Here is a 114,456-nt window from a genome sequence, read left to right as displayed (position 1 = left end):
TTCCCCGCGATCCAAACGGCGGCCGAGGAAGTGAGAGAGAAAGGGGGCAGAGAACGGCGGGAAAGGGATCGATGGGCAGGCGCGCACAGGAGAGCTGTTTTCCTCTATTGTTTCAAGCGTAGCGAAGACGGAATTGAGGCTCCCTGACCGCCATCTGCTGGGTGTTTCGTTCACTGCTTTCCCAGCACCCCGACTTTCAAAATACTCCCCTCCTTGTGTTACTTATCCCCCACCCCCCCCCCCGGGCCAAGCGAATTAACTCTTGGCCGTTCCTACATGTCTGTTGAAAAAGGACAGAAATACCTTTGCGGGAAAGTCTGCGAGGTCTCTCGCTTTCTGGATCAGAAGATGTATGCCTGACGTAACACCCATAAGCACCTGATGCAAACTATCTTGCCATGCTGATGTAACCTGACGATCTTGATTTGCTTCCCCAGAATCAAGAGTGAGGTTAGATACATTCAGATCAGTCTGGTTGTATTGCTCTTGCACACGTACCAACACCTGTTTTCCATTAGAGGTATACAGTATGTGGTCTTGAAACCACATGTCATCCCCAAACAGTCTTTTCTGGATTCTAGATCTGTCTTGATCAGCCTGCCCAAGAAATCAACATGGTTTCCTGTTACATTGAGAGGGGAAGAACAATTAAGAAAATGGGCTTATTTTTGAATAATATAATATAATTAATATAATATTAACTATACTAATACTAATACTATATTATACCATACCATATCATACCATACCTATTGCCTATGCTTATGCCTATGCCTATGCCAATACCATACCCATACCCATACCCATACTAATACTATATTATACCATACCATACCTATGCCTATGCCTATGCCTATCCCATACCCATACCCATACTAATACTATATTATACCATACCACATCATGCCTATGCCTATGCTTATCTCTATGCCTATGCCTATGCCAATGCCAATACCATACCCATACCATACTAATACTAATATTAACACTATATTATACCATACCATAACAAGCCTATGCCTATGCCTATGCCTATACCTATACTAATACCAATACCAATAACTATACCTATACCATAACTATACCTATACCTATACCTACACTACACTACTCTACTCTACTCTACTCTACTCTACTCTACTCTACTCTACTCTACTCTACTCTACTCTACAGTACAGTACAGTACAGTACACTAGTAAAATCTAATACAAACTGAAGTCAGAGAAAGAGAAAATAATAGGGAAAAAAGATATCTTATAATAAGTCAGCATTCCAAATTTTTCTGGACCCTTGATCCATTTATAACTTTGCTCAAAAAACTAAACACTTTTTCCTGTTTATTTCAAATATTTAAGTTCTCAAGCTTAACATTATCTTTTATTCTAAAGATAAACAGGCCCGGTGAATATTTTTTTGAACTGTAATAGCTTTAAGATGGCTAATAAGGCAATTTCCAAAAATGATTAGAAAGTGAGTTTTCTGAACTTAGTGTCCTTTGAAAGACTGCTGTAGATGAAAGCAAGATGACTGATCTTGGCACTCGTGGCTCTCAAACCTGCATAATATTGCTGACTTACAGTCTCCTTGCGAGGACCAGATGTCCAGAGCAACAAGTGGGCAATCTCTCCTTCATTCTCACCTGTTGCTTGGTCTTTGCCATGGTTGTCAGCTCTGCTTTAGTAAAGTTATCTTCAGTTCACTGCATCTCTCCCAAAATGGGTTTATTATAACCAACTTTTTCATTAAAAAAATAATAATAATCCTCACATATGCAAACTGGCTGCTAATTTTTCCAGCAGAGCAGAGAGTTGAAAGGTGTACCAACAGATGTAAAAAAAACCCTGACCTGATCACAAAACAATCCCCCCACCCACCCATGCACTTATGGAAAACTCTGCAATTGAGATAAGTTGCAATAGTAAATGAATAGTGTTTACTACCAAAAGTAATGGAGGACAGGTCCACTAGGTTTGTCAACTTCCTGCTGTAGGAAGTTAGCACCTACCCTCTCCTAGAAAAATGAAATATTTTAGGAAATATTAAAAAGGCAGAATATTATATTTCTCTGGATGAGAAAAAGAAAAACATGTTTTAAAGACAAAGCAGCTTCCTGCAGCTGTGTGCCCCCCCCCCTTTGTCAATGGGCTATTAAGGCCTGAACCAGTCTATTCTACGTAATAAAGATCTACCTACTTCAGGCAGAGCCATAATAGGAATCCCAAGGTCCTTTCATTACATCATCACCCAGCAACAGCTCAACCAGCTTGGGACTCAAAAGACAGACAGCCTACAAAGTTAGCTAAGACCCCCGTCCCCTGGGAGTCTGATCACCAATCAAAGTGTATTTCTTGCACAGGAATGGGAAGCTCTGGGGTGGGGACCAAAGAGGGCATAAAACCAGGGCATTCTCAGCTTCTTTTCCCTTTTTTACCAGCATCTCAAACCATGTGGTCCTGCCCACTATTAAACCATCTTTCCAAGCAGCCTCCATGTTTCCAGTGTCTTTTCGCCTACTTGGAACTGAACCCAGGTAGACATTTCTTCCATCCATGCACTTATGAATGCTAAATGATTCCAGAGTTTATCTGTAGCACAGATTTAAAAAGCTGTATTTTGAAACCCAGAACTGTCTGGAAATATGAACTAGCAATGCACCCTGGATAGTGTGCAGCTAAGTATTTCGTATTTTTACTCGGTATGTGCTTAAAGACCTATATTTCTTTCAGCATTGTCACCAGTGGCCCTGCTGGAAAGCACAATCCACATAGCTGGAGATACGCAGTTTGTGGGAGGATAGCATAAACAGCATTAACCCAAGCAGCTGTTCAGTAAGGCAGGGTTCCCATGTTAAGTCAGTGTTCCCACTCAGTGGCGGAATTCTCTGAACAGTTCGGGGCCAATCGACCTCAGCCCAATCTCCCTCCTCCTGGGATTGTTGTTATAAAATTAAGGAAGATTGTCATTTTCCACCATTGTGCCTTTGAGCTCGCACAGAAAAGTAGAATGTATTCTAAGACTCTAATCAGGTACTTTGGACAAGGACATTCAATTATAGAAAAGATTGGTAAACAAAAATAAATAAATAAACAGCTCAATAGGGTGTCAAAAGACTTTCTGAAAAAAAAGTACATCTCTATAAAGAAGATGTAAAATAAAAAACAACTATAGAAGCCATCTGCTTCCAGCCAAAAATGAATACCACAAATGAATGTATATTCTGGAAGAAAATGTCAGGCGTGTAAAATAGCCTTTTTAAAGTTGTGCTTGAACAACTATTCCCAGGAACCTCAGTATGTTCGGAAAAGAGAGTTATCTTTAAAAAGTATTTTAAAGGGTCATATTCCCGCTTATTAGCCTATTGATAATGATGTGTAATGTGCAATCAAATATTTCAAGATTTGATTTTCAGTAATCAGAAACAGTATGGAGCAGCTTCCTTCTGAAAAAAATGTTCTTATCACCCCATCAGCATAATCAACACAAGTATCAGTCAGTTAGTCACCAAGAAATGTTACAAACAGAAGCTGGGTTTCCAGATCACTTTGTTCTTTGTATATAAAATATATATTGATTAAGTTTTTTTGTGAATGAGTTCAGTTTTTTTTTTAGTCTGCAGTGCCCTGTTCCACTGAAAAAGATTTCTTGACTTCTTGTGAGCATGTGATTCATCTGTGATTCTAGCCATGAGCCAGTTTTGTTGTTAAATTTAGATGGTCTTTGACTTCATCAAATTTAATTGAAGTAGTCTTAAGGGACTACTTCACACTGGTACACTGCCTGTGAATTTAGCACGAATGGCAATATAATAGATGAGCAGATCAGTAAACTGCTTCTGGTTGAACTTTCATGCAGGAACAAGATCACATTATGCTGATCAAAAACAGATCATGCCAGACTAATCTTATTGCATTCTTTGATAAAGTGACAAAATTAGTGGACAAGGAGGAATGCCGTCGATATAGTTTACTTGGACTTCAGTAAGGCATTTGATAAGGTAGACTATAACCTACTACTAGATAAAGTAGAAGAATGTGGGTTAGACAGCATCACCACAAGATGGATTCGTAACTCTCTGACCAACCACACTCAACGTGTAGTCCTCAATGGAACTGCATCTACATGGAGGGAAGTATGCAGTGGAGTAACCCAAGGCTCTGTTTTAGGCCCAGTACTCTTCAACATCTTCATCAATGATTTGGATGAGGGAATAAATGGGGAACTTATCAAATTTGCAGACGACACCAAGCTGGCAGGAATAGCCAACACTCCAGAAGATAGGCTAAAGATACAGAAGGATCTTGACAAGCTTGAACATTGGGCACTATCTAATAAAATGAAATTCAATGGTGAAAAGAGTAAGGTTCTACATTTAGGCAACAAAAATGAAATGCACAGGTATAGTATTGGTGGTACCTTGCTCAACAGTAGTAACTGTGAAAGGGATCTTGGAGTCCTAGTGGACAACCATTTAAATATGAGCCAGCAGTGTGTAGCAGCTACCAAAAAAGCCAACACAGTTCTCGGCTGCATAAATGAAGGAATCAAGATCACGTGAAGTGTTAATACCACTTTATAATGCCTTGGTAAGGCCACACTTGGAATACTGCATTCAGTTTTGGTCGCCACAATGTAGAAAAGATGTGGAGACTCTAAAAAGAGTGCAGAGAAGAGCAACAAATATGATTAGGGGACTGGACATACGAAGAATGGTTGCAGGAACTGGATATGTCTAGTTTAATAGAAAGAAGGACTAGGGGAGACATGATAGGAGTGTTCCAATATCTTAGGGGTTGCCACAAAGAAGAGGGGGTCAAACTATTCTCCAAGGCACATGAGGGTAGAACAAGAAGCAATGAGTGGAAACTAATCAAGGAGAGAAGCAACTTAGAACTGAGGAGAAATTTCCTGACAGTTAGAACAATTAAACAGTGGAACAGCTTGCTTCCAGAAGCTGTGAATGCCCCAAGTCTTTAAGAAGATGTTGGATAGCCATCTGTCTGAAATGGTATAGGGTTTCCTGCCCAGGCAGGGGGTTGGACTAGGATACCTCCAAGGTCCCTTTCAACTCTGCTATTGTATTGTATTATATTGAACATCTGAAATATGGCAGCACACAAATGAGATGCCAGGTAGGTTTTTGCTTATATAATGCTGATTCATTATCTAAGAAGTGGTGGCCAGGAACATTCTCCATTTTTAATGTTGTGTCTACTGAGATAGGGTGTGTTAGGGTGCAAAATTGTCTTTTTACTTCTTGGATGGATGCAGTGAAATGCTCTCTTGCAAACACTTTGTTGGAAGATGTGTTGAAGGTGAATTGCTTGGTTGAAAGGACTATTTCCCAATTTGCAATGGTTTTCTACTTCTAGCTAAGAGGTGTGGAGAATTGTGATTGAGCAATGGAACTGGAATGCTAGATAAGGAACCAGAGTGTGGAAATGATCCAATTGTTTCTGTATTGAGTATTTTCACACCTTTTTTTCTAAACATTGTACTCATTTGGCATTGTACTCATTTGGATAAGAAGTGTGGGCAAGATGCAGCTACTGTATTTACTTGTTCCAAAGTACGATTAAATTCAATGGGGTTTAATTCTGATTAGATATGTATAAGAGATTGCAGTATAAATTCTTCCTTTATTTTCTGCATCCATTCATGGTACAGATTTATTTTTTGTTGACGATGATAAAACAAAATTATCATACATAGAAACTAAACACCCAAGACTATTCAAGCAATCAACACAGTGAAACTAAAAACTGGGACTGTCCCTCGCACTACCTATCATAATATATTCCTTGCAAAAATATTGGCTGACAGTACAGCAATAAAATCCATAATATAAATGCACATTACAAATAAAGTAAGCATAAATTAAAATTATAACATAATAAGCAATTAGCACATCACATTAAACCCAAACTAGCAGACCACCTGTGCTTTGATTATTCAAGGGTAGCATGGTATAGGAAGGCAGAGCTCTGGCTTCAACTGATCAAAAGGTGGCTTCTTCCTTTCAGCATGTCTACCAATCAGCTCTCAATCAGCTCCTAAGAGGATGCAGTCCTGGTTTTGATTCCAAAGCAAGGGCAAAAAATGTCATAGAAACTTTTATCAAAACCAGCTGATGTCGATGCTTTGGAATCAATACCAGGACTAGTACTAGATGAATGCAGAGCTTGATGAGGAAGGATTTCCTTGGAATAATGGGAACACTGTATAAATAACCACCGAATACCAGGAATTGTTATTTCCAGCATTTGGGGAGTAATGTAGGACACTGTGGACTTACCGATATGAATGTGTGTCCATAAGCAATGCAATGTGGTGATGTTCCAGAGCATAGTTGAATAAAAAGAGGAATTGTCCAATGAGATCCATGCTAAATCACAATCTGAAGCTAAATCAAGTCCCAGTGCTTAAACATCAGAAACATTTTTCTCCAGTCAGTCTACAGTTCATCTGGGGGCACTAAGCAGGAGCAGTTTAAGGTTCTGATACAGAATTGCCTAATCTCTTCAAAGCCCATTATATAATTCTGCAAATGAAGCAGCACAACTGTATGATCATCAACTCATCAACTCATCTTGAACTATCCTACTTTTGGAGGAGGACTTTTGGAGACATTTGTAATTTTGTCTTCTGCCATGTCTGAATATACATTCATTGATCTGAATGACTGAAGAGATTTGACAAGCTGGAAATATACACTACTGCATATTTTATGGGTATACATGTAGATGTTTGAACCTATCCAAGTAGCATTACATTGGGAGTCATTTCAAAGGATTTCAGAAGGCCAGAAATATTCTTCCTTATTTATGAAGAATAACATTGTAATGGAACATGTGCCAAACAGGATTTAAGACATTGCAATCAGTAAAAAGTCATAAAAAATGTTGTAATTCTGAAAAACAGTCTAAACAGTTTGAAAAATGAACTTATTTCCTCCACACTCAGAGAGGAACAATTTAAGAGCTATGTAGTTATAACGATAGATGTAACCGTGTTTAAGAAATCAGGGCTATCATAGTTGAAAATTGTACCTTATTGCATTGGAAGCAGATTTCATAGCATCTGTTTATTGCAATGTATTTGCACTACACTTTAGGGATGTGTGCCCTACACGTATCTGCCAATGACATGCGATATTCTGTTGAGAGTTGCTGCATTTTTCTTCTTCTTTTTGGCACTGTCAATTTGTGCGTCAATTGGCCATTACCACAACTTTCTCGTATGCTGCTGTAACCCGTAGGGTCACATAAAAATGAGCAATCATTTTCATCACATACTCTTATGACAGTTTTTTTTTTTTTACTTCTGAAGTTGTGTGTTTCATTCTCTCTGCCATAAGATTATTTGCAAGAAACATTCTATGGAATATTTTGTTGTGCTCAGCGATGGCATTTCTTTTTTCTTTCTTTTATAAACATAAACTATGTTATCATGCCTAACTTCAAATATTGTCAGAATCAGAGGTTTCTAGCAAATGCACAATACATTGTTGCAAGCTGGAAATTGCTATCAGAAGGGTAACCGCTCCTCTCCCACACCACTAACATTCTCATCCTTAGTGCAGGGTTTTGTTCCTGTGTGCATTTATCATATCATATATTTCTGAAAACCTCCAGGTGATCCTCCAGTATGTGGGTGATGCTTTATTGGCTACATAAGTAAAGACTCATAGCATAATCTTGACAGAATAAGGAAATGAATACAACAGATGTGATGCTATTAACTTACATTTCTTCCTTAACAAGTAAATTTTAAAATACAAAGAGAGCAAAGAAGCATTCATTGGAAATAGTTTTCCCTGCCACCAAACTGTCTCCTAAAAATCTCAAGTTATTCTCTAATGCTTTGTCCCTGTTATTATGCTTCAATGGACCCTTTTGAAAATTTGAAAATATGTTGCGGGTGCTCCCACAAAATGACTACTTTTTTTTTTTTAAAAAAAAAGGCAAATGCAATTTAATGCAATTTAAAGCATAGATCATTTATATCTGACAAATTTGGTATCCTACATATCCCTGTACTAAATACCAAGTTCTGGTTTTCAAATCATGTTAATACGATTTGTGTAAATTTGGTTAGTTTGTTGCCTGAATCAAGGCACTTTGATTCATAAATAATAGGTTAGGCCTAGCATATTGCGCAAACATAACCCGATTAATGTCTTATGCAATTGATCCTGGTTAAACAAACCACGGCTTACAGTGTCATGCAAACCAGGTCAGAATGAAATTATTAATCTAGCATATACACAAGTTACATGTCCACAAAAGGACATGTGCGTGTTACACATCCACTCACACAAACACAAATTTGAGCTTACACATTCTTTAAAATAATGATATTGGAGCGTCGAGTATGATGATAGCTCATTTCCTGAGTGTTTTGAACTGCCTGCACCAGTGTTAGCATAATACCAAGGTACATCTTCAGTTAGACATTATAAGAGAAGAGATCAGCTTCAGATGTTCTGAGCACTTTGCAGAAGAGATGGATTTTAAAATAAATATAACAGCTTGTCATTCTTATGGAACCTTAAGATAACAAACAGAAAAGAAGATGGTTTTTGTAATTCATTATATTCCCAGATATAGCATCCCCTGATGGAAAAGCAATAACTTGCCAAAATGTGCATCTGCTTCTGTTTATTTTTTCTTTCTCCTCTGGACCTTGGAAATAAAGAATGCATTTTAGAATACCACCTGGGAGTTTACACGTAGGCAAAAAATAATGTTGGACAATTGCAAGCCCATTTTAGAATAGTATCTAGGGATACATTTAGAGACAAAAAAAATAATGTTGGCCAACTGCAACTCTTTAAAGTATATTTGAAAAGTTTTCCTGAGAAAATAAATTATGTGACTGGAACACATTCCTTACAACTGTATCATAAATGCAACATTCCACTTACAGGCACTTTATAATGAGTAATACTTTAATGCATACTTTGAAAGATGGGGTGGATATATACATTTTCCTACCTGATATTTTGACCCCATTCCAAATCACCATAGTAACAGTTTTGTTCTGTATTGAGCAAACTTGAGAATAGCCCAGTAGGGCACATGGTTTACACGTAGAAAATTCCAGGTCAGTGGAAAAGATTATACAGTAGATAAGGAAGATCCCTTTAACTGGGGCACTAGAAAAGTGCTGTCAACAAAGTGCTCTTCAGAAGTTCTGGACTTAACTCTCAGAATTCCTAAGCAGGAAAACCAAAAGCCCATGAAATTGCAGGTACAAGAAACTTGGCTCATAGGCAGCCCTCCCAACAAAGCGATGAAAAGATAGAGGCATGGATTAGTACAACCTGCTCAATAAATCCTACAATATAGGAATTCTTCAAGTGATTTCTCATGGTGGAAAAATATGTCAGTCCTCTTCCCTGCCTAAAGAGCAATGGATTCATAAGGCAATACAGAGCTTAGAACATTTCCTTTCATGAACTCATTTTTTTAAAACATTCCCTTGGTTATGACTGGGCTACAAAAATCCAAATGAGAACAAGATGAGAGCAAAGACTTAGAATTTTTTCATGGCCCACTGGTTAGACTGCAGTATTACAGGTTAATTCAGCTCTCTGCCAGGACTTCAATTCTTGCCGGCTCAAAGTTGACTCAATTTCCATCCTTCTGAGGTCAGTAAAACGAGGAAACAGATTTTGGGGGGGGCAATATGCCGACTCTGTAACCCCTTGGAGCAGGGTTTCAAACTCCCAGCCCATGGTTTAGCAAAGGTAAAAAACCCTCCCGATACATCATGTGATGCTGCTGTGATGACGTGAATTTGACACTCCTGTCTTAGAGAGTGCTGTAAAGCACTACGAAGCAGTATATACATCTAACTGCTATTTCTATTGCTACTTAGTGGTTCTCGGTATTTTTGCCAGGATAGTTCTGTTCAGTAAAAGTGGATAAAATACTTGCAATATGAATTTTGCTTTGCATCGGAGAGTTCTACAGCAGAATATTGTAAAACCTGCTCATCAGGTGTTGAAGGCTGAAATTCAAGTCATGCAAATGGGTGATGCAACAAGAGCTCTTTTTCACTTTTTAAAGCATTTTTTCCCCTTCTGCTCACAGCTGATCCACACGATTGTCGGAAGCTTCCCCCCCCTTTTTAAAGCATTTTTCCCTGCCAGTTCAGGTGAATAGGCAAGCAAAATATGCTCTAAAAAGCGGGGGGGGGGGGGGGGAAAGCTTCTGACGATTGCGTGGCTCACAGCTGAACCATGGGATCCTCAGAAGCTTTTTTTTCCTACCGGTTCACAGAACCAGCAACAATCGTCCCTACTGGTTCGGCCGAAGCGGGCTGAACAGGGAAGATTTTACCCATGGGTCCATCACATGCTGGATGCTTCTTTAAGTAATAACATGAAACAAGAATGAGACTTGGGCTTATTTGTTTAGTTATATTGTTTATATATCACATAACTCTTACATCAACTTTGATAACATTTGGGAACACATAATAAGTCAACATTAAAAAAATACAAAATGATGTCACACCTACATAAGTTTAGTGCAGTCCAACAGTAACAGCACACTTTTAGATCCCAAACATGGAGGAGCACGAGTTGCGGAGGCATTTTTAGAGGAACAAATGTACATTGAATTAGTCAGCTGTGTAAAGAACAATTGTCAAATAAAAGGTACTTTTCCATCTTTGTTAAATAGGAAGATTGCTAGTTGATTTCTCTTGTTCCCCCCCCCCCCCCGCAGCGGTTGGAAACAGGTGGTTATTTAAAGGAGGAATTAAGATGTGGAATTTATCAGCATTTCACTTTTATTCCCAGAAAATGTTGAAAGAATCCAATTCAATTGAATACTACTCTGATAGCTATGCCATTTGCATGTCTTGAGGATCTCTATTTTTCTGTCCAAAATGCAAAGTGATAAAGTGTTTCCCCCACCACCACTTGCTCCAACTAAGTTTGCATAATGAAGACTTTTGGAAACTCAAAAGCTTTAGCTAAAAGCTTTTTAGCTAAAAGCTAAAGCTTCTGAGTTTCCAAGAGTTTTCATTATGTAAAGATAATTTAAGAGGGGGGAAAAACCCTGTGTTATTTTGCAATTTTGAATGGAAAAATAGAGATATAAGATTTCAATGTTTCCATTGCCATAAGAAAGATATTGCCTATAAGGCCTATGAACCTACTATTGGTTTTAAATATAAAAATGTTGGAAGTATGGGAAACAATGAAGTGGAGAAAACAGAAGGGTCAAGAATCCATTAATTTTGAATGCTCATTCATATATTGAAAGAATAATAGATGTGCTAAAAATGCTTAGCTTTCCCCTGTTGAAAGAAATGTCCTTCTGGGTTCGGCTCCAAGTGGGGAAAAAGACACTGGAGACATGGAGGCTGCTTGGAAAGATGGTTTTAATGGTGGACAGGACCGCATGGCTTGAGCACTGAACAGAAAAGGTGATCACATGCTTCAATGTTGGTGGAGAAGAAGAGAAAGGGGAGAGAAGGGCAGAGAAGAAGGGCTTGCAGGGATTTTTATAATCTGTTCAGCCCCGCCTATCTGTTTCGCCGTTCTTGTGTAAGAAATGTATTCTGATTGGCTGTCAGACTCACATGGGCCCATGCAAGGGCAACCCTCTAGGCTGAGTTTTGAATCCAGGTTTGGTTGAATTCTCAGATGCCATGTGGTCAGTTGAGCAAAGGCTTATATTATCATGCCTTCATTGTCATCCCCCTGGAACTGAAGGGGAAAACTCTTTATTATGTAAAGTGGACTAGCTTGGCATTCTTAATGGCCCATTGATAAAGTGAGGATGGGCAGGAAGCTGCAGGAATTTACTTGGTTTTTAAAATGTGTTTCTCCCTTTTTCACATCCAGGAAAATATAATATTCTGCCTTATCAATATTTCCTAGTATATTTCATTTTTCTGGGAGAGGGCTGGGTGATAACTTCCTACACCCCAAATTGGTCTCTTCCGGATGTATTGGTTGTCTTTTCAAACCAACCATAATCTACATGTTCTCTGATAGATGATGGATTCTGAGATTTAAAATCTAACACATTTTGAGGCCACTGGTATGACAAAAGGTATTTTAGGGTGGCCTATTACCCAAATTTATCAGAATCTTATTAGCAAGACTGTTACTACTACAGTACTAACTAACTTATGATACAACATGATACAAGATTTTTTCACAAATGCTTTTGGGTGGCTCATGACTAGTTGGTGCACAAAGTAAGGTGAATTAGAATTTTCCAGGGTGTATACATGTTGTAACAAGTTGGTTTGTACAGAGCATTTTTAGAGAATTCACACAACTGGTACCTCAAATTTACCTTGCCATTGTTGGTGAAAGTTTCCCAAACAACATTGGGCTTCTACCTTTCTGTGGATTGTGAAGATTAAACAGTGATATTGCAATGAACGTCATTGACTTGAAAGGTTCGTTTGTAGTTCTGAGCGCCATCTTCTGGATTATTTCAGAAGACCGTGAGAACATTCTCAGTGCAATACCCTCCTTCTCTGTGCCACCACAGATTTTGTTGTTTGATATGAGTGAGAATGGAAGAAGACAAGCAGATAGCAGGGACATGCAGGCTGTACATCAAAGGACTTTGTAGATTCATTGTTTCTGAGTTTTGCATTCTCATGTTTTTTCTGATTCTTAAGAATAAATTATATATTCAATGTGCTGAACATTTTATGGTTATTGAATTATGTTTATTTTCAAAGCCTTTTAGGTTTTAAGGCTTCCAATGATATTAATTTACCCAATATAAACTTACCATTGTGGATTACCAGTAAATCATTTTTATATTCTTTCTATTATTCCATACTGATTTCGGGGAGAGGGGGCGGTCTAGAAATCAAATAAATTAAATTAAATCAATTAAAATAGGAGCAACTTATCAGCAACATACTGAAACACTGAAATTGCTCATGGAAAAATATTTCAATTTAACACCCAAAATTTACTTCTTTTAATTATTTGATGCAGAATTCCTCTATGAAAATACAAACTGACTGAAACACACAAGTACATTATTGTGAATTTCTGCAAAATTCTTTCTAAAACGTTTTATTTCAATACGTATTAACGCCTTTGTTTACTCTTACTTTGCTGTTTTTGCGATTGATTTGCTAGAGATGTTGTTATTGATTTTTGATTTTTGCAGAAATTTTTAAAATATTTTTATCTTTTGTCCAACAACTTATCCATTGTATCTCTCAGCTTTAATATTTCCTTGTTAAAAGGATATGATTCCAGATTCCCATTACCCATAGTGTTAATCCTGTTTATTCTATGCTTAGCCTTACCGTTACCACTTCTAAAGAGACCTTTGATCTAAGCCAAAAGTGTTTATATCATAGTCATTTGCAGAGATTTCAGTGTCCCAGACTTTCACAAATTGAGTAAGTTCTAAAAAGGGGCGTATCTGTACATTCTACTGGACAAAATCAGAATCTTTCATGCATACAAACTTCTCAGGCTCTTAAGGTTCTCCTGCAGACTGTTTCATTCAAAACATTAAGATCAGGATTGAGACAACATGCATGTACCATGTAGATTCTGTGTTCAGAATTAGCCATGATGGCACAGTGGTTAGAATGCAGTAGTGCAGGCTACTTCCACTGACTGCTGGCTGCCAGCAGTTTGACAGTTCAATTGTGACCGGCTCCAGAGGTGAAATCAACTTACCTTCGCTACCAGTTCTCAAATGTGAGCATGTGTACACATATACTTGCTTCGCATGTGCATGCGCAGGACCTTCCACACATGCACAGAGCATCAAAAATGCGATGTAATGACGTCCAGGAGGTTGGGCAGATTCTCCTGCTGCCACCACTACCACTTCGCCCTGTTTTTGCACCACTGGACTGGCTCAAGATTGATTCAGCCTTCCATCTTTCCGAGGTCGGTAAAATGACGACCCAGATTGTTGTTGGAGGCAAGATGCTGACTGTAAACTGCTTAGAGAGGGCTGTAAAACACTGTGAAGCGGTATATAAGTCTAAGTGCTATTGCTATTAGCATGTAGAAGCTCAACATATGAAAGCAAAGACCTCATCATTGATCTTTTTATTTAATTGACAAATTCATGTGACCATCCATCTACTAATGGAAGCATGAATGCGTAACAAAAATAAGCACATAATATAATGACCAAAGTCCATTTGAGAAAAAAGGACTACAACGAAGTCAAGGCCCCACTGAAATCTCAGCACAAATTGAAGAATTATCTAAGAATAAATTAAAGACTTCTAGACCATGGCTTCCTTGTGCTACCAATAACAAACATTACAAATATTTTGTTTTTCTCTCCTTAATGATTTTAGAGGGACAAATAAGGGGCAAGCTAGAAACAGTGATGGAAAACACAGAACACAGCTTTTTTCTAAATCCTTCAATAAAGCTCTAATTTTGAGGAAAAGCAATTGGAGAATAAAATAATAGTCAAAACCTATTAGATTAAATGGCCTCAAGGATATTATATTGGGCAACTTCATTCTTTTGCTTAAAGAATAGCCAGTTAAATAATTATTTGTTAAAATGATAAATATCACTTTTCAAAATCAGAAGGCAGACGGACAATATCTTGGATATTTGACTAACTTCTGCCATTTTTCCAAATTCTAATTGATACTATCTCTATTTAGGTCGTCACTATCCAAGAGCTTTCTTGACACAATGGTTAGAAGAAATCCAGGCTAATATTGTTCCCATGACATAATATGTATGCCTATCACATTGCTGATTGATGCTGAGATAGCATTAATCTGAAGAAAATCAGTTCTGCTTATACTGAGCTTCTGAAGACATAACTGGAGAACCAGTGAGATATCAATAAGCTACAGTTCAAGCATCAGCTCATTGGCTATTTTGATTACGTCTGGTTGGACTTGTTCAACAAAATTGAGGTTCATACACTGGCTATTTATTTAAATTAATGATGTTTTCTATGCCATAAGAAAACCTTCAAAATAGAAGTTGTTTTTCTTTGTGCCTGACGCTACGGAAAATTATGTTCACGAGGGATAATACTATTTCCATGATTTTCACTATTCTCTCTATTCAAGAGCAAGACTGCTTATTGCACATTTTCAGTTGCGACCAGTTGCTGATCCTAACTGTGGTCACTAATGAGGACTGTACAGACAAATACTCATATTGCTACAATCTTTGTATCTTGATGTATTGATTAGCAATTGAGTGAGTTTCGCAGGATGCTAATTTTTTCCCTATAATTTGCAGTAGCAACTTTTAAAATTAGCAATACACTGTCTTCCTTTTTCTCACTTTCATGTGGGCAGCACCTTTAAAGAAGACCATCTCCTCCAGTCACATGGATCAGAAGAAAGGACTTATCCCATTCCAGCTGATGGCGGCTCCTTCCCATTTAGTTCGAATGGCCATTTCCAGAGATGGCACTCTTTTGTTGGGATCCCTGTCGCCCACACAATGGTTTTCTTCCCAGTGATGAGAATGTGTATCTGAGAAGAGAGCAGCAAACATGCATTTACTCTGTTTCAGGCAAAACAGATCTTGAGTTCAATTTAGCATTAATTCAGCACATAGCCATATATTGAAATTAGAAGTGCAGATCAGTCTCAGTCACTTTTTGAAATGTTTCTTAGAATAAAGCTCACAAAATGTAACTTTTGTGAAAGAAATGATATAAAGGAAAATAATTGTGCCCTATGTTCACATACATTTCAGATTAGGATTATTGCCTACAGTTCTTGATACAGAAGACCAAGTGGCCAAGACCAGTTCCAGAGTACATGCAATGGAAGACATAGGAAGGCAGATATCAGTTAAATGTTAGGAAAAAAAACATTTCCAGGAGTGAAACCAATTATCCAAAAGTATACTGGGTTCCCTTCATGGGAGATATTTAAATAAAGGCTAGGTAGGGAAAGGATGCTTTAATTTGAATAATAGCATTGATCAGAGAATTGGGCTCAATAGCCTAAACCAGTGGTCACCACCCAGTGGACCATGGACCATTGGTGGTCTGCAAGAAAAGTTTGGTGGTTTTTTTTTTTTTGCATTTTGCATTTTTTATATTGTACTAAATACTATTTATCTTTTTTTAAAAAAATCCATATTAGTGGTCTGCAAGATTTAAAATTATGAATTTAGTGGTTCCCAAGGTCCGAAAAGTTGGTGACCCCTGGCCTAAATGACCTCTTCCAAGTCTATGAATCCCAGAATATTTTGAAATATGAAAATGCAATTGTGCATTTATCATTCTCCATCATTAGAATGATCATTAGAAATTCCAACATTCCATCATATTGGAATTTCTTCACACATTTATTGGGCCATTGATTTCAATGGTTGGTCTGTCTCTCTGTCTCTCTCTCCATCTCTCTGTCTCTCTGTCTCTCTGTCTCTCTCTCTCCATCCAGTCATTCATCTATTTATTTATATATTTATCCACTGAAAGGAGTCCTCTCAAATACTTAAAAAGGGATGTAGGACTATTCGCCACAATCAACTAGCCATGGTGAACTCACCATGGCCAACTCACCTCTGCCAACTTGCCATGGGACAATTCATTGTGGAACAAGAGTTACACTAATATTGAATGAATTGTGGAATAGAACCATTTAAAAACAGATACCAAAGGAGGGACAAAATAAAATGTGAATGGCAAAAAATAAAATATTTGTTTGTAGTTGTTTTAAACAATTAAAGCCCAATTGTTGAATTGTCCTGCGGTCAATTGGCCATGGCAAGTTGGTCACAATGAATTGTCCCATTCCATTTAAAAAGTCCCTTCTTGCCTTCTCATTCTTGCATAGTATTCCATGCTATGATATTCAAACCTTCACTTTTTTAATAATCGTACTTCAGCACAACACTTATTGTAAACAATAGAGAGCAGTTTTATGATATATATGGTCTTTAGGCAAGTCCTTTAATGGCTTATATGGATTGAAACAATTGGAGTATTTCCCTTATCTTTATTGGCAGTGCTTTTGGAATTTCCCCAGAAACTGTATTTCTTTCAAGTTCATCCTTAGTCAGAGCTGGATCTTTTAAGGCGTTATATTGTTTATTTTAATTTTAGTTTGGGTGATTTTCCAAGCATTTTTGGAATACTACTTAATCTGGGATTCATCACTTTACAGTTAAAAATTAGAAGGGGCATTTAAATCAATCTCACTTTTAAAATTTGATTTACAATGATCAGAAAAGACAGGGAAATGGATTTAAGCATTACTTGTGGGAAAAAGAAAAAGAAATAAGCATCTTCTTTAATACTTCTCCAAGAAATATAAATGCCTACCTATTGTTAGATGAATAGTTTTCTTTTGGGAGGGCTTGCCTTTATAAAAATATAAATCAAAGAGATGTTCCATTTTCCAATCAGACAATAACAACCTGTTTAAGCTGAAGAGAATGCTGTATGTTTCATTTATGTTGCACAGCCATATTGGCAATTTTGGTGTCTTCAACATGCTTCCAACCTGTAGTATAAAAGTTGTAGTTATGCATCAAGTGAAATAAAACGAATTTGCATGTTTTCTTTTTGGAATTACATATTTCTAAATTTAAAATGCAAACACTTTACTTTAAAAAGGTTAAACTGGCATAAAAGTAAAATGAGATTCGTTGTCTGTAAAAAGTGGCTCTTTATTTCAACCACCCTGGGAACAATTCTGAATTCTTCTGAGGGATGTCTAATTAGCCACGTCTTGGATAGTAAGCTATCATTTCCTAAGATCTTTAATTCTTCTAAAATGCTGTCAAGTGGACTGTGCAAATTATGGCAGTCCAAGAAATAGCCTGAATTATCCAGTGAAACTGAATGATGAAAGAGAAAAACACATGAATTATAAAATTATCTTCCATGAGTTGTGGCAACATCACCAACCTAACAAATACTAAACAGAAATTTATACAAACACTTGAAATATGACTTCTGGAGGATTATGGTAAACTTAAGACAGCTCTGCTAAAATGGAGCCAATGACTTCAGCAAAGACCAATGGTGAACAGACTGATTCCTTGGAACTTCTCCAGATAAAGAGAGGATGTGCCCTCAACTCACGGTCACATAATCACAGTTTAGGTATTTAGCAACATGTTCACGCTTACATCTGGTTGACAAGTGCCTCATGGTCATGTGATCGTCATTTAAAATTTTCTCTGCCAGCTTCCCCAGAAAGTCAATGGGGAAACCAGCAGGGATGATTGCAAATTGCTGCTGCCTGCCTAAAGGAATCCCTCTCATTTCTGGGGTCTGACTCAGAAAGTTCCTTGCTGAAGGATTTCAGCTCTGAGTCTGCTTGGATTTTGGCAAGGAGCACTTTCAGCCGGCCCCCAGAGCAAAAGAACCTTTTGTTGAAGGATTTTAGCCCTGTGCTGGCTTAGCTTTTGTCAGGGAACTTTTTCAGCCAGCTTCTAGAGATGAGAGGCAGCTGAAATCTCATCAGGATTTTCAGCCCATGAGTGGAGAGGTAATGCAGAGTGCAGGGTGTCTAAGAGGAGCAGAGAGACAGACCATGGGAGGCCTGGTGTAGATTGCATGCTCTGAGGCTGAAAATCTTGCTTGCACATATAATGTCCAGTATTACTATCAGTTACTGAGAGAAGAGATTATAGGACTTACATCTGCTTATGAGCTTCTTGTTAACACCTACTTGGCCCCTGTCAGAACAAAATGCTAAACTAAAGCAACCTTTTATTTCACCAAGAAATATGTTTTTTTATATTCTTCTATATGCTGGCTGTCACTTCTCATTTTCCTCACTTTTGTTGGCCCATGATGTCTCAAAGCTATTTTGAGACCCTCTTATGGGTACTGGATTGGCTGATCAAGGGAGGAAAAACCCCTTCAAGTACTTGTAATCTGAATGCTTTCCCCCACACACCTGTAGAGATCTGTACTGTTCTGCTTCTTCCTTGCTCCATTGTAAGTAGCCAACATCACTGCGGGAGAGAATTCCATGCAGTACTTTTTGCATACTGCCTTCAGTGTCAAGCCTTTGGCATCCATTGAACACATGTGGACTTGCCCTGCCAGTTAAAATGAGATTCAGAATTGCCTAAAGGGAGAAAGGACCAACATTATACTTCCAGGTAGTATTAAGAATCAGGAGACCTGACTATAAAGACAAGAGCCCAGTAAATTTCTGCTCAGTTGCCTGGGGTCTGCTAGGCAAACCAACCTGCCTCTGAAGGTGCCAGCTTCAGCTGCTGGCAAAACATCAGGAAATCTTTTGTCTTGGCTACAATCTCTAAACCTTGAAACCTAACATTGCCCAGTAACTGGAAACATTAAATTATAAAGTAAAGGTAAAGGTTCCCCTTGCACATATGTACTAGTCCTTCCCGGCTCTAGGGGGTAGTGCTCATTTCTGTTTCAAAGCCGAAGAGTCAGTGCTGTCCAAAGACATCTCCGTGGTCATGTGGCCGGCATGACTGAAAGTTGAAAGCGCATGGAGCGCTGTTACCTTCTCACTAAAGGTGGCTCCTATTTTTCTACTTGCATTTTTACATGTTTTCGAACTGCTAGGTTGGCAGAAGCTGGGACAAGTAACGGGAGCTCACTCCGTTACTAGGGATTCAAACCTCCGAACTGCCGACCTTTCTGATTGACAAGCTCAGAATCTTAGCCATTGAGCCACTAGGTCCCTTATTAAAGTATAGCAACATATTATTTTTTCATTTTTATGTACTTGTGAAAAATAGTCAAAGACTATAAATTTCATATTTAGAAACATACTTGTGTGCAGCTAATGTCTCCATGTTGACAATGTAACAGGTGAGTTGTGGTGAAGTCGAGATCTCTCTGAAGCCTGTTCAGCCAAATACAAAGAAAATGCTACAGAATTGGTTTCACTTATAGTTTAACTCTTAATTAACTTCACTTAATTAATTTCACTTTATTTATAGTTTGTCATCTACACAAAATCCTGTTTCAGCTATCCTATGGCAAAGCCTATAGGAAGGAGAATGAACAACTTTTAACATCATTGCAGGGTGTAATAATACTAACTGAAGCATCAGACCTAGCTGGGAGACCAGATTGAGTCATGAAGATTATTCTGTATGAATATTTGTTATTTCACAGCACATTTCATTTTTTAAAATATTATTGAGATCATGCCCGGCCTTTTTCTTTATATAAACCCTCAAGTTTAATTTATATGCAGTAGCAGAGTAATGGAATTGATAAAATAGAAGGAAGAGACTCAAATAAATCTCCCTTTGAGAGGCAGGAGATGGAAATAATAAGCAAAGATATAACAAACAGGAAACTGGAAAATTAAGGGTCATTTAATTGAAAGGTTTTTTTGAAGAGCCTTTCTGTAAAATCACCTCATCTCTTGAACTCTTTTTCTTTCCTACTTTGGTTTTATATTTACAATTTGCATAGTACGTGGTTATAATTCTGTTGTTGTTATCGTGACATTGCAACCAACAGAAAAACATTCAGCGATTCCAGACACCAAAGGTTTTTTTTTCCCCCCAAGGGAAAAAAATGGGACTGTTTGCAAACAAGGACTATGTTTATATCTATATATACTGAATAGCTTCTCTGTGGAACTGAAGTGTAGTCCTCGATGCTCTCTGGTTTGTTGTTTGCTTGCAGACATTTCATTACCCAACTGGCACTGGGTAGGTGACTGGGTCATGAAATGTTTGCAAGAAAACTACCAAGCTCAGAGACCACCGAGGACGCCATAGTTCAGCCCTGAACTACAAATATTCTGGGGTCCTTGGTGATCTCTGAGCTTGCTTATTTTCTTGCAGACATTTCATTACCCAAACTAGGTAACATCATCAGTGATAGTGACAACGCTTCTAGGGATGCCCCTAAATAACACAAATCTGGCATGCTTCTCCGTCCCATCATATCACTACCAGGGACTATTATTTATTATTATTATTATTATTATTCATATTTATAGACCGCCCCCTCTCCCGAAAGGGACTCGGGGCGGTGTACAGTCACTAAAATACGTTATAAAATACATACAAAACAGTTAAATAATTAAATACGTAGGTGGAGGAGGTTGCAAGACTGTACATAGAATAATAAATATTAAATATAGTATATAGTGTATTAAAAACTTTTTAAAACCCCAAACCCAATTAAAATGAATAAATCCCCGGGAGGTAGAACTAAGAAAGTGCCAGGCCAGCTGATTGAAATAGGTGAGTCTTTAACTTTTGCCGGAAGGAACGGAGGTCGGTGGTAGTTCGAATGTCAGGGGGGAGGTCATTCCAGAGGGTTGGGCCCATCACAGAGAAGGATCTACTCCTAGGTGTCGCCCGCTGGCATTGACTAGCAGACGGCACCAGGAGGAGCCCCTCTCTGTGTGAGCGGATAGGTCGCAGGGACGTGTGTGGTAGGATGCGATCCTGCAGGTAACTAGGTCCACTGCCATGGAGCGCTTTAAAGATGGTGATCAATACCTTGAAACGCACCCGAAAGGCCACAGGTAGCCAGTGCAGCTCGCGCAGGAGAGGTGTTACGTGGGAGTAACGTGTACTTCCCATAATAACCCGCGCGGCTGCGTTCTGAACTAGCTGCAGTCTCCGGACGCGTCCCAAGGGAAGCCCCATGTAGAGAGCATTGCAGTAGTCCAGGCGAGACGTCACCAGCGCATGAGTGACCGTGCGCAGGGCACTCCGGTCCAGTAGGGGGCGCAATTGGCGCACCAGGCGAACCTGGTGGAACGCCCCCCTTGCCACGGCTGCCACATGGTCCTCCATTGACAGCCGGGCATCAAGGAGGACGCCCAAATTGCGCGCCCGCTCCACAGGGGACAATTGTTCGCCCCCTATGGCCAGCGATGGAGTCAGCTGGCTGAACCGAGGCGCCGGTAACCACAGCCACTCGGTCTTGGAGGGGTTGAGTTTAAGTCTGTTGTCCCCCATCCAGACCCCGACGGCTTCCAAACACCGGGACATCACTTCGACAGCCTCGTTGGGGTGGTTTGGGGTTGAAATATACAGCTGAGTATCATCAGCGTAAAGATGGTACTCCACCCCAAAACCACGGATGATCTCACCCAGCGGCTTCACATATGCGTTGAACAGGAGAGGCGAGAGGACCGACCCCTGTGGCACCCCACAAGTGAGTGGCCTCAGGGACGATCTCTGCCCCCCTGTCAACACACATTGCTTCCGGTCGGAGAGGTAGGAGCCGAACCACCGCAAAACGGTGCCTCCGACTCCCATCCCCTCCAACCGGCGCAATAGGATACCATGGTCGATGGTATCAAAAGCCGCCGAGAGGTCTAATAGGACCAGGATAGAGGAGCAACCCCTATCTCTGGCCCTCCAGAGATCATCGACCAACGCGACCAAGGCTGTCTCAGTGCTGTGCCCGGGTCGGAAGCCGGACTGGCGTGGGTCTAGATAGTCGGATTCGTCTAGGTGTCGCGGGAGCTGCTGCGCCACCACATTCTCGACAACCTTCGCCAGAAAGGGGAGGTTGGAGACTGGACGATAGTTAGCTAGCTCCATTGGGTCGAGCGCAGGCCTCTTGAGCAAGGGTCTCACCACCGCCTCTTTCAAGGCGGTTGGTAAGTATCCCTCACTCAGTGAGGCGCTCACCAGGCCCAGGAGCCAGCCTCGTGTCACCTCCCAGGCTGCCAGTACCAGCCAGGAGGGGCACGGGTCCGTTAAACAAGTGGTGGGTCGCAGCCGTCCACGCAGCCTGTCCAAATCCTCGGGGGCAACAGAGTCAAACTCCTCCCAGAATGGTCCCTCAAGACTCGCTGTTGGCGGCTCGTCTGGTCCACTGACGGAGGTCCACCCGCTCCGGATCTGATCGATTTTGTCCTGAAGATATTCCCCAAACTCCTCTGCTCTACCCTGTAAGGGTGTCTCCCGCGCCCCCTGCGATAAGAGGGAGCGAGTCACCCTAAACAGGGCGGCAGGGCGGTTATCCGCGGACGCAATAAGAGCAGCACAATGTCTACGTTTGGCCGCTCTTATTGCCACAAGGTAAGTCCGCAAATAGGCTCTTACCTGTGTTCGGTCAGATTCGGAGCGCGAGGATCTCCACCTGCTCTCTAGACGTCTCCTGTGGCGCTTCATCACCCTGAGCTCCTCAGTGAACCAAGGAGCCCGGGTGGGTCGATGCCGCAGGAGAGGTCGCAACGGCGCAACCCGGTCCAAGGCCCCAGTCGTCGCCCTATTCCAGGCAGTCACTAGGTCCTCGGAACGGGAGCGGGACAAGGCTACAGGTATTGGCCCAAGCTCCGTCAGGAATCTATCAGATTCCATCAGGTGCCTGGGGCGGTACCAGTTTATAGAGTCTGGTTCCGCCTCCTCGCGGTGGGGGATAGCGCCAGGGAAGTCCAGCCGGAGGGATGAGTGGTCTGACCATGACAGGGGCGTGATAACTAAATCCCCTATTCCCAGATCACTCGTCCACTGTTCAGATACAAAAATGAGGTCCAGTGTGTGGCCCCCTTCGTGAGTGGGGCCCTGCACTAATTGGGTCAGGTCCATGGCCGTCATGGAAGCCATGAACTCCCGAGCCACCTCGGAAGCCGCTCCCGTTGACGGCAAGTTGAAGTCCCCCATGACCAGAAGTCTGGGAGTCTCAACTGCCGTCGCTGAGATTAGCTCGAGGAGCTCGGGCAGGGCTGCTGATGCATAGCGAGGAGCCAAGTATACAATCAGCAAGCCCCACTGCCTCCCTGGGCCCCAACTCACACCAAGGGACTCACACCCGGGTATCTGAGGAACAGTGAACTCCCTCGGCTCTAAACATTCCCGCATAACCACCGCCACCCCACCACCCTTACCCAGGGCCCGAGGCTGATGGAATGCTCGAAAACCCGGTGGGCACATTTCCACGAGGGGTAAACCACCTTCGTGGCCCAACCAGGTCTCCGTTATCCCTGCAAGGTCTAGCTCCCCCTCTGAGATCAACTCATTAATGAGGGGGGCCTTGTTGATGACAGACCTTGCGTTGCAAAGCATCAGCCGCAGGCCCTGGCTCTGTAGCACCTGTCCACCTAGGCTGCAGGGGTTGGTACAAGCGACCGGGCGTAACCAGCAGCCACGGTCTCCCAACCGACCTTGGGATCTTATCCTGTCCTCGCATCCCCTCCTCCCCGCGACCGTTGTAATAGGACAACCCTCTGCTATCGTGACCTTTATATTCCCCCCCTCCACCGCATCCCCGTCCTTCCTGGACTCACCCGTCTGTCCGGCTCTGGCCGTCCTCCCGGTCTGATTAACCCTCCCCCCCACCCTGGGACCCCCTAAAAACAGTATAAAACATTTTACTAAAAAGCCCCTCAGCTTCCTCTTCTTCCACCTCTCGGGGTTCACGAACCCGTCATCAAGGCTGGCCCTTGAGAGAGCCAAGGGCCATACCTGCGAGAGAGGGGCCTCCCGCAGGCGAAACAGGTCTGTCCTCGAGTAAATTGGTAGGTTGTTGACCATCCCGATAAGGTAGGGGTGCAGATGATATAAAAGTTAATAGTTGAAAACCAGTGGGCTAGAGTCTCAATGGAGGGCAGAAGATTTTTTTCAATGTCCAGGTGGTACTCAGAACTTGGAGAGAAAGGGGGGGGAGAGCAAGCCATGATTAGATGTCCCAGATGGTAGGGGGAAAGGCGAAGATGGTAAATGGTAAATGGTGGTAAAGGATAGATGATAGTTCCATTCATCTGTTCCATGGTGGATGTAGCCCCCCCGATGGAAGGGGGGGGGATTCTTGGCCCAGCTGCTTGGCTCTCAATGTTAGTCTGCTCGAGCCAGCAGGGGCCCGGGAGGGGGGGGAGAGGGAGTAGCCAGAGACAAACAGCCAGGAATAACAAGATGACAAAATATCCCAGGGGGTTCTCTGGCTGCAACTTCCTCCATTCAGCCATCGTCGCAGCCATCTCCCCTTGTCTCTTCCAGCAGTCTCCGTCCACCTCCCAGTCCTTCTCACCTATCAGATGTTTCCTGTTTCTCTCCCTCAAGTTATTCGATGTTTCAAGGATCTCTCCGGTGCCTCCAATGCTTCCAATGCCTCTGGAGCCTCTCACCCCCTTCCTCTCACTCTCCTTCAGCTTTTCCGGCTCTTTTCCAGCTCTTTTGAGGTTTTTCGGTGTTTCTCCTCTATTCCCTCTATTCCTGGTGTTTCTCAGCGTTTCTCGGCGTTTACAGCCGTTTACAGCCCTCCAGTCCTCTCCTCCTCCAGCCCTCCAGTCCTCTCCTCCCTCCGGTCTTCACCGAACACCCTGGCGGGCCAAAACAAGCCCAAAACATGCCTGGGTGGTCGGGCTATCAAACTCTCGGCTCCCTCAGATGATACGGGAGCCGGCAGCAACCCTTAACCGGGCGGGAGCTCCATGGTGTTCTCGGAGCTCAAGGGACGCCCGCCATCATCATTGGAAGCTCCTCCTCCTTCACTAGTACTGCTGATGTTACCTAGTTTGGATAATGAAACGTTTGCAAAAAAAAAACAAAGCCCAGAGTGCTCTTTGGCTCCTTTAGAGCGCTTCCTCAATCGGAAAGAGCCCAAATTATAAAGCGTCTGGATGCAGTTAAGTCCAAGCTTTGGAGTCTATCAATCTCTGACAAGGATTTCTTTGGACCTCAGGGATTTTATACTGATTTACCAGCAGACACTCCATTGGCATTTTCTCCAAAAAGTTTAATTCATAAACCTGGAGACACAACCCTGCTTGATGACACTGCTGAATACCTTCCAACTAAGCAACCAGTCAATGCCACAAGTAGGAACTGGAGTGCGCTTAGAGTCTTACAGCCCCACGAGCAAGGCTCACCTCCCCTCTCTTTTCCCCTGCTTTTGCCTCCCAAGACGATGACCTTGCCATCTAATAATGGATGTATTTTTTTGGATCCGAAGGGTGCTCTGTAAAAAATTAACACAGAATGACTAGTAAACCCGGTTACCCCCCCCCGCCCTGCACACTCGTGCCTTTCGTGGAACATTGCAGGCTGGGGGCGAAGATGCGGCACTGCAACAAAGCTCAGAGAGCATCAAGGTCCCCTCATGTCAAAACTGAGCTACAAATATTCTCATTTATTAGCACTCTTCTATTGAATTTGAATCATTGTACAACCTAGACAGGCATGCCTGAGCACTAATGTGTCTGCTCACTCTTCCTTTTATCCTAATTATAGCATTTTTAATAATAAAAAAGGAATGCTGAAATGCTGAAAGTGGCAACCTCCCGTTTACCAGAATGTGTTTCTAAGCAGGCAACCTTAGAAAATCAGCATGTTAGCCCAATGAATGCATTTAAAAAAAAAGAAATATGCTTTCCTGCCTAACCAAAAACAAAAGTAGGGTAGGATGGCAAGAACCATTTTGAGAGGCTACAGAGAGTAAGAAAGAGACCAGATATTGCATGAAAGACATTTGTGGAAGTGGGTAGGACTTGTTTCAATATGCCTAAATAAAATAATATTGCTAATTCTCTTCTGAGCAACTGGACTTAGCCCATGGTGTCACAGTAATCTTTTTGACCAAAATTTGATAACATTGCAAATGGCCAATTACATTTGCATCATCCTATGTAATTTCTTCTTACATTTGATAGTACATGGATCAACTTATCTTCTAAAACTTTCTTTACCGATGAATATAAATAGCATTTGCAGAATCTTAAAGGTATACACATTGATTGGTAAATAGTTGCTTAACTTAAATCTAAGCATTTAAAAAAGGGAAAAAAAACATTTTACCTTTCAAATGTCCTGGAGAAAAGTAAACTATACAGAAATAAGATCGCCCCATGACTTCCCTCAGAGTTCAGCTGATTCAAATAGATAAAAAAAAAACATGAATTATTTTAACATTGCCCAACGTCTCTGACAATTGTAATCTTGTTTTTAGTTACAAAATTATCCAAAATAGCCTTTCCTAACCCAGTATTTTCCAGATATACTGGGACTTCCAAAATTCTTCACCAGAATAAAAGTAAAGGTAAAGGTTCCCCTAGCACATATGTGCTAGTCATTCCTGACTCTAGGGGGCAGGGATCATCTCTGTTTCAAAGCTGAAGAACCAGCGCTGTCCGAAGACGTCTCTGTGGTCATGTGGCCAGCATGACTAAATGGCAAAAGCACATGGAACGCTGTTACCTTCCCACCAAAGGTGGTTCCTATTTTTTCTACTTGCATTTTTACATGCTTTCGAACTGCTAGGTTGGCAGAAGCTGGGACAAGTAACGGGAGCTCACTCTGTTACGTTGCGCTAGGGATTCGAATCTCCGAACTGCCGACCTTTCTGATCGACAAGCTCAGCGTCTTAGCCACTGAGCCACCCCTTTCTTCACCAGCATTTATTTATTTGTTTATTTAAAAATTTACACGGCTGCCCAATTCTACAACAACTCTGGGTTATATACAGAAAATAATAATTTTAAAATGCAGTTAAAATGACCAAATGCTAGATCAGTGTTTCTCAAACTTGGTGACTTTAAGTCCTGTGGACTTCAACTCCCAGAATTCCCCAGCCAGCTATGCTGGCTGGGGGATTCTGGGAGTTGAAGTCCACAGGACTTAAAGTCGCCAAGTTTGAGAAACACTGTGCTAGATGAACAACCATCAAGTAGACAGGACCCACTACCCACTCTAACCCATGAGCTGGAGAAACTGCTAGATTTTGGATGACAAGATGAAGAAAACTTCTCCATACAAAAGCAAATATGATTATTCAAAATGTATGAAAAGTTTAGCAGCAGAATAAAATTGAATTAGTTAACACTTCTGGATATGAACCAGACAACAATCCTGTGTAGGATGATTTAAGAATAATCCCTAGCAAACGGGTAGTAATCATTTCAGAGAAAAATACACAGAAATGCAGTTCTCTTTCTAAGTATAATGAAAATAAATAAATGACTGGAACATATTCTGTTTTGCAAACGAATTGCACACTCTCTACTTACGCAGTGTATGTGATCCAAGATAAACTGCTGCATTGTTTCTTTCTCAAAAAAGTCAAACATTTGAACCTGCAAAGAAATATTAAGAATACAGAATGCCCATAAAGCGGCTGGATTCCAGTAAAAACAAATATTGTGAGATATAGTAATTACCTCATTCAACATTATCACAGACAAGCATTGTTTATTCTGATTTGAATTATGTACCTCGCATATCCTAGAGTTCACCTTAGTAAAATCTTCCAGATTTCACTGGGTTAGAAAAATGTGGATGTCTCCTAAAGAGCAGCAAAGTAATACATAAAAGTTAACTCTTTCCTTGTATCTAGTGGGTTGTTTGAATGTTCGCATCCCACATATGGTTTCCTCTTTTATCATATACAGCAGACTTCCCCAAATAGTCTGTCAATATTATAGATAGTCCTTGATTTATGTGGTATGTATGTATGCATGCATGTATGTATGTATGTATGTATGTATGTATGTATGTACGTACCAGTAATGGTTTTCTCTTCCCTTCACTACCGGTTTGGAACTGGGAGCCTTGTGTGCGCACACTTGCTTCACTTGCACGTGGCGCTTTTGCACATGCACAGAGCGTCCATGATGATGGGTGAGTGGGTGGGTGGAAGTTCCCGCCGCCGCTACCAGTTGCCTACAGAACCAGGCTGAACTGGCAGAATACCACCTCTGGTATGTAGGTGTGTGTTCTGGCCCCCCTCTTCCCGCCTGTGAATAAACCAGAACACAGGCTTGGCTGTTTGCCACTGTTTAATTACTGAGATAACGAATTCTTTGGCTGAGGGCCCAGACAACTCATGTTCAATAGAGCAACCCAGATAATTCGAATGAAGCACCGCAGATAGTCCCAACGAACAGACACGGCTAGAATACATAGATTTTCTTGACTACTAATTTGAACGGTTGTTTCCTGCAAATGTCCCCTCCTAACGCCTCACCTATAATTTCTCTTGGGAGGGGTCAATCCACAATCACCTGTGCTTAATCATCTTCTGTGAGTCTGCCTACCTAGTTGCTGCTTCCGTTTCTCAGCCCTTCTCAATCTAGCATCAGGGACAAATTGCCTTTGATCCTCCCCACTGCTCCATGCCTCAGGAGCCTCCTGTTGGCCAACCAGCCTCTCTGGTCCCTGCTCTGAGTCTGAACCCTGCACATGGTCCTCCACATCATCCATGGCAGACTCATATGGTTCCTCGCTATCCGAGTCATCATCAGCTCAACCGGATCCTGCTGGACCACAACAGGTGTGTATATATACATATATATACCTACATACATATATAGACATATATAGTCCATTTATTAAGCAAAGTGGTTATTAAGTGAGTCACACTCAATTTTAGGACATTTTTTGTCATAGTGTTAAGCAAATCGTTGCAGTTGTTAAGTGAATCATGTGGTCATTAAGTGAACTCAGGTTTCTCTATTGACTCTGCTTGTTAGAAACCGGCTGCAAAGTTTGCAAATGGGATACTGCAACTGGTGTAAATACATGCTAGTTGCCAAGTGCCCAAATGTTGATCACGTGACTGTGGGGATGCTGCAAAAGTCATAAGAGAAATGGCGAATTGTGTGTCACCTTTTTCAGTGTCATCATAAGTTTGTATGGTTGCTAAATAAACGGTTGTACGTCAAGGGCTACCTGTACTTAAGTTCTTGGAATTCTGGCTTTGAATGGGTGGAATTCGTTCTAAGTATTTATTTAGCTTTGTACTTTTGAGGTTTTCTTAAGTTGGGTGTAAACTTAACTAAAATATTTCTCCCTTCCCGATCTTTAAAATAGCTTATCTTACTTGTTCAGTAAAGTGATCCACTTCATAGTCTATATTTGCAGTAAAGTAAGCACCATCCGTGATAAGGCAGATAGTCGCTCTCTGACTTTCTCCTGCTGTCCACAGAATATCGGCTAGTGCTGCCGTAAGAGTTTTTTCTTGCTCTTTAAGGCTTATTTCAGATATACTGGAAAGCCAAACAGAAAAAGATCATAGTGAACCATGAAAGTAAATCACTAGATTCTGAACCATTTCTTTGATTTTTATTCTCCAAGACATTGGATTAGACGTGTAAAAACAAAAACAAAACCCAAACCATGATTTAGCATGATATTTAAACAAGATATACAAGACTTGGGTGCATTCTCTCACCAGGACTTTTCCTAAGTGGCTGAGAAAAAGTTTCCAAAATTGTTCCTCTTATTAATTGCAGGTATGTCATATATCATCGAGTAAGAAACTATGGTCGAATGTTGAACTCACCAAGGTAGGTTCAAATCTCGGTTTCTTAAATTGGGTGATGAAATTTACCAGGATTAATGTTAAATGCAATACCTGCAGCCTGGAACAGCTGATTGGCTGTATTCTGGGAGGCCGATCCAACCGCCAATCAGCTGCTCGTGCTAAATCAGGCTGTGCTGAAGCTGACCAGGCTGTTTGCTGCAAGGAGGCAAATTGCTGGGAGGCAGAGGCAGATTTTCTTTTTCTTGTTTTCCTCCCCAAAAGCTAGATGCGTCTTATGGTCCAGAACCTCTTATAGTGCAAAAAATAGGGTACTTTCACATGTTTAGCAGATGAAGATCAAAAGCAGAGGATATAAGATCTTTGGAGATGCTAAGGTGAAAAGAGATTAAGCAAACGTGGTTGGCAGGATCCAGGAGAAGAACAATTTGTGCTGTAACTTCCACCTTCTGGAACATCATGCTGCACCCTCCCACCCCCAAAGTGAGATCTGCATCCACCCTTTTGGCCTTCGAAATGGGCCTGAAAATATGGCCCCGTCAACTGCTTGGGGCCCCCATGGGCATGTGTCATTCTGGAAGTGCTTTGTGGACTAAGATAAGACCCATTTCCTTCTCATGTGCATCTTGCTCCCTTCCTATCTTTTAAACCAGGTTTAGTCTTAATATTTGTTTAATGTTTCAGCATTATATCCTGTTGTTTTTATTGATTGTAAACCACCCAGAGTCACATCTAGGCAAGATGGGCAGCATATAAATATGATGGAGATAGATAGATGATAGATAGATAGATGATAGATAGATAGATAGATAGATAGATAGATAGATAGATAGATAGATAGATAGATAGATAATAAATGAAAATCTACCATGCTTTTACAGCTGGGATTCCTCTTTCTGGAATCAGAGAGGAGGCACCTTGGAGATGGAGTAGCAGGCCAGATAATGTACAGAGGCAGAGAAAATGGTTGGCAGATTTCATTTGTGAACAAACTGCCAAGAGAATAGGCTGGAGGAAACTTGTGGTTTGATACTGGGAGAAGCAGATTAGAGCCTGGAGTGATGCAGAATTGAGTGAGAGGGACCATTTCTCTGAGATTTTTTGCAGTGGGATGGCTGTTGCTGTGGACATTTGTGGAAGAAGGTGGGAAGAAACAGTTCAGCTATGTACTATGCTGTTGAAATGAGTTGTAACTAAGATGGGTGAGTTTAATGGGCAGGGAGTGCTAGCTATGATTAAGCTTCCTGCTGTGTGCATAAAGATACATCCCGCTAGGTCCCACTGCTTATTACTGCTTAAATTATTTCTCTGTGTTATACTCTCTGTATTGTTTTCCTAATGCAAATTATAAAGTTCCTGACTATTCATAGCTCACAGTGGAAATTGCCCTTTAGTGTCTCTCCACTGGATAGAGATATGGCAGCAAATTAACATGTACATGAATTGATAGATGCTGGAGTGATTCTCCTTGAGAGTTCTGTTGCAAATTTCGGACTGAGTGCTGTCTGAAAAATGAAGTTAGATGTGGTTAATTAAAGGAACACTGAAGGAAGTTACATTCCCTCTATGGGAATTGTGGGAGAATTGTGGGAGAAGAGCAGGAGATTCAAGGCTGACTGCCCTTCACATGAAAATATCTGAAAATCCTGCAGTTTTAGAGCTACAAGGGATACCATTAAGCCTTGGGTGTGGTCATCAAGACCTCCAAACTCTTTGAACAAATGAATTAGTGGAGAAAAATATACTGATGTTTTAATTTTAATTAAATTCAAGAATAAATGAAATAAAATCAGATTTAGCTACTCCCTGTGACTTTGGGGCAGTGGTGGGATTCAACTGGGTAACAACCGGTTCACTGAGTGCACATTTTGCATGTGCACGTGCATTTCGCACATGCGTGTGCCAAACATCCACATGGTGCATTTGAAAACAGCTCTAAAACTTATCTTCTACTGCAACCCCGGTGAAAAACAGCTGAAGCGTGGCAATCCGCTCGGTCTTACTTATCAACTGGGCTTCAAACAAAGGAAATATAGGACAGACTAGCGCAGGGGCGGGTGGGCGGGGCCAACTGATCGCTGGAACTACTGGTTCGCCTGAACCAGTTCGAACCAGCTGAATCTCACCCTTGCTTTAGGGACTGAAACCCAAGGCAGACCACTCAAAGTCCAACTGATGTTTTCAGTCCAGAAGAAGCAGCGGCTCTCTGCTCTAAGTCATGATTTGAAAATGCTATTACGGGCAGTCCTCCACTTACAACAGTTTTGTTTAGGGACCTTTCAAAGTTACAATAGCACTGAAAAAAGGAACTTACGACCCTTTTTCACACTTATGACCATTGCAGCATCCCCATAGTCATGTGATTAAAATTCAAATGCTTGGTAACTGACTCATATTTATGACAGTTGCAGTGTCCTGGGATCACAGGATCACTTTATGGGAGAAGCAAAATCAGCCAGATTCACTTCACAACGGCGTTATTAAGTTAACAACCACAGGGATTCACTTAATAAAGTGAATAAAGTGGCAAGGAAAGTTGTAAAATGAAGCAGAACTCACTAAACAACTGTCTTGCTTAGCAACATTAATTTTAGGCTTCATTGTGATTATAAATTGAGGACTACCTGCACTATGTTCTTCCTGCTCCATCTAGAAATCAATAAATAAAACTTTCCCCCCATCCCAGATGTATTCATTTTCTTACCTTTGAAGGGAGATATTTACTTCTTTGTTTTGTACAAACAAAAAGTGTTTCATGATGTGAACCTGAACTGCCATCTGGATTGCTGAGGGTCCACCCTAAAAGAAAAAACCAAAATCAAGAGTCAATTGCTCTGTGATTTGCTTACACTATGATACAAATCCAATGTGTTGGGGGACCTTCTCCAAGCCTTACAGGAGACGAAGTGTTGCGCAACATACATTCCCAAGCTCTATTTAGAACAATAGTGGGCAAACGTTTTTCCATGTCATGAAATTGAACAAAAATCTATAAACTCCTTGCTGTCTGCTTAGCTGGCCGGAAGAAGATATCAAGCGGAGATCTTGGATACAGGAAATACCGTATCACAAATTGAGTATGAATAGTGTTTTCCAGATTTACAGGACTGTGTAAATCAGGTGGCATACATATTTAATAAATTATTGGTTACTATTATTATTTATTTATTAGTTTAACAAACTGGCTTGCATTTTTATGAATATGTTTTGAGTTTGAAAGGTGAATATTGCCAACAGACACTTGGCATGCAGATTTTTTTGGCTTTACATGAAAACTTTCGAAGCGCACTGAGTTGCTAGAGTCAGTTGGAAACTTCTGAACTTACAGTATATAGGAGGGATCTACCAATTCTCTCTGTCGAAAATGCAAATATTCTTAAAAATCACATAATCAGTTAAGAAAGCAGTCTACTACTTGACATTTTCCATATGTGCTAGACTTTGTTCAAATATCTATTACAGAATGCTGGTCTAAAAATATAAATCTTTATTTCATTTTTATTTTTATTACTCCAGAAAAGAGAAGACAGAAGGAATTGAAGGATAGTGGCTTTGATTGGAGCTTTCAGCAAATAGGTGAGATCCTGATAAAATATCATATTTTTTGCACTATAAGATCCACCCAAAAGTGGGTGGAAATGTCTGCATCTTATAGAACGAATGTTGCTGAAGCCCCACCCACTCACTGGTCCTCACCTGAATGGTGGAGACCCTTTGGCCTCTGCCTCCCAGCAATTTGCCTCCTTGCAGAAAACAGCAAACAGCCTGGGCAGCTTCAGCACAGCCTGGGCAGCTTCAGCATAGTATGAGCAGCTAATTGATGATTGGATCGGCTTCCCGGAATACCACCGATCAGCTGTTCCAGGCTATGAAGATCGCCACTGCCCATCACTGCCACTGCCCATCACTGCCATCACCACTGATCACTGCCACTGCCTATCGCTGCCTCCATGTGCCCCATTTTCAACCTCCGGGTATTCTATTTTCAGTCTGTTCCATGCGGCGGGGATTTCTGCCACCTATTGCTGCCAATCCAAATGGCAGCGGCGGCGGCAATTGGCAGTGGCAATCAGTGGCGATAGGTGGCAGTGATCAGCAGCGGCGATCCCTATCACCTGGAATGGCTGAAAATGGGACATGGGGAGGCTGAAAATTGGGGGCAGGAGGCAGCAATAGGTGTCGGTGGTGATAGGTGACGATGACGGCTATGGGCAGCAATGATCCCCATAGATCACTGGATCAGCTGATCAATGGTATTCTGGGAGGCCAATCCAACCACCAATCAGCTGCTTGTGCTAATGCAAGCTGTGCTGAAGCTGACCAGGCTGTTTGCTCTTTGCTGCAAGGAGGCAAATTGCTGGGAGCAGAGACAGATTTTTTTTCCTCCCCAAAAGCTAGGTACGTCTTAAGGTCTGGAGCATCTTATAGTGGAAAAAAATACAGTACTTATCAATTAAAAAAATGTTGGGCAGACATTACCTTATCCATCTCTAAGGCATAGGCCAAATCAGTAAAAGGGTGGTGAAACCTGAAATATGATCTTTTCCATTCATAGTTGAAGACTTGAAATGTGTTTCCAAATAACATCCTTCGCAATTCCTTTGAATGGGAAAAATAGATTTCTTTAGTTCACTGTTAAGTCGGCCAACAATCAAAGATCTCTTGGTGATGTAGATATATTAAAAATCTCATATATACAATCATTGTAAGACATAATAAAAAGAGAGCCAAGTAAAAACAAAAACAAAAATCCCTGGAGCCAAATGATTTAGAGTTAGAAGAAAAACAAAGTAAAATTACTAGCTTACAAAGCAATCGATAAAACCATTCTTAAAATGTCATAGAAAGTGAAGAGCATTTCCTCTGTTTTATATGAACCCTTCTGAGCAACCATGCCAAAACAAGGGAATTGCATGGCATGCCCTATTCTTGCAACCTTTTGTTTTGAAACCCCTTTAAACTGATCCCTTCCAAGGCAGATCATTAAATATAATTTTGACAGCCTGTTTCCACAACAACACTATAGTAACAAAATAAACAGATGCCCAGGAGTGCTGGAAGTACACTTTCAAACAGAGATTGTGGTAGTCAACAGGAACAAACAGATAATAGCACTGGAACTAGGGGATGTGAAATTATGGAGATCCTAGTACTGTGGTTAAATTCATTTGATTTGGTAGTCTAGGTTATGTAAACCAGGTTATCATATTAAATCATAATGTGGTTTGATTGCTTGAGCATCGCTTGTTAGGCAAGCAAAGGAGTTGTTTCATTAATCTTGTTTTATATGCTAGCTAGTTAGTAGGAGAGGGTGCCAAAAAGAGAAAGCCCTTCTTCACCAAAATAACTCATGTAATTTCAGACACATCAACTTTTGTTGTGAGATCTGGTTCTAACATCTATGTTGCTCTATACCTAGTGAGATATCAGGTTAGTGGATTTCAAGTGATCATTCCCCATAAACATCTACTTTAATTATTCTAACAGCAGTATACTGCAGTCTTCTTCGTAACAGCGTGGCTGGATAAGAATTCTCTGTTTCCTTAATTCTGGCAAGATTAAGTTTCAGCTCATGCTTAATTGATAAGATCTGCTTACCAGAGCCATTTCCAATAAGATGGGATGCCCTCCTAGGTCTGATGAAATGATTACAGCTTTGGGAATTGAATATAAAGTATTAAATGGAAACCTGCTCTGTTCTGAGGGGTTTATATTTTGACATGTTCCAGAGGCATCTTCTTTATCATTATCAGATTTACAGTCTTGGTATTTCTGAAAAAGATGAAGAAAGGAACAAACAGAAACACGAGAGCATTTTAACTGGAAGGTAATAGCAAGGTTTTTGTATTAGTTTCTATCATTGGTTGAAAATTCAATTCTTTCAGATGCAGCTTTTAAAAAAAGATGACGGTAATTTAAAGGCAAACAATATTGTTATTTGCAGAAAGTACAATTGGTACAATAATAATGTGGGCACTTTGTTACCTTAAGCAAATTTTCTTAGAAGCAGTTTGGAGGCTCAGAATGAGCATTCACAATTACTCCTGAGCTACATACACTGTTTCATTTATATTCTGATTCATGTATTATAGTCTACAGCAAACTTAACTAATTAAAAATAATCAACTCCTGGAATTCATACATGTCAGTTTCACTTTCTTATTAAGAAAGAAAAGACAAACATTTGTCTTACTTACTATTTGATTCCTGTTTACTTCCTCCTGCAATATTTCGATATAACTCAACTTAGAACCCACCCATCGTTTGAGCTGACTTAATTTCAGTCTGCTATCCATAGCTAATGGATAGAATGAAGGACATCACAAGTTATCAAGTTACTGGTGGCACTTAAAAGGGAGAACAGACTTAGTACAATGTTCTGAATTACTGAAGAAAAGTGATCTTATTTAGAAATAAATGTCAAAGTAAAATAGAGATATTTTCTTTATACAGAAATTTCAAATGATTCTCCTGTCTCCACATAAATTAATAGTTGTTTTAAATAGTTTTTTAAATTTGCTTTTTAATGAAGGCTAATTATGAGCCATATGCATTATATTTATATGGATAAAGAGTAATTGCTGCACTACTGAACTAAATAGATAGCAATTTTGCTGTTTATTCTAAAACAGCCATATGCATGGTTTATACATCCATTCTGTTAATATTTGTTCACTTGCATAAACATTGGCTGACTCAAATATATTGTTGGTGGATTAAAAAAAAACATGCTCTTGCCCTGATCTCATATAAGGAATCCATCTATCAAATTTGAAGGTATCTCTAAGTGATTAATGTTGCTGGAATGTGTAGTTATCCATATAGTATATTCATACATATCCACCATATTATTTTCATACATATCCACCATATTATTTCTTTTCAGAGAAAGCTACATTATACACAGCCCAGAAAGAACAACTATCATGGCTTTTGATATATTACGTTTTAGATCCACATTCCTCATTGCATCAGACAATTCATTTAACATTTGCAAATCATTTGAATTTTCTACCAGCAAAATGGCATCATCTGTATTCAAAGTACACATGCATTCATGCCCCCATGAACACAACTCTAACATTATCACATATTAGACTTGTTTGTTTAATGTTATTATAGGTTAAGGAATTATAATTCATTTACAGAGTCCCAATACATTTATTTATGAATACATTAAACCAGCAAGGTAACATAACACATTATATCCTGCTCAAAACCATTTGGTAGGCATTCTGTTTTACTCTCAAAAATATTACCCGATTGCATTCATCAACCAAGGTTTAATAGATGCAAAAATTTCCATAATTCAAGCCTGTTCAGTTTTTCATATGCTTTTCTAAATCAACAAATATACAGTATTCATACATTTTTCACTGAACTGCTGAAGAGTTAAAACTAGTCTATGACCTCTTTTTAGGCGTAAACCTGCACTGCTTGTCCAAGTATTGGTATTGTAACTACTTATACTTATTAAGTCGGAATTCTGCAAAATTCCTGTCCAAGAATATTTAATGAATCAATTCAGGTGTAGTTTTTCTATTGCCTCTTATTACCCCCCCCCTTTTTTTCGTGTGCAAAGGAACAATAATGGCATTCTTCCAACAAACGGGATGTATCCTGTCTTTACAAACACAATAAAAGAAGTCATAACACTACTCATGAACCGTGGTGGTTTAGTGGTTAGAATGCAGTATTGCAGGCTACTCCTGCTGACTGCTGATTGCTGATTGCTAGCACTTTGACAGTTCAATCCTGACCGGCTCAAGGTTGACTCAGCTTTCTGTCCTTCCGAGGTTGGTTAAATGTGGACCCAGTTTGTTGGGGGCAATAGGCTGACTCTGTAAACCACTTAGAGAGGACTGTAAGACACCGTGAAGTGGTATATAAGTCTTAAGTGCTATTGCTATCTAATTCATCCCTATCCTTTTCGAACTATTGGTCCGAACCCAGTTGTGGACATTTATTTCAAATAGGTTCTGACTGGGTAAAATTAAAGTGAACAGTTACTGTGATCAGGGCCAATGTTTTTGTTAATGTACTCCAAAATAGCATTTGCCTTTTGGCAGCTGTATTACACTGCAAACTAAGGTTTAACTTATGGTTGATAAGGACACCGGATACTTTTCACATGCATTATTGCCAATGTGGATCTCCTGCATTCTGTATAATCACCCTGTAATAAGATGGACAGTTAATACATTTAATAAATAAACAATGGAACATTTATTATTACCATATTTCGTCCTTTCATTTTTCCTTCTGAGATGAAGAATTTTACAGTTTTCTTTGAATTCCGTGCTGTTCATTTCAGCCCACAATTCAAATATCTAGATTTTTTTTTTAAAAAAAATCTCTTCCTGTTTAAAGTATTATGCAGCTGCAGCAGTTTTGTACTATCTGGAGAGCTGATCAGGAACAACTTAACTCCCTCATTTCAGTCACTGATGAAGATACTGAATAGCTTAGAATCCATTACACATTCTATGGCACTCTATTTGATATCTCCCTCCTAGTGAAATGGAACTATTAACAAGGATGCTTGGGTACGATATCTTAGACAATTATCAGTCCATCAACAGTAGTATCATCTAGCCATGCTTTACCATTGTATTAAGGAACATGTCATGGGCAACTTAGCTGAAAGTTTGGCTGAGATCCAGATATAATTGGCTTATGGTTTTCTGATCTACTAAAGTAGTAATGCAACATGATTAATTTGCAGCTAAACCTTTACTAGCTCCTGCCTATCCAAGCACATACAAATATGCTGACAGATTTCTAGTTTCTCTTCTTCCCCCCCTATTTTTGCTCATCTGGGGTTTGTACAAGCCCTCTGGAAGTTCTTAAACACTATGGGAGTTAAAATGATTCCATGATCACCTTCATTATTTCCTTCATTTAAGTTAGCTAAGTTGTCTCTTACCCTCTCCTTGTCTATCCCAAACTGCAGTTTTCTCCTTCATCCAATGCAGATTGAAAATAAAGTGAGTGCTCTATTTCTCTTCAGAGAGAAAACAGGCACAAAATAGAAGTTAAGAAATTCTATTTTCTGATCATCACCTATTGCTAATTCATACTTTCTCCTCACAATGGAACTATAGTCTCTGGGTGTCCATTTGTTTCTAACTTAGTCAGAGAACACTCTGTAGTTTTTGATATCTCTTACAGGCCTCAGCTCTTGGCCTTTCTGACAAAATTCCTACATATTATGGATGCTACCTAGTATATCTTTGGTTATAAGCTCCTACTTCCATTTCCTGTAGAAGGAGGGACTTATTTATCTTCAGCATTTTGGAGAGCTGTGTATACATCTCTCCTAATCACTATTGTTTTGCCACTTTGAGAGAAGTACATTGGATGCAGATAGGCTTCATTTACATTTTTTGCTTGTCCAATAGGGTCTTTAATAAAGGCATTACTTTCCACCCTCTTCTTTATTTTATCTATCTATCTGTCATATCTATCTGTCTGTGTGTCTCTCTCTCTCTGTGTGTGTGTGTGTGTGTGTCAATCTATCTATCTATCCATCCATCCATCCATCCATCCATCCATCCATCCATCCATCATCTATCTATCTATCTATCTATCTATCTATCTATCTATCTATCTATCTATCTATCTATCTATCATCTACCTACCTATCAATCTATCTATCTCCATCCATCCCTCCATCCATCCATCTTTGTCTCTGTCTCTCTGTCTCTCTGTTTTAGTATTTCTGTCTCTCTATCCATCTATCTCTCCCCCCTCTGTACAGCACAAACACCTTTTTTGTTGAATCTGTTCCTTCCCAAGGCATATGTCAATCATGAGCATCCTGCTGCTAAATTTAAGCCTTGCCTATCACAACATACTTGTCTCCATAATGACACACACACACACTTCTGTGAACTCTATAATGGAATTTTTTTCACATTTGTTTCAAGCAGCTTTCATATCCTCTTTCTTTACATCCAATTCATCTGTTTCCTATTCATACAAAACTCATACTTTCTCTTTCGGCAATCATTTTGTTTTTATTCTAGAGTCTTTCCCTTTCTTTCATATCATTTTCCCAAGATGCCTTCCTGACAGTACCAAAATTCTGACCCATATTCAAAACTTGTCATCAATCTTTCCATTTGTTTACATAAATAGATCTACACTTAAACCAAGATTTCAAAACATCAGACAACAAAGCAATTATTTATCAGTTTTCAAGTTCTGATTTTTTTCTCTCCCGTCCACTATTGCGTAACAGAATAATTTCGTCATTATCACATTTATTCAGAATGCTACACTTTCCCCTGCAAAACACACCCAATTCTTCCTTTTTATTTTGCCATCAATAGGATTGAAATATAAACCATACCAGCTATGATTTCCCACTTTCACGCATATACATAACCTAGATGACCAAGTCATACTTTTTGAGGTATATCGTAGTCTCTGCATTCATAAGTAAACTCACTTCTTCACTTTCAGGTTGATTTTAGTGATGACAGTTACTTTTTTACTGTATTGTTTTTTTAAAAATAGTTGTATTGAAAGATTTTATAACATAATAAGAATTACATTCAAAGAAAAGTAAATGTGAAAAAGGAACGTAAACTTAAATGTGAAAATAAATGTGAAAAAGAAAAGAGATAAAAAGAAGAGAGCAAAAGCAAAAAGGGATAGAGAAAAATAATAAAAGATCAGAAAATATGAATATGTATATTATATGTTAGTGTGTGTGGCTTCTGATCCTATCAGCAGTTATACATGCAATTCTAATCAAAACACACTCATGAGATTCACTTGATTTTTAATGCAAAATATCCATATGAATTTTTTTTTGCTGTACTGTTTCTGTATAGACTGGTTGGTGATTATTTTTTAACTATCATTCTTAGACCACAAATATTATAGATAGGGACACTGACTTATTTTTAAAAAATAGAACCATAAATGTGTTGATACAGCGCTGGAGAAAGACAGAATTGTGTAGTTATCCTAAGCGTATCAATATTTTTAGAAAAACAAATGTCTAGTTTACTTTAAGACTGCTTTAGAAATTGATGTAGAAAAACTGGATTAGATTTTCTCTGTCTTAAAATACTCTGTCTGTAGTAAATACATAAGGCATCTAAATATGCAAAGGTTTCTAAAATGCATTTAAACTTACAAAATTGAGAAACAGCTCTGTGTGAAAACATTTCTGAGTGCCCGTTTGAATAGTTTCTCTGATGTATTGCACAAGTGAAAACTCTCATCATCTCCCTTCGGTTCACAAGCTATTTTTTATGAGTGGTTGTTCAGGCAAGATTAATCTATTGATACATTCAATTTTATGTGAGAACAAAGATCAACCTGATCAACATGCTGAAAAAGTATGGAGGACACTTACCTGAAAGGTCCTGTGACTGATCTCCAACCTATGGAGAAAAACACAGTTGAAAATAACCATCTGGCAAATGGATAGCTTACGCATACATCATCGTAAAGATTACCATTCTGCATCAACCACTTCACCTCTTAGTACATTATATAGGGAACATTCCAGTCCTAAACACGTTTACAAAAAAGTCTTCATAAATTACGTGGGTCTTATTTCCATAAAACCTTGACCTTAAATGCCATCTAATTTTTAGTACTTATAAAATTATAGAGAGAAAAAACCTTACCCACGAACGTTGAAAATCTTTCTCCACTTGTCTAGATCTGCTATTTTGCTGGATATCTCTTCTAGCTCCATTTGGACTGAGCTGCACATATCACTTGATGCTTCCTTGTCCATCTGTTTGTGGCACAAAACTATGTATTTTCACCATTAGCAATAAGCTTCCCGAGACAGAAAAATACTGTATCCTCTTTTATATAATTACCTATCAGAAATGGTTTGAACCTAGGTTTATACCCTAGGACCTTGCCCCCTTTCCTGTCTCCTCATTACACTTACTGTAAACTTAATACCGTTGCATTGCAATTAAACTTTCATTAGAGTTGTACATAGCCCTGTGTTTTCTGCCCATTGTATATATGGCATAAATGTTTAATGCCAGACACAGATTTATATAAAAACAGGCTGCAATTACATACTCATTTCAGGGAAATTGAATCCAGTGAAAAAGATTGATAGATTACTTTCATACCACTGGACAGGCGGCAGCATATGTGAGGGTTAATGCTTTATTCAGTTTGCTGGTAGCTGAATGCTTGGCAGAATAAAATGAAACAAAATTGTGCCTAACATGAACATCCAGCAGTAAAAACTGTATTTCACAAAGTTCTCTTTATAAGATAATGTCACAGTTGGGAAATGAGAAATTTAACTTGAAGATAATGTGGTCTTTATGAATATCCCTTATTGGCAGCCAACTGCTAGCATATAACCTACTATACTATACTATACTATACTATACTATACTATACTATACTATACTATACTATACTATACTATTATAATTTGTAAGATTATATTGATGGCGGTGTTGGTGATGATGATAGAAATATGTTATTGTACATTTTAAAGTCCAAAACTAGGAACAGACATGTATTGTGACATCTGAGTTCTTAGATTTATCTAGTAAATGAGTCATATAGAAAAAATAGATAAACAAGTGACTGGTGACTAATATGAAGCTGGTGCTTAATTATGAAACTGTGAATATATTTCATATTTAGTTTGTTATTTTAAAAAGGCAACAAAGCAGCAGTTGCATCAGATCCTCTATCTATCTTTTTTTTTTTTAGTGTTAACATTTTTTGTATCTTCACTGAGTAAAATATACTCTCAAACAATATGATATGCCTGGATCTGATACCACCATGATTTAATCATTTGCTTGGTGATCCGGTACCAGATGAAGTAACCTAACCCAAAAATGTGGGTGCAGATTCCTGCGCAATGCAGGCCAGCACTCAACTCCACAACTTCTGTTTCATCGTCAACCTTATCAGACAGAATTTTGCCAAATACCTCCCCAGGCACACTTACTCTTATTACCTTTCTCTTTGCTTGGGGAAACGGTAATGGTATTACTTTCAAGCTCTAGGCGCGAATGCAGTCTTTATTCACATGAAGCCACTTCACAAGGAAACCAAGGAAAACAAAAGGATTTTTTAAAGGTATGATCTTGGCAATACAGAACTCTTTGGGGATGCTATTCCACTGGACAGATGCCTACTTCCTGGGCCCCATCAGGTGGCATTGTATGAGTAATGGTATCTGGAGTGTGCCCACTCTATCCAATGGAACAGCATGGGCAAAACATCAGATATCTTGGAAATGTGTGCACTTGTCTCTACCTTTGGGTTATCTACAAGACATTGTTTGTTTTCTGGAATATATTTTGGTGCAGAAAGGATAAAATAAAAATCAGTATCTGCAGGGGATGTCAGAATGATATCAACATCTTTATGGCTGTCTCTTTGGAACATATGCCGTTACAATACACACATGGCCCCAAAGGGTGGAGCTTGCACTGCAATGCCACAATGCTATTTTAATTTAATGAAATTAATGAGTTTCTATGAATAGGGCAGGACAGGATGGGACAGGACAGGACTATTATGGTGAGCAGTGAAATAAACTACACGAGAAAAGCCTATAAGTTCAGAATAAATAAAGTGATAATAAGCCTTCTCTGAACATCTAGATCAATGTTTCTCAACCTTGGCGACTTTAAGTCCTGTGGACTTCAACTCCCAGAATCTGCCAGCCTGGGGAATTCTGGGAGTTGAAGTCCACAGGACTTAAAGTCGCCAAGGTTGAGAAACACTGATCTAGATGAAACATCACAATTGTTTTAAATCATGCTACAAACCCAAGTCTGAGCAGTAATTGGAGAGCAAATAATTCTTGGTGAGCTGTTTTGCTGTTGCTGTCTGTTTGGAAAGAAATCCAGGAGTACTTGGAATGTCCAACTTGGGAGAGAGAAATTACTCTTACTAGCCAAATTTCATTTTTGCTTATAAACTTACTGCAAATTTTCTTCATAAATTGGATGAAAAGATATGCCAATGTAGAGCTGCCCAGACCACTGTTGCTCTCACTGTTGTGCCTGATATCCACTATTGCTTCCCATTAACTCTCTATCTATCTATCTATCTATCTATCTATCTATCTATCTATCTATCTATCTACATACATACATACATACATACATACACACACATACACATACACATACACATACATATACATATACATATACATACATATATCTTACACCCTTCCACTATGTTGGCTTTTATCTGCATATCAGTGGTGGGTTCCGGATCCCATTCCACCGGCGCGGTTGTAACGGGCCTGGCATTGCCCACATGGATGCGTGCGGCATGTGCACACATGCACACAGTGCATGCATGCATCATACCTGCCTGTGACGCCTCCACAAGCCTCTGCGATACTCCAGCTGCTCAGCGGAGCATTGCGCAGGCACCGTACATGCCATGCCCATGCACAGAAGCGCCAAAGGCTTAAAGGACAGGTAAGGAGGTCGGTCGGGCAGGTGGGCCCTCTGGAGCACCATATCAGAATGGTACCTGGTGCTCCAGGCAGGCTCTGGCTCATGGTGTACCGCCTTCAACCCACCACTGCTGCATATAGTGGGAGGCAGGAACAATATACACAGAATGGCACAACCAAGTAGCTGTTATTATATGTAGGAAGATATGTACAGAATATGGACTAGGATGTTCTAAGTCTCGATGGGAGATTCCACAGAAAATTGTGGGAAATAGGAGGGCAAAAGTCCTGTGGCATTTCCTGATTCAGATCCAGACAGACAAATAGCTACTGCCAATCAACCAGATAAAGTACCCCAAAACAGCAGTGGTGATAGATGTAGCTGTGGCAACTGATAGCAACATCAGGAAGGAGTATGAGAAACTAGAGAAAAGGACAACGTAGTCCTAAATGTGGTAGAAACACTCCTAAGTGGGAGGGGCCCCAACAGATCCCAGGAATGACAAAAATCAGAGCTGTCTGTCCAGAAAAATGCAGTATTAGGAATAGCTAAGATCCTGCACAGAACCTGATAAAAGACCATAAATTGAGGAAGATACAGGATAAGGGTAAGAATGGAGTACACACACGGACACACAGACGGACACACACATGGACACACACACGGACACATATGGGTAAGAAGTGAATACACACCTGTATATATATACATAATATGTATATGTATATATAACATGCAGCTCAATAGGGTATGGTTAGAAGGCTACTTTCAACTTGGGAGACTGGGGTTCAGATTTAACTGACCTTGCTAATGCTTCATCAGCTTACTCAAAATAGGAGAGTTATATAATTGGATGTCACACTGATTAACCAGGTTTGCATCTGATGATAAATGGGCTAGTGAAATGAAATGAAACAAGTTTATCATGGACAAGAGAATCCAAAATCGGTGGAGGGCTACTATAATAGCAGACCTAACGAGAGGGGATATATGAAATGTATGAGGCAACTATGGAGGAGAGAAAACCTATATCTTCCACTAACTGAGAAACAGCTAGTTACTCAATGCTTCAACATAGTGAAGAGGAAGATTCTCTAACACTTTGAGATAGATTTACTACACATTACATCCCATATTCAAGAAGAGCAACTTGATGTGCAGCCAACCCTTGAAGTTGGAACATCACTACCACTCTCTCCAATACAGAGCACAACAGCTGATAGGACGCATAAGATCAGTGGTGAGTTCTGGATCCCGGTGCAACCAGTGCAACGGGGCCCTGCGTCCACCACATGAATGTACACAGCATGCGTGCATGCGTCCTTAGCTCCTGCGATGCCTCCGCGATGCTCCAGCTGCTCGGCGGAGCATCGCACAGGCGCCGTGTGATCCGTGTACGTGCATGGAAGTGCGGAAGAGCTCAAATACAGGTAAGGGGGCAGGGGGGCGGGATATATTTTTCTTTGCCCCCATTCCTAGTGGAAATTTAGCATTGTATAAATACATTTCCACATCAGCCTTAAGACAGCAAGGTGTAAGTCTCCTGGTGTCGCAGGCCCAGATTAAGAGTTGAAATATATCTAAATGTGCTGCTGTTTGGTATAATTAATTTTAATAACATATAGGATTGAGCTTCAGGGGCAATATGCTTGCATCTGCTTATGCTAGTTTATTATATAAAAAATCTTCCTGAAAACAAAGAACTAGGGTAAAAAAAATGTAATGCACATTAATGCATGCACATTACCATTAATTGTAAAGCATATTTACTATTAATTAAAACAATGATTATTGAAAGTTCTGATGTACATGGCCCATTGTGTTTAAGGCTACATGTAAGTAAACAGGCTGTTTTTCATATCACCTCTTTTGTGCATACCATATCTTCTTTTAAACATAGAAAAGCAGTACAAACGAGGGTAAAGACGACAGCTGGATACAAATTTCAATTTGGAGTTTGAAGCAGTAGGACACCACTCAAAAATGCTCTTTTTGTATAATAGATATTTTGGAGGGGACAACTTTTCAAATCTTTCCATCCGGTATCTTGCACAATCTCAATACATGCAATAAAAAAGACTGAATACATACTTACAGATTTAAAAACACTTCTTTAAATAATCTGTTATTTTTATTAAGTGGTTTACACTTCTGGTATAAATTTTGGTTTTATACTCACACTCCTTTTCCTGCTTCCTGCTAGAGAGATTTCTGTTTGCTCTTTACTGTGGCATTGCAACCAGTTACTCACACTGTCTTCATTTTTTAGCTTCTCTTTCTTCTTTCTCATCTACTCCATTGATTTTGCTTTTCTTACTTGCCAATTGATGTCCAAGGAAGGGGCCAAAATTCTCTATCTCTATTCTACTAAAATCTACACCTGCATTTTCATCATAAAATGCTACCAATCTTTAATGTTCACTTGGATTCTGTCTGGCCATGTGTGGAGTTTTCACCCTCCCCTTCGTTTCTGTGGAAATGTCAATACTTTTCTCACCTTTCAGACTTATATTGAGCAATATAGCAATAGGTAAATAGTATTGTTTACTATTATTGATCAGTTACATTTCTTAATTACTTCCTCTTTGTAGAACATGCCTACATGTTCTATAAGAGTGCAAAAATAAACTTAATTTCAGTTGTAAAGGTTTGGCAACACAATCTAATAAAATTGTCTCTAGTCAGAGCAAGTTCAAACTAATGACTTAGTTCATTGCTTCCCAGGAAATGCTTGCCTGCAAACAAGCCATGATTTTTCAAATTCCATGAAGAGTTGCAGTGTCAACTGTTTGAAGTACTGTAGGAAAATTAATAACTCAGCTAACTTCCTAGGGATTTCTGCCACTCACAGATAAACCAATGGTAATTTCAGGGACATATGATTTGAAGATAGCTGCAATTAACTCTAGTCATGCTATATGACTACATGTGATATGATAGCTATTTTTTTGTGGCACCTGGTAAAAATTATTTGAAAGAAACACTTCTAGTCTCTTGCTAAAACAACATATTTTATCTTGATTTGCAGTAGAAAAAAGAGGAAAAGAAAATGTATTTCAAAAAAGGAGAGAATGATACTTCCACTATTTCTTATTCTCGGTCCTATTTCAGCCCTATACCTTTTTAACATGTGATGTCATTATAAAGCAATTTATCCTCTGGGAAATCAGTCCTTGGTAGAAAATGAACTTCCCTCAGCTATTTTAAGGCTCTGCTATCAGTATAGTGCTTCTGATTTGGTAATAAGCCTAATGAGATGGGACAATAATGTGTGACAAGATTCTCTAAAATACAACTTCATCACAGTATTGATCATATTTTTCTGTACTGTTTAGTCACACGGAGTTGACAGCACTTGAATGATTAAAATAGAAAGATGAGCTTTTAATTCACTCATTAAAAAGCCCAGTATCTACTAATTTGGCAGAATTATGGATTTTCTACCTCATGTTAATACAATAGCTTCATTTCCATGGTTTTGTGGTGATAGTTCAGGAAAGTGGGAACAATACAGCCAGTTTGGACTGGTAGCTAAGACACCAACATAGATACCAGGAGATTGTGTATTTGAGTCCTGTTTTAGGCATGAAAGGTAACTTTGGGTCAATCTCTCAGACCAACTCACCCACAGAGTTGTTGTGAGTAAAATAAGAGGAGTAAGGAGTGTTAGACATGTTCACCTCTTTGAATTACTTAGGAAAAAAAAAACTTGGGATAAAAAAAATCTAAAAAAATGTTTTGCAATTGGAAAGGGAAAAGTTCAGGACCCTGGATAGTACCCCTGGCTTTAGAAATTTTTGAATGAAGTTTATTAAGAATTATGACAGATGATCCTGCAGGAATCCTAGGGAACTGTAAATAAATAAACAAATAATCCCTATACTACAATATGTATATTTTGAGCAGAATAATCCTTCCCAAAACCACAAAAATGGAATTTGCATCTTTAAAGCCAGCATTTATGTTTTCTGCAGCTGTCATGCGACCTTCCAACCCCAAAATGTTTTTATTCTGAATTCCATTTATTTCAGCTAATAACTTTCTAGAATTCTCATCTTGATATTCCCTTAGACTTCCTGGCATTTTTAGTCTGAAGCCATAACAAAACTCAGATCGGCTTTTATCTGAGCACTGAAAAGTCCTCAAAATGTTGTGACAGAAGCATTACTAAGCAGCTGAAAGAAGGTCACCTTGACATAATGCTATTTCCATATTGCCAGGCTGGGGAGACATAACATTTTTATTAGTCTAATTTTATAAAGAGTCATTCTTTTTGCATTTATATGAGTACAGATAATATTGGGGGGGGGGGAGGTATTTGCAGGGCTATAATAAACCATGAAATCTTGAGGAATGATCATAAGAATTTCATCAGCTTTATAACCCAATTGTACTATTGATGTACTCTGATAAAATGAGAGTTTATATCTTTGGCCAAAATGCACCAATATTTCTTTACTAAACCACATTGGTTATACTGTATTTGTACGATGTGCCTATTTATGGATAATGGTGATTTAATCAATACCCCAACTGCCTATATTGAACCATAAACCTGAATATATGAGTGGAGTTCACACATTATTTTATTATTTTTGCAATAATTTTATTGATGTTTGCAAACACAAAGATAAAAAACTAATACAAACTAAGGAAAATATAAAAAAGAAAAGAAAAAGTGCAAAGTGATTGAAAAAAGAAAAAAAGATGATTCCCCTCTCATTCTAGCAAGTATAAACAATTTCAGTAACTTAACATCTTCTCTAGTACTTCAATTAAAGGCCCTCTTTTTCCAATATCTAATCTATTATTAAACAAGTAAAAATATATCATTCAATTTTAATCAGCAAAAGTCTATTAAGAGCTATGAGAAATTTTAACACGCCTATTTTAACCTTAATAAAAAAAATCATTTTGTAATCCAATATTCTCTAAAAAACAAAGTGAAAAATCTTTCCAGTTATAAACAGATCCTTATATCTGCCTCATTCAATCCTGGTCAAAAATAAATTTCATTACTAACTAATAACAGAAACCTCAATTTACGTATTTTAACTCTGATCAATTTGATTCACTTTGTAGATGTTCTGTTTACCTTTAAAAAGCTCGATCCTTATTCACATTAATGTCCCACAGATTGATTTCTTATCATTTTCTCTTAATCTGCTCTCAGAAACAGTTTCCTTTGTTTCATACTTTCCTTTTAGAAATCTGAGATAAGAAGGTCTTCCACATTCTTTTTTTTATTATTATTATTTATCTATTATTTGTATGTATCTGTAATTATTAAGACATCAGCTGGGTTCATTTGTAAATCATTTTGTCATCTTTTTCAATATCAGTCTGGCCTTTTGAAGTCCATTTTCACATCCATACCATCTTTCTCCATATCATTTTTGTAATCCAACATCTTTTTAGAATACCAATCCTACACTCAAATTTCAATCTCTGTTTTATCCAATAAAATTTGTTGTTGTTATATATTCTTTTCTATAGCCGTTCCCCTACAAGATAAACATCCTGAAACCACACATGGCTAAATTGTTTCCCAAAACAATAAGACTTTGCTGTGTTCAGACCAACAGTAGAAGTAAGTGATTTACTTCTTACTATTAGTTGTATTGAGGACTTATATTTGGTTGTTTTAATATTTATTATTTAGCCTTGGACTGCAATTCAATATTGATTGATTGGTTTTTAGTTTTTAGTTTAGTGTGATGTGTAGCCTCTGACATTATGATTTAGTATGCCACAGGAACCGAAGTATTGTTTTACTTGAGATATGCTTTATGACAACCTTTTCAAATCTGATACTTTTCAGACATGCTGTCTCTAATTCTTATTATATTACATAGTCCAGTTATCTTAGAATAATGCAGCATGATGATTTTCTGACATAGGTACTGGAATATGCTGGGGGAAGAAATAAATGGATACACAAAAATATATGAAAATGTCCATTATGCATTTTGGAAATAGCACAACTATTGGAACTAGAATTGTAAACATGAGAATAAATATGAAATAACAGAATAACAGGACAAAAGAAAAATAAGATTAAAAGTATAATGACTAAAATTTCTTGTTACACATAATACTAACATACAAGATGAGTTCGAATAAGTTCCAACAAAGATATTTTATTTTCTTCTGTTTTCTACTGACAATTATTTGAAGTATAGGGCATAAGATATTTATTTATGAAGCATAAAATTCTATATGAGAAAGATCAGATCCAAAACTAAAGGATAACAGTGAAAACTAAAATAAATATTTTAATAGAAAAGAAAAATATTACAACTTTACTGTATGCATAGTTTACTACATATGGGCCAAGCACTCTCAAATATGACATTAAACAGAAGGTACAAACATCTTTGGTAGTTCATAAAAAGGCATTTCAGGTAGGAATTAATTATAGAACATTAATTTCTAACAGAAATGCTTTCCTGTAGAATAGAAATAATACAAGATGGCACACAATAGATGTATCGAGATCTATCGATGAATAAACTCTCCTTTTGTGAAAAATTGCTTTGAAGTGAATTGAAAATACTGGATGTCAATTATAATGTCTGATTTCAAATTGGCATTTTTCATTTCTATTGGAAATGTTGATTCATTCTTGATTTTGCACACAAGTTTTCATCTCTAACAATTTCATTAGATCAATTTTTTAATCTGTATGACTTGCTGCTGAAATTATGGTTTATGGCTACATGTTTTCAATTTTAATTCTTGAGCCCTTATTTCTTTGAAATGAAAACTGAGTTAGCTGCACATATTTCAAATATATTTCAAAGTATAAACTGACAATACTTCTGAACAAACACTATTCAACATAATTTATAAATAGGAAATGAACAGGTTCTGTTATGGATTGCTGCAGGTGTTCTGTTTCACATTCTTTTTGCATTGTTGTGATGAAAAATGATAATCTAATGAAAATAATGTTTCTGAATAAAGCTCTTACTACGTTCAGTTTGCTGGTAGCTTGTGTATGTTTCTTCCTTAAAATACACTTGTAAAAAGCAACCTTTTAAATATGTGTATTCTTTGCATCTTTTGAAAAAAAATATGAATTATTTGCATAAATCAAGATTTAAAGTATGTTTAGTACATTAGATCCATTGCTCCATTTGGTGCCTCAGAATTTTTTGATTTTGAAAAAGGAAACTCAAATCCAGCCAGGCGTATAAGCAAAATGTTCATAAAGTGTACCAATGAGCACACCAGGATGATCCAGAAGGATTTTGCAAACTGCTCACTCTGTGTTTTAAAAATAAAACTTCCTTCTTTATAATTAGCTATTTTCTCAGAGAGGTGGTGCATTTTCACTTCTGAAGAAAACAGTATCAAAATAATAAAGCCACAAGTAACTGAAAAAGAAAGAAATGCAAAATTAATATTTGGTCAATTTTTCAACCTAATTCTACAACATTTGTTGTTATACTTCAATATTTATAAATTAGCTCTTCTGTCTATTTTCTTCCTTAAGAGGTTGGGTCCCAGTTGAATCCAATAATTAATAAGAATAGATAATTATAACTTGATTTTGCTCCATTTCCTATCCACCTTTTCTCTAAATATATCTGTTTGAAATCCACACTATACTGAGTTTCATCTGGTTTGTATAGCTTGCCAGCTTCAGCTGACAGATCCCCTTTCTTGCTCTATTTGTTACTTGCTTGGATTAAAATGAGTGTTACAATTCATGTATTAAAGGGTGAACATGCTAACTCTAGCTTTTGTCTTCTTTATAAATTAAACAAAGCTCCCCTGTTTGTGCATGAAAAAGAAAACTTATTAATCTGTTTGAATGGTGATGTTTGTTGAACCATTTCTTTCCCACTGCTTGTAAAGCAAGTGTGCTTGCTGAGCTAATTCCATTCCCTGTTGCTTGAGACAGTCATAAATAGCTTTTTCTCCTCCGAGCAAAAACTAGTGATCTAATGTGCTATGCATGCCAGATCTCTGTTCAAAGATTCTTCAGAAAGGAAGTTTTGCCCCTGTAGATGATGCTTCCAACTTCCCACAGTACAACTTGAACAAAAAGATTGCATAGTCCTGTCCCAGTGTCTGGAATCTAGAAGGGTCTGGATTGCAATGGATTTTGACTGAACCCAAGCAAGAATGAGTGCTTTGGATATTTGAGCCTTACATTGATAAGGTTTTTCCCACTGTTGCTCCTGGCTGGGGTGATTCTGCCACAGATAGACCCAGTGTGCAGTCTACAGTCAATAAGTGAAGACTCACATTCCCATTACCAATTCTTTCCTTGGATTGATCCCTGGCTGTATACATATGTTCCCAAGGATTTACATGCACATGAGAATGAAGGATTTATTCAGACCATGGTAAGGTATATCGTGGATGATTGTTGTGCAAGTGGAAAGCCTTCTAATTTCCATGCAGAATGTGAAAGAATCATTAATCAATATATATCTCCTGAAGTAGGTGCTAGAAAGTTTAAATAATGAAAATGGTTTTATTTAAGGATACAGTTTGGAAGTTATATAACTCAGAGCTGTTTTAAACCAAGATTTATTTTAAATTCAAGTTGGATTTTGCTTGCTCGTTTGTAGTTCTGCGTGTTGTCTAGTTTTATACTTTGCCAATTTTATATAAGCTATTTTGTTCATTTTGTAAAACTGTTGGGTATAAAATTACATTTTAATCTCTAGCACATGTAACAGTGTAGTGTTCTTTTTATAGCTATTTTAAATGTTTATAGCATCTCAAACTCTCAACTTCAAGAAGGGTTATATTGGGTTAACTGTTCAGGACTAGTCACTTTTAGATGGTTGCTAATATCTCACAATCCAAGCATAGTTCTATGTTGAGGCTCTAGCCACTATGTGAATCCATTACCCATATTAAAAAAAATAGAAGGAAGGGAGAGGGAAGGATGACAGCTCACACTAGATGGAGATGTTGAGGCTGTAACAATCACAGCTGGAGCGATTCTCTTAACAACTGTCAAAATATCAAGTAAGATTGCATATGATGATGACAACATATTGAATAGAAAACATCAGTTTTAAAAGAAAACATATCTTTGTTTTTTTAAATGTAAAATAAAATGAATAACCAGCAAAAATCTTGGGAACATACTTTGACTCAGTTTAAAAAGAAAACATATTTTTGTTTTTTTTAATGTAAAATAAAATGAATAACCAGCAAAAAATGCTTGGGAACATACTTTGAATAACTGTCCACCTCATATTACACAAGAATCTGGTAAAGGCATTTATATCTACATGCCAAAGTATTACTGATCTTACCTGAAATGAAGCTCCACAGGTAGAGTCCTAATGGACCATGTAAGGTTTCATAAGGATTGCCAAATGCATTGTACATGAAGAAGCCGGTGGCAATCAGTGCAAAGACGAACAATGCCAAGCAAAAGAGGATAACACTTACGTGGATACTTGCAGGCATAATTTTGAATAATTCTGGAAAAACTAACAGAGTGGGAAAATATTGATTATTTATAAAATCTGAAAAAATAATGCAGAAAAATAGTCATTTATTTATCTATGACATTTCATGTTGCCTCATCCATCATTGTGGCTGGAACAGGGAATTACTATCAACGTGGAAGGAATTTTGATAAGCAAGGCAAGATGTTTTTGTAACTTATTTATGATTGAGGATTGAAATTAAATAGAAGTATATATAAAATAGACAACTATATGAAGATAGTAAAACTGATATAACAGAGGCCATATTGTCAATGTTTATGTTTTAATATATATCCATTTTCTGAGAAAGGTTTGCAATTTAAATGTAGTTTGGTGTCATTTAAGCTCCTTTTGTTTCATTAATGGAACAAAGCTCATATATTCAAACCTGACTGAGGTACATCAATCTACCAATCAGCATTCCCATGTGTTTCCTACATTTCCTAACATGGTATCTTCCAGAAGGGCCAGACTTCAGTCCAAAAATGCACAGGTACAGTATAGGTGGTACCTTGCTCAATAGTAGTAACTGTGAGAGGGATCGTGGAATCCTAGTGGACAACCATTTAAATATGAGCCAGCAGTGTGCAGCAGCTGCCAAAAAGGCCAACACAGTCCTAGGCTGCATCAACAGAGGGATAGAATCAAGATCACGTGAAGTGTTAATACCACTTTATAATGCCTTGGTAAGGCCACACTTGGAATACTGCATTCAGTTCTGGTCGCCACGATGTAAAAAAGATGTGGAGACTCTAGAAAGAGTGCAGAGAAGAGCAACAAAGATGATTAGGGGACTGGAGACTAAAACATATGAAGACCGGTTGCAGGAACTGGGTATGTTTATCTTAAGAGAAAGGAGGACTAGGGGAGACATGATAGCATTGTTCCAATATCTCAAGGGTTGCTACAAAGACAATGGGTGGAAACTAATCAAGGAGAGAAGCAACTTAGAACTGAGGAGAAATTTCCTGACAGTTAGAACAATTAAACCATGGAACAGCTTGCCTCCAGAAGTTGTGAATGCCCCAACGCTGAAAGTCTTTAAGAAAATGTTGGATAGCTATTTGTCTGAAACGGTATAGGGTTTCCTGCCTAGGCAGGGGGTTGGACTAGAAGACCTCCAAAGTCCCTTCCAACTCAACTATTGTATTGTATTGTATTGTATTTATTTGCTTCAGGTTATTCTCCATTATTTAGTGTACAGGCAAGCATCAAATTTCAACAGTTCATTAAGAGAACAATGGCACTGAAAAAAGTGATTCATGACCATTTTTCCATACTTACGACCACTGTAGCATCTCCATGGTAACATGTTCCAAATTCAGATCCTTGGCAACTGGCTCATATTTATGATGGTTACAGTGTCCCGGGAATATGCAATCATCTTTTGCAAACTTCTGATAAGCAAAGTCAATGGGGAATCCAAATTCACTTAACAACCTGGTTTCTAACTTCACAACTGCAGTGATTCACTTAACATCTGTGGCAAGGAAAGTTGTTAAATGGAGCAAAACTCACTTAACATGCTTGCTTTCTTGCCACAGTTGTTAAGTGAATTAGGGCAGTTGTTAAGTTAGTAACATGGTCATTAAGGCTTCTTCATTGATTTTGCTTATGAGGAGGCTGCAAAAGATGTTCACATGACCCAGGATACTGCAACTGTCATCAATACATGCCAGTTGCCAAGCATCTGAATTTTGATCACATGACCACAGGGATGCTGCAACAGTCCTAAGCGCAATAAAACAGCGATAAATCACTTTTTACAACTTTGCCTTTATAACTTTGAATGATTGCTCATTGAATGCTTTTAAGACAGGGGTGTCCAAACTTGTGAACTTTAAGACTTGTGGACTTCAACTCCCAGAATTCCCCAGCCAGCATAGCTATGCTGGCTGGGGAATTCTGGGAGTTGAAGTCCACAAGTCTTAAAGTTCCCAAGTTTGGACACCCCTGTTTTAAGAGGACTACCTGTATAGTTTAATTTCCAAATGATTTAAATGTCAGCATTCAAAATAGTATCCAAAAGTAAATCATGTTGGCACATTTGGGAAAACCTGAACCTGAAAGCTTCCCGGTTTTCCCCACCTAGTTGAAAGTTCAGGATCTTGCCCCCACACCCAGAAGTCCATCACATGGTCCAATCTCCCACTGCCATGCTGGCAGTTCCACCCATCCAATTCTGGTCAGGTGCAGAGGTGCAGAGACAAAGGATGACCTTGGCTTTCTAGGAGAAATTTTGTTATGGCTACATAGTATGTAACTCCTTACAATCCCTCTCCCATTTTCCCACAATAGAAAATGCATAGTAGAATAATAGAAAGTGTGGCAGGCCAAAGATCCAAAAGAAAAGATAGCTGTAGGCCTGACATTAAATACAGCATGCATTCCACAGATGGTATGTTTTTGTTTGTGAGTCATATTCTAATTTGGTTTAGTCTTATTAAACATATTGTATATTAATATATAGTAAGAAATGCACTATTTATCATATATATATATATATATATATATATATATATATATATATATATATATGTGTGTGTGTGTGTGTGTGTGTGTGTGTGTGTGTGTGTGTGTGTGTGTTGTATTTGTACTGATAAATAAATAAAGGGAGATTTTATTTTTTATTTATTTATCAGTACAAATACAACACAAATATATATATAAAAAAGGCAACATTAAAAATAAAAATATGGTTTTCTGCTTGCATGGTCTTCTGTGACGAAGCCGAAGGACAGAAAGAGGGAGTGTGCCCTTCCTCCCATATTTAGGCATACCAGGGGTTGTAACACAAATAAATAATATAATATATATATATATATATATATATATATATATATATATATATATATATATATATATATATATATATATAGTCACATAATGGCTCTAAAGGCAATGTACAACTAGATAACTACTTAGGGAGAATAGTTTGTGGGTTAATCTTTCTACTGATTTTTAAATACCTCTGCTGAGTTAGCTACAACAGATATTTTAGAATGATTTGTAGAATACAAGATAACTGCTCTTAGTCCACAGGGGTATGATTAAACTGGTGCTAATAACTCCTTAGAATTGCTTGGCTGTGGTTAAAACATGCTGAGAAAAAGCAATGTAGGTACTGCAAATAAATTTATATAGCACATATAATATAAATTATCTGCAACTTCATTTGAACTCTCTAATTCCATCAACTGGTTTGAGATTCATGCACTTCATTGTAATATTGTAATTTTCTGGTGGAGTAATGGTGTGGTAGACTGTGCTGTTGGGCTTAAAATGCAGATTTCTAGAACATTCTCTTACTTTGAAATGACGTTCTAGTTTTCAATATTGCAAATTAGATCGTTGCCCACGGGTGGGAGGCTTAGATGTACTGGTGTAAAAACATTAATTACTTTTTCATTTACAAGCACAATTCAATGTCCTGTCCTGATCTTAATCTCTAAAATCTATGTAAGTTTGGATCCAGTTATCAGAAGGACAATTTCTTCCCCAACAAGCCTGCCTGAACATGTCAGATCATTATCGAAGCTTTGCCTCCAAGCTTTTACTCTTCAAGAGGCAAGACAGGTGCTAAGTGAAGAAATAGTTGTTTCCAATATGCTCTTCCCCCAAAAAGATTTGTGTGACACTATTTTGTTCCTTTTCACACAATTCCTTGTTATGAGAATTGTTTTTATTGCTGTCCCCCCCCCCCTTATTTGATTTATAAGTTTCGGGAAGATTTAGTTTAACCTGAAGAGCAGCGTCTTCTTTAAATAAATATCACTATCCTACCACTTCTGCATTCAATAGCTAATCGAGATATGTGCAGACTATAATAATAAATTAGTGGAACAGCTTGCCTTCAAAAGTTGTGGACAGTCATTTTTCTGCAATGGTATAAGGTATGAGTAAGAAGTTGGACTAGAAGACCTACAATGTCTCTTCCAACTGTTATTCTAGCAGAAATGAACAAAACAAATAAAGTCACAAAATTTATTTATTGTGGCATGGATAAACAAAAGTATATTTTGATTGACTTAATAAAAAGTTGGTGAAGTTTTTTAGAATTTAATAAAAAGTTGGTGAAGATTTTAGAATTGTAAATATGCCTAGGTACACTTCTCTGGAAATAAGGTAACTGGATAAAGACACTATTGCCAATGAACAGATAAAACCATGATATCTATTTCAACTGGTCTTTCATGGTTTAAGTAACTTATTCAAGGATACGTATAGAGGATAATTTTTCAAACATTAAGTTAATCAAATGTAGTATAGCCTTTATTGCCATTGTACATTATATATACAACGAAATTGATTATGTCTAAGGATCTAGTTTTGCAGCATGTGTCTATGAAAATATCCTACTTTATAGGCATATCCAAAGATTTACGCTATGATGCTGTTGGGAATTTCAGTGATCTGTCATATTCTAATTTATTTTTAAATAAATGATGAGCTCAATGTAGCAGAATGCACAAAACAGCACGGGTTAGCTAAAAATGTCAAGCTAAGCATTCAATAACTGACTTCAAGAATTTGGCCTTCTAAATGTATTTGTACTTTCTCCCACTATGCCAAGCTAGAATTTAAGTCACCATACACATTGTGGCATCTGTAGTCTTATCACACAATTAAAGCAACATAAAAACCTAGTTTAAGCAGAGTTCCAGATTATGGAAAGTTATGGTGGCAAGTAAACCCATGTGATGATCGTGAGTAAACCTGCTTTGAGCTACAATGCATATTGTGTAAAAATGTGCATAATGTACATGTAAATCACAAAATGTTGATTGTTTTGATAGCTAGTGTGATCATTTTTTTTAGCAATTGCAATACTTAGGCTTGACATCATGCCACACACCACCTATTTCTCTCCATAGCTACAGTACATTTAAATTTCTTTAATATATCATTAAAATTTATAGCTGACCATCTAATAAAATTTAATCTGCAACAATGTTGCCTTCAAAGCAAAACCACTTTAAACGGCGAGGAATAAATCTGAATGCTGATGGCCTTTTGGAAAATGAACTGCTGACCCAGAAACTGACAAAAGTCAGAGGAAACGAAGCAGAAGGCTCTCTCTGAGCCTGTATGGGTTTTACAGGCAGGGCAAATTCATTTTACAATATATATATAGTGGTTAACAGGAAAAACATTTAATTGGCAAATAGGCCTAAAAAATGGGCAGATTATTTAATTTTTCTTCTCAAGCATGACACACAGGGACTCAATGCACTGATATGCAGACACAGCTAGCGTGAGTAAATGGTAACATCACCAGGGACATTTTTTGTGACTTAAATAGAGTTTGCATGAGTGGTGCTGCAAGGGATGATGAAAAGAGTGTTAAACCTTTCATAGGGATTAGCTGACTTAAAGCTACAGTGCAAAATAATAAACCTTTCATAGGGATTAGCTGACTTAAAGCTACAGTGCAAAATAAAATATAAACCCATAAAAGGGGCATTAAAAATGCTACCACTATTTTATATCATCATTGCTTTCTGCTGTCCCTAGATTAATCACACTTTCCTGGTGCCAAGGATTTCAGTACAAACACCTGTTTTCAATATAAAAACAAAGTAAGTTATATACAAACAACCCAAGGAAAGAAGGATTGTATATACATTTCACCATAGACACCATTTTATGCATGTATTCGGAAAGCCATATATGCACTGCCTTGTACATATTACACACACATATAGTCTGTATGCTTTATCCAGTTTCCTGTAAACAAGACAATCAAAATTCCAAATTTAGAAGGGATATTCATTTATTCTTCTAGCCTTTGATCATATTGCTCAAGCATATCTACAACACATGAAGGCTGGATTGGATCTTAGAACCATGGGTTACTTACCAGTTTCAATGGATGTAGATAGGCTGTATGAGAAATTTGCTGCTGTCCCCAAAGCACCAAACAGCAATTTTTTGAAGAGTAGTTGTAGACGAAAGAGCATAAACCCTAGTAGGAATGTTATTGTATCATTGGTGGTTTGTTTTAATTGTACTGTTGCTGTTGTTTTGTTTTACTGTTTGCTTTACTGTTTGACACCTAGAGTATATTAGGTGTTGCTTGGAAATGCTGTCAAATAAATATAAGCCACAACATTTTATAAACATTTATTCATCTGTTGTTATTAGTCCATTTGCCTGTTTAGAATTTGATTTTACTCCTAACATGTATGTCTGGCAGCAATATGGATCACCTTTGTATTTTGAGGAATTTACTGGCATACAAGTAGTCCTTTACTTCCAACCATTCATTTAGTGACTGTTTGAAGTTATAGTGGCCGTGAAGGAAGTGACTTATGCCTGGTCCTTGCACTTATGACCACTGCAGCATCTCCACAGTCTTGCGATCAAACTTTGGGTGCTTGGAAATTGTATTTATGACATTTTTAACCATATTAAACAATTATGATGAGAAAAAGTCAAAGGGAGACTATGATTTAACAACCGCAATGATTTCATTAACAACAAATAAAGGTTGTAAAACTGGGCATGATTCACTTAATAACTGCCTTGCTTAGCAATGAAATTTCTGGTCCCAATTTGGATTGTAAGTTGAGGCCTATCCGTATTTTGATTTCTCCTTCATATTAAGGAAATTTTAGAAGTTTGGAGTTCATTCCAAGCTATAGTTAATCTACTTGTTTTTACTGTTCCTTGATAAATAAGGGAGGAAGAATTTACAAACAGCTGAAGATTGTTTAGGCGAGCACTGGCTTATCAGAATGATCATTCCCATTCCAGAATTATACACTATCTGGTCAAGGCCAGATCTTGCGGTCTGGTGACCATGGAAGCAGAGCCATGAAGTCTTGGTGCCAGGATTTAATAACACTGAATGTCCATTAAGCTCTGTGCCTCTGCACAGGCTTATAAAGTCAGCGCTGTGCATCTCTGGCCTTGGACTATCTCTGCTGCTTGAAATGGGTCTCCCTGCAGCTGAAGGGAAATCATCTTGCTTGGAATGCTTATGCTTTGTTGTGTTTCTATTTATTTCCTGTTATGATTAAATGATAAAGTTTGAAATCTCCTTATCCAATGGTACGTTCATTTTTCTCGGGATCCAAATGAACCAATAGCCTAAACAACGGATCACTTGGCAACACAATGCCTACATTCTATTTATTTATTTATTTATTTATTTATTTATTTATTTATTTATTTATTTATTTATTTATTTATTTATTTATTTATTTATTTATTTATTTATTTATTTATTTGTGCTTCTAGACCGCCCCCTCTCCCAGAAGGGACTCGGGGCGGTGTACAGTCCATAGAGAATATCACAAAAATACAATAAAAAATTAAATATTAAATATGTACAGTTTGGAGGAGGTTAAAATGCAATTAAAAGAACTGTACAAAGCTGAATAAATATAATTTTTTAAAATCCCTAAAACAGACACAACAGATTAAAAACCCTAAAATAACCAGATAATAATACATTTGCCAGGAGGGACAGTTGTAATTATGCCAGGCCTGCTAATCGGAACAGGTGAGTCTTCAATTTTTGCCGGAAGGAGCGGAGGTCAGAAGTGGTTCTAATGTCGGGGGGGAGGTCATTCCAGAGGGTTGGGCCCATCACAGAGAAGACCCTACTCCTTGGTGTCGCCCGTTGGCATTGCCTAGTGGACGGCACCAGGAGAAGTCCCTCCCTGTGTGAGCGAATTGGCCGCAGGGATGTATGTGGGAGGATGCGATCCCGCAAGTAACTAGGTCCCGTGCCATGGAGCGCTTTAAAGATGGTAATCAGCACCTTGAAACGCACCCGAAAAACCACAGGTAGCCAGTGCAGCTCGCGCAGGAGAGGTGTTACGTGGGAGTACCTCGTACTCCCCATCACAGCCCGCGCGGCTGCGTTCTGAACCAACTGCAGTCTCCGGGCGCGTCCCAAGGGCAGCCCCATGTAGAGAGCGTTGCAGTAATCCAGGCGGGACGTCACCAGCGCATGAGTGACCGTGCGTAGGGCATCCCGGTCCAGTAGGGGGCGCAATTGGCGCACCAGGCGAACCTGGTGGAATGCCCCCCTCGCCACGGCTGCCACATGGTCATCCATTGACAGCCGGGCATCAAGGAGGACGCCCAAATTGCGCGCCCGTTCCACAGGGGGCAATTGTTCGCCCCCTATGGCCAGCGATGGAATCAGCTGGCTGAACCGAGGTGCCGGTAGCCACAGCCACTCGGTCTTGGAGGGGTTGAGTTTAAGTCTGTTGTCCCCCATCCAGACCCCGACGGCTTCCAAGCACTGGGACATCACTTCAACAGCCTCGTTGGGGTGGTTTGGGGTTGAAATATACAGCTGAGTATCATCAGCGTAGAGGTGATACTCAACCCCAAAACCACGGATGATCTCACCCAGCGGCTTCACATATGTGTTGAACAGGAGAGGCGAGAGGACCGACCCCTGTGGCACTCCACAAGTGAGTGGCCTCGGGGTCGACCTCTGTCCCCCTGTCAACACACATTGCCTCCGGTCGGAGAGGTAGGAGCCAAACCACCGCAAAACGGTACCTCCGACTCCTATCCCCTCCAACCGGCACAATAGGATACCATGGTCGATGGTATCAAAAGCCGCCGAGAGGTCTAATAGGACCAGGATAGAGGAACAACCTCTATCTCTGGCCCTCCAGAGATCATCGACCAACGCGACCAAGGCTGTCTCTGTGCTGTGCCCGGGTCGGAAGCCGGACTGGCGTGAGTCTAGATACTCGGATTCGTCAAGGTGTTGTGGAAACTGCTGCGCCACCACATTCTTGACAACCTTCGCTAAAAACGGAAGGTTGGAGACTGGACGATAGTTAGCTAGCTCCATTGGGTCGAGTGCAGGCCTCTTAAGTAAGGGTCTCACCACCGCCTCCTTCAAGGCGGCTGGTAAGGATCCCTCACCCAATGAGGCATTCACCAGGCCCAGAAGCCAGCCTCGGGTCACCTCCCAAGATGCCAGTACCAACCAGGAGGGACACGGGTCCATTAAACATGTGGTGGGTCGCAGCCGTCCACGCAACCTATCCAAATCCTCGGGGGCAACAGAATCAAACTCCTCCCAGGATGGTCTCACAAGACTCGCTGTTGGCGGCCTGTCCGGTCCACTGAGGGGGGCCCATCCGCTCCGGATCTGAGCGACTTTATCCTGCAGATATTCCCCAAACTCCTCTGCTCTGCCCTGCAAGGGTGCCCCTTGCGTCCTCTGTGACAAGAGGGAGCGGGTCAACCTAAACAGGCGGCAGGGCGGTTATCCGCGGACGCAATAAGAGCAGCGCAATATCTACGTTTGGCCGCCCTTAATGCCACAAGGTAGGTCCGTAAATAGGCTCTTACCTGTGTTCGATCAGATTCGGAGCGTGAGGACCTCCACCTGCTCTCTAGACGTCTCCTATGGCGCTTCATCACTCTCAGCTCCTCGGTATACCAAGGAGCCCGGGTGGGTCGCTGCCGCAGGAGAGGTCGCAAAGGCGCAACCCGGTCCAAGGCCCCAGCCGCCGCCCTATTCCAGGCGGCCGCTAGGTCCTCCGACCGAGCGCGGGTCAGGGCTACAGGTAATGGCCCAAGCTCCATCTGGAACCTATCCGGCTCCATCAGGTGCTTGGGGCGGTACCAGCTTGGACCATCTGGTCCCGCCTCCTCGCGGTGGGGGGTAGCGCCAGGGAAGTCCAGCCGGAGACATGAGTGATCCGACCATGACAGGGGTGTAACAACAAAGTCCCCTATACCCAGATCACTCGTCCACTGCTCAGATACAAAAACAAGGTCCAATGTGTGGCCACCTTCGTGTGTGGGGCCCTGAATTAACTGGGTCAGGCCCATGGCTGTCATGGAAGCCATGAACTCCCGAGCCACCTCAGACGCTGCTCCCGTCGACGGCAGGTTGAAATCCCCCATAACCACAAGCCTGGGGATCTCAACCGCCGTCTCCGAGATCAGCTCGAGGAGCTCGGGCATGGCCGCTGATGTATAGCGAGGAGCCAAGTATACAATCAGCAAACCCAACTGCCTCCCTGGGCCCCATGTCACACCAAGGGACTCACACCCGGATATCTGAGGAACAGTGAACTCCCTCGGCTCTAGACCTTCCCGTATAACTACCGCCACCCCACCACCCTTACCCAGGGCCCGAGGCTGATGGAATGCCGGAAACCTGGTGGGCACATTTCCACGAGGGGTAAACCACCCTCGTGGCCCAACCAGGTCTCCGTTATCCCTGCAAGGTCCAGCTCCCCCTCAGAGATCAGCTCATTAATGAGGGGGGCCTTGTTGGTTACGGACCTTGCATTGCAAAGCATCAGCCGTAGGCCCGGGCTCTGTAGTTCCTGGCCACCTAGGTTGCGGGGGTTGGTACAAACGACCGGGCGTAGCCAACAGCCACGGTCTCCCAACCGACCTTGTAATCTTCTTTTGTCCTCGCATCCCCCCCTCCCCGCGACCGTTGTAATCAAACAACCCTCTATTGGAATAATTTGTTCCCTCTCCCCCCCCACTCCGCTCACTTCCCTCCTGGACTCACCTGTTCGTCTGGCACTGGCTTCCCTCCTGGCCTGGTTATCCCCCCCTCCCTTCCCAGAACCCCCTAAAAACAATATAAAACATTTAGCTAAAAAGCCCCTCAGCTTCCTCTTCTTCCACCTCTCGGGGTTCACAAACCCGTCATCAAGGCTGGCCCCTGAGAGAGCCAAGGGCCATACCTGCGAAAGAGGGGCCTCCCGCAGGCGGAGCAGATCAGACCTCGAATAAATTAAAACGTTGTAATAGTCCCAGTAGGGTAGGGGTGCAGATGGTGCAAAGTTAGTAATTAATAGAGTCTCGGTGGAATGGAGGGTAGAAAGTTAATAAATAGAAGAGTCTCAATGGAGGGTAGGGGATGTTCCAGTGTCCAGGTGGTACTTGGTACTTGGAGGCAGGGGGGGGGGGAGGGCAAGAAATGATTAAATATCCCAGGTGGTAGGGGGAAGGCAAAGGTAGCAAAAATAGTGGAGGGTAAATGAAAGTTCAGCTTAGCTGTTTCCAGGTGGATACAGCCCCCCCCCCCCGATGGATGGGGGGGCCTGGAGGGGTATGGGAGCAGCCAGGAATGATAAAATAACCCAGGAGTCCCTGGCTGCGGCTCCCTCCCTTCGTCTGCCGCCGCAGGCATCTCCCTTTGATCCTCCGACTGCCTCTGCCTCTGGCTGCTTCCCAGCCCTTCTCACCTATCAGCTGATTATTCCAAACATTTAAATTTTAAAATTCTATTAAAATAATTTTGTGCTTGTTTATAATGACAGGAGTATGTCCAGTGTCTAACATGTTCCTTCAGAGGTTTGTGCCTCTTTCCAACACCTATGCCTCCTCAATAGGAATTTGTTCTGTGACTAAGTAAAGGAACTTCTGCTTTGCAGTCAAAAAACAGCAGAGTTGATTTTTAATATCTCCTGGTAGGTAGGTGCAGAAAATTTGCAGTTAAATGTAGTGGCAATATTTGGCTAGTTGGATGGTTGCAGTGTCCTGGGGCCATGTGATCACCTTTTGTTACGTTCTTACAAGTAAAGAGAATGGAAAGCCAGATTCACTTAATAGTGTACATTTTGGAAATGATTTGTACTTTGTGTGAATGCAATCTCTCTATTAAAGCAGTGTTTCTCAAACTTTAAGATGGGTAGACTTCAACTACCCCTGCCAGCATGGGGAATTCTGGGAGTTGAAGTCCGTACATCTTAAAGTTTCCAAGTTTGAAAAATACCGTGTTTCCCCGAAAATAAGACAGGATCTTATTTTCTTTTGACCCCCCCGAATTAAGCACTTGGCCTTATTTTCGGGGAGGTCTTGTTATTTTTGAGGTACAGGAGGCGTCAAGCGTGGTCACTTCATGGCTGCTGTTATGTTGCAATATTTTTGGGGAGGGCTTATTTTCAGGGGAGGGCTTATTTTAGCGCATGCATTCAAAAACTCAATTGGGCTTATTATCAGGGGAAGTCTTATTTTCAGGGAAATAAGATAACTTCTTTAAAGGTTCTATGTGAGGTTGAAAGGAATTGCTGCTGTAGCTACTGCTTTAAGGAATCCACTTATCAGAGTCCATGCGATCCTTAAAAGCAGTGACACTGTTGCCAGCCTTGAAGAGAAAACTGCAAGCAGCTTTTCAATGAACACCAGTGCAAGATTGGATTTCTTAATCATTTCTGAAGCATGTATACCCCACTGCATATGAAGAATATTTCTCTTCTGCCCCATTTAGCAAGGTCTGGTTTGACTAGAGCAGCAATATAATATCCAGGCTGTGTTTTTCTCCCCCTGCCCTAATAAAACAATACTATCCCCTTTGGCTTATGCTGGGTGAAAAAAAAAAGAGAGGCTTTATTTGCACTGCCGATGAAGCATCTGTTTAAGAGGCATGTTCAAGTTACAGTTATATTGTCATCATGGCTCTTTTAACAAAAACATGAAACTTGCCTTGTTGCCTGATCCCAGATTGGTCACCATTTTGCATTTAACAAATTAGTAACCAAGCTCTCATATTACAAGAGATGAATGCTCTCCATTCTTAGGATCCTTTTTACCCATCATAACTAAACACTTTCAGGCATATTGTAAGAGCATACTTATTTAGTTTGCCTCATTTTAAAGTAGGACTGAATTCTGGCATCAGTGAAAAGATTAGAAGATTATGTTTCTGTTGTTTATAAACCAAAGTTTGTATTACACAAACACATCAAACTGTAATTAAATTTAACTGGATTATTGAAATAAATCTTCAGATTCAAACACAGCAAACTGTAGTTAAATTTAACTGGATTATTGAAATCATCTAAATGTGACTAGTGGATTTGTGTTTTTCTCACTAATCCAATTCATCTAAAACTATCCTCTTTCACACAATTGTATCAGGAGAGTAAGGTTCAGTAAAATGCATTGTCTCCAATTTATCTCATGTACCCTTAGTACAGCAGTTCGTGGGGATGGAATGTTAAGCAAGATGATTTTAGTAAAAATGACATCAAGTTCCTGTTCCATTCTTTACAACAGCATTCATAAAATAAATAGTAGGCTGCAATTTGAAAAGTAGATCTTCAAATTGCAGCAGAAAGGAATAAAGGGAACTTTTTGAGAAAAAAAAAGTTTACAAGCAGCTTGCTGTAAAATTTAATTAACAAGGCTATTCTTGTCAATATCTTGAATGAATATGGTTACCATCACTGCAAAGATTTTAGACTATTGCAAATTATTTGAAGCCTCCAGAACTGCTTCTCTGCAGACTGCCTGCCAATTTTTGCTGATAAAATAAAATAAACTTTAGGTGACATGTTATCAGCTGTTGTCTACATAACCATGATTTGTGTGATGGTCAAAGAAGTCAGCTCTGTGACTGGCAGCTTTAACAATATTTTGGGGTGGAAGATAAACTGTTGTGTTCCAAAGTATAATTCATTTTGTGTCAATCAAGGAGAGTAGTGATTAGCAGCACAATCAACATTTTATTTCTCAACTTAAGGTAGTGTTCCAATATACAAATAAATCTATTGGAACTGAATCCATCTTTCTTTTAAAAATGCTAAGCCATATTAGGTTTGTGAGAGCTGACCTTATATTTACACATCTATGGCTTTAAGACAAGTACTCTTCTTTTTGCATAAATGGAATTGCCTACAGGTAGGATTGCACTACTGTATTTAGTTCTCATTTTCTACATCTATTGAAACTAAAGAAAGATTCAGTTCTCCCTGCACTTCTTCCCACTCATTTTAAGCAGATTAAAACAGAAGACAAAGGTCAATGGAGGAGGGGTGAAGCAGCTGAGAAGTTAATATTGTAATTTTCTGCAAACGTATGTAGAAGAAAACGCCCTATGGAATAAAGTTGATGTTACTTCCATGCAAACCTCTGTAGGTAGAGTCTGCCTGTTCCTATGCAAAGGTATATAATATAGTATAAGAATATCAAACAGAAATCAATTTTAAAAAATGATAGATTATAACATATATATTACAGCATTATAATTTTGTATTTCCCATTTGTAAATCTTTCAGAAGAAACAGGAGAAAGCTCGTTTACTTTGTCTGTCAGACCATGATAGCATGCACAAAGTATTAAATAATTCAGATTGTCATTGTTACTTACATGAAAACTGAAAAGGTCTCCCTCCAAGGCCACATTGTCTAACCTTCTCTCCATAGAATAGTCCATACTGAATTTCACCAATAAACTTATCTAACTCCTGGCCAGTAGCATTAACCAGCAATGCTCCAGTTTTGCAAAGAATTTTTCCTTGGATCCATAGCTGAGTTCCTATAGCTGCTGCAATAGCCAGAGCACAAGCAAAACTGAACACGCCAGCTATGCAGAAAACAACTTTCTTCTGTTGGGCTGGCATATATAATCCTAGATGAAGCATGCAGAAAAATGTGAAAATACAATTTCAAATGAAACCTTTAGTAAGGTGGGTTTTGAAGCATCCCTTCGCAATGTTACTTGAGAACAAAGGTTAAAATAACAGATGGAAACCTCCGTGTAATTTGATGAGTGCCCTCTTTGGGTTTGCTTGTTTTTAATAGCCTTTGTCTGATTGGGTGAACTGAAAATTCCAGAATGAGACCTGGCTCTTGGATTAAGTTAGCCATCGTGTGCAGGGAGGTGGGAAATAATGCTTAAATTTAAATCAGGAAGAACACAATTAAAAATATTCAGATTTTAACATTTTATCTTTGCATAGCACTAAAATGTCATTCAGGCAGATGGTACGAGGTCTGTATGCTTAATGTTATTGTTAAAATAAGGCTGACATTGTTCTATTTTATCCTCAAATCCTCAGATTGGGCATATGAATGGACAATCGGTAATGACTATTTTACTACTTGTCACAAAGCCATTCAACTGGATGAGTGCTTTATTTCAAACAAGGGTTATCTGCAAAATTCCAGATGACCTTTAGGTGCCAGCAAAGAGACAAAAACAGTCTCTTTGTTAACATCTACCCTAATTCAAACAACTTTTCTAGTTAAGCTAATTTCATAGTTAAATTAATGCACATCTAAATGTTCTAGTTCTGTTAAATGGAATTGTTTATTATCCCCCTAATCCCATTTCTCTCAGTGGCAATGATTTAACTATTTTTCATTGTGCAGTAGAATCAACTAATTGAACTCAAAGCTTGTAGCTTTTAGATACACTTCTTACTTATTCATTGTAAATCTCTCACTGAAAATGAAGAAGAGTAGAATAGTAAGTAGAACATTGTATATAGCATACACAGTACCTGTTCTTTAATGGTGCTTTGAAATGGATTTATGTAAAACCTGACATTTGTAGAACAGTTTTCTGAATTCTGAGCAGGGCAAATCATTTCTAAAGTTTAAGCATGTTGTAGTACCAAGCAACATATTATATGAATTCTTTCTTTCATTCTCTCTTTCTGGAATAATTCAACCATGGCATTCTTAATTAATTTATGCACATGTAATTATCCTTCCATGTGTAATTTGCTGCCTTGTTCTTTCCTCATACATATTGTAAGAAGTGGGGAAAAGAACTTGCACCAATTCTTATACACCTCTAAGCAGATTATTCATATCAACAATTACGTTTATATGTTCAGAACTCTAAAAATAATAGGCTGATTCCAGATATTTTCTTCTTTCGTCCCAAATAACTGACTAATGTTTTGAATGTTTAATGTGCATGTACATTTTTGGCCCTTAGTGGTGATAGGTTTAGAAGAAATTTCTATGAAGAAATTGTGTAACATTTGAAGCTATAAAGGTTACAGCAAACATATAGTAGAGAAATTAGGCTGAATCCGGTGATTGTCCAGAATATTTTGTTCCAGCAAAGGATTTATTTCTCTAAATTTTCTTTTTAAAATGTGGATGGAGTCTAGTTCATGTTAACATGTTAATTCATTTCCAAAATCTAATTTCACATCAACCTTTATAACTGGTAGAAGACAAAGCATAAATTTATCTTTAATTTTCAGGCTAGCATTTCAAAAGCATCAAAAAAGAGAGATGCAGCCATTCACAACTTGAATCTAAATATGGCTCCTTCACATGACCCAGTAATCATTGTCTTCTGTTATTTCCTCATAATATTATCTTGATTGACACCTATGCCAGAAGTCTTATTTCACTATGGTAGTGCTATTGTCATATTTTTCCTTTTATGTATACCGTCCTATGACCTTCAGCAACAGTTCTGATAGTGTAAGTCTCCATCAGGTATCTGAATTGACCTTTCGTTTGGAGACCAAGATCACCCTTAACAGCAGCAGAAAAGCAATGGTGATGAGGAGTGGATTCATGGTGAAGTGACAGAAGTGTTAGTCAGAGCTATAGGTTAGACTGGGAACTTGAAAAGCCACTTTATTTGGTCTTGTAATCAAATTTGGTACTTTAATCAAAAAAGCAACATGAAAGTATGCATGAAGTCGCTAGGAATAGAGCATAATTTGTTTTCTCAGTACAAGTGTCATAATCTACTTCTTTAATTTTAACATTTCCATGAAGTGAGAACCAATGTTTCTTTCACGTGAAATGGACTGACTATTTCCCCATTTAACCAAACATTTAACCACCATGTATAGTTGGTGTTGACAATATAAAATGACACTTCTGTCATGATACATTTCACTTAAAGTGTGTGACACACATAATTCTGTGTATGTGTGGAAAGAAATGAATACAGTTCCATAATGGTATTTTGTTAGTTTTGAAACCCAGATTTAGTAATAAAAATTGGCCCTCATACTCTGTGCTGTCAGAAATATTTGAAAATAAAGTCTTTGTGTTAAAACCTTAGAAGTATTTGGACTAAGAAAATAGTTTGGACTACCTGCATGGACACAAGTGTGTGGAAATGGTAGAAGAAGGAAAAAAGAGTCAGTAAAGTAGAAAATGATGATAATGGGTTTTTTAATTGCCCTAAAATAGAGATGTTATACTGAAATATAAAATGTTACAATCCCCACTGGAGAATTAGTCAACCCAGCATTCAAGTGACTGAAATTCTGTATAGGCACAGTAGGCAACCCATTCAGAGATTGAATGTACTAATTAAAAAGCTAAATGAATATTTATGTAATCTGTCAGGTGAGAAGATTTCATAGAGCTCTAAATTCAAAAGCTATACTTTACGAACAGTAATTGCTTTCCTAAATCAAGTTTTTGCATGTAGCGGTATTAGACCATGATCTTATAATATACTTTATCTATTGTTCCAAATTAAGCCCTATCATCAAGAACAGGCATTATTTTTATATAATGGATTTTATTATTAATGTATTATTACCTTTCATTATGAAAGACTTTTTTTTTTAAAAAAAGAGGTAAATCTATAATGTATTCATAGAGGAATCTATAGAAGAAAGGATGTTATAGCTGATTTGCTTATATCTGCTCATATTATTAACTTCTAAAATATGAACTCATGTGTTTTTCTGTGACCATCTGCACGTGTAGCTTTTTAGGTTAAATACAGTTTTGGTTGCTACCAGTAAAATTTCTTCATTCCTTCCTGGATTTCTGTGTGTAAAATATAAAGATTTTCTTTTATGCTACAAAGAGTATGATAATCTTTAAAAGATATGCAAAGATTACGGATCAATTATACAATCTACCACTCCCAGAATTTCTAAGAATTGGTGGAATTGCAAAATTGATCTTTTTCCTATTTCTTAAAAAAAAAACATTTGAAAGGTTTTTAAAGCGGAAAATGCACAGCACAAAGGTTGCAGAGACTTAAATTTCCATTTAATCTTTTGGCTCCTAGCATGTTTGAGTGGCCTTCAAGCTTGTAGAAGAGGCACAAACTAGATATAGTTGAAGGTAATGTACTAAAATACTGATACAATGTCAGAAGAAAATTCTGGTTCCAAGCCAGGTTATGAAAGAAATACACTGGATGAGCTGCTTGAAAAGGAGGGTAATTTATTAGTTTAGCATAGGTTACAGCAATTGTGGTAACTACCAAATGGGAGGTTGGACCCTAGTGATATTTATAGTAAAGTTGATCCTTTGTGAGGTGTGGGATCAAGGTGTTTGTTTTGAAGGACGTGTCATTCTGGATGGTGAAAACATCATTTCTCACCTTACTGGGTATCTTGATTTCTTGAGAGTATATGGGGTGTAGATTTTGGGGTAGCGCATTGTGCAATTTCAAGATTCCTGCATCCCGAAGGGATTTATTTTAATTATAATTAAGTTGCTGGTGTTTGCTTTTCCCAAGGTGACATGCTTTTACCAGTTTTAGCCCCGCTGTCAATTAGGGTCTAAGAAGAGTTTTGCCTTTTGCAACATTGTACTTTCTCTGCTTACAATATTGTATATCTTGCTTTTGGTTGAGTTCGCAACTCTGTTTTTATAAATGGAGTATCAGGGCAGCAAATAAATATGATTTTTCTGATGACCATAATTATTCCTCCCACTATAGTAAATTATGTACAGTGGGACCTCCGGTCATGATCCGTTCCAGGACTTCGGTTGGCACCTGATTTGGTCATGATCAGAAGCAAGACTGACTGCGCACGTGTGTGTGTGTGTGTGTGTGTGTGTGTGTGCGTGTACGCGTACACACACACACACACACACACAGAGGCACGGAAGGGGAAAACGCTACAGCAGGGAAATCGCTGCGGCTGTGTTTGATCACCACCCGAGGATGGGTTCATGAATAGAGTGAAACATTTAGGGAATTTTTTGGTCGGCACCTGATTTGGTTATGATCAGAACCGTTCATGACCCGAGGTCCCACTGTATCTAGGGATAATTCTTAAAACATTTTTTGCATCACGAATACTTATGATCCTGGCTTACTGTTTACTTAAGACCCTCTGAATGGAATAGATTAAAATAACTGAGCCCAGAGCCCAGGAAGAAAAACCAAATTTGCTACTTTTTGGATCCCTTTAAAATGGCTATAAAAATGGGTGTTGGCATAGAAAACGAATTTCAAAATGGAGCTTTTGCAAAGTGTATTCAAATTAAAATATGGTCAGGAAGAAGCTGTGAGAGGTGATCTGCAATGGAGCACGAGCAGCGTGAAGCAATTAAAAATCAGAGATAAGCAAAGCCAAAAGATCAAAAAATCCTCCCGGGTGACCTAGTTAATGGAGAATCTGTAAAATATGATGATCCTGAAACATTCATGAATGGGAGCTATCTAGTATGTAGCTAAATACTTCAATGATGCATATACTGTACAACCAGCTCCTGGTGTCACCTTCTGTTGCAGAGATGAACTGTTCTTGTCATTAACAATTTTCGTATTCATTTATCTCTAAATTTCTCCCTGCTTGTTCTACTTCTGCCCCTTGGAGCAAGAATTCTGGAGAAGAGATCATCAGTGGTTCTACAAACTTTATTCTGCTGTTTTAATTTATTTTTTGCTTACTCAGGTGTTTCTAAAGTTGAGACTATCCCGAATATCTTAGATGAAAGTAGTATTTTCCTGGTCAATCTTTTCTTGAAAATCTCCACTGATGAAGCACCCACAACTCTGAGAGGCAAGCTGTTCCATTGATTAATTGTTCTCACTGTTAGGAAATTTCTCCTTAGTTCCAGATTGGATCTCTCTTTGATGAGCTTTCACCCATTGCTTCTGGTCCTGCCCTTGGGTACTTTGGAGAATAAGTTGACCCTTCTTCTGTGTCACAGTCCTTAAGTACCATGAGAGTGCTATCATGTCATCCCTAATCATTTTGTTCTTTAGTTTAGACCAGTGGTTTCCAACCTTTTTTTTTGGCCATGCCTCACCTAAGCGTCTCTAAAATCCTGATCCCCCCGTGACATATAATTCTTACTTTATTCAAAAAGTGAACTCTACTTACCTGGAGGAAACCTGAAAGGCCACAAACTTGGTTTAAATAAGGTTCAAATTGCCCCCATTAAAAATAAAATCCCCCCCCCCCCCAGTGTGGCACAGGCCTTACATTGGGAACCACTAGTTCTCTTAACTGTTCATCATATGGTTTAACCTCCATACCTTTTATCATCTTTGTTCCTCTTCTCTGCACTGTTTCCAGCATCTGTTCTTAGCATCTGTTTTGTAGCATGGTGTCCAGAATTGGATGCAGTATTCCAAGTGTGGCTTCACTAGTGCAGTATAAAGGTGGTATCATCACTTTTTATGATCGTGATTCTATCCCTCCATTGAGGTGGTCTGGGACTGCATTGGCTTTTTGGGCAGCTGCAGCACACTACTGGCTCATTAGGTGTTATCTAGTTCCCTCTCACAGTCACCACTCTTGACTTAGTTACTGCAACAACAACAATAATGTAGCAGCAAATGCAGAAGTTATAAAGAAAAAGATGAAAGTAGACCACATTATTTATTTATTTATTTATTTATTTATTTGTGCTTCTAGACCGCCCCCTCTCCCAGAAGGGACTCGGGGCGGTGTACAGTCCATAGAGAATATCACAAAAATACAATAAAAAATTAAATATTAAATATGTACAGTTTGGAGGAGGTTAAAATGCAATTAAAAGAACTGTACAAAGCTGAATAAATATAATTTTTTAAAATCCCTAAAACGGACACAACGGATTAAAAACCCTAAAATAACCAGATAATAATACATTTGCCATATTTAGTAGATGCTGCAAAATTGCTCAGCCTAGTGATAAATGATGTTATGACAGAATAGCCACTTTATTCCATTGGCATCTATGCAAAACTATAATTTCTGAGTTTCTTAAATGTAATATGATGACAAAATTGAGAAAATAGTGGAAATGATGATGTTAAAATTTGTGGGACTTTTGCAAACAAGCTGATCATCATCTAGAATACAACTCACCAGATACTATATAATTAAAAAAAAAGTAATTTTTGTAGCTGTGACAATACACCTGGACAGCAGGATGAAGGGAATAATTTAAATAAAATAAATATAGAAATCTAATGATCAACATAGGTAGATGATTGCAAAGACATTTATTTATTGATATATTATGTGAAATACAAGCAGATTAAATACATTTTATTGCTATTAAATATTACTGTATATGTACTTTCCCACTTTTGTTCATGGTATAATTACATTATATGGATAACTCCTAGCTTCCTGAATTTACAAAAATACCTGTCAAAGATGTGAGTGATTATTTTTTGTACTACTACTCATTGATTCTAAAATAATTATAGTAATAAACTCTTAATATCATCAAGCAACAAAGTCAGGTGGACAAATGCCAAATCTAGTCTAAACATCTGGCTAATTGTGTGAATAGTCATAATAAGAAAGGATAACCAACAATTCAGACATGGAATTTGATTTGTGGTAGCAGTTTTTGGTGTGGCCTCAATATGATCATTTCATCTTATTGTTTTGTTTAAGTAACTGACAAGCATAAATTGAAAAGGGATTTTTTGTAGCCTATGTTGCGTGTCCAAATATATTCTGGTATAAAATGATTTAAAGCGTTGTTAGGCTTCTTATGGACCAAAGCTGGTACCAGAAGTTTCACAGGCAGATATTCAAGGACTCTCTCCTGATAATCTAGTTTAATTATAGACACTAGAAATGTTGTTGATGTAGAACTTCAACAATGTAAAATGTAAAATGCAAAAAATATAAAGCAAAAGGAAGTTTAAATCACACTTCTATTTTCCGGATCTGTGAACCTTTCACTTGGAGGGGTAAGTGAAGCTGTTGGCCCTTATGCATTGGGATAGTAATAGTGAAATGTAGTCTCAGGATTATTGATTCTGACTATCTGGTGTAGTTGTTGCAACAGGAATGTTGGCATTTTATGATCCAGAATTATAGTCTTCTTCTGTGGTTCCCCCCCTTCATTATAATGTTTAATTTCTATAAGGCTGCATAGTTACTATTCAGTTACAAATTCTGTATAACAATTGGCTGAGAGAGATCAGCTGAGAACAGGGACTGACATCCAAGAAGCCAAGCACAAATTGGGAGCATGCTTCTGCATAATTAGCAAGTATTAATTTTCTGATTTGGATCATAATAAGACTATATCAGGGGTTTTCCAAAATACTAAAATTTGTGATTGGTCGCATCCCATTAATTAGCTTCATTTACAGGTCATATGTAGAACAATGTCCTTCACCTGTACTGGATTTCATTAAATATTAGCCGAATAATATTACCCTGTTCCAAGAAGGATATGATTGGTTGTTTAGATGTGGATCACACATTTAGGCCTATACCTGTGTAGGCAGAAGGAGTGTAAACAGAGAGAAGGACAACACACCTCATTTATAATCTAGATATCTGTGCTGGGCTGGGTGCATCTGTAAAAACCATAGGTATCTCATAGAATTATGAGAGTGTAGTGTGTATAACGAGACAAATTATGCAACCTGTGTCAGTTGCACACACTACTGAAGCAAATTACAAAACCTAGTGCAGGCATCATAGTGTCAGTTATGTATCACATGTTGCCCCTTGTAAACTTCCATGGTATAAACTATGCGTAGGTCCCTCTGCTAATTTACATTGTGAATTATTTGTAAGCAAGGAGAAAGACATTTTTTTAAAAAAAACACCTGCTATCCAGCAAATAAGGAACTAATAGGGATCCAAAAAAGAAGAGTGACCAGCTCTTTAACTTTATTGTTAAATTGCTCTTCCTTTTCATTTGATTTAATTTAATTATGTGTTATCAAATAATTGTCTAATTTTAGCAACCATCAATAGATTTTCTTGGTCACAATATGCCTCTAATCTGATCTTTTAAGTCTTTGATGGGGCACCCTCTTCCATTATAACCAAATCCATCCTCCTCACTGACTATCCTCTTCTCTTTCCTTCCACCTTTCTCAGAGTATAATTTGCATAATGTGTAGGATAATTTAAGCCTTGTCATTTGTGCCTTGATTGATTTGTTTGATCATCATTTCTTTAAGGAGTTCTTGGTGCTCTCTGAGCTCGGTTATTTTCCTGCAGATGGTTCATTATTCAAACTAGGTAACATCATTAGATCATCTTTTCTTGGCTGTCCATGGCTTTCTGAGGAATCTTCTCCAGCATCAAAATTCAGATGTGTCAATACTCTTCTTATCTGCTGCTTCAGAGTCCAACTTTCATTTCCATAGGGGGAAATAGCTACATATGTCAGAGGGAATGCCTATCACGATTGTGATCTTTGTAGGTATAGATGCTTCATGACAGTTGAACATCTTTTCCAAGGCTTTCACATCTATTAAGTGTTAGTCTGAGGCTCACTTCTTTACTGCTTCTTCCTTTTTCTGCTGATGGTTGATCATAAAAGGTATCCACCATTTCAGTGTCTTCCACCAGTTCTTAGTGTTTATTTCATATCCTATAGTTTAGAACAGCAGAGAAGATGTTTTTTTCAAATATCTTCTCTTGTCATAGCTTAACCATGCTCAGCTTTTACAATCTTTCTACATGAGTTTTGTTGATCATTTAATCATATTCATCGTCCTTCTGTGAACTTGCTCTGATTTGTCTTTCCCAAACTCCTTCCCAAAACTTATCACCCAGAAACGGAGACCATATATCTGAAAGAGTATCCCACTGATGAAGATTTGGGTTCTATCCCATGGTGCAATGGAAAGAATAATTATAGAAAAGTAGAATGGATGAATGTTAGGGAGAAAAAAATCCTCTTTGTAGTTTTAGGAGAGAATTACTGAAAGGACTGGGGTGGAGGATGTTCCATCTCCTGCAGCACTTGTTCTAAAAATAGTTACTTCTCCAACTATCTTTATGGCCAGGAAGCAGTAATCTTTCACCCACAGCCCTGCTGATGATTTAGCATTTAGGCCTACAGGAAAATAGACCAGCTGTCTTGAGTTCTCCATAGTGAACCCAGACATAGATATAGAAAGGAGCTGAACAGCTTCTAAATTTGGGGGCCGGCTAATAACCTACCTGCCTTAAAGAAATCTCTAAAAACTTGGTCCTTTCCCCAGGCCTGGGACCTGGGGCACTTGAAGAGAATGTTTGTTTGTTCCTCTGGAGTGACTGTTTTTCTTTTTATATAGTGTTGCTTTCTCTTTCCTCCCTCTTAATCACGAAGCTGCCCAGAGTTGTTTTGAAATTGGGTAACCTAGAATAGATGAGTAAACAAACATTAACACACAAATACACTTTTGGCATTTTGCTCTCACATAGTGGACAGCTTGTGAAAGGTTTTACCCAACTACCCTGTTGCCCAAACACACACTGGTAAGATTCTTTCTCCTTAAATTCTCCAGAATAGAATTCCATTATGGAATTCTCATCCCATTTTTTTCTTGCTCTCTCTCTCTCTTTTTTTTGGAGATTTGGAGAATACAATCTGCCTTCTGCAAATTGCTGCTTTTGGGTATGGCTCAGCAGTATAACCAAAGGATCACAGAGAGGATCTTCCTCTCTGGATGAGCTATGCCATTTCTCTGAGAAGTCAAGGTGAACAATGATGAAAGCCTTTGCAAGTTTGGTGGTGTAGTGGTATAGAGCAATGGAGGACGCGGCATTTCTTGTGCTGCTGTTTAGAGCCACTAGCCAAAGCAGCTGCAATCTGTTGGAGTGGCTGGTTGGTTGCCAAGAGAACAAATCTTTCCATTTAGGATCTCCAGTGCCTTGGGCATTGATTAACTATTTGATTGCATCATATATTTTTGTTGCAGTGATGTAGCAGATACAGATTTACACAGGCCTCACTGGAACTTCTGTAAGTAAACACTCAGAACTGATTAACATAGTTTACGTAATATTCCTTAAATACCTTGTGTCACCTTTTGTATTTCCATTAAGTAGTTTCTCTCCACAATCTTCCAGTGCAGGAAAAAAAAAACCAATGCTAATTTGTCATGCGAGTCCAAAAGCAACACATTCCGCCAGTCAATGCATTTAATTAAGGAACCGATATGGTTGAGATATCCTGGTTAAGGCAAGTTATAGTCAAGATCAGTTAGATTGATTTTACTCTCTCGTCTCCAATTTATAGGCGAGATGGAAATTCACTTAGCCCACTGTAGCAATACTGGGCATGAAATTGGGAGTGATAACCTATTTTAGATCAGAGGTCCGTGATCTTTGTGTGGAGGACATTTGAACTTGTGACTTTGAAACCTCATGCGCTACAGGGGCAAGGGCAGTGGAGTCTGCTGTCATGGGAACTACATCCCTGTTTTTGTTTTTTTAAAGCCTTTAAATATCTCTCTGTGAAATCTGGCCTAGGATAAGAGAAGGAAGCAATCCTGCAACTATTGGGAAGGAAGGATTCATCTCTTCTTGGTTTGTGGGAGGAAGGAACAGGAGTCTCTTCTCCTTGGCCTCTCTAGCCATTTTCATCCCGCCGTTTGGTCCTTCTTGTCAACCCCCCTCCTCTCCCCGCCATCACCCTCGCCGTCGCTCAGCTCTCCAGGGACGTTTGTCTGCGCGAGTGGGGGGTGTGACATTTGCCTCTGTGGGCGGGTTGGGTTGCAATCCTGCCGCATCCTAGCCGCCCTTTGCTCTCCTCGCGTACGTATCTATGTATGTCTCCCACGTAGGAAAAGAGCCAGACCCAGAGGGGGGAGTCTGTCTGCCAGCCAAGTGCTGCTCCCTGGTGCTCAGAGGCTGCTCCATCTCCATCTCCTCTCTCTCTCTCTCTCTCATTCATTTCGCCGGCTAACATGAGAGATCATGGCCGCCTTCGGGCTCCTGAGCTATGAGCAGAGACCTCTCAAACGGTCCCGTTTGGGGCCGCCCGACGTCTATCCTCAAGATCCCAAGCAGAAGGAGGTAAGCCCGGGGTTTCGCTGGCGCCCGTCCGCGCATACACCTGGTCCGGGGGAGAAGTTTGCCCGGCGATCACCTGAGAGGGGGAAGGGAAGGGAAGGCAGGCTAAGGTGGGCAGCAGCAGGAGGAGGAGGAGGAGGAGGAGAAGGCGCCTGCCAGGCTCAGAGCGGAGCTCCTCGCAAGGCTGCTTGCGGACCCTGAGAGATTTCGTAGCGTTGAGGTATGGGTTGGGGAAGTGGGGGAGGCGATATGCTTGCGCGCCGGGCCCTGACGCACTCTGGGGCTGTGTAGTAGATACCCGCCCCCTCCTCTTCGTCCCTTCTCGTTGCACTTCCTCCCCCCTCCCCAAACTTTTGAAAGACATCAGCTAGAAAAGAAAAGGGCGCTTCCCTTCCTCCGCAACCCTGACTTGCCTTTTTGCGCTCCTAAATGAAGCTCCCGGGCTAGTCTTAAACCCCTGGTGACTGAAGGCCACCCCTCCCCCCCCGCAGGTGGAAACGGCTTCTCTTCTCTTCCCCCCCCCCATTCCCGAGCTTTCCTTAAGCGGGGCTTTTCTGACAGACATTGCTTATGGACCAGTGACTTGACATTTGGTCAGATGGGAGTGAAGCGGCTTCTCTTAGTCACCCCAAATCAGATGACTTTCAAAACACTGACACTTTGTGTGTATTGTTCCAGCTAGTGGCACTGGGTTGTAACCATGACGTTATGGCACCGTGTAATTAACAGATAATTGCTGAGGGGGGGGGGGGGAGGATGAGAGAGGGAAGGTTGTTATAATGCTCAGTACAATTTATCAAGGGATTCCTTAACTCACTTGATATTCAGTTGCCACTAATTTCTGTCCTCTGTAGGTTAAAGTTGCAAGTAACTAAGAAACTGATAAATTAAGGGTTCCCTTAACTGTATTGCAACCTTTATATGTGGTTTAGCAGTTTGGCTGTAATGTTGGCAGATGGTTTCTTGCTTGGCTATGGCTATTCCCATAAAAAGGCCGTGTCTGGCCCACAGCCAAAACTATAGTTAACAGTTCGCACTGGGAGTCTTCATGCATGTTTAACCATAAGAAACAAACTCCAATTACATCTTAGTCCGATGGTTTGGTTCGTTCAACATGCTCCAACATGTTTTGGCTGGTTACTTAATCATAGTTTACACTTCATAGCGTTGGGTGAATCTAGGTAAAATCTGTTTTAATGCTTTTTAGAAAGTGGTGTTACACTACAACTTTGTCCTATTGGAGCAATTTTTATTTTATGTAGTTTGAAACTCTTATAATTCTTATAGGAAATAATTGTTACAATAATTGTATATACATGTGGTAATATAATTTTTTTTTTTAGTTCCTTCAGATCAGTGTTGATTCCTGTTGCCTGCCTGGAAAAGTCCCTGCAATTTTCTTGGCAGGGTTTTTCACAAGTGGTTTGCCATTGCCTCCTTCCTAGGGCTGAGAGGCAGTAACTGGTCTAAGGTCACCCTGTTGGCTTAATGCCTAATGTGGGACTAGAACTCTTGATTTCCTGGTTTCTGGCATGATGCTCTAACCCAGGGTCAGCAAACTGCGGCTCTGGAGCCACATGTGGCACTTTCCTCCCTCTGCTGCGGCTCCATCACCAGTCAGCGCCACAAATTTGAGAGCAGCTTCCGGAAGGGGGAGGGAGAAGCACAGTGCACCAGGAAAAGACTCTGTGGCAAGGGGAGGGTTTTCCAGTTGTCTCCACAATTGATAGGGTTTTCGGTTATGACAGGGAGAGGAAAAAGTACGCCGCGCTAGGAGGAGACTCTATGGTGGGGGAACTGAACTTCCGGTCAGCTCCAGAATTGAACGGGGGGGCAGAAGGGGGGGGCTTCCGGTTAGAACCTTTGTGGCTCCTGGTGTTTTCTTTTCTGTGGGAAATGGGTCCAAATGGTTCTTGGAGTGTTTAAGTTTGCTGACCCCTGCCCTAACCAATACACCAAGCTGGCTCTCATTATAGATGTACATGATGAAAGAAGAGCAGTTAAGTGGCATTTGGATGATATGAGAAAGATATATGTTCCACAAAATATGCTGGAAATAAGTATTGGGTCCAAGAGGTTATTCCAAAGGTAAATGAAAGAAGTCAGAGGCTGAATTAAGCATTGTATATACAATGTATTTATTTTTACAGTGATGTTGTTGACATTATGCTATGGTAAACTGCATCTACTTTTATACATTTTATTGAATATTTTAATTACAATCGTAAACTCAAATACAAATTAAACTCAGACAGAGGAGGACAAATAGAAAGAAAGCATAAAACCTGCAAAGAAAGAAAAAGCAAAGGAAGAAAGTAAGATAAAGAAAAGAAATATATAAAGTTGCTTCTGAGATTCATCACAAGTATAAGCAACAGTAATAACTCTAATCTTTTAACGTTACAAATATGTTTTCTTCCTATAAACCACCTCTTATCTATTTACAAATCCATAGATCATTAATGTTTTGGTCTTGGTTTCAGAAAAAGTCCACAAAAGGTTACCAGAACTTCATGCTGACACATATTATTTTGATCTCGGTCAAACAAACTAACTTCATATACCTTTCTTCTGACAATATTGACCTTGAATTCATTCATTTGGTGTCACAGGATTTAGCTTTTCTTTAATTTTTATTTTTCCCATCTCAAAGGGGAGATTTCCCCCATCTTCTTGGGAGCTTTAGCAAACATCTTTTGTAAGTCCAGTAAAAAGTAATTATCCAGGTTATTCTCTTGGTTTATTATTTGTATTTCCACTTTGAATGTCAAAACTTCAACTGACATCTTTTGTATATGCAGTAGAAAGTCCTTATCCAAGTTATTATCTTGGCTTGTCATTTGTTCTTCTGTTCCAAGGTGCCTTCTCTGTCTTACAACTCACTTTTTTTTGTTATCTATTTTTTGGGTTCTAATATTTTTACATCAGGCAAAATTTGTTTCACATCTGTCATTCCTTCATTAACATTTTTGGTCATAGTTTATCTATAGAAGCAGACATCATTCTGACATTGTAGCGGTTAATTTCTGGCCTCATTCTTTAAAATTCTTCTGGAACATTTTCAATGTTTTAATGTTATTTTGTAAATACTGCATATTAATCAGAACCCAAAGGCAAGTTTACATTTTAACCCATTTTCCTTTTTTGCTGAATCTTTAATTCCCTCTTTATCCAGTTTCTGAAATCATAAAGTCTCAAATCTTTCTTATCATTTTAGATAGGTAAAATGATTTTCTTTCCACAAAAAGCTCTTTATTTTATATACTTATTTCCAAATTATAGTAAAAGTTTCAATATTCCAAATTTGTTTGGATTCTTAATTCATTTATACCTTTCTTGAATCAAAGTCTTATGTATTTAACTTTTTATCATTTATTTCCAATTCTTTAAAATTTTAAACTTATGGTTAATTTTTCTTTTGTTTATGAGTGGAAATAAAATCACTCACCAGGCACCTTTTCAACTTACCAGTTTGAAAGTCTCTAATAGTGTTAAGATAGTTAAATAGGCAATTCCTGAAAATGTTTAGAAAATGAGATTGATGAATAGAGTGTCCTTTAAAAAGCCACAATGCAGTTCTAAGCATGATGGCTGGTCCCTTCATCTGGTACTCAACTTGCTGACCTATAATCTTTTAACAAGGAGCAACTGTCTGGTGCATATGTAATTAATATCTTGTCCTTTCCTTATCCAGAGTGGTTCCAAAGAATTAGTCTACTCACCAGGCATTCACTCTTTGCTGCAACCATTGTCTTCACTCTTTCAGAGACATGCTTAGTTCCATTCCTCTCCCAGAAATTAGTGTCAGTCAATAGTGATTCCTGCTCTGGACAGGGGTGTGTGTGTGTGTGTGTGTGTGTGTGTGTGTAGAAGATAATGTCCACAGTTTCTTCAAACCGTTGTATTCTGAGATTTTAATACATAATACCAATAGCAGTTAGACTGACATACTGCTTCACAGTACTTTACATCCCATAAGCAGTTTACAGAGTCAGCTTATTGCTCCCAACAAATCTGAATCCTCATTTTACCGATCATGGAAGAATGGAAGGCTGAGTCAACCTTAAGCAGGTGAGAATTGAAATGCTGAACTGCTGGCAGCCGGTAGTCTGCAGAAGTAGCCTGCAGTACTGCATTCCAACCACTGTGCCACCAGCGTTCTTGACATTATCCACTGATATAATTGTGAAGGGACAATTTCTTTTTTTAATCAAAACTTTTTGTAAAGTAAAAATTTCAAATCTTTCTTAAATGACTTTTGTTAATAATTTCCATTTCTGGTGATCCATAGAAAATATATAAAAACTTTCATGTGTGGATTTAGTGATATGTGGGACCTTGGAATGCAAAGGAGGAGCCACAACTAGGGAAATGGTTGAATAAGAGGCAGCTTAGCTGCAGAAGGAATGTGGTGATAGCAAAAGTCTCAGAAGGGACACTCTCTATTTTCCTGAGCTATAAAGGTGACAGAGAAAGAGATGTACAGTACTTTCAAACCTGCAATTTTATGTTAATGTAATCTTACAAAAAAGTAAGTTCAATAGTTCATTGGGGCATGCTTCCCAGTGACGTGCGGTGAAGTTTATGGCTGGTGAAGCTGGTGACATCATCAGCGTGAGCCGCGGTCCCCTTCATGTTGACTTAGGAAGGCGGGGAATGGGACGTGTGCAGGAGGGAGGCTGAGGCTAGAGGAGCCTCCTGCACACGTGGTCCCATTCCCCTCCTTCCTGACTCCTGAGTCAACATGAAGGGGACCACGGAGCACTCCCATTCCCGACCACGTGTGCAGAAGGCTCCTCAGCACCTTTTCCCTTTTTAAAATTTTTTCATGATGAGAGCAGTGAGGCTCTGCCTCCCCTGCCTCCCCTGACCGCACGTCCCTGATGCTTCCTGTCTGGACTACCTCATAAGGATGATTGTGAAAATCTTATGACTTTTTACATCTGGAGTTAGGAAAATTTCATCTTTATCTTAGCATTTGTTAAAAAAAGGCTGGAAAGTACTGTGAGCCATAAGAGAAATCTTGATGCTATGTTATAGTTCAAAACACTTTAGAAGTATAATACTGAAGGTCTTTATTTATCTCCCCAGACTTTCTATTATTAAAAGTACCCATATGGAATGTGAAAAAATAAGTGTTTTTTTATTTTTTTTTATTTTTCAGATTTTAATAACTTTGTCTCTTATTATGTACAGAAAAAGGACTGTTCTAACACCTATCAATTTATAGAATAATAATTTTGTGTACTATGTAATAATATGTTATCTGATCAGGACATTGTATACTGCCATTTTAAAAACCTAAACTAGGAATTGTTCAGTTGATATATATCTTAGGAAGTTGATATTTATACTGTCGGGATCTGCACTGTAATGAATCTTACTCTTATCCTTTAATTTGATGTGTGTGTGTGTGTATGTATGTATGTATGTATGTATGTATGTATGTATGTATGCATGTATGTAGAGTACTATATTTTCATGCCATCCATCTTCTTAGCATTTCAGAGTGAGTTAAAGAAATACAACTTACAATCTTTGGTATGGAAATACCATGTTTCATGTTTTAGTTATCAAAAACTGATATGCCTGAAGCAATAATCTTTGACATAGCATCTTTCTTTGTAGAGATTTCAATTCAGCCGTGGTTTTATGGCCTTGAATTCCCTTGGTTCATATTTAATCCACTCTCTATGTATTGATGATATAAATACAAATTCCCATAATTCCAAATTAATCTGATGTAATACATCAGACTTGAGTTTGAAAACAATTTTAAGATATAATGTGGTTTGTTATGTTTGGCTTAGCTCAGTGCTTCTCAATTATTTTCTGTCATGCTCCCCCTAGGAAGAAGAAAACATTTCACGCCCCCCCCGCGCGACTGTAAATAGTATCATTTGTCTATAAAATTGTTATAAGTACACCTCTGCATAACATAGCACACCGGTCTTTCCTCGTCTCCCACCGTAGTCACATGCTTTCTTTCCTCTTTCCCTCTTACTTGTCTATCCTTCCTTCCACCCTCCCTTCCTCCTTCCCTTCCTGCCTGCCTCCCTTCCAGTTCCCTCCTTCCTCTTTCCCACTGCCTGCCTGCCTTCTTTCCCTCCTGCTTATCTATGCTTTCTTCCTTCCTTGCACCTCCCTCCCTTCTGCCTGCCTGCCTTCTTTCCTCTTTCCCTATCCTCCTATCCTTCCTTTCTCCCTCCCTCCTTCCCTGCCTCCCTTCCAGTTCCCTCCTTCCTCTTTCCTCCTGCCTGCCTGCCTTCTTTCCCTCCTGCTTATCTATGCTTCCTTCCTTCCTTGCACCTCCCTCCCTTCTGCCTGCCTGCCTTCTTTCCTCTTTCCCTATCCTCCTCTCCTTCCTTTCTCCCTCCCTCCTTCCCTGCCTCCCTTCCAGTTCCCTCCTTCCTCTTTCCTCCTGCCTGCCTGCCTTCTTTCCCTCCTGCTTATCTATGCTTCCTTCCTTCCTTGCACCTCCCTCCCTTCTGCCTGCCTGCCTTCTTTCCTCTTTCCCTATCCTCCTATCCTTCCTTTCTCCCTCCCTCCTTCCCTGCCTCCCTTCCAGTTCCCTCCTTCCTCTTTCCTCCTGCCTGCCTGCCTTCTTTCCCTCCTGCTTATCTATGCTTTCTTCCTTCCTTGCACCTCCCTCCCTTCTGCCTGTCTGCCTTCTTTCCTCTTTCCCTATCCTCCTATCCTTCCTTTCTCCCTCCCTCCTTCCCTGCCTCCCTTCCAGTTCCATTCTTCCCTCCTTCCTTCTGCCTCCTTCCTGCCTGCTTGCCTTCTTTCCTCTTTCCCTCCGGCGTGTCTGCTTTTCTTTCCTTCCTTCCACCTCCCTTCTGCCCTTCTTCCCTCCCTCCCTGCCAGCAGCTCCTCCAGCATCCCAGCTGGAAGCAGCAGCACAACAGTCGCCGTTACCAGGGGCGAAGGGGTGGCGGTGGCAAGATCGGGCGACCGCCGCCTCTTTGTCCCTTCCCCAACAGCGGCTGTTGCGCTTCCGCTTCCAGATGGAATGCTGGCAGTGGAGCTGCTGGCGGGGAGGCGAGCTATGCGGTGGCGAAGACGGGCGGTCCCATGCTTCCCTCCCTCCCATCCCCGCCCGAGCAGGCTTCTTGCACAGCTCCAGCCCGCGGCTCCAATGAAAATCCAGTCCGAAGTGCTGCCACTTCCAGGCGGGATATATTATGCCTCGCCCACGCCTTCGCCGCCGTTGCACCCAGATGGAAAGGGAGCCTTCGCGCCCCCCTTTACAGAGCCTCGCGCCCCCCAGGGGGGTGCGCCCTACTATTTGAGAACCGCTGGCTTAGCTTGTCAAGTAAATTTAGCCATTGTGGTTATTAAGCATTAACTCTACTTAAACCTAGATAATAGTCATGTATTCAACAAAGTATAATTGAATAAAGTAGCCCATAACTGTATAGATTCATGAATTCCACAATTTGAAACTGAACAAAGCACATTATTGCTTAATAGGTTGTCTGGATCCACCCAATACACGCCAAATTTAATAAACAAAATATCTAAAATCATTTCTTTTGTGCCTTGAGCATACACTGTATATATAACATATCTGATGGCCCTTTCTAATATGCTGATGTGTTAATTTATTGTATTGATTTCCTGGAACAAGGAAAGTCTTGTATGTATTTATTTTGGTCTGCTTTTTGGCCAATAGATTTCTCCGAAGTTGATGCATAGCAATAAATAGAATTACATATATAATTGTGCAATATTATACAATTATTAACATTTAATATAGTTTGTGTAGGGCTAGTTCTTCATTCAGCATATGCACATTTGACTGACCTTGCTCACTTTTCCCCTTTCTTTTTGCATAAAAATATGGCATTAAATAAGCTGCAATTGTAAAAGCTTCCCTGAAGAATTACGTAGCCATAAAAGGGATCCAATTCTTGAATCTGGTGTATTGGTTGGAAATGATTCTTGAAAAGGTTCTATGTGCTTAAATGTGACCCTTACTTACTAGGGTCATGTTTGAAGCTTGTTTGAACCTTGGAGCTAATGGGAAACAATTTGGACAAAACTTTACTTATCAGAGACAGGGAAGCTGCATTCGGTCTATTCTATTCTGATTCAAAAACTTTCACAAAACTCCAGGACAATTTCATCAGGTCAACTTCACCAACAAAATTTTGTTCAAAAAGTAAAACACATTGCTACCCAAATTGCAATCTTGCATTACATGAAGTGGGAATAGGAGAGCTGTCATAGTGAGAGAGGAATGTCATCCTTATAAAGATTACCAACCTGCTTTATCTCTTCAGAGATGTGGAATGAATAGATCTTTATGAGCATTTGATGATTTGTAGCCTTAGGCTAAATAGACATGTGTGAACAGACTTCTAGATAAATTCTAGTCTGTTGACTGCCTAGGAGGAAGAGGGCTGTGTTTTTGCACCATTGTATTTGACCCTCCAAGTGAGTATAGTAGTCTTTGCACAGGTCTGTAATTATGCATAACTAAAATTAGTGAAACCATTTTAGACCTTATTGTATACCTTTTAGAATATTATCTGAAAGTCCCTATGAATATTTTATGAATATGATGCAATTATGCTGAAGAAGTGTTTGGATGTGAACTACAAAGAAAAAGTCGGATGGGTGCATACTAGCAAGTTCTTATATAAAGTATATTAATTTAATGATGGATAATTCTGATTTTCATCCAATATAAACCTTTCTGGCCAATACACCTTTAAAGGAGAATATTTGTAGCTCAGGGTTGAAATGAAGGGTCCTTGGTGCTCTCTGAGCATGGCTGTTTTCTTGCAGACATTTCATTATACAAACTAGGTAACATAATCAGTGCTAGTCACTATGTTAGTCACTAGCACTGATGATGTTACCTACTTTACCTCCCCCAAGTTTTAATTACACAAAATGGCTTTCTGTAGCTTCATACAATCATCTGGGGAAATATACATAATATAAAGCATAAATATTATGGGCTATACTATTTTTCTTACCTTAGTCCTGTCTAGTCCATATAGAATATATCATCAAGCAGAAGTTCAATAGAGATATTTTATATATGAATTATTTCAGTTTATAATTCCGTGACAAGACTGGCAACATTTATGTGTATTTCAGAATTTCTACTTCCCCTAGCTTAATGCTGTCAGAAGATGTCATCCCCCCATTTACTATATAATTCTTGGGTTCACCTTTGTGTTTTTAAAATTATCATCATGAATAATTGGCTTTTTAATTTAGAATTCATAAGTTGAGAGTATACTATTTCTCAATATTATATAAACATTCAGAATCCATAATAACTGGTCCCATGCTCTTTCTTCTTGAATGTAATACTTAATTTTCTGGTATTATCAAGAACTCAATGAGTTTGGATTTTATCTAATCACTGATTATTGATCAAAATGAAATAAATTGAATTCACTGAACTTGTAATTATCTACATCTGGATTCAAACCAAGAAATATTAATAATTTGATGCTGAGGTTTCCTGCAAGAGCAATGATATTGTAATATATGGGAATCTATCCTTTCTGACAATCAAAGCATCTCCTGCGAAAATTAGTTTGTGAATATTGATTTGAGGTAGAAAAGATAATATAGATAATACAAATTTCAAGAAATGTGGAAAAGTTGCTATTGCAAAATTATGCGTGGAACTCATTGTCTCCTTTATTTTAATTTTTCTGCTCCCCCCCCCCCAATCTGGTACACTAAATGAACATGTGTAAAACTATAACATATATTTTTTTCTTTTAAAGAATTGGATGTAAGGCTAAGCAGTGTTTGCAGTGAATAAATCCTCAAGGCGTTTTCAAAATAAACATGCATTTGTTGTTTGGCATATGTAGAATATCAAACCTACAGTTCAGGTTTGCTTTAATTATCTGTCAATAATGTCCAAGTGTAAAAGCTCGAAAGAGAAAAAAAATCTTCCTTTGTATAAAAACTGTTGTGATTCAGCCTATTCAGGTCGTCTATGCAGTTGTGCACCGAACAGTGATTGCTGTCTGAAAGCATTGTGTGATTCTGTCTCTCAAGACTGCACTGAAATGACATAAATTGAATGGAGTAAAGATAATTCAGAAAAATAAATTTTTTAAATAAAACACTGTACATTTTTTACAAGTCTGGATTTTTTTTTAAAAAAAGCTTGATGTAAAAAAAAAATCAGAACTGAAAATTACGAATGGGATCTGGAGGTACAATGGTCCTAAATACTTTGTGGATTCTGATTGTGTTATTGTATAGAGCTGTAATCCTAGAGATTGCATCTTAAACTAGAAACAATTTATTAGAATATGTGATCGTGATGTCTTTTACCGATAGTTTAAATGCAGATTATGAATTTCTCCAGATTCGAGTGAGGATTTGATTGATTATGTGAAATGAGTGGTGTTGACTTTTAGCAATCACATAGATTTATAAAAGTGAAAATGAATCAGGGATCTTATTATCCCAACACATTTGAAACATTTTTGCCCCAAGGAATGTTGACACCTTTTGTTCAACCTTGCTCCTTTTTAACCATCATTTCCTGGTGAATGAATCTTAGTTTGTAGTTCTAGTGAAGAAGAAGAAGAAGAAAAGCAACTGAGGTATAAAAGGGGAGATTGTTCTGTGCTTGGAAACAGAGTATGGATTCTTACATCATGGTAAAATATATTTTGTTTCGTTTTGTTGTATTGTCTTCTCTGAGTCCAACTGAATGCAAACGACAGCATGTCTCCACTGAAACGAATCACCAAAGCAAAAGGCAAATCCAAAATGTGCGGCGACTGCTGCCGCACCACAAATGTCACAGCTTGGAAATACACACACACACATGCACACACCAAGAGACCAGCAGCTTTATTAACAAACAGAATCATTTGTGAATTTTTGTTTATGGCTTAGGGCAGTATATGTACTCAGCCAATTGTGATTTAATTTGAGGAATAAACTAGGTCACTATGTCATGTCTGAATCACTGCTGTTTTACAGCTGTTTTAATTGCTGAATATGCTGTTAAACTTTTAAGTCATACGTATAGGCTGGGAATATTAAGAGTTGTAATCCCAATACTTCTGGAAGCTGGACTCTCATGAAATATCAAAGAACGGATGTGAATAAAAATGCAATGGGTGAATATCAAGTTCCATAAAGTAAGATCAAGGATGCAGGAATTACTAGTCCTTGGCTTACAATCACATTTAAACCCCAAACATCTTTTGCTAAGTTAGATAGTTGTTAAGTGAATTTTGCACCATTTTATGAGATTTTTTTTTTGGCCAGTTGTTAGTGAATCATTGCAGCTGTTAAGGTAGTAACGCAGTTCAGTGTATCTGGCTTCTCCACTGACTTTTCTTGTTAGAAGGTCAGAAAAAATGACCGTAGGACCCTAGGACATTGGAAACATTATAAATACATGCCAATTGCCAAGAGTCTGCATTTTTATCATGTGACCATGGGGATAATGCAATGATGAAGTGTGAAAAACTGTTATAAGTCACATTTTCCAGTGCTGTTGTAACTTCAGGTGGTCATTAAATGAAAACCTCAAACTAAGTGAATGGTTATAATCAAGGTCTGATGATTGAATGGTGAACAGAATTTTTTGTTACAGATGCCTATTCCGATAGAACACTTTTGTTACAATATCTTATGTCTGCTGCTCCTGATTTATATCTAAAATTTATCTGTGTATCTATAGATAGAAAAAAAAATACTTTTCCCAATAGAGAACATCCAGTTCTTGGATAAAAATAAGATCTATGGTGCAAATCAATTGAATGCTTTGTGGTTGCTGTTCTTTGAAGCTGTTCATGTTGTTCTGAATCAGGAACTGTGTACATTTGATAGTGTGGTACAACAAAGGCAAACAGTATGGGATTTTTGGTTGCAAACATTAAGACTGAATGTACATTTTTCAGAGAAGTGCTGGGATTACAAGCCTGAAGGCACAAGGAAAACTTTTTGTTCAAAAGTATCTCTTTGCATTTAGAAAGTTAGTGTGCTGGTTTCATTTAAACAAAAGGATGTGTCTCAGCTGGCTCAAAAAAATAAATCCTTATATGCATTTTGAAATGACTGTACATAGTTGAACTTGTTCAATTTTGCTTTTCAATAACATTCTATAATTTGTTTATATAACATAATAGATATATATATTTTATGACTTAGAACCCTGGTTGCGAACCTATGGCAGGAGTCCTAGAGGTGGCACACAGAGCCCTTTCTGTGGACACACGTGCCATCGCCTCAGCACAGTATGTCATAGGATACATGTTGGCAAGTGGAGGCTCTTTCATCTCTTCGCTGCAGCTCCCTGTTGGGTGATCCCACCACTGGCTGGCCCCGTCCCTTGCCCTCCCCTCCCAGTCACCCGAAAGGAATCTTTGAGGGCTGAATGCCAAGAGGCATGGATTTCCTCCGCCTTCTGCATTCTGACCCTGCACTGAAGCGAACCAAATGGGCCAGGGTCTCCCTCCCTGCTAAACGGTCCCACCAAGCCCACTTGCAAACTCTGCCAAGCACAGTTCCAAATGTTTGGCTCGTACATCCCTCCCGCCTAGAGCCATTGATGTGATGGGGAAGGTATATGTCCTGCTTGCTCTGCTCTCTCTGGCCAGAGGTGGGACTCTGCACTACTGCCTCCCAGCAGGAGCACCATGTTTGTTTGCTTGCTGGTCATCTCCAAGGAAACAGCTGTGCTCAGGCCATGCAGGCCTCTGCCATGGAAAGCGGGATAGGGAAGGGGGGTGTCTTCCTGACAGAATCCAGGTTGGAGTTATTCTGCATGGGATCTCTTAACGCTTGGCTTTGTCTGCCAGCCTCCACTCCCCTCCACAGCCCAAGTGGTTGGATCCAAACAATATGTGAAGCTGGGTAAGAGAACATTGATAGTTGGATGGATATATGGATGGATGGATAGATAGATAGATGAGACCGAGAGAAAGGGGAAGAGAAAGAGATGGAGACAGAGAAAAAAATAGAAAGAGAGAGAAAAAGAGAGAAAAAGAGAAAGAGAAGAAAGAGAGAGAGAGAGAGAGAGACAGAGGGAGGGAAAGAGAAGGAGGGAAATAGAGGGACAGAAATAGAGAGAGGCAGAGAGTGAAATAGAGAGAGAGAGTAAAAGAGAAAGACAGAGAGAAAGAGAGAGAAGGAGGGAAAGAGAGAGAGGGAGAGGGAAAGAGAGGGAGGAAAGAGAGAAAGGGGGAGAGAGACTGAGAGAAAGAGAGGGGAAAAGACAAGGAAGAGGGAACAAGGGAAAGAGAAGGGGAGGGAAAGAGAAGGAAGGAAAGGCAGAGAGAGAGCGAGGGAAATTATTCATTATTCAGGTTAAATTGCCATGTTGGCATTTTGCGGTAAATAAGTGGGTTTTGGGTTGCAATTTGGGCACTCGGTCTCTAAAAGTCTCTTCACCATCACTGGTTTAGTGAATACATTAAAATGTAGCGTTAGCCTCTACCTTTGTCCTTTTCATGGGCCTGATATACGTGACCGGGAAAAACATCATCCTTTCTGATATGGGCTGTTTGATTCATTACTCCGCCACCTATACAATACAATACAATACAATACAATACAATACAATACAATACAATACAATAGTAGAGTTGGAAGGGACCTTGGAGGTCTTCTAGTCCAACCCCCTGCCTAGGCAGGAAACCCTATACCGTTTCAGACAGATGGCCTAGCTAGTAGCTAGGATATGCAAGATAGAAACTTAGGAAACATATATGACGATGATTTATTGATTTGTAAATAGGAGTTAATTTCCAATGGAAAGATGATGTGCCAGAGGCAGAAATACTTTAAATGATAAACTGTGACACAGTATGTAGTTTTCACTTTATAATTAATTTGCACGTGATCACGTTTAGATGTTTCGCAAACTTATGCAGACACATGGAGGAGGCCTTGTACCAGTGAAGGATATAGATACTAAGGATATTTTCAAAATTACATCTGCATCTTTTAAATAGAAGTTCAGATGGATTACAGTGAATACAGTTTCATCTGTACAGCTGTGCTATTGTTTAAGCAGAAGGCTGGTTCATCTTCACTGTTGACATGAGTTAGCTCTGAAACTAATGACAAGGATTTGAATTTTGATCTCTGTTGAAGTCCACAGTGTTTTTGTTGCCGAATTTTATGAGAATGAAACACAATAGCACGTTGTGTTAAGGCTACTTTTAGTCTTAATTAAATTAACCAGATTAACTAAAACTAGACATCTAAACCTCTATGGAAATTCTCAGTCATTCCAAGTCATAGTTGTCTCAAAGGTGCTTCCCCCCACAAAAGGCAAGTGGACTGTTTTTTCCATGAGGAGGAAGAAGAAAATATTTCACTTCTCATCCAGGAACCTTCGGTTCTGATGATGGGGGTGGGATTGAAGGATAAGTTTTGATAGAATGGAGGCAGTGGGGAAGAAATGGAAGGATTGTATTACTTTGCAGTTATCTGGTCATTAACACTCCCTCTGAGAGCTATTGAGGCCACTTGGCGGGGTGTTAATCTGTGCCTTCAATGTCACCTGAATCACAACCACAACCAATTGCACCCTGGGTCGTCTAATCATTTGTTTCTGAAATATAAAATGCTGACTGAAACAGCCTGAATGAACTAATTGAAACAAGTAACAGAGTAAACCAAAGTACTCAAATATAACAGCATGTTTTATTGTATTATCCATAAATCGTCTCATTCCTAAATGCCAATCTGGATAAGATCTTTGATTTTTTTCCCCATTCAATCATATTCAATTCTTAGAGACAGCTTGGATGAGTTCCTGCATTTTTCTTTGCGAGATTTTTTCAGAAGTAGTTTGCCATTACTTCTTTCTTAGAACAGAGAGAAAAAGATTGGCTCAGGTTCACCCAGCCAGCTTCATGTCTAAAGTGTGACTAAGACCTCACAGTTCACTAAATTTCTAGCCTGATGCCTTAACTCCTACATCAAACTGGTTTTCTGTGGATAATGTTTTAGGGCAAAATTAGTAGTAGTAGAAGTAGAAGAAATAATTACCTATATGTTTTAGAACCCAAATGGGATATGGTTGCTCAGTGGCTAATATGCTTAGCTTGTCAATCAGAAAGGTCAGCAGCTCGGCAGTTTGAATCCCTAGTGCTGCATAACAGAGTGAGCTCTTGTTAGTTGTCCCAGCTTCTGCCAACCTAGCACTTCAAAAGCATGTAAAATGCAATTACCTTTGGTGGGAAAATAACAGCATTCCATATGCCTTTGGCGTTTAGTCATGCCAGCCACATGACCACGGAGAATGTCTTCGGACAGTGCTGGTTCCTTAGCTTTGAAATGAAGATGAGTACCTCCCCCTAGAGTCAGGAACAACTAGCACATATGTGCGAGGGGAACCTTTACCTTAACCTTAAGAACACAGAGTTTGCATCATTAATGTGTGACATTGTCTAACTTTTTTTAAAAAAAGTATTCAGATCAATTTGATAAGTGCCAAATTTTAATTATTTTTAGATAATACAAGAGATTTGTGTATAAAATATTTATAACAAAAATTCACAAACAGATTTGCATTTGCAAAGAAAACGTGAAATGTGTCTCATATGCATAGCACATCAGAAATTTTAATTTCATAGTGAGAATCTGACCTCACTTGAATTTGGAACCTGCTGCAAAACTAAGTTAACATTATTCTTTATTTGTAGGATGAGCTAACTGCTGTAAATGTAAAACAAGGTTTCAGTAATCAGCCAGCTTTCTCAGGAGATGAACATGGGTCTGCTAGAAATATTGTTATTAACCCATCCAAGGTAAGTCCTTTTTGCAACCAAAAAGTGATTCCTCTAAAGAAGTTCAAATGTATGATGTTTTGTAATACTTTCTTTATTGATTTGGTAATGGGTGTCTTTTTTTTTTTTACTTTTTAGACAGAAAATCTGTGTAACTTGAAAATTATGAATACATAGGTGAATGCATGCATACAAAGATGTTGATTTCCTAATGCTGAGTGCCTTACTCCTTCAGTTTTAATTGAAACATCTGGATATATTGGTTAGTCTTCATTTCTCTGAAATGAGTCTTCAATATACTGATCAAGGATCTACTTTTACAAATGATTTTTAATTGATATTTGAAAGAATGTCACAGACTTCAAAATTAACATTTTCCTTTTCTGGACAGGTTCTTTAACTGCAATTATGCTTTAGTAATAAGGTTTATTTTTATTATAGCCTAAGACAGGATGTCAAACGAGGCCTGCAGGCCGGATCTGGCCCATGGGGTGCTTAAATGTGGCCCATGGGGTTGGCCTGGAAATTTCAAAGAACCGGCCTTCAGTGCCTCTGCAGCTAAAATGGCCCACCAAAAATGGGCCAAAAACAGGCTGAAAAGGGGCACAAACTGGCTGTCAGAGTGCTGCAGGTGGACATGAAGAGTGAAAATGAGGCACGGGGGGAGGGTGTGTGTGCGTTTTCGCCAGCAGGGTGCTGCAGGAGGCATCCTCCTTCCGCCCTTCACTGGTCCACAGAGGAAAACTACAATGCTGATCTGGCCCTCGAAGAAATCCAGTTATCTCCTAAGAGATATTTTAATATTCAGTGTTAATAACTTGTATATCCATAATATCCACGCCTGAACGATAATGGGAGACCATTTTAGCTATTTAGAGTATCAAGTTTCTGAACACTACAATAAAGAATTTTGAGGTTAATCTTATCAAAGAGTAAAGTACACTTAAAGTGTACTTAAAGTACACTTGATCTCTTTATCTGTCTGTCTGTCTGTCTGTCTGTCTGTCTGTCTGTCTGTCTATGTTTTAGGAAATGCTTATTCTGTTTGTGTTTTCTTCCCTTATCAGATTGGTGCTTATTTTAGCAGCATATTAGCAGAGAAGTTAAAACTTAATACATTCCAGGATACAGGAAAGAAGAAATTGCAAATAAATTCTAAAGACAATTACTGGCTAGTTACTGCTCGGTCCCAGAGTGCAATTCATACTTGGTTTGCAGATTTGGCAGGAAATAAACCTCTGACCTTCCTAGCAAAAAAGGTACTTGGATGGCTTCTTCACTATTTGTGAGAGGGGGAGGAGGGTTCATATGATTCTGATATGAATCTCAAGTGCAATATTAACAAAATAAGCAAGGCATTTTATTAAGGCCAGCTTCTTGCAAAAGAAATTATGAAAGTTCTTGTTCTATTTTTACCTCTAACAATCTGTATTGTTTTTTTCATCTCCCTTTCTCAAATTTTCTATGGTGTCTTCTTTCTTATGCTTGACCAAATGCTGAGCCTACCGAAAAGATGCCAACATAAATGATCTCTAAGGTCTCATGCAAGTTTCTCCAGCTGTTTGTACAATGTATTACTTATGACTCTCAATTTTGTTCCTATTGCTATTGTCCGGCAGTAATAAGGCAGTAAATGATTTATTAATTACTCCTTGCAAGTGATTTAAGGAAAGGGATTGGTGGATTTCTCTCCTTCATTTCCATTTTCAGCCACCAATATTTTTTGGTCATTTGAGATAGTACAGAGTTGTGTCAGTTTGGGTAGATGCTTGAAATGCTAAGTTTAGTTACTGGCAAAGCTGACTAACGGAGTTATGAGACGGAGCAGGAGAGAATGACTGATAACAAATGAATATTATCTCTGGCTAATGCTGCAAATACTGACATCCAGCAGCAGACAGAGGTAGCTACTGTATGGTCATGGAGAATATGCGTATTAGAGCAGACTTTTGGATTTTCAGAGTTATGAATGGTTTGTATATAATAGCAACAAGAAATGCATTGGCCCTCTTATTGTCTATGTTGGAATGCAGTGGGCAAAATGACACATCCTCCAGTGAGTTGTAACTAACTATTATATATTGCACAAATAGATACTGAAACTTGCTCAAGCCCTCAGAGACAATAAAAAGAATAAAAACTGGTAAAAATTTATATCTGCGTGAAACTCCTTGTTGCGAGCTGTGAAAAAGTTATGTTAGAATTTTGTCTTTTACTAAGGTATCCACCACTTTAGGTGCTGACTAACACATATTGTTTCATAGTAAAATGAACATATTGTGTGTAAACTTCTAGACAGTATTAAAAAGGAAGTTTTTGAAAATCATAGGAATCCTATTAACAATAGTGAAGGAAACTGACTTTTCAATATTTCAGGAAACCTGATAAAATCTATTTCTTGAGGAGTAGAAATGTTGCTCATTTTTAGATATTGTTAAATCAAGCCTAAATGTCACATACGAATGTTCACTGAATCTGCGTTAATGGAACTGATCTCTTTTTCACATGACTTAGATGCAACATTTTGGGCTTGCATCTTTAAGAAATATGACATTTTATGGGAGCTATTAATTACGTTGAGATATAAGAGCTGCCAATGTAACAGACTATACGTTTAGCATATTTTGCCTCAAACATTTTTCAGAAGCAGCATAAAAAAGCTATTATGGTTATTCAATATTCTTTGAAAAATATGGAGAAATGCATTTGATCAATGAATAAAATATTGATTTTGCCAACAAGTGTGTTTTAAGTTCACTATTAGAAATCAAACAGCTTTTAATGGGAATAATACAGAATTTCATTTGATCCAGATTAACTCTATATTATTTGAACCTATAAATTATTTTTGACATACCAGAAAGCAACAGTTTGACTAATCTGATACCAATCAGTCACTAACGGGTAGTAAAAATAATGTAAACCCACTACAGATGTCATTCAGTTATTATTAGCTCTCTAAAGTTGAATTAGATGTTACAATTTGTTATTTAAAGGTTTAGAGTACTGTAGCCACTTAAAGTTCTTTCTCTTCATCTTCAAATATAGGTCCCAATTCTCAGCAAAAAGGAAGACGTTTTTGCTTATTTGGCAAGATATTCTGTGCCACTGTTGCGAGCAGCATGGTTGATAAAAATGACGTGTGCCTACTACTCAGCCATTTCTGAAGCTAAAATCAAGAAACGCCAGGCAGCTGATCCAAATCTTGGTAATAAATGCTGAATGTAATATCTTATTTTTGCACAGCTATGGAATTGCACTATTGTACGGAGGGTATAAGTTGATATGCTTCACTTTTTCCTGTATGCTTCATAGACTACAGTAGGTGTCTGTGCAGTTCAAAAAACCAAGAATCATAAGCTTGTTGTATCAGGAAATGACAAAAACAAGCTTTCATTTTTTTAGGTTCTCATTATTGATCACTGAAAATATATTTGAATTTTTAGTACAAGAACAGAATGAAAGCTAAAAGCATGATTAATACCTAAATGTAAATGTACTAATTGTTCTCTTGCTATCTTAAATGAGAAACTTGAGCAGATTCTAGATCAGGGGTGTCAAACTCACATCATCACGTCAGCATCACATGATGTATTGGGACTTTCCCCCCCTTCGCTAAATCTGGTGTGAGTGTGGCCAGCATGTGTGATGTATCTGGCCTGCGGGCTGGGAGCTTGACAGCTCTTTTCTAGACAAATAGGCTGTATCTATTAACAACACCATGTTTTCAAGAATGGGAGCTTCATCACTTAATTAGAAATTTAGTCACTATATATTCAATTTTCAAAATGGATGACTTCTTTTATTTAAACTATTGATATTGGTAGATAATACATACTCATCATGCTATTTCCTTTGGGATAAACATAATTTGGAGTGGACGAAAGTAGTTAATAAATTAAGGAAATAGGGTAAAAATGGAAAGAAATAAAGCTAGTTTACACTGCATCTCTTCATATCTTTCTAGCAAAGTTTATAAAGATAGAATAATTTTCTATGCCTTTTCACTTGTATTTTCAGTCAATTTACAATAAGAAGTTTTCAGATTTTTCCCACATTTATTTAAATATTATTTCTGAAGAGAGATCTGCCAACATGATTCAATGAAGGGGACTTGTTTGCAATAGCTTTTTCCCTTCTAATCTTGAGAGCTCACCTCACAGTAAAAGTGGATTCTAGATTTACATTTCACTTCTTATGCAAAGCATTTTCCTTTTAAAGCATACTTTAAGTTTAAAGCAAAAGATGTATATTAAAAAATTACACTGGCGTTGACTTTTAAAGAAATATTCTGGTCGTTGCTATTAGTTTAAAAATGTTTATACCTTCATTTTTTCACAAAGTGAGATTCAGTCTTGCATATTAAGCTATTCTGTATTATTTGTGCATTTACTCAATAAGATGTGCTTAGCTGAGTTTCAAACAAAATGCCTATAGCTAGATCTTTCCTTACTTTAGTGCTGATATGACATGTTTCGGATGCCTAATTAAACCTGCCTCACACAATAATTCTTTCCAATTGCTTTTATATTATTGACTTTTGTCTTCATAGCTATCTATTGCTGCCTCCAAGCAAATATAAATTGTCTTGCAAAATATGACTTATTACTGTATATGTAAAATAGTTTTTCAACTGTGTGCTCTCCAGATGTATTAAACTTTAGCTCCTAAAACAACTGGATAAGAGGAATGTAATGTAATGTAACTCCCTTTCACATAAAATGTTATGACATTCATCATACTAAGCTGAAAAGAAGTCAAACTGTGCCTTAAGTTTTGTTAACTAAACTTGAGAATCTTCTAGTATAGTGATGGCAAACCCTTTTCTTACAGTGTGCCAAAATTGCATGTGCCTATGTACCTACACCAATGTAATCCTCCGTGCCCACCTGCGCATGCATGTGAGACCCTCCCTCTCCCATGCATGCGTGCACAACCCCTTCCCAGGTTCTGGAGGCTTTCCTGAAGCTTGGGGAGGATGAAAATGGCTTCCCCCACCTCCTGAAAGCCAGAAATGGATCCTTTCTGAACTTCCGGTTGCCTTGTTGGTACCATTTTTCATCCTCCCCAGCCTCCGGAGGTTTTCCTGAAGCTGGGGGAGGGCAAAAATGACCTCCCCGGGCCCTCCAGAAGGGCATCAAATCAGCTGGCTGGCATGTGCATGCAAGCCAGGGCTGCCAGCTAGTGTGCCAGCAAATATGGCTCCGTGTGCCCACCTGTTCCAATGGGTTCGCCATCATGGCTCTAGTACTTACATCTTTGTCATCAATCATTCAGTTGTGTCTGACCCTTGGCCACTCTATGGATCAGCACTCCCTAGGTCCCTCTCTGTCGTACTGCCTCCTTCAGATTTGCCCTGGTTATCCCAGTGTCATCTTTTATAGTGTTCAGCCAACAGATATTAGGACGGCCCCTTCTCCTTTTTCTACTGATCATTCCCAGCATGGTTGACTTTTCGAGTGACTCAATTCTCATGACATGACCAAAGTATGACAGCCTCTGTTTGGCAGTCTTGGCTTCAAGTGATATTTTTGGTGAGGTAAATAAATGTAATAATAATAATAATAATAATAATAATAAATATTTATTTCTTAGCCGCACCCTCTCCCGAAGGACTCGGGGCGGCGTACAATGAAACATATGAAATAAATATGTGGACAGAACAAACATATAACAGAGACATATACCGAGACATACACAAGGAGGAGGTCGGCTGATAAATAAAACAATTAAAATACAGTATTTAAAAACCCCTAGATAATTAAATATAATTAAAATACCCAGTAAAAACCCGTCAGGAGCGATATGGTTAGATCAAAGTTGAGCCAGGCCAGCTGCTTGGAAAAGGTGTAGTACTTACATCACTAACTAAAATGTCAGCATACAATACACTGTGGCATGTTTATTGATGTACCAAATACAATGAATTCTAGTTTTTTAATAGCTGTCACACTAAATTTCTGAGATACTTTATTGACTGATCTGTAGAAGTAATAAGACTAATTTATTTTCTTGAATGCCCAGAAGCATCATTTTAAATCTAGGGTTGTTTCATATCCACTCTGTAATATGTTGATCTCGGTGAGTATCTCAGAGATGCATGGATTATGAAAATAGAAAGGCTCACTCAATAGTCAGCAGGAAGTAGAGTTTTGCTGTAAAGATGATATGTTGACAGTTTGATTTGAATATTTTTCCCTTTGGCATGTTCTGTCCGTAACATTAATGCAGTACTGCATAAATCTTTGATAGTGATGGAGGATTCCATTCTGAAATATCTACTGGCATAATATTGAAATGATTCTCTTAGTTTATTACTATAATATCTCTTGAAAAAATAAATAAACTATGTATCATTGCATCTCTAAAGAAATGGAAGTGTAAAACTTACCATTTTTTCAATATCATTTTTATGCAAAATGTAATCTGGAAAATGAATTTTTGGCTTGTAGGAATTGGAAGCAATTTAGTCACTAAGACATAATCAACATCTGATGCAGGTAGCCAATAAACCATAAAAGATTATTACAAATTGCTACTTTTCACGTTATAGAAGGGGAAAATGAATAACTATATATCCAGAGACAAATATCTTAAGCATATTTAATTTCATTTAAATTATGCAAATAAAACAAATTTTGAGTTTGTTTTGATGCTACTCATGGATTTGAAGAGTATGTATCTCTCAATATACCATTCAGATGTGCGGTCTTCAGCTAATGAAACCTATGCTAAAGTGCTTGAAAAATGAACTTTGTAAATGTCATCTATAAAGCATTTGACACTGTAAAAATCTTCATTTCAGCTACCATGCGTTTTAATGAATAACATCTAGCTTCGAACTCTATGAAACAAAATCAAAACTGTGTATTTAAATATAACTCCATGTTATGTATTAGATAAAAGGAGTATCTCTGGTTTAAAATATGTTTGAGAATTAAAACTGCATTTGGGAAAAGATTCAACATTCCTGAGCTTCATTCTCCTTTTATAGTGCATGATGTGTAGGTGGAAGCTGATTTCAGAAATACAGTAAGACAGGCATGCAGATAAGGGAGATCAGGAGAATTAGTTATTTTGTTGGATGGCAGTTATCATTGGGAGTGGATACTGTTTTCTTGGATAGCAAAATGGATTGTTCCATATCGCTTGTCACCTGAGTTCCTATCACTGGGATTTAAGCAATCAAAATGCACAGTGTTAACAGTGAAACAGTGAAATATTCAAATAATAAGCTGCTAATGTTGCTGTTCTTTTCTAAAAACTGTAAACTGAGTTGCTCTCAAATGCATAATTTGAATACAGAAAAAATAAATCTGCTCACATCACAGTAAGGGTTAACAGATCTGAATTACAAATATCAGGAAAGATGATGACAGATGATCTGGATCTTTCTACTGCCAACCAGTTTCGTAGCTCAGATACTAGCCATAAGATGGCGGAAAGTAAACAGCTACAAGAACTAAAGAAGATCCAGAGGTCAATTTCTAAGCAAAGGGCAGTCAGGTGTCACAGTTCAGCAGCCTAATAGATCTTAAATGAAGACAAGTTTGCTGAATATTTCCAAAGGCAAATAAAATTTGTTTCAATATTGTATTCCTCTGCCATAAAGCTCCATCCTTCAGATCTACTCTGTGTTCAGGAAGAAAGATTGGTTCCTAAGCAGACCTGTGTGTGTGGGATAGATTCCTGTTCCTTGTAATTAAACAATTTCTACTTTTTGATCCCTTGGTCATAGTTTTTGAGGGATCTGCCCTTGTGAGGGCTTAGAATCTTTCCTTGGATTCAACTGTTGAAATGTTGCAAAAGACAATTCTGCTCTGAAGTCTCTATGGTTTATATCAGAATCAGAGGATGACTCTTCAGAGTGAGAGAAGAAGATTATTTCAAAGATAATCACTTATTTTACATAAAGTCTCTCTATGTAAAGCCAATAGTCAATTCTGAATGTATTTTCCCAAAGTGAAGCAAATTATTTTCACTTGATGACTGATACTACATGGAAATGCTTGAAGAATAATTTTTATTCTCAAATGAATTCTCAAACCTGGTTCATATCAAACTACAATTCATTTCTTCTTACTCAAAATACATAAATGTGATCCATGAAAACAAGACATTAAACTTCCTTTAGCAAACTACAGGGACAAGCTTGCATTCTTTGAAAGTATTATAATAAAAAGATTGTCATGCAAAAAGCTATTTAAACTGGTTTCTTGTAGCTCTCCCACTGATCACTATTTTGAAGATTATGGGTTTGTGAAGTTCAGCTGAATATAAATCAATTGTGTTGAATTTTTTTGGCCCAGTTTTGTCATTGAAGAAAAGCGAATGTCAATGATTACTTAATTTGTGTCTCTATAGAATGGACTCAAATCTCTACCAGGTACCTAAGAGAACAATTGGTAAAGATTGCAGAATTTTATCACATGTCTACAAGCCAAGGCAAAAACTCTGTAGTTGTGCCTCGTGAAGTGGAACAAGCTCTGAAGCATTGGGAATATAATGAAAAGTTGGCATTTTATATGTTCCAGGTAACCTTTGTTTACAATGAAGCAGGATAAAATTCTGCAAAGCAGTACAATATGATTCTAGTTTGTTTTCAGTCTCCTTGCTCATAATGTGCTTAGTGTCAGGCTGTATTAAATGTTAAATAGCTGGTAATTAAAGCCAGACTTATTTCCGGCCAGATAGTCCTTTTGTGTTAACATCTGAAATATCCAGTGTGAAGAAATGCAAAATTTAAGAATTTAAAGTAATGCTTATTACAGACGTGCATTTACTGTATGTCATTCATCATCTCATGCAACGATCAGAATCACTGCCCTGACCACAAATTATTTATCTGCATATATTTAGTAGTTATACTAAACTACATGAGTAGTTATAAGAAATGTCAGATTATAGTGAAAAAAGTGCATGTCAAACATATTCGATGAAGACTTACCAGTCAGACGATTCAAAATTAAATAGTTGCAAAGAAACAGCTTATGAATGTACTACTTTTATCAGGTAGTTCTCTCTTTATGAACATTCAATCAGTGACTGTTCAAATGTATGATACTGCTTAACAAATGATATTTATGACTTATCTTCAAAGTTATGGCCATTGCAATTCTCTTATGGTCAGTTGATTCGAATTCAGGTGCTTGGCAGCCTAGCTACATTTACATTCACAATGTGTGCTTCAACTTCTCCTACCTGTTTATCTTCCTCCCATCTCTGCCCAGTTGGCTGTCCTGTATTCTGCTTCCCCTGCTGCCCTGGCCCCTAAGAGCCTGCACTCCATTCTGCACCCTCACCATCCTGAACTCACTGACTCATGAAAGTCCTGACTAGGCACACCTTAGCAGCCGGAGAACAAAGATGATGAAGACAGCTGGGATGGCAAAGATGGCAGAGGTGCAGCAGCAGTGGAGTGCAGGATAGTCAAAAGGCAAAGTTGTGGGGTAGATAGGTGTGTGTGCAGAGTACAAACACAGCATGCCAGGAGAAGCATGAGGTCCTCACCTAACATGGCATGTTCCTGGCCTAACAACTGCAACTGGGACCACCAAAACTGCTTTCACCAAACAGTGTGGTTACATGTTGTTTCATTTAAGAACTGCATCACTTAGTGGTAGAACTGGTCCCAATTAGAGTTATTAAGCAAGGACAGATGCTGTTAATTGATATGTAATGGTATTATAAACAGCATAAATGCCAAAACTGTGCATCTCAAATAAAAAAGAAAACTATATTAGTTGCAAAATAAATTAACCTTGTACACTTGGCAAAAGATGTACTCTAAGGAATCATCCAATAATGCCTTCCTTTCACATTCTTCCCCCCAAAAATGAAGTATAGAATCTGTTTAGCATATATTTACCATATTTTGGATACACACCCAGTCTTTGCCAAGGAAAGAACAATTAAAATATAGTACAACTAGTAGTTACACACAACAAGCTGTAGTAGAAGGCTTCTATTCAGACTTTCAAACTTTTAGTCTATTTCTTGCCCCTACATTTTTTTCTGCCTCCCCCCAAAAAGAGAAAGCATTCTGTTTTCATTTAGAATGGAATATTAGGTACACTTATACCTGTAAGTGCGTAAAATAATTTTTTAGTATAAGTAAATAGTCTGAACAATCAGGCGACAAGAGCATTCAGTCTTCTTAAATAAAAACCTCTCTCTTTTCTACTTTCTTTCTTGTTCAACCACTGAGTTTCATTCATTTCCCTATCTATTCATTTTGCTTAAACAACTCTGAACACTGCATTTCACTGAAGTAAATCTGGCTTGGTCTTCTGATTCTTGTTTGTGAATGGTAAGGTTTTGGCTACATAAGCACCATCACAGGAAGAATTGAATTGACACTGGAGGATGATAATGATGATTCTCTTTCATTTCAGATGCTTAGGTAACTGGTATGCGACTTTTAATCTATTAATTTTAATTTTAATTTTAAATGTTAACATTGTTTTGTAATTTATGTCAGTTTTGTGACCTTAGGCTTTGTGGCATTTATTCTCAATTGGCATCTTAAGCAATGAAGCAGTGATGTAATTGTTTTCTGTTGGATTTGGGAATTTCTTTACATATATTTCTAAAATTCCTTAAGGAAGGAATGCTTGAAAGACATGAATATTTAACATGGATCCTGGATGTCTTGGAAAAAATAAGACCAGCTGATGACGAACTTTTGAAACTCCTCCTACCACTAATGCTGCAGGTACAAAGGTTAATGTAATTTGCCACTTTCCCAAAATACTCACAGTCAATGTTTTTCAGAATTCAGTATGTTAAACTTAGTGTAGCTTGTTTATAGTTGGAGTGCAAGGTTTGATGTCAGATAAGAAGTCAAATAACAGGTATAACTAAAGAATATCTGCCAACTTTCAGTTTATTGACTAAAATATCTGTCTCCTCTCTGTAATTAACAGTTGTAAGGATGTGGAAGAAAGACTCAAATCTCAAACTCCTAATATACAGGGAAATATGTTAATTCTAGACCAAAAGTCATTACATTTCTAGAGTGGTATCAGTGCTAACTTTCACCTAAATAAGTCTTGGTACAGAGAGCTCAGTAAAATTCATGCCTGAAAAAATTCACTTTCATTTCACAAAGCTACTAGAGCAGTGATGACGAACTTTTTTGGCTCGCGTGCCAAAAGGGGGAGAGTGCAGAGGGTTCGCGCAGGAGTGTGCCATACCCATAATGCAATGCGTGACCCCCAGCATGCATGCGTGCATGACCACACTCCCTCCCCCATTTTTTGCATGCTTTTTTTTGCCTTTCCCAGGCTCCAGAGGCTTTATAGGAGCCTGGGTAGGGCAAGAACAGCCTCTCCCGTCCCCCTCTGAGGCTCCTCCGGAAGCTTCAGGAGCTTCCTGAAGCCTCTGGAGTGCAAAAAATTGGCCCTATGGGCAAACTGGAAGTTAGGGAACAGACTTCCGGTTTGCTCGTAGGGCCGTTTTTAGCCCTCTGGAGCCTTCATGGGCCTTCCGGAGGCTTCCCTGAAGGCTCTGGAGGGCAAAAAACGACCATACGAGCAAATTGGAAGTCAGTTCCAGTTTGTTTGTAGGGCCATTTTTAGTCTTCTGGAGCCTTCAGGGACCTTCAGAAGGCTTCCCTGAAGGCTCCGGAGAATAAAAAATGATCCTATGAGCAAACTGGAAGTCACTTCTGGTTTGTCTGTAGGGCTGTTTTTAGAACTCCGTGCGCTGGCCAGCTGACAGGGCAATGCCTCGCGTGCCCTGATAAATAGCTCTGTGTGCCACCTATGGCACGCGTGCCATAGGTTCCCCATCCTGGTACTAGTGGCTTGACAGAGAGTTGGCAATGACTACCAAATTGCATCAATAGATCTTGTGAGATTTCAGGCAAGAATGTGGAAATCTTACGAGGTTTTATTCAACTTGTGGCCTATTTAAAACGTTGCTTAATATTCCTGTATAGAAAATCATATGAATGACTGAAAAGATTCCCATCCTGATTCTATACTATTTAACATTTTAAAAGTCTATTTAGAACTCACCCTATAATTTTTGTTAACATACGACACTACCGATTATTTCAGTATCTAGCTTTTTTTCTCCTCAGAGTTAAGCTTTCCATCTACCCCTTACCCCGCACCAGATCTTTTTCCCCATAAACCAAACAAAATGGACAGCACAGAGCCTGGCCATGGGGGGAATGGTCTGAGACAAAAGTGGTCCTAGGAAATCACATAAAAGGTGCTGAAAGTCCTGTGGTTGCCAACTCTGATTTAGGAGAGATGGATTTGAAAAATTGTAATGGAAAAAAAAAGTGCTGGTAGACTTGATACACCAAACGCTTCCTTGTGTGAGAGCCTGGAAGTGCTTGGAAGGAATTAAGACTTGGCTTTGGATATTTGGGGATACTAAAGAAAGTAACAGCAACTGGATGGAAAATTTTGATTTATACGCTAATGATGGTTTTTAAAAACTAATATCTTTCAGTATTCTGAAGAGTTTGTTCAGTCAGCCTACCTGTCGCGTCGCCTTGCTTACTTCTGTGCCAGACGTGTCTCTTTGTTGATAAGTGACAATACTAACCTCATAGCTGCCCACTCGCCTCATATTATTATTGGACCAAATAATCCTCCTCTGGCAGCTCCCAGCTCTTCAACAACTGGTACTGCAGTCAATCCTGCCCAGCTTGCCTGCTCAGATTTCCTTTCCTGCCCCCAACACCGCCCTCTTGTCTACGGCTTAAGCTGTATGCTGCAGGTAAGTGCGTAGCCAAGAGGATATTCTGAAATAACATTTATTGGTTATGTTACTGTTGAATAAATACTGCATTGAGGATCTCTCCCTCCCTCTGGTCACAGAAAGCAATTGTGTATGAATTTAAAATATCTCAGATACATTTGAAATTCAATTAGGAAGACATTGGGATTAAAATAGTGTTTTTCCTGACAAATATTTGGGTGATTATTTCTTACTTTCTAAGATATTTTCTAGAAAGATGATTCTCTTCTGACTGTCTAGAATAATCACAGCTGTAAAATTGGAATAAAAGCCTTAGGATTGTGCCCATTCACTGTGACTTTTTCTAATGTATCATGAAGATAATAATACTAAGCATCTATGGTACTTTTGTTCTCTATAAAAGTAGTCTACAAAACAAGTAAAATCTCTAGTTTTTTGTGGTAAGTGGGGGAAATAATAGTTTTCTTTTTATACATTATATTTTATTTTTAAAAATCAATTCTGATGGTTTGCTTCAGTTTGAGAATTCAGAGCAGAATATGTTTAATTTTTAAAAGTTTCTACGCATATTATTTCTTGAATTGCAATGATGTTAAACCAATATATTTTTGATGAATATAATGAAATAGATATAAGGACATTTTGAACAAATTGTGTGCACTTTTAAAAAAACAAAACCCTTTTTTCTAAAAGTTTTTTTTGCTGCTTTCTATAAAATTGAATAATCTAACTACATCATTTAAGTTTTTCTATTTTCTACTTCAGACTATAACACTCTGTTGCCCAAGTGCCTTGGTCTGGAATTATTCTACAAATGAAAGTAAAAACATAAATCCTGGCTCACCTTTGGATTTACTTCAAGTTTCTCCATCCAGCTTACCAATGCCAGGAGGAAATTCTGTATTCAATCAGCAGGTAGTTTTTACTTGGATTTCAAAACATGAACTATCCATTCTGCTGAAAAATCCCATAATCCTGTCTTTTAAAGCTAGTGGCTGTCTCTCATGCACTACTTTCACTTTATAGTTAGTGGCTGTCTCTGATGCATCACCTTTTCTTGCTTCTCCATTGCAGAGTTCATATATTCATGTAGGAAGAACGGGTAGGAGTTTGCTTCATGAGAATGTGGAAAGGTAGAAAAAAGAGTGTTAGAAATGAACTTTCTGAGAATGTTAGAATATTCATATAAAAGAACACACCATTTCCTTTGTTCCTTTACGGCATTTTTCAAATGCTAACAAATATAAAACTTTTAGTTTTAAAACTTTCAGAAAGATGAATGTTAAGGTTTTTCAGATCAAACGGCTATTTTGTTGTAACTTATAAGAGTATGCTGCTTTCCTGTTTTCATCCATACATTCATTGTTCAGATATATATCATCATGCTCTTGCAAAGCCAGCACTAAAATGTATGTGTCATGTAGTACATTATGCATTATGCAATTGTTGCTTTCTTTACAGGTTCGTGCAAAGATTTTTGAAGTAGAACAGCAGGTAAAGCAAAGGGGCCGTGCCGTTGAAGTACGGTGGTCATTTGACAAGTGCCAAGAATCAACTGCAGGTAAGCCCCAAAATGGATTGTAAAAGCCATGAAGCTTTATGGACTTGCATTTCATCCAGTGAAATTCTTTGATTTTTAAAACCAAGTGATAACTGCCTTTTAGTTACCATTTATTGCTTTTAAGTCTTGGATTCTAAATATATTGGTATTGTCTACTTAGAGTGTAGAAGACGAACTGATCTGGAATGAGTATGTTCAAAAATATTTGTTACTACTTTTATTTTTATCAAAAATGTTGTCATGGGTTTGAAGCAACCCCACCTAAAGATGCCGAGTCATTGGATATGAGATGGGCGGCAAATAAATTTTCTAATAAATAAATAAAGATAAGCCGTGATTGCAATAGTAGAAATAAATGCAGTTACTGTGGTTATTACTGTTATATACACAATTAGCTGCCAGTTCTTTAGCTTAAGTTGGCCTTCATGTGCATCATGTTCTTCCCAATTTGGGAACTTGGGAAGTTCTACACAATGTGTGGTGCAGCATATGTGTGAATTGAAACTATTTATGGTGATATTTCCATGAATCTGAATATCACACTATAATGGTCTAGATGCTGTTTCCAACTATTCTAGTCCTGAATAATTAGAATCAATACTTACGTTTATTAGGCTGTTATTTATTTGTGCAAAAATCATCATTATGATGATGATTCATCAACATAATCTAAATAATTTCTTCCCCAACACATTGCCAAGAGGAAAATAACAGTGCTAATTTGTATAGTGCTTCCCAAGGGGTGGCTGCTGCTCTTTGTCTGAGTTTGGAAGATAAAAACACGGCTCTGGTTAGAAACTGTTGAGATCACAGGAAAAACTCCAAAACTATGGGATAGACTTTGAAGTTGAAAGAAAACTTCCAGAACATCTCAGAACAAGGCGATGGACATACTTCTGTACTATTGCCAAAACTGCATTTGTGTACGTACGTACGTGAACACCAGGGGTGGGTTCCTGCCGGTTCTAACCAGTTCGCTAGAATAGGTTCCACAAATCTAGTGTGCCATTTAGAACCGGTTCCAGTGGTGGAATGTCCCCTCGCTCGCTCACCCCCGGGCCCCACCCATCCGGTTGCCGCTGGTCCGCTCGCTCCCCTCCATCTGCACCATGCCTCTAAGAGCCCGATAGAGAGCCCTTGGCTCTCTATTGCTGCCTGCCAAGGAGGTAAGTAAGCTCTTTGCTGCCGCAGTGGCTTTTGGTGCTAATGGGGCTTAGGTTTCCAGCATGACAGCCTCCGCCGCTTCTGGACGTCTATTGCAATCGCGAGGAGCTGAGGAGAGTGAGGAGAAGAGCGCAAAGGTTTTTGGTGCTCCGAGAAACCACAAAAATGGCTTGGAGAGGCGCGTGGCTTGGTTTAGCCTCCCTGGATGTCGCAGCAGCAGCCCCAAGTGCACCAATCTCGGTGTTTTACGCATCGGGGCATGCTGCAAGAGGGAGTGAGTGAAGACCTTTTCCAGCTGGCGCAAAGGACTTCCCCAGACTTGCTTTGCTGAGCAGGGGGCAACAGGCCCGCACCTCCACCACAAGCAATCCGGAAAAGGTCTTCATTCACTCCCTCTTGCAGCACACCCTGATGTGAAAAACACCGAGACTGGCATGCATGGGGCTGCTGCTGCGACGTCCAGGGAAGCTAAACCAAGGCACGCCCCTCTCCCAGCCACTTTCTTTTTTTTTTTTATTAAAAGAGTTTTGTACAAACAGATTTTCCCCCTTTTCACCCCCCCGCCATACAATGTAAATCTCATACAAATGCTATACCCCCCAACCCCCCCACAAAAATTCACTTTCAAATATTATACCAAATACTTTGCCCCTCCCCTCCCCCCATCTTAAAATAGATTACTCGTAACCCCTCTCCTCCCAACAAACACAATATAAGTTTCTCTTAGATTAATAATAACACATTGATCCCATTTTCTAAGCTAATTTAACATCTATAACTCTTAATATAAATTTCTCCTAGCATAACAATGTTTCGTTAATCCCATCTTCTAATTTATTCATACATATATATTGCCCCGCCCTCCACCCTAACCCTCCCCCACCTCCCACACAAACCCACCCCCCTGACTTCCACTGTATACCACTCTAACAATTCCAAACATCCCATATACTATTTACTCTGATCATCTGTCAGTCTAAACATTCTTACCTAAAGGCTACATAATAACTCCTAGTCTGGTATTTATTCTGTATATAATCAATCCATTTTGCCCATTCCTGTGTGTAATCATCCTGTTTCTGAGCTTTTAAGAAAGCTGAAATTTTTGCCATTTCAGCGAACCCCGCCACCTTCTGAATCCATTGATCAATTGTCGGTAAAAAATCTTTTTTCAAATTTGCGCAATCAACAACCTAGCTGCTGTGACCATATACAAAGCCAATTTTGTTTCCCCTTTGGTAAAATCCTTAGCTATACCCAATAAAAACATTTGCGGAGTGAATTGTATTCTTTTCTTAAATACATTCTGCATAACCCACCATATTTTTATCCAAAAAGCTTTAACCTTGTTACAAGTCCACCATACATGAAAAAAGGTAGCATCTAGACACCCGCATCTCCAACATTTTGGTTGAACATTTGGGTACATGCATGATAATTTTTTAGGATCTAAATACCATCTGTAAAACATTTTATAGAAATTCTCCCTTAAATTCTGTGACTGTGTAAATTTAACATTCTGAACCCATATTTTTTCCCACGTTTCCAACATAACCACTTCACCAAAATTCTGAGCCCATTTAATCATACAATCCTTAACCAATTCACTTTCTGAGTCTCTTTCTAACAGTACATTATATATTCTTTTAACTTGTTTTGGACCAGTCTCTTATCTGCTTAATCAGTTCCACTTCTTTATCCATAAAACCGACCCTGCGATCTTCTTCCCATCTCTTCTGTAGCTGTATGTAATGTAACCAATTTAAAGTAATTCCTTCTTCCAACAGCTGTTCCAAAGTTTTTAACTTCCATTCGCCCCCATCAGCAATAAGCACATCTTTATATAAACAACCCCCGAGTGACTTAATATTCATAATCCCCATGGCGTCTGCAAGATCCAACCAAAGCGGTATTTTATAATCCCAATTGGGCCGGTGCTTCTTCCATATTCTCATCAAGGCACTTCGGAGAACATGGTTGTTAAACACTTTATCCACCCTGTCTTCATAAAAAAGATATGCATGCCATCCCAGAACAAGATCATGGCCTTCTATATTCAGCAATTCCATTTTTGTTTTCCCAAACCAATCTGCTACATACGTTAGTACCGCAGCTTCATAATACAATCGAAGGTTTGGGAGTCTTAAGTTCATCTCTTTCGCGTGTATCTTGCATAATCTTCATCTTTACTCTCGGTTTTTTCTCCTTCCAAACAAATTTATTTAATGTTGTTTGCCAATTTAACAAGGTTTTATCTGATTTAAGCACCGGAATCATCTGGAATAGAAAGATAAATCTAGGTAGAATGTTCATTTTAATTGCTGAGATCCTTCCAAGCAAAGACAGTTGTAACTTTTTCCACGCTTCAAGATCTTTTTGTATCTTTTGCCACAACACTTCATAGTTATTTAAGAAAAGTTTTGTATTTGATTCTGAAATTTGTATTCCTAAATATTTAACTTTAGAAACTATTTCAAAACCTGCTAAACTTACAAGTCTCTTTCTTTGAGTCTCTGTCATGTTTTTAACCATCATTTTCGTTTTGTTTTGATTTAGTCTAAACCCAGACACCATGCCAAATTCTACTATGATATTTTTCATCTGGATTATTGATTTCAAAGGATGTGAAAGGGTAACAACCAGATCATCGGCGAATGCTCTAGTTCTGTATTCCTTTTGCCTGATAGCTATACCATCTAAGGATTTTGAGTCCCGAATTGCGTTCAACAAGACTTCCAAAGTTAAAATAAATAACAATGGGGATAATGGGCAACCTTGTCTTGTGCCTTTTTGTATCTCGAAAGTTGTTGACAAATTTCCATTAATAATAAGTTGTGCATTTTGTTGCTGATAAATTGCTCCAATCGCCTGCCGCAATCGTGGTCCCATATCCATCTTTTCCAAAGTCTTGGTTAGAAAGTTCCAATTCACTCGATCGAAGGCCTTCTCTGCATCCAAGAAAACCAGCACTGCAGAAATCTGCTTATTCTTATCAAGATAGTCAATTAAATCTATGAGTTGCCTTACATTCTCCTTCATATGTCTGCCTTCAATAAATCCTGCTTGATCATGATGAATAATCTCTTGAATAACCAGCATCAATCTGTTGGCTAGTACCTTAGCAAATATTTTATAATCTGTGTTCAGAAGAGATATCGGCCTGTAATCCTCTGGTTTCTTAGGGCCCTCTTTATCTTTAGGTATCAATGAGATAAAAGCCGCTTTCCATGAGGGAGGTATTTTACCTCCTTGTTGTATATTACAAAATAGTTGTGTAAGATATTCAATCATTTCCAGTTGTAAAGTTTTATAATACATTGCAGTCAAACCATCAGTCCCTGGAGCCTTAGCTAATTTAAGTTGATTTATAACTAAAGTGATCTCATCAGCGGTTATAAGACGTTCCAAATTTGCCTTTTGAAGCACAGAAATTTTTGCAACCCTTTTTCCTTCCAAAAAATCATCTATTAACTTGTTCTGTATATTATCCTGTACATATAGCTTAGTATAATAGTCCACAAATGATTTTTTAATCAACTCTTGTTGATATACCATCTTCCCTC

General features: G+C 38.8%; 3 protein-coding genes across 5 annotated transcripts in view; 1 reads left to right on the top strand and 2 right to left on the bottom strand.

The window, feature by feature from the left end:
* Nucleotides 1–15,334: 15,334 nt before the first annotated feature.
* On the bottom strand, nt 15,335–41,895 carry MINDY4B (MINDY family member 4B; the record flags this gene model as incomplete). The annotated part of the gene is made up of 12 exons (XM_081954045.1): nt 15,335–15,477; nt 17,283–17,463; nt 18,871–19,044; nt 19,725–19,797; nt 26,675–26,745; nt 27,883–27,948; nt 29,694–29,859; nt 32,839–32,933; nt 34,614–34,733; nt 35,733–35,906; nt 41,506–41,533; nt 41,783–41,895. The coding sequence occupies 12 exons, from the start codon at nt 41,893–41,895 to the stop codon at nt 15,335–15,337; spliced, it is 1,404 nt and encodes a 467-aa protein (XP_081810171.1).
* A 9,173-nt stretch (nt 41,896–51,068) lies between these two features.
* CLRN1 (clarin 1) lies at nt 51,069–68,386 on the bottom strand (the record flags this gene model as incomplete). The annotated part of the gene is made up of 3 exons (XM_081955724.1): nt 51,069–51,948; nt 53,854–54,033; nt 68,134–68,386. 3 exons carry the CDS (start codon nt 68,384–68,386, stop codon nt 51,683–51,685), a joined length of 699 nt encoding a protein of 232 aa, XP_081811850.1. The 3' UTR covers nt 51,069–51,682.
* Nucleotides 68,387–79,580: 11,194 nt separating this feature from the next.
* MED12L (mediator complex subunit 12L) overlaps nt 79,581–114,456 on the top strand; it is a 211,299-nt gene continuing 176,423 nt past the window's right edge. For all 3 annotated transcript variants that reach the window (XM_081955782.1, XM_081955781.1, XM_081955780.1), the window contains exons 1-9: nt 79,581–79,708; nt 95,368–95,472; nt 96,519–96,710; nt 98,500–98,659; nt 103,816–103,985; nt 106,055–106,165; nt 107,917–108,186; nt 108,934–109,083; nt 109,630–109,729. In XM_081955782.1, coding sequence (XP_081811908.1) covers nt 79,610–79,708; nt 95,368–95,472; nt 96,519–96,710; nt 98,500–98,659; nt 103,816–103,985; nt 106,055–106,165; nt 107,917–108,186; nt 108,934–109,083; nt 109,630–109,729 — 1,357 coding nt within the window. In that variant the 5' untranslated portion in view covers nt 79,581–79,609. The remainder of the gene's footprint in view (nt 79,709–95,367; nt 95,473–96,518; nt 96,711–98,499; nt 98,660–103,815; nt 103,986–106,054; nt 106,166–107,916; nt 108,187–108,933; nt 109,084–109,629; nt 109,730–114,456) is intronic.

The sequence above is a fragment of the Natrix helvetica genome, assembly GCF_964273705.1.
Source record: "Natrix helvetica genome assembly, chromosome: 5".
In the NCBI taxonomy this organism is placed as follows: domain Eukaryota; kingdom Metazoa; phylum Chordata; class Lepidosauria; order Squamata; family Natricidae; genus Natrix; species Natrix helvetica.
The sequence above is the reverse complement of the archived record's forward strand: the minus strand, read 5'-3'. Positions and strand labels throughout refer to the sequence as shown.